Source organism: Cryptomeria japonica, chromosome 7 (genome assembly GCF_030272615.1).
Source record: "Cryptomeria japonica chromosome 7, Sugi_1.0, whole genome shotgun sequence".
In the NCBI taxonomy this organism is placed as follows: Eukaryota; Viridiplantae; Streptophyta; class Pinopsida; order Cupressales; family Cupressaceae; genus Cryptomeria; species Cryptomeria japonica.
In genome coordinates, this window is record NC_081411.1 from 775,438,422 (window position 1) to 775,582,600 (window position 144,179).

The 144,179-nt window shown below is 37.4% G+C and overlaps 1 protein-coding gene across 1 annotated transcript; it reads left to right on the plus strand.

Annotated features, from left to right (window-relative positions):
* Positions 1-7,876: 7,876 nt before the first annotated feature.
* Positions 7,877-72,623, plus strand: LOC131050053 (1-(5-phosphoribosyl)-5-[(5-phosphoribosylamino)methylideneamino] imidazole-4-carboxamide isomerase, chloroplastic). The gene is made up of 8 exons (XM_057984193.2): positions 7,877-8,197; positions 8,277-8,347; positions 20,209-20,416; positions 26,230-26,315; positions 39,732-39,833; positions 68,245-68,378; positions 72,037-72,085; positions 72,255-72,623. Exons 1-8 carry the CDS (start codon positions 8,062-8,064, stop codon positions 72,432-72,434), a joined length of 966 nt encoding a protein of 321 aa, XP_057840176.2. The 5' UTR covers positions 7,877-8,061; the 3' UTR covers positions 72,435-72,623.
* Positions 72,624-144,179: the final 71,556 nt, after the last annotated feature.

Below are 144,179 nucleotides of genomic sequence, written 5' to 3' on the forward strand. Positions count from 1 at the left end.
TCATCCCCAATAAAATGCTAGCACTTCTGGAAAAAGGCAATTGGGAAGCCATCAAGCCTAGGAGCCTTGTTAGGGTTCATCTGCATTAGAGCTATTTCCACCTCCTCTTTAATAAATCTGGGCCCTAGATTCTTGTTCTATGCTTCAATGACTATTTTTGGGATGTTGGCTAGGATATCAGCTCGGGAGCTTAAGTTAGAGCCCTCCCAATTATTTAGGATATTCTCAAAATACTTAATTGCCTCAACTATGATTAGGTTAGGATCTTCAGTGGTTTGACCTTCAGTTGTTTTGATTTTAGCTATTCTGTTAACTATCCTCCTCTATTTAGTACTATTGTGAAAAAACTTAATGTCCCTATCTTCATTGCTCAACCGTAACTCTCTAGACTTTTGGCGCCAAAAAACTTCCTCCTTAGCTAGGATATCCTCATAATTCGCTAATAATCATTTTTCTTACAGGAAAAGAGCCTGACCCATCCAATTATCCATGACTATCTTATTAAGCTCACTAATTTCATCCTCAAGTCTTGTCTTAGTCTCAAAAATGTTGCCAAAGTGCATTTTATTCCACCTTAGCAGATTATTCTTAACAACCTTCAGCTTGCTAACAAATCCCAAAAGTTTGGACCCTATGATTTTCCTCTCTTTCCACCATTGCTCAATCAATCCCATGATCTTGGCCTCTTTCAGCCACATCAGTTCAAACTTAAAAGGACACCTTCTAGGTTTGGATTCCTTTGTGATTGATAACTGAATGGGATAATGGTCAGAGCCAGAGATAGGAAGGACTTCTACATATAGTGAGTTAGGGAAGTTGGTCAGGCTCCCCCAGAGAAAAAACCTATCCATTTTTTCTGCTATGAAGCTAAAGCCTAACCTTTTATTGTTCCAAGTATAAGTCTCCTTCACTGTCTTAATATCCACGAGGTTTGTTCTATGTACCCATTCACAAAAATCTTTCTTTGATTGTGAACTTGTTCTAATCCCTCCCCATTTCTCTTTTGGGTTCAAGATGACATTAAAGTCTCCCCTAATGATACAAATATGGTTAGGGATTGCTTTTAGAAATAGCTCAAGTTCGCTCCAAATCCTTCTTTTATCCTTATTTTGTGCTGGGCCATAAACATTTACAAGAAGGAAACTGAGGTTGTTTTTTATACTTTTTACCCAACCACTCATCCAATGTGCCTGACTATTAACCACCTCAAAGGAGACCACTCTAGGATCCCAAATTACAACCAAGCCCCCTGAGGCTCCAATAGCTGGGTGTCCAACCATCTCCCTAATACCTAATTTTTTCTTAAAGATCTCCATATCAACTGAATTAAGTTTGGTTTCCACTACTTGTTAGGGGCATTCATGCCCCTAACATTCCATGAAAGGAGTTTCATGGCTCCTTGGGAAGGTACTTCCCTTTCCCTGCATCAAACATAGAAGTTAATTTTACCTTACCTTCTACAGACCCATCTAGATTTCTTAGTTCTGATAAAGATTTCCTGCCTCTTCTTTTAATCTGTTTTGCACAATCTAGGGTTTCCATGCCAAACTCATTCTCATCAATCCCCAGAACTTCCACCTTGAACTCCCTGACCTCAACATCTTCGTTGCCCAACCCTTCCACCAGCTCAACATATTTGCTTACCTCCCCTACCTCATCTTCTAATTCCATAATCTTTGCAATTAGGGCTTGTTTCTGGAGTGTTAATTCATCTTCATCAACAATTCCCTCTATAAATATATCCATAAGATCATTAATGACATCATTACAGGATTGGTTGATTGAAGCCTCCCTCTTCTCCTCATTCCTGTCCGATGGTGACATCTTATTTTTGCCCATCAGCAACTCAGGATGATCATTTACGGACTGATCAACACAAGCCTCCTTTTCAGTAGTATTGATCTTCCCTACAACCATCGTGGGGTTCTCAGGGGAAGGCTCTTGAGTCCCACTATCCATCTTCATGGTCTTTAACCTTTTACTGAGACCATTCAAATTCTCATCCTCGATTCCACACAACCTATGATTATTTTCATCCTTATGAGATGAAGGTGGATACATATTATCATGCGAAAGGTTTGCCAAACCGGGCGATATAAATCTCGACAGCGAAAAAATTGCCATCATAAATTATAGTCCCATTGTTATATGAAAGCTTCTCAAGTGTTAGTGGGGAAGCAAGGGGAGGGGATAAGGGAAGTGTCCTATATGACACAAATTCTACTTCTTCAATCTCAGAGGGAGGGTTTGGAACGAAGGCATTCTCAGTCACCCTGGACGGGCACTCAGCACCCTCAGAGCCCTTCAACACAGTGTTTGAATTAGCTAAGTTCAAGTGCTATGTGAGCGGGGGTTTGGGAGTTGTATTTTCCTTTCGTACAAGAGAAGAGGGTGATAACTTAAAGGCTATGAGGTCCAACACTCGGACATCGTAAAGTTCAGGTTCTAAATGATATTTGTAATTAGTAGTTGTAAAGACTATTGGTTTAAGCTGAGATATTTAGGAGTCCAGATTGATAAGCATTTTAAGATCCAAGGAATGACACCAATTCCTTTCAAGGCCCACCAAACCCCCAAGGCAGTCACCGATATTAAACAGAATTTGGGCATGCATGAGTTCTATCGGAATGTATTTAAATCTAACCTATTTCGAGATTTTATGAAACTTATGTGTGCTAGGGCAAAAATTCGGCTGCCAATCTATGAAATTAAAATTAAAGCTATGATAAAATACAAATTCACCGGTTAATAGCTCCATTTTTAATGATTGCCTTCTATAATCAATATAAAGAAAGTCATTAGGAAGGATAGTAATACTTACCTGGCCCGCATAAGCCTCTTCCAACCAGTGGGCAATGGATTCCATAGATTGTCCTTTCCTGCACCATTTAGCAAACAAATCATACTTTATGCAGTGATCCCTCAAACCCTTGGCAAATTTATCTTCAGAGACATGTAGAGAATCGTCCTACAATCTAGGGTTTGCTGTTTTAGATTCGTTCGGTCGCTTCCGAATTAAAGTTCCATTCCTTGATTGTGTTTTAAAGTTCCATTCCTTGATCGTGTTTGAGGCAAACGATGATGGGGTGAGGAGGCACCGAGGATAGGGTTTCGTCTCTCACCTAGGGGAAGCAAATTGGAATGAGGATATGGGGGCAATCCAAACCTTCTCTACAAGATTCTCGTGGATGAAACTACCAGAGATCCTGCCATGGGCCACATTGGTTCGAGCCCGTAGTAACCTACGGGATCTCCTGCTTAAAACATCTCGCCATTCATTAGAATTGTGCCCATTGTTTATATTTTCTAGATACTGGTTCTGAGGCCACTGGTCCCTCCCATGGTTAACCAAAGCAGAGTGGGACAAACAAGTAGCAGGTTTTGTGCCTATAGCAGGGGGAGGATGATGACCCAGAATTCTGAATCTGGTTTCACCTACAGGCAGGAAAACTTGAGAGAGGGTTCTGCGTTGTATTTTGCTTTCCTGGAGGATTTCGCTTCTTGCGAGCCATTAAATTAAGATTATTATTATTAAATTTATGGTTATAATTTAAATAAATGATTATAACTTAATTTATAATTTTTAATTATAATATAACTTTAATTATAATGATTAGAATTAAAATTAGGTTTCTTAATAAGGGTTAGTGTTAGAATAAGGGTTAAGATTAGGGTTAAAATAAGATACAAATTATTTCTAAATTAAGATTAGATTTAGGCTTAGAGTTAGATTTAGAATTAGGGTTAATTTAAAAAAAAAAAAACGGATTAGGGTTGTATTTAATGTTAGATTTAGAGTTAGAATTAGATAAAAAAATGTGGACTACTGTACAAATTATGTTAAGATTAGAATTAAAGTTATTATTAAGATTTGAATTAGTTATAGATATTATTATAATTTTATAATTATATTATTATGGACACTCTCTATTATATTATTGTAATAATATATTATTTCAAATTATTATCCAACCTACTCTAAACAATTTTTTTTTTATTACAATATTAAACAAGAGCTGTGATACAGCTAGAGTCCCTGCCTATTTGCTAAAAACTGATAAGTTATTGTTTGTTGTTTAGATTTCATAAGGAGTTTAGTGATTGATGTTATGTGGTTTTTGGCTTGTCTAGTACCTTAGGACAACTGTCTTTTTGTTTGTCACCATTTTTGTTTTGATGTTGATACAAACATACCAATATTTCGGTAGTGAAAGTGAAAGAAGACAATTGATGGAGCAATCTAACATCAGCCTTAAACTAGCAATTGCTCCTTGGTGTGCAATAGATATGCCAAAGAGGTGTGGAAGGTCAATTAGGGAATTTTTTTGTCTATTAGTTGCATACTCTTGTGTATTAAATAAGGTCAATTGCTAGGCCATTTAGCAAGTGATGTTGTTATTGGAACAAAGGTCTTAGTGAAGAGATGATATCTTGAAATCAATTATACATCCACTTACGAAGATCTAATTAGGAGTGAAATAAAACCTATGAATTGAGAAGATATTTAGGCTCATGTTATGTTCATAATAGGGAGAGATAGAGTGGGGAAGAGTGAGAGAGAGGGGGGATAAGGAGATAGAGATAAAAAGGGTATAGATAAAGATAGAGATGGAGGAAAGGGATATGGAGAGAAGGAGAGAAGGAGAGGGAGATAAAGAGATGAGATGGGGATAGATAGAGATGAAAGAGATAAATATGTAGAGGTAGAGGTAGAGATCTAGGGAGAGATAGAAAGATAAATATAGAGATAGGGAGTGATATATAGATACAAATAGAATGAGGGAGAGATGTAGGGGTGAAGAGAGAGGACAAGATAACAAGATTGAGATAAAGGGGAGTTTTAGAGAAGAAGTGTGGAGAGATAGAGATAAATAGACATTGAGATACATATATAGAGGCCTAAAAATAGTGAGAGGGACAGAGAGGGAGAGACATAAATGAATGAAGGGACACATGTCTAGAGATAGAGGGGGAGGAAAGAAGATAGAGGGAGACAAATAGATATAGATATAGAGAGAGGTAGAGGGAGAGATAAAGATAGAGAGAGAGATATAAAGCAGAAGCGATAGAAAAATATAGAGGAAGAGGGAGAAGGAAAGATAGATGTATATGACAATATAGAGTGTAGAGAGTAACACAGATTCATTGCCAATATGCACATGTTATGTTTGTGATAGGGAGAGAGGAGATAGAAGGGGGAGAGATAATATATAAGAAATAGTATTTAATATAATATCTTAAAATATTTGATATAATAATAAGTATAAATTATGTTATATATTTAAAAAATAAACAAATATAATTGAATAATAATTTTATATAAAAATTAAATATATGACATTTAACTATAAAATATTATTATATGAAGTTTTTTTAAAAAAATGTAACATGTTTATATCATATTATTTTATTTTATAAATTAATTTTAAATTAAGATTTTATAGGAATTTTTTAAAACATAATAATTTAAAAAATATATATAACCAAAAGAGCTCGGAAAATAGCTTCAATCCTCTCCATAGGGTTTTTGAAGATATTTATTAGCACTTTGCCTTTCCTTTTGGTGCTATATTTGGTTAAAGATTAAAAAATTACATTTTATAATGTAATTGTGTGGGCCTCGTTATTTGTTAGCCATGTGACTTAATCAAACATTAGAAAATTATCTAAATTTTTTTCTATTCACATTTCATTGGCTATCTATTTTTATTTTAAGGAAAACAATAAAAAGCCCAGGAAAAAGTTCACTAGCCAATCAGAAAAATGTAAAAAGAGAAAGAAAAACATGTTAATAAATAAAATAATGTAAACTATAGTATAACAATTTGACACGGTTTTCGAAGCAAATTTACTTGGACAAACGAGGGAGATGGAAACATTAGTCTCCACCTATAGATAGGCGAGACTAATAAGGTTGTAAGTATTCAAATTTCCACAAGGAATATCATGAAGGATATAAAGGCCATTAGGAAGTTGAAAATGGATGACATGGACTACATGGAGGAATCAAGGGTTGAGATTGAATTTGATTCCTTGGGATGAGGAAATGGACATGCATCCAAGAGATTAGGAGGTTGGACCAATTAGAGGGTAGGAGATTACGAGGGAGGAAATGGGACATGGAGTGGCAAGGGGAGTGGAAACCTCTCGAGGTGCCACTTGACATGTTTGGGAGAGTTCTAACGATTTAAATAAATTAATTAATTAATATTCATATGCATTTTAATCCCAAATTAAATAAATTGAGGCATTTATTTAATTTAGGTGAGAAGGATATGAAATATTAATTAAATGAGATTTAATAAATGTAGAGGAGTGAATATTGATTAAATAATGAGAGATTATTTAATTAAATGATAGATGAAGGGATAGTAATTAAATAATAAAATATTATTTAATTAATGGGACAGTAAATTAAATTGGAGGGAATTTAATGAGAGATTAGGGGAAATGGAGAAAATTGATATGTCGATCTTAGGTGTTTATAATTTAAATTCTATTAAATTAAATTATTAAGTAATAATGATGATTCCTTTATTAAACCATTACATTATTAAGTGAATATTAATATTTATTCCAAATAAATATGGAATGTGCCTCTATCATTAAACATATACTAAAATTTTAATAAAAAAAATTGGAAAGCTTAGAAAGGAGATTTGTTGGTAAATCATTAGATTATAATTGTGAATCATTTTACATTGTACACCATGCAATATAATGCTACTAAGACAAAATATTTTTAAAAATATTTTAAACTTATATTTAGATACTAAATAATAAACATCTATTTTTTTAAGTAACATTTAATTATGAATTTAATGTTGAAATTTTTAATATTTATATATATGTCAAAATTTACAATAATGACATAAAAAGATGCTCTATTTTAAAATAACAATAAGTCACAAATTGACATGTTATAACTAATGTATAAAAAAAATAGACATTATAATTATATATAAAAACCAAAAAATAATAAATAAATATTAAAAAAAAAAAATATCCTTAATTATTGATATTAAAAAATTTATATTATTTCAACACTATTCTTTTAAAATTTCATGAAACCGCCAACACTATATATTAGAGTTCAATGTTATTTACTTTCCTCATCACCGAAGTCTTTATATCCGTGTTATATTATTTCATTGGTCAAGGTATATATGTAGGACATTTAATTTCCTTATGAACCGGCACTGAATGTGGGACTAAAAAAACAAGCCTAATAGACACTTTGCATCAAGAGAAGGACTCTTGAATCGAGAAGCAAACTGCTACGGGACCAGGAGGGGCAAACGGCAAATGAAAACGGAGGAAAAAAACGTTACAGAAATGGAATCGTTGAAAGGACAAGGAACGGAAACCTGAGATAAAGTGGGCCCGGCCACCTAAGCTGTCAGCTGAGTGTGTCGTTGTACTCTTCAATGTAAAAATAATGAATCTTGTACCTGTCATGTACCTGCACGGATAAACAAATATTTTTAAATTTCAATTTGACAGCTGGGTTGCAATATACCTTGTCTAATAATAATAGCAAATATTTTCAAAAATAAAATAAATAAACCCCAGCAAAAAAGGAAACAGCCAATGATTGATAAAAAAATCAATAATTTTTAAAATAGTTTAATAAGAACAAAAATAAAACTTTGATATAAGATTAAATTTTTCAATTTGCACAATTACCAAAACATGTTAATGCTGGAAGTGAAAACATTAGTTCCCTGCTTAAGGCAGGGACTAAAAAACAAGTACTAACCATAAGTGTCACTTGATGCAAATGCTAGTTTATAATAAAAATTAAATACTGAACATATAACAATGTGCTCCTCGTTGAAACAATTGAATTCTTTAAATATCGACCACTCTTTCTCACTTTTTTTACGTTAACGGATACATCTAAAACAGAATCGGACCTCTGGCTCAGCCGCCTCTGGACAAACGATTAGCTCGAAAAAGCTTAAAAGATTAGAGAAGCCATGCTATGGGCTTTCTCCGTTGACAACATGAAATGATGGCTTAATGTAGGCATTGCCACTATTTAGTTCAAATCGGCTTTCGATGGGATCGATTCAGGTAGCAAAGGCAAATGGGTTGCACGCCTGTAATATTGGAAATTCACGTGCTGATCCACTCATAATTTCAAATAGAAAGAAGAAGAGCTTTGCCTCTTGTGAGGTTCGCATTAAATCTGCCGGTATGTATTTTATGTTAATTTTACCCTTTGAAACTTTTTTGCTTTTTTTCGCTGTATTGAGAGTGCTTTAATTGTGCAGAAACATCATCGGTTGAGGCAATGACTGTCAAGCGCGCTGTTCGTTTCAAACCTTGCATTGACATACACAAGGTTAGCTTTCAATCTCATAACTTCTCAAACTATATTTACAGTCAGGGATTTGCATGGATTGGTCAAGGTTTTCGTTGAACCTGCAAACGAAAAAGAGCTGCATTTGCAACGGTAAAATGTTGTCCCTCGTTGGGAACGGGGCAAAATGCATTGCGAAGTTTCTCAGAACTCTTTTCTTAGTTTTGGGACTTAACGTTTAGATGATTTCGTAGTGAAGACATATCTGGAGAGGGAAGGGCTTATCAATCACGCACATTTGCAGTTATCTAAAAAATAGAAATAACATATGGGCTGCCTGCTCAACTGCTGGCTATTTTTCACCATTGAAAAAAGACGATTAGGCTTCAAGGTTGAGGATATATTTTATGCAAATTGTCAGCATCGTATAGTAGCGTCTTTTTTCCAATTATATTTTGTGCTGGTGAGGCGTTAGGTTCTAATGGTAGATCCAAGACAGAGGGCCTTTAGGTGCTTGCTTTTTGAATTGGAAAGGCCTTAACTTGCCATGCCAAATATCTGTTGCTAACAAATTCTCTAGCAGGGCTTATGCGCTAGTCGTGAGAACATGCAATCCAAGGTTTTCGCCTGATTTGTGGGAGGAATCACCTGCATTAAACAGTAAAAGACCTAATTGTCTCACCTTTATATACCTGACTAGATAGTTTGCCCTGCGCAAGTGGATGTTCATGAAAGCCCATTAGTAGAAATTGATCTACATATGAGATTAGAAACTTCATTTATGCTTCTCTTGTTGCCATCTTGGCGATACATCTCAGTTGTTAACAATGCCCCAATATTTATGTGGCCAAACTTACGTCAGCAAATCAAATTGAGATCTGTTGCTAAAATATTCTCTGGCAGGGGTTATGCGCTAGTTGTGAGATTATGCAATCCAAGATTTACACCTGATTGCGGTAGGAGTCACCTACTTTAAATAGTAAAAGCCCTAATAGTCTCACCTTTATATACCTGACTAGAGAGTTTGCCCTATGCAAGTGGGTGTTCGTGAAAGCTCGTCAGTGGATATTTGATTTACATACGAGCTTAGGAACTTCATTTATGCATCTTTTGTTGCCATCTTCGCGATACATCTCAATTTTTACCAATGCACCAATATGTATATGACCAAACTTATGTCAGCAAATCAAATTGCATTGTAGCTAAACAAAATGCCTCTACTGACTACAAAGCATACAGATAGTATTGGCTTCCAGTGAGTTTCTTGAATGTAATGTACTTTGATAATTTGGCTTGGATGAATTAGTGAATAATCTTGATTGAGTAACCACAAAGTTCACATCAATCACTGCTACAGACCATTCTACCTGCATTCCTCAAGACAACATCATAATAGAAGACAGCATATGATATGTCCCTCGCAGAGTGCACATGAATAACTTAGAATGTAAATACATAAGCAGCAAAGAGAAAGAATAGAGGCAGGTGAGTAAAATAGATAAACAATAAAAGGAAACAAAAGAATTAGACAACAAAGTTGTTTTCTTTACACCCTTCGTCAGCATGAAGTACGATGATGTTCAAGGATAACAGTGTGTGTTGGATGGGTAGTGTGTGTTAAGCAAAAGCGGTCTTAGAGATCCACTTCGTAACAACCCACCTTTTTTTTTGGCATTATAAACATGCACATGCAATATCTTCAACACTTTCTAATCAACTAGATCCCAAGTGGACAAGGTGAGAGCATATGGTGCTTCCAACCTGTTGACGTGTATTTCATACACAATCATACACAGAATAAAATACCGACAGGCATCTTATCCTCTCTTGAGAAAATAGTCTCTAACTGCTGAAGATCTGCAAAAAGGATCAGTTAGATGGACTCCAAGGTTCTTTTAGTGGGGTCTCCACGTGTGGACAAGCTTTTTTAGTGGTATGATGTGATTTGCTGTTTCCTTCAAGGCGTCTTACGGATTCAATGGCTCGAAGATTTTACTAATCTAAAAGGAACTTTCAAAAAATGGAAAAAGGACAGGGTTTAAGTAAGTCTAATCTAGTCTAATCCTATGAACGACTTAACATGAATGAGATTTGGCAAGACTCAACCAATTTCAATTTTGCCATAAGATAACAACTCAACTGAAATTAGTGCGATCTTCTAAGGTAATAATGGAGTTCAATGCATCAAAGACCAAGGACACTACTACGAAGGTACATATCCTAGATGCGAAAATGCTTGAAGGTTAAGGACTCAAAGTGTTTTCCAGTCGACCACGCAAGGCGTTCCTACAATCAGCAAGAAGCTAGTGGTTTGGATTGCGAATCCTACCAAATATCAAATCTCACACTTAGTCTTTCAAATTAACAAACTACTTCGATTGAGCGTGATTCAAGTACATCCAACAACCATGAAGATAACTTAAGAAATTTGCAACAAAACACCATAACTTCAATATTTTATTGATTTCCAAGTCATCATATACAACAATTGCTTGAATTTCTCTCTTCAAGACTCAATCTTGCTACAAAATAAAATTGCTTACAACTCTAATCTCTCTATTTCACTCTTATCTGACTATTCGACTATTAACTATTCTATTACTAAATGAAATGAAAAATGGGGGTATAAATAGCATCCCCAGTTACAATGAAAGGTCCAGATTGAAAATAAATCAATGGACAAGATCATGACACCTAAACCCTAATTAGGGTTTGTTACAAATGACCTCCTTTTTACTGAACAACATTAAATACATAGCCAAATATTAAATTCGGCACAAAAATCTAGGAGGTATCAACCAATGAGAAATAAGATGTCATGTCATCTGTAACAACCTTTCATCTAGAATCTTATTCCCTTTCCAATTCTCTTTCTTAGCATATGCAATGAATTTAGTCACAATTCCTTCGATTTCTGTGCTTGGAATCTCGGGAAGATTCTTGATACTCTCTTCTAAGTGGATAACCTGATCAAATGCATCTAGAAGAGTTGTGTCCCAAGTAGGTTCAAGTTCCTTTGTTCTATCAATCAGGAGCATGGTGGCATACATCTGATCATACTGCTCATCTGTAACATCTGCGTCCTTGCGAAAGATGATCGTGATTCTATCCTCAAATTCTTGTAAATCCACATCTGTCTCGACCTCGATCCTTCTGCCAAGAATGGTACGAAGTACCTCAAATACTCTGTCCTGGATCGGATTGATCACCTCCTCAACTTGACTACATCTAACACTGATGTCCTCAAAGAGAACACTCTTTATATGGAGTAAGGTTGACCACTGAAACAAACTGTGAGAATCACCTTCTAAGATCCTCTCTTGTGCTAAAATTCTTCTGGATGTGTGTCTTATAACTTTCAAGACAGGGATGACAACGTCCTTGGTATGGGCAAATGCAGCTACTGTTGCCATCAATCTGTGAATAATCTCAAGAACTTGGATAGCCTGATGGGTGATCTTCGACATCCTTGTAACAAACTCAATGGCCACCGTGTGAGATCTATCCATCCAACCACATGTACGCTGGACCAGGTTCCTGAACCTTTCTGCTTCATTGATTGATTGAAGGGGTAATGCCTGCAATGGTGATCTAACTGGATCCTGACGTCCCAAAGGTTCATTGATGTGACTGAAATATGTCCTCCATGCACCGACCTCTCTCTCAAGCTTTCTATTCTTTTCTACTTCTTCTCTAAGCTTGTCCTTCAATGCCTCAAATGTGTCGGTGGCATCATCTAAAGTCTGCTCTGCTGTGGATGGTCCTAACTCAATAGTCTGTATATGATAGTCTTCTGCTAGGATCTCACCCTCATATTTGTCTGCTGCCGGTGTAGCTATCTGCAGTTTTCTAGATCCAGTCTCATCTCGAATCATCTTGGACATCTTTGTAGCCTTCTTCTTCTCTGTTGTCATATGTGAACGCCCAACAAGGCTCTCTAAATCAATTGCACTGTCCTCGTCCTCAATTACGATCACCTTAGTCAATCTTTCCTTCAACCAATCTGGGATATTTGATCTTGTCTCTTGAACTTGAATCTCTTTATGTACTATTTCTTCTTGTCTGGGAGGAGATGTTACTTCGTTATCTTCTTCTAAATCATAGTCTTGGAGAGATCCATCGGATGAAACATGCTGTACCTGTCCTTCCTCCTGTCTATCATTTTGTACCATCGATTCCATGGACTCTTCCACTCGAACTGTTCTATCTTCTGGTCTGGAAGAAGTACCTAGTGCTTGATCTTTGTTGGCACCTTGCTTTTTCTTGGAAGGCTCTTTCTTTTCTGATCTTTCCTTTCTCTTCGAACCTCTCGAATGGAGATTGCCCTCACTGGCACATCGAAGGTTACCTTCACCTGAATTCCTAGGATTAGGATTGCCTTCACTAACACTGGCTCCACCCTCGGCTGGCTTTTCTTCCAAAGTAAAAGACATAGCTATGCCCTGTTCTCTCAACTTCTGATGTTGAATGTCTACCCATCTGCGAGTACAAGACAAGACTGGTGCCATCAAATCATCGAAATCCACGGCCTCTGGCTCATTCCAATTCAAACTAATTGTTTTACTTTCTCTATCATATGAAGATTGGATGTGCCTGCCGTTGTCCTGAGCTTGGTCGGCCACTCTGTAAATCTTACATTTCCTGATGAAATCCAAAGGCAATCTAGAATGTATCTTTCGTTTCACTTCGAGATCATCTAGGAGATTCATCATAAAATCTTCAATTTGGTACTCATGTCTAAATCTTCTACCGACCGTCTCCTCTAAATGTCCATGGGGATCAAAACTATTCCTCCAAGCAAAAGATGAAAAAGGATACAAGGCTAACTCCTTCTCTGCGTCATCCATGGCTGAGACATTGGGACATACCTCAACTGAATTACCCAAAATAATAGGTACCTGAACTCCATTCTGATGTCTGTGTCTGAATGCCTTCACATATGCTGCCAACTGCCTTGTTACTTCAAGTAACACAATTCTGTCTGTCGGGTACCTCGGCAACATGTATGGAGGTAAAGGACATCCATACACTCTAATGTAAGTGAACTTGGGAAACTGAATGAACCAAGCACCGTACCTCTTGATGAATTCCTGGGCATCCTGAGATAATCTGTTGTGAATCCCTCCTTGCAACGTCCTTGTGATGTTCATCGTGAAAGTATCATTGATTAACTTGTAGTTCTTCCCTGGTGGATGATGCAAGTAGGTATAGGATTCACAAACTCTGACCTCGCCGGGTCCTCTCCCAATCACTCCTCTGTGAGGTAGTCCTGCGTACTCAACGCTCCTGATTAAGGCATAGATGACGTATGAACTCATGTGGAAGGACTTAGTAGCCCTGAGTCTTCTCAACTGTACGTCCAAGCAATGGCTAATTATCCTAGCCCAATGTATTGTACCCTTTCCTTGAACAATCACCTGGATGAAGTAAAACATCCATTTCTCAAAATAGAAGGCATGAGGTGCTCCTGTAACTCTGTTGAGCATAGTAATCAAATCTCTGTACTCCTCTTGGAAATCAATCTTGTGTGGTGTGTTCGGTACTTTGCTCAGACGGGGACGACTCTTGAGTAACCAGTTCTTGTTGATTATGCTTAGGCAAGCATCTGGATCATCATCGTACACTGATCTGGCTCCTTCAATGCTCTTGTATATCATGTCCCTGTGCTCTGGAAGATGGAAGGCTTCACTTATAGCCTCCTCTGAAAGGTACGCCAAGGTGTTTCCCTCGTTGGACACAATTGTCCTGGACTGTGGATTGTAGTGACGGGCACACTCGAGCATCAATTCGTGGCACTGAATAGCTGGAGGAAAGCCGGCCGCCTTAATGATGCCACTCTCTATTATTCTCCGGGCGACAGGTGATGGCTTGCCGATGTAAGGGACCTCCCGGAACTTCTTCGTGCTAAAGTTCCCCAAGTTTGTATCTCCAACGTTGCTCCACTTGGACACGATCTTGGTGTCCACTTCTTCGGTCTTCTGATCTTCTTTCATGAGAGCCGAGCGACTGGTGGATGCTCCCGCCTTTGGGGTCGCCATACCTACACAACATTTCATTATAAGAAATAGATTTTGCAATAAATAACGTAAATAAGAGAGATGAATTTTAGGAAACCTCATGATAAGTCTCTAGAGTTATCATTTCCTAAAAAACAACGATTGAGCCAAGAGATTCAAAATTCAAAATTTCAAAATTTGAAATATGACGATGAATGAATAAAACAATAATAATTACATCGCCATACCTCGATAGAGAGCTAACTCTAGAATGCAAAAACAAAATTTGCCTAGGCAAAATTGAGGTATAAAGTAATCTTCAATATGATTTCCTCAAAATTGACTTCGCCACCTCTGGAGAGAACGTGATCTTCAATTATCGCCTTGGACGTGGTCTTAAATGAATCTTCAAGTTCGCACAAATAAATCTCCAAGTCTTTAGCAAATTCGCCCTAGGCGTGGTCTTCAAATTCGCACCAACTTTGGTCTTCAACGCAATTCGCACTCCACACAAGATGATATTAGCGCCACCTTTGGTCTTCAATACAATTCGCACTCCACACTTCAAGCACGCTTCGCACCACCTTGGGAATGTCTACGCCACCTTGGATAATATTCGCACTATCCTTACTTCTTCTCAATTCGCATGAAGGAAGGTAAAATAATAATGTGGAAAATAATAATTCCACTCCCCTTATATAGCGCATTCATCCTTCACCCCTTAGGCCGACTTGATAAAAATAAAACCCTTTTTTTAAATGATTTGCAATGAAATGACAAGGCCGACCTCCTTAAATGAGCGCTTGCAATCGATTTTTTATTAATTAAATAATTAATTATTATTGCCTTGCGTTTTTTAATTTGCAAATTTCGATTTTAATAAAGGCAAAATAATTAATAAATGTTTAACGCCATATTAAATGCCAAATAAAAATGGATTTTCAATTTTTAAATTGATTTAGCATTGGAGGAAATTTGAATTGTTTAATTGGCGCCAAAAATATGAAAATAAAGGGACGTACCTCATCGCTCTGGTCCCTTGGAGAGGGACAGGAGCGATCCATTATTTTGGTCTTGATTCTTGCGTTTTCAACGTTCAACTCCTTCATTTCCACGTTCCAAATCGATCATATGGTGGTCTTTCGAATTTGAATGCTTTTCTTGTGCGAGCAAGTGCATCTCATGATCATTATCGCCCTGGTCCCTTGGAGAGGGACAGGAGCGATCCTAAGGTTTTTGCTTGAAATTCTCCATTTTGGTACGATCCTTTCCTTGTATCATCTTCCAAATGCCATTTAAAACCTTGTGCGTTCTTGTCTTAACGTGATTTTCAAAGAATATCATGTGTTTTGTCTAACATCGCCCTTGTCCCTTGGAGAGGGACAGGAGCGATCTCCATGTCTTCATGTTCATCTTGTATCTTTGACCTTCGAAATATCATTGTAAGGCGAATAACGTCTATGCTCATTCCTTTGCGCTTATTTCCATTTGTCTTCATTATGTGTTTGGACGCATCAAAGGGACCATCGCCCTTGTCCCTTGGAGAGGGACAGGAGCGATCCATTATTTCTCCTTGATCTTGGCGACTTTTAAACTTCGATCTCTTTTGCGATGTCCTTCAAACGTCGTCCTTCGCACTTCCTAACCTTGCTTCGCCTTGATCTTTGAAGGAACGTGAGTGTTTTGATAGTATCGCCTTGGTCCTTGTCCAAAGGACAAGAGCGATATGGGGCTTTTACACCATTTGGCGATGTTTAGACGTTCAAACCCTTGCAAATTATCTTCAAAACGATGTCTTGGAGCAGATGTTATCTTAGGGCGTCTTGACTTAGCTTGATCTTGAAGCAAAACAAGGAATCCAAAGCAAATCGCCCTGATCCCTTGGAGAGGGACAGGAGCGATATGGTCCCTAGGTCCATTTTGGTGATTATTTAACGTTTGAAATCTTCATGCATCACCCTTCTACCTTTCCGTGGACCCTCTAAGACCTTGCAAAATCTTGTCCTTACGTAAATCTTGCTCAAAATGATCAATACATCTAACATCGCTCTGGTCCCTTCCTGAGGGACAGGAGCGAAGTTCATCATTATGTGCTTGTTCTTGTTTGTACCAACTTGCAATCATCTTCATTACGTGAAATGATGTCCTTTCGACCCTCTTGGTAACTTAATATTTGCTTGTCCTTTGAAATTTACGCCATTATGGGAATATCGCTCTGGTCCCTTGGAGAGGGACAGGAGCGATCTGGGTCTTAGAGTGCACATTCCTTCCATGTGATGACCTTTGCAACCTTGCGCTTGATGGAAATGCCCTAAAATGTCTTCGCCACCCTTCGTCTTGACTTGGATCGGTCTTGAACTTTGGAGGAACGACCTTGAACTTGCGTAGGGAGTATTATCATTATTGTATCGCCCTGGTCCCTTGGAGAGGGACAGGAGCGATCCTTCCTTTGTGGCTTTCATCTCACTTTGCCATGCTCCAAGTTTATATTCAACGGACTCGTCCTTCTTTACTCTATTCGTCCATGCCTCGACATCATTTGTAACTTTGCAAGAAAAGCAATTATATCAAAAATCGCTCTGGTCCCTTCCTGAGGGACAGGAGCGAACTAGGCATTTAACACTGGTATGGACGTCCCAAAAATCTTCAATTTGTATTCGATGTGCTCATCTCATGTTCTCCTTTGCTTTTGAACGTAAACTTGCCTTGACCCTTGTCTGGATTTTGCAAAATGAAGGAAATCGCTCTGGTCCCTGGGAGAGGGACGAGAGCTACAAGGTACCTCGCCCTGGTCCCTTGGAGAGGGACAGGAGCGATTTGGTTAATATAGGTCATTCTTCTTCGTTTTTTGCATCTCAAATTATATTCATTTGGCAAAGCATCTTCCCTTGGACGTCCTCAAATCATTAAGTTTTCAAAATCTTGCAAGGACAAGGCGAAATTTGAATTGTAGCTCCGGTCCTTCACTGAGGGACAGGAGCGATTTTCCTCCTGGAGGCATTTCTGTGCTCATGAAAATCTTGAATTTATATTCAATGGAAAGATCTTGTCGTTCTCCATCACTTCAAACGTAAACTTTGTCCGGACTCTGCAGGGATGATGAGATATTTGAAATTGAGCTCCCGTCCTTCACTGAGGGACAGGAGCGATTTTGCTCCTACAGGCCAAAATAACAAGATTTTTCACATTTTAACACTTCACGAGGCAAAAACAAATCAATTCCAATGCCCAGGATCAAAATTCAAAAAAAGTCAAAATTTGGTCAAAATATTCAATCGGACAAAAATTCACATTGACGGCCAACACTTAGACAAATTTAAGCTCTGCATGAACATTCCAATCGAAAATTAGACCATTTTGGCGAATTCATTGCATTCAAAATTTGCATTCTAGGAAAGGAAGCTCAAAAGCTCTCAAAAAACGACTGGATTTTGGCTGAAAAAGGCAAAATTTAAAACCCTAAGGCTTGGCCCTAAATCCAGACAACCAACTAACTAACAAAACCCTAAAAACGAAAGCGAAAATGAGCGAAAAACAAGCAAAAAGAGGGGGTCCCCATTCGCGATGGGGCGATGTGTGAAATGGTCACAACACAACCATACAGCCGTTCTAAATGAATGCGATTACAAGATAATAAGATGGCACGCCGACTAGATTACATAGGTGTTAGAGCCACCCTAATCAACACCTCTTTGGCGGACTGCATCAAATGATACCTAAGTGGCAGAGCCAGCCTATCTACTTTTCTTTGGCTGACTGCATGAATGCAATGCAAGCCACTAGCAAAATGTGTATGCTTGACTTAGATCAGAATGGTCAATAATGCTAGCTTGTTCAATGCCAAAACAGGCTGAATGATATGCTATGGTGATTGGCAGTAAACAGTCCAATCTAATAATATGAAATGCATACAAAAGATAGCCTCCGGTGGTACTACTATATGGGGTCTACTAGTGTAATGTCCCATTTTTGATAAGATTGGAAAATACAATATTATTTAATACCCGAAGTTTAATTATATCAAAAAGGGGAATTAAAAATAATTAATTATTATTATTATTATCTAAAGTCTAATTATAAGGTAATATTAATATTTAAATTAAGTGACTAGAGAAATTAGGATTAATTTTAATTAAAGTCACTACGGTAGGGGAAAGCAACTGAATGAAACTGAAAATAATATTATAAATTGAGATTTGGAAATGGATGGAGGAGGGAGGAGTGATTTTATATTGTCTTGCATTATGTTCTGAGGAGTTACTCAGATTGACACCCCCATGATGGAAACTTGAGGACATCATTTTCGACAGTGAAACTATCTGCCCTAGATGATTTTGGGAGGAATCAACACCGATTTACCAATGGTGCTAATAATGGAGGTTTATTGAAATTAGTGAAGTTTTTAGAGAAGAGTGGTTTCATGCGTTCTGAGATATTCAGCGGTAAAGAGGTATTTATTCATGGAATTCAGTGTTTGGTTTATGTACGATAATCTCCTGGAATTTCTGGCAACCTTTATTCCTTGACAGGAATATTACATATCAGTAATTAATATTGGAGGTTACATTTGGGAATTGTTATATATTTGTTTATTTGGCCGGAAGTATTGCTTGTTTTCGAGAACAAACCTTATTATGGGAATTGTCAGATTGGAGCCAGTGGTATTTTGGGAATATGACAGATCAACACAAATAGCTTATCTGAGCATTGTAAATATTAATATCTGCCCAATGTTATTTTGTTGGCCTGTATATCAATTTGGAAAATTGGGAGATTGACTTTATCGGCTGTGTATTGTATTGTCCCTGCATGAATCATTCATATTCTGGGCACAAACAAAATTGGCAAGAGTTGTGTGGAAGTTTAGGCATGTTCTTTATATTGGTTGAGGTTTTTAAGCCAGCGATAGCTTGTATTTCCTTCTGGTGAATGTAAATACATTGGATACAAATAGCCTGCACGCGTGGCAACAGCTACTCATATTGTATACAGGAACTAGTATTTGAAGAGGAAGTCAAGAGTTCACACTACATGCAATACAACTGTTTAGCAACGTGAATACCATTGGGTGTATCTATTGGGATCATCTGTATATTCGCCAATTCAAACCTTTGTTGTTCTCAATTTCAGGATTGTCAGGAGTCTCTGTATTCTCGGCTGTGCTTATAACGTCTGAGTTGTATAACAGTTTGCATTAGGTTCACTCTTGGTACTGATAAGTATTTGTAGCAAGGAGATTTTCGCAGAGAAGCATCAAGTGATTGGAGTGAACTTCTCTCATACTTCCATTCAGATTGTTGCTTTAGCATATTGAAGGTTATTAAACCGAATTGCTGGAAATTATTATTATCATTTATTATTTAATTATTATTGAAGCATATTATATTATTATCATTTATTATTAAATTATATTTCAAAGTGGGGACATTACACAATTTTACATAGAGAAAAAATACTATTACAAACTAGAAAAAGTCACTTGTTAAAGAGTTAACAAACTTTTTTAACTGATGATGTGAACTGTATGTTCATGTTTACACTCACTCTTTATGATATTTTTTATTCATTAATATAAACTTGATGTAAACTTAATGATTTTACATGGTCAGAAATTACAGAGCATATCAAATTACTAGCTAAATCATGAACCTATTTTTTGTAACTAACAATATGAATCCGTACAGAAAAATAGAGACATCTGCTGATTGTTCTCTGGAAGTCTGTTTAATTGTTTGGTCTATGTCAAGATTTTTAATGCTTGTTGCATTTCACTAGCATATTTCCGTGTTTCTGATGTTATACATTTTTCTTAAGATTATTGAAGCATTGATTTCAAATGGTGCCTGGAAATTGATCATTATTTGGAGGCTATCACAATAGCTGTTGACAAGATTTAGATATTTTCAGGGGAAAGTTAAACAAATTGTTGGATCAACATTACATGATTTAAATGGAGAAAGCTCAACATTGATTACTAATTTCGAGTCTGAGATGTCATCTGCTGAATTCGCTAAGTTGTACAAAAGTGATGGATTATTGGGTGGTCATGTCATAATGCTCGGTGCTGATTCTGAAAGCATATCTGCAGCTCTTGAAGCTTTGTGTGCATATCCTGGTAAGTTGTGCTAGCCTAAAACGTTTTTCCTTATCAATACTCATCTCCATGTTATGTTGCACTAGGCATTTAGATAAACTGTAGTTTAAAAATCCATCAGACAGACATGATGAATTATTGATTTGAATGCTTCAAGAAGATCTGGGAAAAGATTAGTATGCATTCAGGGCTTTATTTGTTCATAATTTTTGTATGTCACTTATCACATGTGGATTGCAATGATAGGTATCAACTCCTTTTGTCTCCATTAAACATTGCTAAAAATTGGAGTTGATTTTGCTTGTTGTTGGAACCATGATTAGCATTTGCTTTTCTATCTTTTATGCGTTTGAAATCCTGTCTATTGTGTTGTGGTTTTGTCAAATGCTTACTAGTCCTGGGATTCTAAAAAAAGTTCATAGATTTTGTTTCACTGATAATGGGTATATTATTATTGCGTTCCTTATATTATCATATCAGTCATTGGTTAGAGATGATGGTTGTGGTCTATAGTAATTGATGATAAGTCCCTGCTCTGCATGGAGAATGCTGTACCCATGAGATGTTTTATTAATGAAAATGGGGCTATCCCATGAGATGCTTTCAGGGTTTTGTTTGATTTGCTTTATACTTGGAAAAAAAACTTACTCCTTGATATTTTTTGGCATTGGTGTTGATCATCCAGTATTGGAAAAGAACTATAGGCTTGAGACTATGGGATAGTTATTTTGGAGCTGTTGGGACAAACTGTTAGATGCCACTGTTAAGAATGTTTATGGGATGCTGTCGAAGTTCCTTTTTCACTTCAACTCCCTTTGTGGGAGTAGACGATTCCAAGGCTAGATGGATAGCTAGGCTTGGAAATATTTCATCTAGTGTCATTGAACCAAAAAATTCCTTTTTAGATGGTTTATAATTATGACGAGGTTGGCTCTAGGTGAAACACTTGGGTCTGGTAAATATTTGTTTCGAGCATGTGGGTCATGTGAATCCTCTAAGCACCTCTTCTTTGAGCGTCCTTTTGCCAAAGCTGTTTGGAATTCTGTTGGGGTAAATCTATATCTTGATGGGATTTTTATTTGTTCAGTTTGAAAATTCTGATATTGAGTAATTGTTCATAAATTTTTGGTTGGTTCTGTCTACTGAAATTTTATGGTTTGTATGGTCAAATAGGAACTTGCATGTCTTCCAAGGAAGGAGCACTGATTTATCCATTAATGTCACTATTTTTTTGATCTACATGTAGGTTTGTGAACAGGTGGATTTCTAGAGGATGAGATCAAGAGAGATAGTGCAAGGCACCTAGTTCATAAAGTACAATTTAAAAGGGGTGTTGCTGATGAATCTGATTCTGATGATTTGTTTGGAGTGGATGATCTTGGTATCTTTGATAATGTTCCTGTGTTTGCATTTCTAGAATGGTGGGTTAGAAAGTGCCTTAAATATGCAGTAGACCTTGCCAAAAAGATTCAGGGAGTCATTCAAGCTGAGGAGATGGCAGAAATGAAAAGAAGAAGAATGCTACTGCATAGTTTTTTATTGCGGACTTGCATATGAGGACTGTTTCGGTCTTGCTGATCATTATGATTAGTTTATGGATATGTAGCTGTTCAAGATACTTTTACATGTTTGTTCTATGAGGCTTTTTGTGTTGGGTTTTGTTATAGTTTTTGACATTTTTTTTGTATCCTTGTTATTACAATTGTTTTATGAGCCATATTTGTGAAATCTTTTTCAATATTAAAAAAAGAAGCTAAAGATGAGAAGCAAAAAGCAAATTGATGCTGCTGCTAAGAGGGTCGTGGAGTTTGACAAACAATCAGTTAAGACACATTTATCTACTTTGTTTATGTATGCTTGAGGGCAAGCACTGTTGAAACAATAAAGTATTTGTGTGAGATGTATATGGAAAGATGGTTCATTCCCTCTGAAGTGTTCAACAAAGCAGCTGCAGTTATATTGGTGAGATCTTCCTCTACAGTATGCAAGCTATTGATATGCATACACAGTGCACAGGTTGTAGTGTAACAAGTATTCATGTGTAGAGAACAAATAGGAAAGGCATTGGCAACGAAGAAGAATCCAACAAGAGCAATGTTGAAAACCTGTGTTAGTGTTTAAAATGGCCTGAGCAGAGGTAGAAAAACCCTGCAAGTCATATGAAATGCAACCTTCCCGAGTAATATGAAGTGAAGTCTGGTGCAGGAAGAAAATAAGCCCATGCAAATAAAGACAAGTAAATGACCGTGGAAAGGACAAGGAGGCCACACGGGTATCAGCAATGAAGCCTGCACAAAAGGACTAAAAGCCCATGTTTAGTTTGGAAAGGGTAGTATTAATTGAGGGATTGAAGGCTGTCCATAACAAGTAGAACTCTAGCATGGTGTCTTGAAGCAATATGTGGCAATGTAAGTTTAAAAGGTTACCGTGGCAATGTGAGTGGGCAGCCTATGAGAATGAGAAGCAGCCTGTGTAGCAAATAGAAGGCTGTGCAAGTGTTCAAAGGCCTATTTGGAAGTTGAGGCCTGCAGTTTAAGAGATTGATTAGGGTGAATGAAAATTGTTTATTTGCTGAGGCCTGTGGTACATTAAATAAGAAAGAACAACAGCTTTTGATGGGAAAGATCCAATGCTGTGTTCTAGCATTTTGCAAAGGGATGTAAGAAGGAAAATAGTACCATTGGAGGAAGTTGAAAACTCAACTAAAAGAGGGCTCACCAATTAAAATACTCATAATAGGTTTTTATTGTGAATATTAAAGGAGAGCCCATTAATAAAAACAAGAAGGCATGTTTATATATGGTGTTAAACAACTGTCTGCTCTCACCATTTGATGGCTCCTACTTTATCTTCCCAAAGTGAGAGGTGGTGAGAATCATCATGGTGGTTGTTGATAATGGAAATCTATGCACGTTTCTGCAGTTTGGCTTATCCATTTTTGACTTGCAATATTGTGAAGTTATTTATTGAGCGCACTTGGAAACTTTATGGAAAGTTTGAAAATAATGTATTGACGTACAATACTCATTAATAATTTTTGAAATATTGTTTTTGGAGCATTGGGGATAAAATTTATGCATAGGACCTTTTATCACCCTTAGTCAGAGGGTGTGAGAGTCATCATGGTGGTTGTTGATACTCAAAAACTATGCACATTACTGCAGTTTTGCTCATTCATTTTTCACTTGCACTGTTGGGAAGTTATTTATTGAGTGCACCTAGAAACTTTATGGTAAATTTGAAAATAATGTAATTGTCAGAGATCAAATATTCATTTGTAATTTTTGAACAAAGTTTTTAGCATTGGGAACTTGATTAAGGCACATGATCTTGTATCATCCCCAATCAGATGAATAAATTAATTGGTAAAAAAAGTGTTCAGAAGGATACCTCCTTTGCATTCTTTGTGACAAGAAAATTGAATGGTTCAAATGATATACCTTTGGCACGATAGTAGGACAATCATACATTCACATTTCTACAATGATGATGCTATTTGAGGCACTCTATGGGTATGTGCCACCAGCAATTATGACTCATTTCCACGCTTAGTGAAAGCCTCAGTGTAATGTCTCCTTTTTAAATGCCCTAGTTTTTTGCCCTAAAAATCCTACTAGGGTTAGGAACATAAACTTTAATCATAAGATATCTCTAATTTATTGGGGAAATTCAACCATAGGGAAGCTACGATAAGGTGACTTGATCCTCTAATCTAGTCCCTAGAGCGGATATACCATCCCTCTTGGCCTCAACTGGCCCTTACCATCCATATGAGGTGGTGTACCTAGTGTGGTGTCCTATATCCGTTTCCCCTTCATCATGTCATCTATTCCATTCCCTATGATTGGACTCCTCAGTCTATTGATCCACCATGATAGAGGGTTGAGGTGCATTTACAATAGGGTGTCCTAAAAGTCCTTCCCTTCTAAACCCAAGGGCGGTACTCCTTGCACCCCCTTGGCCTCATGGGACCACCGGTCAACCACCTTGAGGTGGCGTACTTAGAAGAGGACCTCATCGCTGTTTCCCCTCCTTTTAATCCCTGTCATGGCTGATTGTAGCATTTAAACATACAAAGAATTACACATTATTGCTAATGATACCATATTCCTAGATTGCACACACATTATTCATAAACAAGTAAATTTAATTGAGATCCATTATGTTGTCTACCATAGGAATTTCAATTTATATTTCATACCGAATCACAGTTATAATATTAAATTTCTATATGCCTGAATATGACTGCCTTAAATCCAAGCTGATCCTGATTGATCCTTCCTTGAATGCATGGGTGTTGTTCTCTTATGCTCCTTCATCAGGATTGGAAGGTTATGCCCTTTCCCAAAGTGGTGACCGTTGGGATGAGAGGTGTCTCCTTGCCAATCGGATGTCCACTCATTACTAAATCGCTCTTACAAATCATGATTTTTAATTCTTAATTAATCCTTGATATCATCCTAGAGATCGCTGCGATTAAGGGGGAGGGAGAAGTTTGATCTCTTCTAACAATTTCTTGTTCAACATCAAGCCTTAGTATACCCGACCTGCTGTGGTTAACACGTGCTGCTGTTGATGTTCTGATTATCTTTGGAAATTGTGAAGTCTTACTTAATGTAAGAAAATTTCCAGCAAGTAAGGTGCTGTTAGATATTTTGATCTGGTGTCATGGCGGGGACATGACACTCAGAAAACTATATATATCATCAAATTGCCAAGAAAACTATATATGCTTTAAATTTTCATCAAGAATGTTTGTGATGTAGAATGCGTCCATATCAAGTGGCAAAAGAGAATAGAATAGAGCTGTCTCAACCTTCATTCGACAAGTTACAATATTCGTAGAATGTTGGCCACAAAAGGTGTATTTATTGGTAAAAACTACCTGGACTACTTGTAGGAAACTTCAAGTCATAACATGGAATTTAAAGTAATCTTTTGTACATTACATGACAACTAGTTATAGACTCAAACTTTAATTGACATCTTATTCATATTTATTTATTTATGGCATGACAAAATGTCTTCTTCTGTGTCTACAAACCCTAAGCACTCTATGATCTCACTTGCTTTTCTAAATTTCTACCTTTTATTCAGCCAGTCTAGTGGACAATCTCTGTCAATAAGGACGACCCATTTTTTCTTGCTCACTATTGCCATCAATGCTTGGGCAGAGGTGTTCAAAGTAAGGTGCCAAACATGCTACTGAGTCAATATAGGGTTCTAGGTTAAGCTGCATGTGAGTTGGACATTAACTTACTGCATGCAGCAAGCAGATTCTTTTAATTTCTCATCTACCATAGTCTAGTAAATGCTCGAGAGCGACAATGGTCATTGCACAAAGGTATGATGCTAGATGCCAGCCCTGTTTGATGAACCTCTGCAAGTGTGTTGGTTCATAAGGAATTCTCTTCACACAAACTCATGCATAGACAGGTGTATGGCAATCACCAGTCTTAGAAAAAATTGTAGCATGTCCAAGCCACTCCAACATTTACAAATCAAGACACAAATCAACATTTTGCCAAATAATGAAAAAAAAAGAGGGCCATTCCTGTTGAAGAAAAACTAATCATTTCAAAGTATGCCGCATTTCCAACCCATTTCTTATGATTTCCATTTAGAAAAGAGTTGTATGAAGATAAGACTAGTCTTGCCTGTGTTTTAAGTTTGCCACACACTGATGTCTTAATGAATAGGTAAGCCTGATGCAAAAAACTAAATTATGTGTGTTCTTTAAAATAAATATCATACTTATGTAATCTCCTTTTGGTAGAATATCTTAGTCTCTTTTGTGGTTTCCAACAAAGTTTTAAACAAACATCATTGGTTAGGTGGTCTGCAAGTCGGGGGTGGTATTAGTGGAGATAATGCTCGCATGTATCTTGAAGCAGGAGCAAGTCATGTGATTGTTACCTCAGTAAGTGAATTTAAATTTCTTTGTTACTTTTGAGATTTCAATGTTTTTCAAATGTTTTAATGTGCAATAATAGAGAATATTCTTTAAGAAGCAAATATGATTCCTGTTAGTTAGGGAGGTATTTATATGTAGCCAGAATGTAATAATGGGGAAATTGTGTTCTAGCAACTTTTGTTTATGAGTGAATTTGTGTGCATGATTTTGGACATAGAACATGTTTCAAGTGTATGCACAAGAATAAAAGAGCTCTTTTGTGATTGAAATTTGAAACATAATCTAATCTTCTTTGCTGAAGGCCAAATCAATTTGCATTGCTAAGATTTTATGATGATTGGCTTTAAAGTTCTAGTAGCTTTCTGAAGTTTGTTGTGCTCAAATAATAAGTATTGTTTCATAAAAGAAGGCTATGAATGCAATTACCTTTTCTGTATAGTACAGATATAACTTATAAGTATATGATAATATGCACATGCCACAAGCACATAAATGTATAGAAAGAGAGGTCTCAAAAAGCAAATTTCTATATTTTTAACCTAGGCCTAAGAAGAAATAGCAATTAATCACAGATTGGTCATGCTGACAATCTGATCCAAATGGGATCACTGGTTTCTTGGTCTAATCCTTGGCATTATTTACAAGGCAATTAAATCATGAATTATTTGTGTTTTTTGAAAAAAATGCATTTAAATCAGTTCTTTTGTATTGGCAATATAATATCTTTTATTTTCAGTCAAATTCTCTGTTTTTTACATTTCAAATTTGGATTTTTTTCAAAGAGGATTTGTAGTTTACCAAATCGACCAATCATTGGATTGATTAGAGCACACGTCAGGGGTCCCATTCTTCGGGTAATATCCATTTCATTCTCATTCAGATAGGGCCTGCTTACTGTTTTATGGCCTCAATCCCCATGTTTTTTTGGAAGAGGCTGCGTTTTCCTTAGTTACTTCCTATTTTCCTTGACTTCGTGATGATGATGTGGAGTTTTATATCTAGTCAAATCCTCTTTTAAAATTCAATTCACAAATTACTTGTTTTCATTTGTATTAGCCTTTAGAATTGTCAGGACATGTAATAGTCACATTTCTTCTTGAGCCAAGATTTTGTGGGAGATGGTTCAATAAAATCAAGGGCCTCTGACTAAAAATAGGCTAAGAATCCCCAACTTCGGGGATGAAATTAATCTTCCCTCTATTGCTATATTGCTTGGAGAGTAATTCTATGGAGCTTATTTATAAACTGAATAAATCGAATTTCTCATTTTAGTTCCTGATGCAATACTGAATTAATTTTTCTGTATGAATACTTGATATTAGGGTGATAACATTTACCATTCTTATGTATATTCATCTATTGACAACAAAGGTGTGCTTTACTATATATTAAGATAGTTGGTTTCAGCTGGCTCTAATCTTTTTTGAAAATCACGTAGAAATCCATGCTAAGAGCTTGTAGACCCTTTTGTATTCTCACACTACCATATAAACGATTTGAGCACTCTTCCTGCCTACTTCTATCATGTTGTCATTAGGTTCAACCAGACAATTCTATGCACACATTTATTTCTGTGTGCAAGTAAACATTTTTACCTAGGTCAGTGCCAATGAACATTGGAAGGTCAATTTGCCCCTAATCTGAATATGCCCGTTTAATGTTAATTAGTTATTGTCATTTCTAGGAGACATGGCTTCCTTTTTTGATGGGGCATGCCCAATCAAATTTGCCCCCAATCTGAATATAAATGACCTATCATCTTATTCATTATTCTCACATATCTTTTATTATATTCTTTTTTCTATATTCAATATGCAGTTATTACATATTTATTGTGTATGCGTTTGCTAGGTACATGACAATTGTCTCTTTATTAGTTGGAAATTTGTGGTTAGAGTTCACTTCCTTTTTATTGATAAAATAAGAATAAAAAATCCAGAGGCTAACTCTATATGGAGAAATTACAAAGGCTCTTTTCAGTCATATCTACCATTTCCCTTCCCGTTCAAAGAAAGCAAAAAAGCTTCAAACCATGTGATCATCTAGCCACTCTTGTAACCCTCCAAAAAAAGAGAGGCTGCATTACAAAGAACCGCCAACCTCATCAATATCATTAATATTCTAGCAGACCCCTAAAACAAAATGAAACAGAGAGCAGATCTATTTCCATGCTCAACTATAGGATTTAATTATATGCAGCACAACATTTGAAAAAACAAAAATATCTCCATTAGAGGCCAAAGTTGTTGAAGAAGATAGTCCAGATGCACCACCAGAACGTCTTTTGAGCCTGACTTCTTCCCATGACCACTAATGATTCAGTCTTTGCCATCAGAATCATGGCCTTGATGGCTTCTTTAATCTTTACCATATTGCTAGGGAACTGTTTTGGTAGCTATTTTGTAGGGAGCTCAAAGACTCACCTAATCTACATGAGGGATGAAATGAATGCCACCCACCAAGAAGAATTTTGTTGGTGTCCTTGCAACAATGCCCATAATTTTTGGTAAAATTAGGAAACCATTCAGTGTTTGTCATCTTGATCCTTTATTGTGTCTGGCTACCCTAGCATGAGAACCTTTGTTGTGCTTTTGGTACTTCCAATTCAGTTTGTTTCCTGTAGGATTCCCGTTGATATCCAATCCAAGATCCATTTTATCGATCCCAATAGTTGTTTTGGACTTAGTGTCTATGCCCTTCCCCTCTTGTGTGCCTTGTTTTTTTTGCCTGTGATGTTTGAATTTCATCCCTTAAGAGGTCAAGTCAAAGGTGGTTAAACTGAATAAACTATTTAAATTTACAATGTTCAATTCTTAGATTGCCTTGGCATGACCACATTATTGCAAAAATGGGAAAATTCTAAGTTGCACAGTTTGCAAGATTGCAAAATTGTTTGGCACATTCACTTAGTCACCGCCTTCTTTAGTTCACTTAGGACTTTGAGCTCCATGCACGATTTGCAAGACTGCAAATTTGCTTCACACCTTAACTTGCAAATTCCTTTGAGTTTTAAAGGAATTATTTGTAATGCATTAAAACTCAGATCTGATCGATGGTTTCATGGTTTTGATTCTTGGTTCACCATTTATGTAGGATTTGACGATGTGTTTGCCTTAAGCTTGTGAGTGGATGATTTGGTACATGACAAAGTAAATGGGAGCATGGCTTGTGGTACTTTGGAGTCCTCAATTGTAGGAAAAGAATAATGCCATTACATGTTTTCTCTAGCTCATCCCAACATTCTTCTAATAGATTGGTACTTCCTCAAGGATGGATCTGCATTCTCCATGCTCATTCTTGCCAAGTGCAAAGTACAGAATCAAGAGATGTGTATTAGAGTTCTGGGCAGAAATTATAGAAGCTAAATAGAAAATTTTGCACACATAATAATATTATGCTTCTATTCTCTTATTTTGCTCAATACATTTGTATATTTATAGGACTTGTATATACTGTTTTATAGGAAATCTTCTTTAGCATTCCTTACGTAGATAGTTGAAGGACTAAATAATAAACAAACTCCTAAATATATGAGTTGCTTTAACAGCTCATATTATAGTCAAATAAACCATGATCAAATAACAAATAAAACCCTACGGGAATGATGTAATATTCCCAACACTGCCCAATATTACATCATTTTCCAAATGGGAATACATGGACTAACAATATTTGATGAACGCATTTAGTACATAAAAAATATAAGGTAAGAGTAGGGAAATACCATCACTGTAGGTGGCATTCTTGCAATGGGCGGAGGCATCAATGGACTTGATGAAAACGGTGCCCCTTGAAATAAAAAAATAAAGCTAGGTCAATGATCATTCAATAAACCATTAGATAAAAAATAAAAAATTAAAGACTATATGAAACTAAAATTAATCAATCACCTGGGGAAGAAACAAGAAAATTAAGGAGAGTTCTATTTCTCCTATCCGTCCAACCATCAGTCATGATGGTGCAACCTTTAGTGCTCCATATCTGGCGTTGTTCATCTAAATCCTTCTTCACATCATCCACCATTTGAGACAAAATGGGTCCCCTCAAATCACTCTCACTAGGGGCTTTGAACCCCGCCCCACATATGGTAATGGCATCAACCATTTGTTGCCAATAAGGAGACCTGTCGCAAAGAAACTCAATGAGATAAGTTAAGTATAAAAATTCAATGAGATAAGTTAAGTATACAAATTAAAACAATCAAAGTTATCAAACATAAAAGCTAGTAAAACATTCACCTGGCTACAAAGAATGGAATATAGCTGTAGCTCCAAAACCTGCCAACTGCCATTTTAGTAGCATCATGGACCTCCTTGTTCCAACCCATGCCCTCAAGCGATGGTTGGGACCCAGGAGTAGTGCGAGGCACAAAGAAGGAATCCAACCTAGATTTACGAATCCTAGGTCCAATGGTAACACTCCCACTACAACTACTAGTGGTAGGAGCATGAGAAGTGGCGGTGGCACCGCCACTTATAGAAGTAGAAGCAAAAAACGGAAGCACCAGCAGTAGCAAACTGAGTGGGACGATATGGAGGTAAGGAAGAAGGGCCTCCAACACAACCTAACTGTGTCCCTCTTCCAAAAACTATCTCTCTCCCAATGGTCGCTCGATCCTCCTTTTGTTTCATTTTCCTTTCAATCTCCTCAACCATTACATAACATTCACGTACGGCCTCAGGGACTGCTTTTAGGCATGGTTCGGCATCATGTCCACGCACACCAGCAATATGGTATTTCAGCCTATATATACCTCCATGGAATATTGTTTGGCAAAACATACATTTTGTTTGCTCCTTTCCTTGCCTTGGAAAATCCTCATGATATTTCCAAGCAGGGTCCTTTCTAATGGGGGGTCTAGAAGCTGAAGTAGACATCTTAGGATAGTTTTGTGAAACTTGAAGTTGAGGCAAATAATAAAGTGAAGTTTGCTGCAATAAAACATTACAAATACAAAATAAAATTAATACATACATTCAAAAAATCTAAAGTAGGGTTTGTCAAACCCTACTTTTAAAATTTTTTTTTTACAAACCCTACATAGTACAACACTACAACTACATACTACATGCTACATACAAACATACAAAAGATTTTGAAAGAAAATGTAAAACTCTCAAAATAAATGAATAGAAAATGGAATTTTTGCATACAAGAAACAAAATAATCTTCAAAAAAACAATCTTACCTCTTACAACAAGCTTGAAATGAGCTGCAAACTCTTCCTATCCAACTCTTGATGCAGCAAATCCAAACCCAATGCAGCTCCAATGTGACAAATTGAAGAAAACTTGAGCTTCCTCCTTGCTAGTTTTTCTTCTATGCACCCTTGTTTTTCTTCCCAACTCACTTTACTCCTCCTATTTTTGCAAGTGAATGAAATGAAGTTCACTTTTAGGGATAGGAGATAATTAACCCAAAAAAACGGATTTGAAAAAGCATTTAAAACTGTTTTTTTTTTGTCTTTTTCCAAGTTAACGCCGGCTGAGTCTGAGGCTCGGGACTCGCCGAGTTTGGCGAGTTTGGGCCAAACTCGCCAACTCGGCGAGTCTGAGTCCGAGCCCCTGGGACTCGCCAGGCCTGACTCGTACTCGGACTCGCCGAGTCTGGGCGAGTCTCGTTTCACTGATTGAACCTGACTCATTCCAAGAAGAGCAAGTGACATGTGGCACTACATCAAATAAGATTCAATGTACCTAACCTCATCTCTCACTTGTCTACATTCAAAGGACATGTGTCCAAAATGTTCTAATTTTCACATTTGTCAAATATTTATTTTAAGGTGATGGTTGTTGCAACTACCCTAATTAGGGTTTCTTTGAATTATCTTAGCCGTTGATTCACAATAAATTCAGGCCCTTCATTTGTAACCTAGAGCTCTATATAAGGCTTTGCCTTCTCATTTGTAAAGGTTAATAGAGCAATAGATCAATAGTTATAGAATAGTTAATAGAATAGAGTAGAGGAGGAGGAAACCAAAGATTGTTGCCAAGACTCGTTGAAATCAATACATAACTTTCATTGAAGCTATGGTGGATCTTTGTGTTGTGTTTTTACATTCTACATGGTTTCTTGTTACTTCTCAAAGTTAGTTGAAGTTCATTGATTGTAATTGAGAAACGTGAAGATGTTTGATGGAATTTCGGTTCGTACCTGTTGACGTGTATTTTGTACACAATCATACACAGAATAAAATACCTAAAGGCATCTTATCCTCTCTTGAGAAAATAGTCTCTAACTGCTGAAGATTCGCGTAAAGGATCAGTTAGGTAGACTCCAAGGTTCTTTTAGTGGGGTCTCCACGTGTGGACAAGCTCCAGTGGTATGATGTGATTTGCTGGAATCACAAGGGGACTTACATTGAACTTCCGATCTGCTTTGCTGGACACAGGCTCTTACTAACTTAGATTAAAAAAAAATGGAAAAAGGATAAGGGCGAAGAGAGGATCTAATCCTAATACTAAGAATGTAGGAGCAATGACTTGACCTTTTGATGAAACTCTAACTAGATCTTGTTTTGACATCAATGGAACATCTACACAAGACTAGTGCGATCTTCTAGGGAAGCTTTATGATGTTCAAATCATCACCGCAGGCATAGATACCATCCAAGTTGATGCATATCAATGAAGAGGCGACAAATTGAAATTGAGCTTAAGCTGAATGATTCCAGTTGACTACGCAAGGCAAGTCTGCAATTAACAAACTGCTAGTAGTATGGATGTACGAATTCCACCATCAATCAATCACATTTCCTCCATTCATCTAATTATCTACCATCTAAGATTGAAGACTTCAACAAGAAACCATGCAAATTGCAAGAAAACGACATATTTCACCATTACTTCAATGAAAATGGAGTTTGTTTACAATCAATGGCAACAATTTCTTGCCTTGTCCTCCTATTCTACTCTAATTGCTATTCTATCAACTATATTCTAACTCTTCCAACTATTTACAACTCTCTCTAATCATCTAAAATTATTTTTTTACAAAATGAAATGCCTGGGCTTATATAGTGCCCACAATACAATTTGATGGCTTAGATCAATTCAAGATCAATGGCCAAGATTTTACAATGAAAACCCTAATTAGGGTTTGTTACAACCATTACATAACATTTAATGTTTGACCAATGATAAAATTGTATTGCTTGGACACATGTCCCTTTTAGAAAAATCGACCAATGGATAGCCGGGGTAGGTACATCGGAGTTTGTGCCACCTTCCATGAGTTAAGTACATTGAATCTGGACATGCTGAGATGGACTTCACTGATTGGAGAAATGATGACTAGGACGCCACCTCATTTGACACTTGGAACTTGCTAGATATTCAATTTGATGTCGTTGAGAGGCTATCTTTAATTAACTCTTGTTCTAACTCCTTTTGTCCTTGATGTGCAGGATGACGATGTACCTCGCCTTGGAACGCTGGATTGAAAGAGGTCGCCCATGTCTTGGCTTGATCGTCCTGGCGAAGACCGTCCTTGATCCGGCTTGATTTTCCTTGAAGAGACCTCCATTTGACGCCTACACAACATTTCAAAATTAGTAACATGATTTTGCAATACATAACATAAATTAGAGAGCAATTTTTTAGGAAACTTAATGATAAGTCCTTTATTAATCATTTCCTAAAAACAACTGAGCTAAGGCAAAACAAAATTCCAAAATTAAGGCAATGACAATCAAAATTCGAAATTAAAACAATAAATCCATATCGTCATACCTCTTTGAGAGCTTAACTCTAGAATGCAAAAAGGACAAAATCGCCTAGGCAAAATTGACATTAAATAGTCTTCAACATGATCTCCTCTTCAAATTATCAACTTCACCACCCTTCAAGTCTTTAACGTGATCTCCAATGGATTTGACAAGTTCGCACAAATGGAAACTCTAAATTCGCACCACCTTGGAAGTTACTAGCGCCTTCTAGCTTGAAATGAAATTCGTTCCTCCTTTGCCTTCTCCAAGTTGCATATGAGAGATGATAAATGATGATGTGAAAATGAAATAAACTACCCCTCCCTTTATAGCGCTCACACCTCTCACCACCATTTAGGCCGACTTTTTGCAAAATATAGCAATTAAAACGATTTTTAAAATAAATAATAAAGGCCGACCTTGACAAAATAAACCCAAGCGCTCCCTTTTGATTTTTATTAAATTAATAATTAATTATTAAATGCCTTTATTTTTAATTAATAAATTTCGATTTTTTACAAAGGCAAAAAATAATTAATAAATACATACCATGCGCTATTTAAATGCTTTTAATTAAATATCGATTTTTTTCTAGCATTTAAATAAATTTAAAAAATGTTTGTTTAGCGCCCAAAAATGAAAAAGTGGGAAGATACGTACCTCATCGCCCTGGTCCCTGACTGAGGGACAGGAGCGATTTTGCTCTTGTGGGCCTCATTTCACTTCATCACCTTCGAAAATTATATTCAACGGATTCGTAATGCCTCCTTTCTTGCCTTCATGCCTTGAGATCGGTTGAAATTTGGCGAGAAAATCATCTACAACAAAAATCGCTCTGGTCCCTTCCTGAGGGACAGGAGCGAACTTAAGCATTTTGGTCCTTTGTTGACGTTTGATAATCTTCAATTTGTCTTCAACGGGTTCGATTGACCTCCTTTCTTGCCTTCGAACATAAAATTTGCTTGATCTTTGCCCAGAACGTACCTTATGAAGAATTTCGCTCTGGTCCTTCAGTGAGGGACAGGAGCGAATTTGACCCTCTAGGCAAAACTTCATCATTTCATTGTTTTTGATCAAGTCTGGATGTTCTATCATGCTCATTTCGTCCTTCACCATGCCTTTGATGTCTCGATTCGTCCAAACAAGGTCAGGAATGGCTCAACTAAGCATTTTCGCTCTGGACCCTTGGTAAGGGACACGAGCGATTCGCCTTGGTCCCTTGGAGAGGGACAGGAGCGCTTTTCGCTCTGGACCCTTGGAGAAGGACACGAGCGAAATTTGACTTTTCGCACTCTCGATCAGGACAATTTTAATGGAATATAACATTTAAGTATAAGTGACATTTCCTTCTATGTTTCTTCTTTCTTATACTTTAAGTTATATTCCATATATACTTTCAGGATGTTTGAGAGTGGTTTCAGACCTCCAGGAGTTATATTGCAAAATCTAGTTTTTGGAGGTTTTTTCAGTTTCCAGACTTAGTCAAATTCAGGATCAGGGCATTCCAGACTTAGCCAAATTTCAGGATCAGGACCTCACTCAAGCCGGACTTGCTACCCTGTTGATCTCCCCGACAGCACTTCAAGTTATATTCATTTGATAAAATGTACCTCTTTGGACCTTCTCACATCGTCAAGACGTTAAAATCTTGCAAGGACAAAGCAAAATTGGATTTGTAGCTCCGGTCCTTCACTGAGGGACAGGAGCGATTTAGGCAATTAGCACTGTTAGGGACGTCCCAAAAATCTTCAATTTATATTCAACGCATTTATCTCATGTTTTTCCTTGTTTGTAAACTTGCCTTGACCTTTGTCTGGATTTTGCATAATGAAGGAAATCGCTCTGGTCCCTGGGAGAGGGACGAGAGCTACAAGGTACCTCGCCCTGGTCCCTTGGAGAGGGACAGGAGCGATTTGGTCAATATAGGTCATTCTCCTTCGTTTTTGCATCTCAAATTATATTCATTTGGCAAAGCATCTTCCTTTGGACGTCCTCAAATCATTAAGTCATCAAAATCTTGCAAGGACAAGGCGAAATTGAATTTGTAGCTCCGGTCCTTCACTGAGGGACAGGAGCGATCTTTCCCCTGGAGGCATTTCTGTGCTCATGAAAATCTTCAATTTATATTCAATGGAAAGATCTCGCCTTTCTCCATCATTTCCAATTCGTAATTCATCTTGACCCTGCAAGAATGATGAGATATTTGAGATTGAGCTCCTGTCCTTCACTGAGGGACAGGAGCGATTTTGCTCCTACAGGCCAAAATATCATGATTTTACACATTTTATCACTTCACAAGGCGAAAACAAATCATTTGAAATGCCTAGGATCAAAATTCAAAAAAGTCAAAATTTGGTCAAAAATATTCAATTGGACAAAAATTCACATTTCATCTTCAACACTTAGACAAATTTAAGCTCTGCCTCAACATTCCAATTGAAAATTAGACCATTCTGGCGAATTCATTTCATTCAAAATTTGCATTCTAGAAAAGGAAACTCAAAAGCCCTCAAAAACGACTGGATTTTGGTCCGAAAAGACGGTAATTAGAACCCTAAGGCTTGACCCTAAATCCAGACAACTAACAAACTAACAAAACCCTAGAAAAAGCAAAGCGAAAACGAGCAAAACGAGCAAAAAAAACATGGGTCCCCATTTGCAATGGGGCGATGTGTGAAAACGTCACAACAGTACCATTTGTAGTTTGTTGATTGCAAATTGCAGTGCATGGTTAGTCTGAACCTAATTAAGCACTAGTTTGGTTGTGGATGTTCATTTGGATTGGGCTAGTATTGGGTATTTGGATGAATGTTTTACAATATGAAAATCCTTCGTTATCTTTGGAGATTGCATGAGTTTTGTGTAGTTGTTTCCTCATGGCGAAGCAAGGCTTGATTTATGGAATCTATCTATCTAAGCACTATCTATTGTCATCATTGTCCTTAGGTTTAGATTAGATTTCTCCAACCTTATCTCTTTTGTCTTTTATTTTCAAGCTAGTTTAAGTTAGTTTCCATGTTCTAGCAAACCTAAGTCCCTTTGTGTTTACCTGCAATATCACATCAATGCACTGAGCCTATCCATCATTAAAGTTGATTGTTCACATTGTAAACCCTGGGGTTGCCTTGTTTGATTACGAAGTTTAGCATTCGAGGTTTCCTTATTCAAGAGAGTATAGAATACTTAATATTTTATTTTGTGTTTGAAGTGTCATAAAAAACACATGAACAACCCCTATGATCCGAATTCCTTAATCTCATGGCCAATCATGATAGGGAAGTTAGGACAATTACTATACGGTCTCCCCAAAATCTTTTCCTCCTAATCCCAAGGGCAATACTCCTTGTGCCCCCTTGTCCTCATGGGACCATTCGGTCACCACAATGAGGTGGCATACTTGGGAAAGGACTTCATCACTGTTTCCCCTAATTGTATCCCCTTATTCCTTAACCATGATTGATAGCATTAATCAAACACATAAAGATTATGCATTATTGTCCTCATTTACAATATAACAGATTGTATGATACAAATATATATATATATATATATATATAAAAGAGAGTATATCAACATTATGTTCTAGCTAGCCTATATTGGTTCAAAGAGCAATTTAAATAAATATCATCATATTGTTAACTAATATCATTCCCGTACCAAATTGCAGAGATATTATTATTACTGTATGCCGAGTCGGATTGTCAATGTCTGAATCTGATGTCTCTTTTTTTCATCCTTGTTGCATGATGGGCGTGATCTTCTTATACCCCTCCATCAGGGCTGGAGGGCTGTGCCCTTCCTCTAAAGTTGTGACCCGTGAATTGAGGAGTGTCCCTTCATGAAGCGGGTGTCTCTTCATGCTAACATGCCCCTCTAATCATTGTTGTTTATTCCTAACTAATCCTTCATCCCGTCTAGAGGGAATCACTGTTGCTTAGAGGGGGAAAGAATAATCAAATGCTGTTGATCTATCGAACAAGCCTCATCACCTTCGTTCTGCAGAATCCTGATTGCTGATTACAACTGATTGTAGAATGCCCTATGATCATGAAATTGTGAATTCATATTGTCATAAGACAATTTCATAATTTGATCTGTTGTAACAACTTGTAACAAAGACATTTCATGTAACTTCAAACAAATTGCATCCTTAACGCTATTGCTACAAGGAAGTACCCCAGATGCATAGATCACTTTTGACATCAATAACAATCTATGTACCTTTGACATCAATGACCATATTCAATTGTCTATTAATCTCATTCATTCATCAAAGATATGAATATCTTCTTGACATCAATGACAAACATTCCAACAAGTAGAAAAGCATTGACAGATAAGGATGATGGCTGGATAATGACTGTTGGTATGGGGTTATCTTTGTGGTGCCACTTGTCAATGTCATAAGTCAATGATTATAGGTTGAAGTTTTGAACAAATTTGGATGTTGCAAAAGATTGCTCTTCGATTCTGTTTTGAAGCGCCTCACAAATCATAGAAATGCCAAAAAAATCAATTTTTTGAAAAATCTTAGAATTCTGTTTAGAATTGACACCTGAATAACTCAATGCTGCAACCTGAATCATAGAGAACTTCCAAAAGAGCCAACACTTGCTGGACACAAGTTGTTGAATTAAGGAATTCGTTTATTTTTCTTTGTTAGGTTGGGCCTACATGACTCACGTGATCATCTTTTTAATATCTATTTAAGGAATCATTCGTTCTAAATCTTAAATACATCATTCATGACTATCCTGATTAACATTTTTTACACATTTTGAATTCAAAAGCTTTATGCAACAGACAGTGGAATCTTGAGGTTAAAAGCATTCAGATGACTATTACCCAAGGGAGATGAACTTCAATCTAGGCATGTTTGTTCTTGAGTAAGTTTGGCAAATCTGACATAAAGATACGGACATCAAATTTTTTATGTTTATCGATTGAATTTTATTGTTGAAGGTGGCTTCTTACAAGAAACTTACTTGTAAGGGCATTGTGAATTATTAAATACTCTTTCATAAATGTCTTAACAATTATCTATACAGAGGAAGTTAAACTATCAATTCAGAAACACATAATTTTTAATATTTTATTAATAAACAACAAATAACATGTGGTATTTAAACTAAAATTAAATGCAAAAAAATTACTCAAATCTTCACAGTTCCAAAATATTTTCATTTAAATCCCTTTGACTGGGTATTCTGATTGCTCTCCTTTCTTTCACCTGTCTTAAATAGGAACCATTTTTTCCACCAAAGTAATATACCACTTACAGCTCCAAACTAGCTACTACTGGAGACTAAGTGTAGGCATGTGTCACACCTAGAATCTAACAAATTTTAATACACGAAACAAGCATATAGTTCCATTATTTCATCTGTTCAAGTAGAAACTAAAGCTTATGCGATGATAATCTCAAGGATCCCAAATGTTTAATGCCTTTGGATTCAGGATTTCTTCTTTATTCTTCCCATACAATGAAAGTAGTCTAATAATAGAAACACCTCTTTACTTTGTAATTTAAGGATGTTTCAATGATATTTGAGTTTCTTAAGGCTGTCACTGGGTAAAAAGTCTTAAATGGTATCTGAGTTTCTTAAGGCTTCTACTGGGTACGTAGTCTTCATTGACAATTCACAATATGTTTTAACTCGTTGACAATTCACAATATGTTTTTCTCTTAACTAAAGCTTTTTGTTTTTGTTTTGCAGTATGTCTTTAATAATGGCAAGGTGGATATGGAGAGGCTTAGGGATTTGGTGCTACTGATTGGAAAATCAAGGTTGGTTTTGGATCTGAGTTGTAGAAAAAAGGTATTGAAAATTGAAATTATTGATTGTAATTTCCTTAATCGATGTAGCAAGTTGTGTTAAATTTTTTTTCTATACCCATTTAAAAAGCCATTCATGAGTAGCTTTTTGCTGTATGAAATGATCTCGTAGATAAACAGGCCTATCTTTCACTAAGCAATTTGGTGCACGCTTGTATTATCCTTACATGATGCCACACAATGTTGTCAGTTTTCACTCTTCTATAGGTTGACATGATTTATTCTGCAGATTTTCGACTTTGTTTTAGTGCCGTATGCAAAGATTCAATTAAAATGGTGCACCAAATGTCACTTCCCCATATTGGATCCCCTTAGATTAATTCTGCTAGACTCTGTTTTCACATGCATCATATTTTTAAACATTTATTATTTCCTTTTTTCTCCACTTTTATTTTTTCTTCAGTAACTGTGCCATTTTTAGTTAAAACCATATGAAGTTTTATTTTATCAATGCCATTCGAGCTGTTTTTTTGATACAGATCTTTTATACATTTTTTTTCTTATTATTAAGGTTTGAAGATGACCAAATGTACTTGTATATTCACTGTGACCATAGTATAATGGAGTATTGTTTTTTTCTTTACCATTGTACGAAGTGTAAATAAAATGGTTTTCATGATTATCATCTCCATAATAAACAATGCAGTTTATGGATATGTTAGTTTTGTATGGCCTAAACATTTTTCCATTGTGCCCTAGGGACATGTTCTTGGGGTTTCATGTGTGTGCCCCACAACAGGGATGTCCCGGGGATGAAGTATTCCATTGCTGATGCGAAGTAGAGATATCTCTCATTTGTGGGGACATTTGGCAATATTTGGGGGTCCTTTACATTAAAAACAGCATTTAAACTAAAAAACCACTATTAATTAAAAAGATGTCTTATTGTAAACCTAAAACTAATGATGGGGCCCACAAAGGTCCCCAACCTAAAACACTTAGCTCATGCTCTTTTGCAATTACCTAAAGTGTGGAAGAGAAAAAGGAAGAACACCAACACTAATTACTTTTTTTTTTTTTTTTTTTTTTGTTTTTTTTGATCGGTAAAAGGCCGAAGCCAAAATTTTATTAATATTAAAAATAATTTTTACAGTATAACCCCACTCGCTGCGGGCGCTGGTAGGAAAGAGTGTGGTCGAGAAAACCTCCAGCCTTGCCCGGGACAAAAGTCCTATACCTGATATAGAAATATACGTGGGCATTCCCACGACTCGAGCTTTGTCGAGATTTCATAAATACATAGGTCCGTGGGCATACCCACTACCGAAAAAATTAACAATTAACAATTTACAAATTATAATGACCATGATAGTTACAATTTTGATCACATTTTGAGATATCATTCTGCGGTCCTATAACTTCAAAGGGAGCTTATACTTGGTGCCGAGTTGAGTCCTTCCTCCTGAAATGCATAACACTTTCCTTGACAACCAATGGTCAACTTATCAACTTTAAGAATAAATTTACCTTAGGCAGTGAGACCTTGTTCCGAGAGTACCTCATTAGAAATCATGGTTAGCAATTTAGAGCATAAATAATCATCCTAAACAGACCATAAAGGAGTGGGATACATACTGGTAAGATAAAAATACAAAAATACATGTAATCTTATTTATAAACATTAGTGACATCTACCTAATCTTACTAAATAAATAAATTAAAACTACAAGTAATAATCTAGATATCATTATGCAGTTAATCGTTAGTAGAGGACCTAATGAAAGAGAACCAGGAATAACCATTAAAACATCAAGCCGCCCACATCTACATCATGACTACAAATAATGAACCTAGATTAATTCTAGCATTAACAACTTATAGTACTATTAAGGTCCTTAGGAGAACAATCAGTCATATGGAGAGACCTCTATATAGGTATAGACTGGTGACTCTAGAAAGATCTAGTAAGCTCCATCGATAGCTGGAAGAGTTAAGAAGGCGGTACACATGTAGGGGTGAGCACGATCAAGGGAACGAGTGTCGAGTAATTATATGCCACAAGCAAATGCATATATTAATGATGGCAAATCCAACTAATAGTTCAGCACCGCAATCATTCTCTAAAAGGGAAAGCGGAGTAAGCAAAATCCCCTAATGCTAACAACATCTCAAAAGGAGGATACAATCAATATTGAAACTATAAGTTATCAAGACTAGGTATAAAAATATAGGAGAAAACCAAAATTAAATTATTCCAAAATGGATATACCATTTGCTCCTAAATTAGCTAGATTGTCTGCGTCAGAATTGCCCTCCCGATAGGTGTGTTTTACAAGAATCTCAGGGAAGGACTCAAGAATGTGATTAATTTCTTCAATTTTAGAATTTAGTATCCAATTTGGTGTCTTTTTAGTTCTGATGGCATTAATGATAATTTGAGAATCTCCTTCAATAATTAATTTTGGAAAATTGAGTCTTTTGCAGATTTTAAGGCCTTCGAGTGCCGCCAGGCATTCTGCCATGTTATTTGAAGTGGGTTTGATGGGTTGAGAGAATTTAGAGATAATTTCTCCCATCCAGTTCCTGATAATCCCACCAATACCTGCAACCCCAGGGTTGCCTCTGGAGGCCCCATCAAAATTTAGCTTGACCCAACCTTTCTCCGGTGGGATCCAGGTGCAATTAGACCTATTTGATTTTGATTTGTTACCTCCTCTACCAAAAAGTTTCGGTACGATCAATGAGGGCCATTTTAGTCTGATCTTGTTGTCCCAAGTTCTGAAAGAGTCTTCGTAGCACGTAGTGTCTCGCAGTTTGCTATTGATCTTTTCTGATATTGAAGCTTGGATTTTATTAGTGATGCTATTCCAATCTAATTTATGGTTTGTAAAGATTCTTCTGTTACGTTCCTTCCAGACTTCCCAAACTAGGATGGAGGGGGATATAATCCATATGTCCTTATATAGGTTGTCTTTGTACAGAGCTGGCCAGGTTTTGAGGTGGCCCAACAGGTCCGCAGGTAGAGCAGACTTCCAATCGAGGGACTGTTGCAGCCAATTCCAGCACTTCTGGGTGAAGGGGCAGCTTAACAGGAGATGATTCACATCCTCTTCCTGGTTTTCACATAAGGGACACCTAGAAGGCCCCTCGAAGCCTAGTTTACGAATCCTATCAGCGGTTAAGATTCTGTCGTGCAAAGCTGCCCAAAGAAACATCCCAGCCTTGGGAAGGCAAGCTTTGTTCCAACAGAGATTAAGGGGAATGTCTAAATGATCCATATGATTCTCGCGAATTATGGTCTTATATCCATCCTTAACTGAGTATTCCCCATTATTGGATCCGGCCCATATAAGGGAATCCGAACGATTTTTGATAGTGATGCTTCTATCCTTTATAATATTGAATAATTTCTGACTTTGTAGATCTGAAGGAAGACCTCTTGAGTTTAATACATCATCTTCATTTATTTTAATATAGTCTTTAAGGTAAATCCCAAATCTATCTTTACAAGTTTCTATGAAATTGGGCGAGAAACCTTCCTTGAGTAGCGAGGGGAAACCTGCCCAGGAGTCCTCCCAAAACAAAGCTCGGTCCCCAAGACCCACATCCCAAGTGAGGTACTTGCTGATTATGCCAATAGAGTCCTTAATGAAATTCCAGACACACGATCCTTTAACATGGGATTGGGCCCTAAAGATATTAATGAGATCGGCCTGTGGGATATACTTGTGTAGCAAAATAGAAGCCCATTTAGTGTTAGGCTCCTTGAAGAGTCGCCAAACTAGCTTGGCACCTAGGGCACGGTTTTGCCACAGTAAATTCTTAATCCCTAGCCCACCCATAGAAACAGGTTTACAAAGGTTATCCCACTTAATTAAGGCAAGTTTCTTTTCCTCAGATGAGCCTTGCCAATAAAATTCTCTCATCATCCTATCTAAGTCGTGCTTGATAGTAGTAGGTAGTAGGAGAATAGACATTTGATAAGTTGGTATGGCAGATAAAACTGATTTAATCATTATGGTTCTTCCTGGCTTAGTGAGCCACTTACCTTTCCAAGAACTCTTCTTATCTTGGACCTTTGCTAGTACTTGTTTCCAAAGTTTGGAAGATTGTAGACCTTTATCTAACTCGATACCAAGATATTTACAAGGGAAACTGCCTGGTTTAAAACCAAAGATATCACAGATTTTCTTTTCCAAATTAGGCAAGGTATTAATATAGAAGATCTCTGATTTTTGAGAGTTGACTTGTTGACCAGAGGCCTTCATATAAAGGTTAAGGACATCTTTGAAGGCCTTCGCCTCTTGACAGTTGGCGGATCCAGGGAGGATTGTATCATCCGCGAATTGTTGGTGCGTAATGTACGGAATGTTATCTGCAGCTTTTAAACCTGTAATCTTACCTTCTGATTGTTTCCTTCTGATAGTTCTCCCTAGGGCTTCCGCCATGATAACATATAGAAAGGGCGACAATGGGTCACCTTGTCTGATGCCTTGCGATATACCAAAAAAACCTTCTGGAGTACCATTAACGAGGACCGAGATCTTAGGGGTAGAGATACATTTGAAGATGAGATTGATCCATTGCTTGGAAAATCCAAAGGCTTCCAGGCATTTGCAAAGAAATCTCCAGTCCACCTTGTCATATGCCTTTTGAATATCAATTTTAATAAACATACTTGGTTCCTTGGTCGCTTGTGCGGTATGGACTAATTCTTGGGCAATGATAATGCCATCTAGGATCGATCTATTGGTTATGAAACCGGTTTGCTCTTCTGAGATTAAAATCGGCAGAAGAGTTTTAAGTCTATTCGCCAAACACTTAGATAATATCTTGTAAATAGTGTTGCAAAGCGATATAGGTCGAAAATCTCCTGCTTCGATGCAATCATTTTTCTTGGGAATAAGAGTGAAGAAGGTATTGTTGATTTCCGATAAGATAGTACCCGAGTTCCTGGTTGCCTCTACCGCTTGCCAGATATCTGTTCCCATAAAGTGCCAACATTTTTGGAAGAAACCCGCTTGGAAACCATCAGGCCCAGGGGCTTTGTCTGGCTGCATTTGGAATAATGCAGTCTTGACTTCTTCCAAGGTGAATCTGCTATTCATCATGATGTTATCCTCATCCGTGATCAATTTGGGTATGGCCTTTAACATTTCATTTTGTGCTTGAAGATTAGCTGCTTCCAAATTATTAAGAAGAGAGTTATAAAATTTGGTGATATGAGCTGCGATATCTTTGGGGTTTTCCAAGAGTTGCCCCCTATCATCTTTAATCTTGGAAATCCTGTTAATATTCCTCTTTAGGTTGGTTGATTGATGGAAGAATTTGGTGTTATTGTCCCCTTCTTTGAGCCAGGTTTCCCTGGATTTCTGTTTCCAATAGATTTCCTCTTTCAGTAAAATTGAATTATATTTAGCCATGAGTTCCTTTTCTTTTAGATAGCTTGCTTCGTTCATGCCTTGGGCTATGACTATGTTATTAAGATTCTCTAATTCTTGTTCGGTCTGAATTTTTTCTTCGAAGATGTTATTAAATTTGTTTTTATTCCATTCCAAGACTTTGTTTTTAATAATTTTGAGTTTATTAACTAGACTATACATCTTAGAACCCTCAACTGTTGTTTGGTTCCACCATTTCTCCAAAAGGTTGATAAGTTCTTGGTCCTGGAACCACATAAATTCAAATTTAAACGGGTTCCTATTAGGTTTACAATCCTCAGTAATGGTCAATCTAATGGGGAAGTGATCCGATCCAGCATCTGGAAGAATCTCTGCGGTTAAGAGTTGGTCAAAACTATCCATTTCTCCAAAAAACAAAAATCTGTCTAGTTTTTCCGCGATATGACTAAAGCCCATTCTTCTGTTATTCCAAGTGAAAGACCCATTGATGGTTTCAATATTAATTAGATTGTTATCTGTGACCCATTGACTGAAATCTTTTTGAGATTGTGAAATGTACTTGGACCCACCAAATTTTTCATTGATGTTCAAAATAGCATTAAAATCTCCTCCTAGGATATGCGTCTCTGTTTTGCTTGATTGTAGTATAGACTGGATTTCCTGCCAAACCCTTCTCTTTTCTGTGTTTAGTGTAGGACCATAAATATTAATCAAATTGAATTTTAGGTTAGATTTTAGGCTGCAAATCCTAAGGACCATCCAGTTGCTACTACTAGACAAGACTTGGGAAGAAACTTTTCGGGGGTCCCATAAGACTGCTAGGCCTCCTGATGCCCCTGTTGCTGGTTCAAATTCTGATTTCCATATGCCAAGTTTATTATTTAATTTTATGCTTTCATCTGTACTTAGTTTAGTTTCTTGTAAGATTATAATTTCCGAATCAAAGTTTTTTAGATAACTCTTAACGAGTCTTTGTTTGTTAGGGGCGTTTAGGCCCCTAACATTCCAGGATGTGACTCTCATTGGTCCTTGGGAAGGCACTTCCCCTTCCCACTGTTCAGAATGTCAAAGATCTTTATTTGGTTATCAGCATTGCCAGCTATGTTTCTAAGCTCTATGAAAGATTTCCTACCCCTTTTCTTTTTAATCTTGTCTATTTTGGGGGAAGATAATCCTTCCAAATTAGTGGCAATACCTAGTTCTCTATCTTCATTTGTAATACCAAAAATACCATCAATGTTTTCTATGCTATTTTCTGCATTATCTTTAAGCAGAGGAGAGGAACTAGGGGCCTCTATCGGAACTTCATTTCCATACCCTCTTCCTGGATCAACGAGTGAATCTTCAGCATCAATGTTCTCTTGTCCATAGGATTCAATCATCATATCCAGATCATTAGGGTGGGCTTTCATAGGGGTCTTATTTACTAGTTCCTCAACCTCTTGTTGACTTACTAATGAGGCGTCATTATCCTCTGCAGAATTTCTAAGCAACAAGATTTCTTTAATTAGGACATCCTTTTGATATCTAAGCTCCTCTTCATCGCAGATTTCATTTGTAAATAGGTCCAGTAGTTCATCAGTTAAGGTTTCCCCTATATAATCCGCTGTAACTTCTCTGGTGCATTTTCCATCCTTAGAGGGGTAACCTTGTGATGTTGCAACTGAAGGATCATAATTCTGAGAGGATGTTAGATTGTCCTCTATGCAATTAGGAGACTGTGTAGGATGACTAGTAGGAACAGTTTGGGCTACCGATCTGGGTGACTGGAGCCTATCTTTAATTTCTGATTGTGTTTCAATCCTTGCAGAATTTAGGTTGACATGGTTATCAACCAAAGGATCATGTCTGTTGATTTCAGCAGGTATATTATGGGGGGTAAGATTCCCCATAAAAAATGGAGGTTCCTCAGCGACCAAAACTTGATTGCCAATTACCTCAACTGCCTTATTAGGCTTACAGGGGGGTTCGACTATTTGTGGGGAAGGTAGATTGTCCGTGGAACATTCCTTTACATTTGTAATTGTGAAGCCCCCTTTACTCGAATGAAAGTTGATGTTTACATCTAAACTCCTATCTAGGAGATTAGTTAATTTTCTAGGTATCATAGTGTTAAGATTAGTTTCTAAGAAATTTTCCATGGTAATTGGATTAATGATAATTGTATTCGAATTAAAACATAAACTAATATGAGGTATGAAATGCTGATGTATATTCATCTTCACAATGATAATTTTCTCAGATTTGTTTGGCATAGTTTCACAAATTCTAATAAATTTACCTATTTTGTTACCAATTTTGGTAATTGATTCTAAGCTAGCAAGTTCTATTGGTAAATTCCTAAGACAAATAGCTTTTTCTACTACAAAGTTTTCTAGGTGTAAAGGATTGAACAAAGGCATCCAATTGGTTACAAAAAAGGATTCATGCCTGAATTTTAAATTAAAACTATCTAATACTACCTTTTTGGTTTCTGAATTTTTACAATCTATTAGGAAGAAGAAATCTATGAGGGCGGTGATACTTACCTCACATGGGAGCATTGCTTCTAGGGCTTCTGTGATGTCCAGTAAACTCGCTCCAACTCCTTTCCAGCGCACAATAAGACCTGCTTCTGCAAAATAGTTCTGATTCTGTGCTATAGATTTGATTTCTAGGATTACTTTGTTAGATTCATAATTAGAAATTGTCCTATCTCTATTATGATCAAATAAATGCTTACTATTTCGCCTATGTGGCGGTGTATAAACAGAGTTAGATACCTTTAATTGTTCACCTTTCGTGAGATTGGGTTTATGGACTGGATGCTTACCAGCCAATCGACGGTGAGGGGGAGAGTAATACCTGTCTTTATGTGTATGAGGCTCTGAAGAATGATCCTCAATATTCTCCCCAGCCGCAGCATACCCTGATCCGATACTTAGGGTTTTCGAAAAGGAAGGGGGGGTGTGAACTGGATTTGATCCAGTTAGCTTAGTGCGTTTGTGATTCTCATCCCTGAAGTTTCCCTTCCTTCCCAAAACCCCATTGCGAATGTGGGGGGGAGAATAAGAGCTGATGTTTGGAGAGATCTTCTCTAATCTCAGTGTATCAAAAGAATTACTTAGAGGAATCTCCACTCTCTCCACAAAATGTGATCTTACCTTCTTCTTGCTTTTTACCTCTTGCCACTCATATTCTCTCAACCTAGCAACCCCGGGATCCGCCCGGGCCACTGAAAAACCCCCTCTCCCCAAGGCAGAATGGGGATCATTGGATTGCTTAGCCGGTTCAGCTCTGGGTTTTAGGGCCCCCACAATCCCGAGGTTGCTTGAATTCTGCAGTGCATACTTTGTTTTGGCAAAATGAATCAACTGTCTATCTAAATCCTTTACAGTGAAGACTTTTGGAAGCCGAGTAGTAGTGCGTTTTTCAGATTTCTTGTCCGTGCAAACCCTAGATCCCAGGGTAGGCTTATTTACCAAGGGAAAAATCCCTTTTGAATCTCTGCTTTCTTCCAAGCTTTTCTGTTTTTGCTTGGCAATAAAAGCTTTAAGATGATCGTAGTTAGGGCTTGGGGAACTCACATTTTTTTGACGGCAATCCACAGCTCGGTGTCCATATAACCAACAATTAAAACAGTAGCCAGAATAACCTGTATCGCTGGTATCCTCTTTCGAAGCCTTGCTTTGTTCATAAAACCTGGCGTCAGTATACCTTAATTTTTTTAAGACGGTTTTCCGCGGTTTAATTCTTGGTTTCGCTGTCTGCCAAAATTTGCCTGTTTTCGGATCCATTTTTTTCAATCAAATTATCTCATTCACCTCATCACCAACACTAATTACTTGAGGCATGTTCCTGATTTCCATTGTGTTGCTATATTTGTCATTGATGTCTACCAGTCTGGAGTTGGCAATCCATTTTGTTCTCTGTAGTTTGACAACAGCAAATATATAAGTATTCCAGAATGAAGAGTTCACAGCGAATATATAAGATTATAGAACACAGAATGATGAATGTACAAAATTTACAATGTATTTGGTTACAATTCTTTTCATATCCATTTTGTGTTTTTTTCTGGAACTGGTTCTATTCGTTCTATATTGCCATCAGCAACAGACGTATTCATAATAAACATATTTATAAGCATTGTCTTCAGCAATGACAAATGCTTGTGATTGAAAATATGTTTTTAATATCTTATGGGAGTTATGGGACAGTTGATAGTGGTTGTAACTACTTTCCAACAAACAAACTAATTGATAACTTTGTTTAGTTGATAAGTCTTTTTTGTGTCAGTTTAACCAAGTTAGTTTTATGGCAGTTACCACTTCCTACATGGTATTCACATTCTTATAAATGCCGTGTTGGAGTGAATGTGAAACAAAGAGAAAATACTTTGTGTGAATGAGCAAATGTTGCAAAGAATATGCATTGTGTGCAAATCTGGGAAGGAGTATGCCCAACACCAGCCACCTGATTTACATGTTTGCCCGACACCAGCCATTGACAGGGTTAATCAAGAAAGGTCTACCCTCAACTACATTACTATGACATAGCTCAAAGAGAAAAGAACAACATTGCTTACGCAATTGGTTAGTATGAGCGTGTCAATGACGCCTTTACAATGCGCCTGGTCCGGTTAATGCAAGGAGGATTGCACATAAGGCTTTCAGAGTAGGCTACCATTTTGATACAAAAGTATGGCGCTTGGTTCATCCAATTCCCTAGGTTCACTTACCTCCGGATAGCAGGCTTTGAGGGAGCACCATTCCGACTTCCACGCTATCCGACAGACAAAATAGTCCTTATGGAAGTCGCAAGACAAGCGCACCCAGTTGGCAGCTTACTCAGAGATAAGAAACAGTCCGGATTCACCTTCCCCATGATCTTGGCTGACCTTGATGTGCGTTTCAAGAATTCGGTGAAAGCTGATGAGTCATTTGCTGAATTAGCATCCTATGGCCTACATGAACATTTCTCGAGGAAGTGTTTCGATCATGACAATTTGGCAAAGAGAGCCTATGGCAGGTGCTACAGAGTGAAGGCATCAATTGAGGATTATTGGAGCAACTGTTCTGATGACTATGAGGTCCGACGGTGTGAGTATTCCAGGCTAAGTGTGCAGCAAATGCGGCTTTATGAGTACCGTCGGGTCCTAGATCAGGTAACAGATTATGGCAATTGCTGCAAGTCCAAGAATTTGAGGCAGTTAAGTACCTCTTGCCAGGCATTGATTGGTCTCAGTATCCAATTATTGATTATGAGGCGGTCATGGAGGCTCCAAGAAGGTATACCGATCACTGGTTATCCTAGCGAATCGAGAAACTGACCCATGAAGGGATTCAATTTACATACAATCTGATGGGCAGTCTCGATTCCCAATCTTCGGAGAATGAGGGAACCTCAAGCGCACCAAAAGAAGAGGTTGAGAAACCCGGAAAGAAGAGGAAGAAAGCCAGCGCCAATAGAGGGACTCGGACATCAAAAAGAACCAGAAGGGAAAAGATCCCTATTAGGAGGCCGAAAGTTAGTTCGTCATCCAAGGACCTCAGTTCGGAGGATGATATAGTTGAACTTGACTATATACCTGCTCCGCCCCCAGAGTGATGTTGATGCGTTTGAGGCTAATAATCCTCCGAGATAAGGTGAGCCAGATGCAGAGGTCGGGATCGTTGGCTCTGATGAACCTGAGAACCAAGTTGAGGAGGGAGAAATTCCACCTAATCAAGAGGCTGGTAAACGTGAGCTCACACAGGGAAGTCGACATGAATTACAATTGAATAGCGCCGACAAAGATGACACCACCGTTGAGGGAGAACAAAAGGGGGATGAGAACCAGGAGCCCGACAAAACTGAAGAGCAGACATCACAAGGGGATACCCGACAGTTGTTCATCGAGGTAGGGGAAAACTCAGCCATAAGTAAGGGATTGGATATTGTGTCCGTTCCTTCTATGACCGATAAATTGCAGATAGGCAGTGAGCCAGCTGAAACCTCCAAGGAGCAGAGTGGGAATTTGGCAATAACATCCGGACAGACCATCCCTCAAGACTGGTTAATTGCTCGTGCACAGCGGAAAGCAGTTGTCAAGCCACCTATCAACTTGGAGGATATCTTCTCTCGCATAGGAGAGATAAAATCCAAAGGTAAGAAAAAGCCCAAGACCTACTCCCGGATCACTAAGAATGAGCAGAGAAACTGCACCATCCATATCGCTACCCCGCCTACAGATAAGCCAGCAGATCAGATAGCATTGGCCGATTATAGTATTACGACCATCCCGATAGGGCGAGCCACCAAAGAGCAAGAAAGGGAAGAGTTCAAGGATTCCGTGTAGAATATGCTCAAACAACTCGACGAAATGACTGCTGAGAGAGACATGTACCGAGTTCGTGCTGAGCAAGTTGAGGGATACATTGATCACCTGCTGAAACCATTGCAACATGCCCCTGAATCCCATGTTCCCCCATTGGCATTGGCACAAAGGACTACAACCAAGTTTGAAGGAGTACGTGATACCGCCAAGGCCGTCAGGTAATGGATTCGGGACATTAAGGAAAAAGGAGAGCGGATCATTGAAGATGTAAAGGAAATGGCCCACCACCGAGAGACCATTCTTGTCAAATTGTTTGAAGTAAAGAGGGAGTGTTTCAGGGTCCATGAGGTGGTTGGTACAATTCTTCCCCTCATAAGGGCTCTTTTTTGGACCCACACGTAGATTCCCACATTGTCTGCTATCCTGGATCCCTGTGACATCAGCACTTTTAAGGAGTGGTATTGGACTGCCAACATGAACGATGACACACAAGATACCATTAATAAAGAGGAGGAGGAATGCGAGGAAATTTTGAAAAACATGAGGGATCTTGGTGGAAAGATCCTCAGATCAATGGTCTTGGGCTGGAAAAATAGTTTGTCCGATAATCAAGTACAACCAAACTGGGAGGATAGATTGAGAATTGATAAGGTCGCATACTCCATGGAAGACCTAGAATTTGCCAGTGGGTTGCATTTGGACATTTTAAGTTTTGAGGCTCATTGGTCCGACTGGAAGGATGGGTTAAAGCATGAAGATTGCCACTTGGAGGGTATGCAATATAAAATACGCCATCCTCCTATGCCTTCAAGCATGGTGCTGTTCCAGCTATGCATCAGATTTCAGGAATATGTTCGGGCAGAGTGTACAACAAGTCGGGACATCTGGAAGGAGTATTTGCACAACGAGGATGAATTTTTGGAAAAAGGGTCCACAACAGGAAAGGAGAAAGTGCTTTCCTAAAATACAAGTTTCTTTTTTAAATCTTAAAAAGCACTTTTTAGATATAAAGTTCATTCCTAACTACCAAAACAGTTGTAAATCTTGAGCTCTGTGCATGTGCACTTTTTGGAGCAGCTTTTTGGGGAGTTATTGATTACCTTTTTGGTAGTTATTGTTTCTCCTTTTGTTGTTGCTGATATTTTGCCTCCCATAAATGGGTATGGGCAGTTTTGATAAAGGATGAATCTGGCCCCCTTGATTAAGTTTAAAATCTTGGCCATTCATCCATTTTTTGGGAATTCTATATAAAGGAGTTAGTTCCTCCTTTGTTAGAGGCAGAAAACAAAGATTGTTGCAAAAACTTTGGCGAAATATATACAAGATTTAATGGATGTTAAAGTTGTGTTTGTTTTACTGTGAATGCATGGTCCTCTTCTCCATTTATTTCATATTTCTGCAATTGTATTTACTTTCAGATAGTTATTTATGCATGTATTTGATGGAAAATCTTGGTTCATACCATTAGGAAATAGTTGATTATTGTTTCCTCTGCATGGTTAGTCTGAGCCCCTTTTGTGCTAAGTTCGGTTATTTGATTTGGATGAATGGGTGTAAGAGTCTATCATTCATATCTAATAGCTTGAAAATTCAAAATCCTTAGATGATTGCACTGGTTTTTACCTAGTTGTGCTAATTAGCTGGCAAAGTAATTTCTAGTTATTTTGAGACTTTTGTCTATGTGTTGAAATATGCTGTCTTAGTTAAATTAGTTAGCTGTTCTTATTCACTCTGTATCCTTGTCCCTCCTTTTTTTCTTTTTTATTAAAGAAACCCTCCAGTCAAGCTGAAATGACATCTCAATTAGAAGCAAGTCAGATGATATAGGACTGTAAAACTTTAGGGAACCTGTACAAAACCAACCAATTCCGTCTAACCGTAAGTCCCCTTTGTGTTTCCAACAAAACACATCAACTACTAAGCTATCCTGCAGTCAAGACCTAACAACCGAAACATTGAGGTCATCCCCCTTGATCAAATTCACACAGCATTAGGGATTTCCTTATCTCAAGAGGATTCTTAGCATTTCTATTCTGCGTTGGCCGGATGAAGTCGTAGTTCTGCGACCTTAACTACGTCAACAGAGTCTTCTATAATTCAAAGGACTGCAATGTTGGCAAAATTTGTCATTGATGTCAAAATCATTTGACTATTTTGGCAAAATGTTTAAACAAAGATAAGAGGTCTCATACAAAGGAACGTGAATAAGTAAACATCAAACTCATTATTGCTGGTGTATATGGTGTATGTATTAATGATAAATGAGGAACATGATATTACCATCGATATTGATCTTTGGAAGTTTGAAACCACAAAATGCTATTGCAGTGACATTGATGTCCCCAAGCATAAAGATTTCAATATACGTAGAAGTGATGAAGACATTCTACAGAAGTCAAAGTGAGGAACAATCATTAAGCACTATGGCAATGATTTCATTAGGAATACCACTGCAGGCATAAAACAGATAAAGAAAGAGAAAAGGCGATATTTAAATATAAATGCACAGTGATTAATAAGGAACTATATATGAGCAGCGGTTACACTATGTTCAGCAATATATATTAATGCACATCAATTACCATTGAATAAGTAATGTTTGGATGTGGATTATTGTAATGTCCCCTCTTTCTAGATAGGATCAGTGATCAAAAGTTAGTCTATCAATGAGTCCTTGTACACTAATGAGATGGCTAGAGGACATTTATGATGGTGTTTCCTCAGGATTTAGGTACCATTTCAGAGTATTTTGGGATTGAGCCAGTTCTTGATTGTGTCACCTTCAAGATGCCAGCATGAAACTACATTAAACATCATCAGAAAGTGACAAATCCTAGAGAGAGAGAGAGGAAAAAAAGCAAATTGAAAGAGAGATTAAAGTTGATGCATAGAACTTTATAATCTCTCCTTGGGTCACTTAAAACACATTTATAATATAAAGTTTCACCCTTTCCTAAGTTCTTATTCCTAGTGAGGGTGAAAGGGGAAGTGAGATAAAAGATTGATTTGAGTAAAAAAGCATATAGCATAAAGTGAGCACTCCAAAAGGGAAGATCTGTTATGTGGAAAAAAGTAATTATTATTTAATTCATAAAATCTGATTGGAGTTTAGGGTTTCAGCCCTAATTAGGGCATGGCTCTAGAGATTCATAAAAAGGCAAACTTAGGAGCCAAGGGCTTATGTTGGACTATTTCTCTTTCTTGTCTCCTGAGAGGAGCGTGGCTGAACCCTAGGGGATAGAGCTGCTTGTGGAGATGAAAACCTCCACCAGCAAACACACTTGTAGCTGTGAGAGACCAGCCAAGAGTGTGCAAGGAGATTCTACTCCAGGGATCTCAGTTGGGCTACAAAGAAATCAGTTTTGGAAGAGGTATTTGCTGATAGAACTCTGAAAGAGGAGCTTGCTTGTTTAGCCACACCCTATTTGGCTTGTTGGAAGTGAATACGAGTCTTTTGATGCATTTTCAGATTGGGGTTTGTGTGAAACTCCATTTCCAGCAGTTTGACTGTATCTATATCTGTTTTTGGAAGGTGTTTGGAGCAGCTTTAACATAATTTCTGAGTGACCTGCCTTTATGCTAGGCCAACCCTTCTTGGGTTGCTTAGAGTGGAGAGATATCACTATTCTCCTTCCTTTATATAGTTTTGGTAAAGCTAGAAAGCAGCCTTTTATTGATAGATTACAGCAGTTAGAAGAGGAGTCTGGAGTTAGTATTTTGATAGTTTTGTTGCTACTGCTGAGAGAGGTGTCTACTTGTGTGGCCGACCCTCCTTGAGGATGTTTGGAGCCAAGAAAGAACACTAATGTGCATAAAAAATGCTGCGTCTGCAAATACAAGTCATCACCAGCAGATTGGGACAGTTTTCATATCAGTTTTGAAGAAGTTGGAACATTTTAATTCATTTTCTGAGTAACCAGCTTGGCTGGCAATACAAATCAGACTTGCAAATATTTTAAAACTCCTTCATACTTAATTCCTACAAAGGTCAACCTTATCGGGTATGCTTATAAGGGTTAGTAGCATTATTTATCATACCTTTTTGTAATCCTTTGGGGAATTTTCTAATATTCCTAAACTGAAGTAAATTTGAAAATTACTCTTTCAAGATTACAAATCCATGTTTTATTATCTGTTTGAGTTTATGCAATATATGCTTGGTTTCACATTGCTTCGTCAAACATTACAAAACCCAAACCCAAATAGAATACACACTTCTGCAATTCCGTCTAGCTCTGAAATAACACCTTAAATGAAAAACATAGTATTTTTAATCTAAACAAACAAGCAGGTTGTTTAGTGGCAATTCCTAGTGTTCCACTTGGAGTGGGACATTACAGGAGTCGAGAGTAGCAAAACGTGTGCTTATATATTTGAAGGGCACATTGCAGTATGGTCTGAGATATCTTGGAGATGGTGAAGTGAAGATATAAGGGTATACAAACTTTGATTGGGCAGGTAGTCCAACAGATAGGAAGAGCACCTCAAGGTGTTGCTTTAGCTTGGGTTCAAGAATAGTATCTTGTTTCAGCAGGACCCAAACTTCAAGGGCACTAAGCACAACATAGTCAAAGCATATGGCAGCTAGTACTGCTAGTTGTGAGGCCATCTAGGTTCACAAGTTACTTGCATGGTTATTTGATCAGGAGATGGATCTTGTTGTGACCTAATCACACATCACCCCATCCCAGATAGGGACCCCCCAACTTTTAGGCCCTTTTGGTCGTTTGGTCTTGTTTTTTTTTGTGTGTTTTGGTGGCAGTCTCGTCAGCCTCTCCACTTTGTAGATGTTCGGGGGTCATTTGAAGTTGATCTGCTTCTCGTTTGAGCAAGTTTGGTGAAGTCTAGGGCTTGTTCTGTCCTTTCTAGGGTTTCTACCTTTTGTCCTAGATTTTAGGGGTTTCAGTTAGGGTTTTGGAAAAACTAAACATACGACTAGAATGAGGACCCTTCAAGGAACCTCCCAGTAAAATTTGAGCCAAAACGGAGCAACTTTCTATTTTTAGAAAGTTCCCATTTATAGGGATTTTTCCGAGTCCTGGAATGTCGTCATTTTGCCAAAAATCAAACTGACTATTTTTAGTAAGTTTCTATTTATAGTAAGTCATTCCTGTACCCTGTGTAGGGGTCTAACTCTGACACTTTGAAGGTTTCTATTTTTGGAAAGTCAGTGCTGACAGGATCATTCGGACAGGGCGACAGAGATCAGACATTTGCAGATATCTCTAATTCCGGAAAGTCAGAAAGCAAACAAAGAAAGCCAGAAAATGGTTAAGTGCTGGAACCCCATGCTTGAAATAGAAAGCTCAGAAATTCACCCAAGTCAAGGAGGGCACTTCAAAATCACAAGGAGATCAAAATGTTCTAAGTTTGGAAGATCGAATGATCAATTCCATGAATCCATGCCAGAGTGAAAATTCTGCCCAAGTATGCAGTTGGGCGCTAAATCCAACTGTCCAGGGATAGCATGGAAATTCCAAGGATCCATGACCAAGGCAAAATCACGCCCAAGGAAGTAATTGGGCGCCAAAATGGCATGCTCAAGGCGAAAAAGACAAAACAAGAAATTCCTTCTTCAAGTCAAATTGCGCTTGGACATGAGGGAGGACGCTAAAATGGTGTGCCCATGGACAACGAGCAAATTAATGAATTCCTTCCTCGGGAGGAATTTCCGCCCAAGGCCAAGCAAGGGTGCCAAAATGCAATGTGCATAGACAATAGACAAATTGCAAGAATCCTTGGCCAAGTGTGAAATGTGCCCTAGCCCTATGGAGGGCGCCAAAATGGGGGGTGCAAGAAATTTATGAAAGAGTTGAAATTCCCTTCCAAGTGTCAAATGCACCCTAGCCTAATGGAAGGCGCCAAAATGGACTTTCCAAGGAGAGGTGGAAAAGGTATAAAATCCATGCCTCATGTGAAATTCTGCCCTAGCACCTAAGAGGGTGCCAAATAGCAAGAGTCAAGGAAAGGATGGAAAAGTTCAAAATTCCTCCTTGAAGAAATAGCGCCTAGGAATGATGGAGAGCGCCAAAATGGGTAGAGCATGGAAATTCCAAGAGTCCATGACCAAGGCAAAATTGCGCCCAAAAGAAGAATGTTGAGATGGCTAAGTCAAGGAGAATCAAGGAAATAGTGATAAAATTCCAAGACAATGAATTCCACGCTCAAGCTTAAAAAATTGAAATTTTGCCTAAGGCATGGAAGCCAAGGGGTCAAGGAAGAATAAAAAAAAGCAAAATTCCCCTCGGGCAATTTTTTGAATTTGCTATTTTTAGACATCGAATCTTGTCAGAATATGGAAAATTTTATAGATTCGGAATCATGGCAAAATTCTCCATCCAATGAACTTGACTCCTAAATTTTAGGGGGATCCCTAAAAAATAGGGACATTGAAAAGAGACGTGGAAATTCCTTCAAAAGCAGGAGACGACAAGTTAGAATGGAATCAAGCAAATCTTGAGAAATCCTTCAATTTCCCTCCAAAATTGGAAAGAGTGAAAATCAGTGAGTTGGCGAAGAGAATCTTCCAAGTATGACGCATGACTTGGTGCATTTAAGGAAACTTCTAAATTCAAACTCACTCGCATGGGAAGTTTCCTTTGCATGGCGCAGTGATTGGGGAAAGTATGATGTGTCATGAATGCAATTGCTAATTCAATGCCTCCTAACTTAGCAGGACGTTTTGAAGAATTCTATATAAGATTGGAAAGGCATTCCATTTCTCTTGGAAAGGCATTCCATTTCTCACGTGCAAGATTTAGGAAAGAAGAATTGGAGAAGTGAAGGGTGGTCATACTTAGTCTTTGTTTTCATCGTTTCCAAGGTGCTTCCCAGGATGGCTGATTCAAGCAAGACGCCTACCCTCTCCAGGCAGGCATTGATCAAGGTAGAAATGAAAGGTTTCCTTCCCCATTCCGGGCTGAATTCAAGATGGGAAGAGATCAGCGATACTAATTTGGGCACATTCAATTTGGCTGCATTCAAGATCAGAATGTTCAGGACAGCAGGGCACAGTCCATTACCAACAACATGTTCAGGACAACAGGGCACAATCCATTACCAACAGCTGTCAAAATTGTTAAAAGCAGAATTGTTGTGGCAGCTAGTTTTCCTCCTGCTATTCAGTGCCCAGACTTGGTCCAGGAATGTGCAGCGCATTATAATTTGGAGCGAAAGACAATCTCAATGCCTGATGGCAAGCTCGTGGCAACATTGACTCCGGAGTCAATTGGTGAGGCTTTCGGAATTCCTTCGCACTATTCCATGACATACAGGACCAACAGCGGAGCTTAGGCAGTATATGAAGCAGGTCCTGCCAGGTGTGCTGATTTGATTAATGAGCAGTGGTTGCTGAAGCCTGTTGTGACGTATTCACACATCGCCCCATTGCAAATGGGGACCTCTATTTTTTTTGCTTTCTGGGGTTCGCTTTCTAGGTTTTTAGGGTTTTGTTTGTTAGCCTTTGCATTTTGAGTGTCGCTAGGGGGATCACTAGGATGGCAGGCTCTGCTTGAGCCAGGGGGAGTCAGCAGGTGCTCCAGGTTAGGGTTTCTTTGAAAGTCTCCCTGAGGCCTAGTTTTGCTCTTGTTGCTAATAGTGTCTTGTTTGAGTTTCAGGAGGTCAATGAAGCTTGGTGAGTGAATATCATCTTTGAAGATCTGAGTTAGGTCAAATGTCCTGAAATTTGGCTGTCTGGAATGTCATCCTGATCCTGAAATTTGACTAAGTCTGGAAAATTGAAGAATCCTCCAAAAACTAGATTTTGCATTATAACTCCTGGAGGTTCGAAACCACTCTCAAACATCTTGACAGTAAATATGGAATATAACTTAAAGTATAACTTATACTTAAATGTTATATTCCATATATGAATCCTGACGGAGAGACCAAAATGTCAAATTTCGCTCCTGGCCCTTCTAAAGGGTCTAGACCGAATTCCTCTATAGGACATTCTACTTTGATCCAAACTTAGAACTAACTCATTCCCAGGCATTATTGAGGGCAAAACACTTATTTGGAGTGAAGAAATATGAAAATGAAGTCAGGATTTGAGCATAAGGAGGAATTTCACTCTTGACCCTTCCAAAGGGTCCAGAGCGAAATTCTCAATTTCACCTAATTTGCTCATGATGAAGGCCAAAATGTGAATTCCTAGACCTTGGTGGAGAGAGGGCTAGCATGTGCTTGTCTTAGGAGGTATTTTGGAGTGGAGAAATGATAGAACTTGAGCCTCATCAGGAATTTCGCTCCTGACCCTTCCAAAGGGTCCAGAGCGAAATCCTTAAAAACTCCATTTTGCTCCAATTTTGCATCAAACTTGGTGTTGGTTGAGATTAAGGGGATCCTTAGACATGCATTTGAACAAGTTGTGGTCACAAAATGTGAAGATTTTGTCATAGTATGCAAATTTCGCTCTTGACCCTTCCAAAGGGTCCAGAGCGAAATTCTCTATAGGTCTTGTCCTTGGCCTAGGTCCAAAGCGAAATCCTCTTTTGGGTCTTTTTGGGAGTCAAATCAATGATATCTTCAAGAGAAAGCAATTCAAAGGTCAAGAGAAGTTCAAGGCAAGGAGATGATGAAATTTGAGCTAGAATGCAAATTTCGCTCCTGACCCCAAAGGGTCCAGAGCGAAATTTTTAAAGGGCTTGTCCGTGGGAAGGATCTTGAGCGAACTTCATTTTGATGTCTTCTTGTTGATGTTTTAAGGTAGAAAATGCTATGTTGGAATGAATTTATTATGTGTCCTTAATCACCTTTTGGTTTGTTTTGCAGATGGAGAAAATCAGGCCAGGACAAGGACGACCTATTCTAAGCCCATCACCATCAAGGACGTTCCAGATGCATAAAGGAGGACTCAAGGTGCTTTGAAGCGTTGGAAGACTTCAAGTGTTTGAGGAGTTGCAAGCTAGCCTCAAGACCTCATTCTACCACATGAAGAAACCACATGATGACATAGAAGAATGACCTTCGCTAGCACTTCAAGGCAAGGTATGCTACCGGAGAAGGAAGACTTGACAGTAAGGAAGCCTCATCAAGCACATAGAAAGACCAAGGAGGTACATCATTCTTCGCATCAAGGACAGAGGAGGATCAACCAAGATACAAACGTCAAACAAGGTGGCATCCCAGTCACTGCTCCTACAGTCGGATTGGTCCACCTCACCATGTCTAGATTCAATGTACGTGACTCCTTGGAGATGGCACACACTTTGGTGTACCTACCCTCTCTTCCTATTGGTCCTCACTCCTGGAATGCAATTTTCTAATTGGCTAAGGAAGTTTGTTGTAACAAACCCTAATTAGGGTTTCTATCTTGTAATCCTAGCCGTTGATTCTAAGTCAATCAGAGCCGTCAATCTGTAAAGGGCTCTCTATATAAAGCCCTGGCTCCTCATTTGTAAAGGTTAATAGTTAATAGTCAGAGAATAGGAAATAGTTAGAGAGAATAGTCAATAATTAGTAGCATTTTAGAGTAGCGTAGAAAGAGAAGGCAAAGATTGTTGCCAAGACATTGTTGCAAAAGACTTGTAAACTTCATTGAAGAAATGGTGAATTCTATGTGTCAATTCAACAATTTGCATGGTCTCTATACTTCTCAAGTTTAATTTCATGTTATTAGACGAATGGAAGAAATCTGTATGATCAATGGTCAAATTTGTATATCCATACTACTAGCGGTTTGTTGATTGCAAACTTGCCTTGTGTAGTCAACTGGAATCATTTAGCTAAAGCTTAACTTCAATTATCGCTTCTTCATTGATATGCATCAACCTAACGGTATCTATGCTTGTAGCGGTGATTTGAACATCATAAAGCCATCCTTAGAAGATCGCACTAACCTTGTGGAGATGATCCTAGCATGTCAAAGCAAGACTTAGTTAGAGTTTCATCAAAGGTCATCCATTGCTCTTACATTCTTAGTATTAGAAATAGATCCCATTCCAACCTTTATCCTTTTCCCCTTTTTTAAATCAAGGACCAATGAAATTCCATGTTCCAGTGATATTCAAAGCAAATCAGACGCTCAGGTCATCGAATGTAAGTCCCCTTGTGATTCCAGCAAAATCACATCATACCGCAAGAACTTATCCACACGTAGAGACCCTACATACAAGAACCTTGGAGTTATTCCGATTGATCCTTCAGCAAGATCTTCAACAGTCAGGAAACTTTTTTCAAGAGAGGATAAGATACCTTGGTATTTTATTTTGTGTTCGCATGTGCATGAAAAACACATCAACAAAGCCTAGGGTGCATGCCTCCAAGATGCCAAAAACTCTCACTATCTTCGAGTTCAAGCAAGAGTATGTGGACTTGATAAAGATGCTGAGCAGAGTAATGGGGTGTTCACATTCTGTGAACTTTGAGACCTGGATGTTCTTCTACATAGGCGAGATCATGAATTCAAATGGGCTAATCGATTGGGCCAGATTGATCAGTCACTACTTGCACGAGTAGTTGAAAAACTTAAAAGAAAAAAGGTCCCAGTCCTTTTTCATAGGCTCCTACCTATTCTATATGCTTGCGCGAAGGGGAGGATTTGATGGGCTGCCAGCAAGAGGAATTATGGGTTGCGGACCAGCTCAATTGAAAGTACATGAGTGTTATCCCCAGCTGCATCTTCACAATGTCAATTCTTACAGGTTGGCAAATGACACCTTCACCATGTACTTGACACAGCTTATGCAAAAGAAGTTGCATTTAAGGGTGTCGCCGCAAGCGAATGCCTTGGTCCAGAAGTATGGAGCTACGTTCTTGCAATTTCCTAAATTCACCTACATCAGGACGCAAGGATTCTCATTCCAGTCATACAAGTTGCCAAGATATCCATCAGACAAGCTTGTATTGCTGGAGCTCATGAGACAGTTAACTGCCTATGATCAGTTGCAGAAGAAGAAGAAAAAGCAATCAATTGAATTTCCAGTTGTCTTGGGCGACTTCATGGAAATATGCCCAGGCTTGGAAGTCGTTGAAAGTGCAGCAGGGGAATTGGCATTCTATCATCTGCCATTTTATATATCTAGGGCCCAGTATGATCCTTACTGCCAAATCAGAAAGGTCGCTGGCGTCAAATTCATACACAAGTTTCACTTAGAAGATTATTGGGCAGGTGCCAAGGACGACCTTGAGGTCCGGAAGAGAATGTGTTCCAGATTGCCCCTCGACACCATCAGGATAAGTGAAATTTATCAGGTGCTAGATCAGGTGAATGAAGATGCAGATTTGATACAACTTGAATTCGAGAAAGTAAAGGATCAACCTATTCAGTTGCCAGATTGGTCAGAGCTCGAGATGGATGATTTGAGTATCTTAGCTAGACCAGTGCTGAAATTCACCAAGCACTGGATTGACAGGCAGATAAGGAAGTTGGCAGAAGGGAATGTTCATCTAACATATCAGCTAATGGGAAGTCTCGATTCCCACAGTGAGGCAACCGAAGGGTCTTCGCAGGTTCAGGCAGGAAGGGAAGTTCGGATGGATAAAGAAAAAATGGCTCAAAAGAGACCAAGGACAAGGAAGAAGAAGGATATCCAGCAGGAAATCCCACAGGGGGTTCAACAGGAAGTCCAACAAGAAGAACCTCCACAAAAGAAAGCAAGGACAGAAAGAGAGCATTCACAAGCAAGTTCCTCGAGTGTGCAGGAGGTAGAGATGTTTCCACATACCACAGGTCCACTTCCAGAGAGCATTTCGGCTCCAGATATACTCAGCATCAACGCTTCACATGAACACCATCGGCCAAGAAGTCAAAGGCAAGAAAGTCCCCCACACCAGGAAGAGGCCCGCTAGGATAGCTTCGTGGAAGCTATCCTTGGTGAAATGGAGGAAGAGTCACAGGAATAGGAGCACATAGAGGATCATAGTCACTCCATCCCCGTTCCAGATTGGTTGGTGGGAAGGCTGACAAGGGAATCAGAAAGGGAAACTGATCCTGCTCGGGAGTTGGAAGAATTATTGAAAAGGATGGATCAGCCAGCAGAAAAGAAGGCTCCCTGAAAATTTTCCAAGGTGGTTAGGGGAGAATCTGGATCTCGGACCTTGCACATTGCTGAGCCTGCAGTGGATAAAGACAGAAACGAGATCAGGCAGGAGGATTATGTTATCAAACAGATTGATCTTGGCCATGCTTCCACAGGTCAAGTAATGGGAGACTTTGAAGAATCTTCCTTGGCCATGAAGGAGAAACTGCTGAAATCAAAGGCGAAATGTAAGCGACTGAGGGAAGAAAATAGAGTCCTATGCGAGTACGTCAGGAGTTTCAAAAGACCCCTTAGGGAGGCAGGTCCTTCATTTACTCCTCCTTCCTCCCTTCCTAAGGAAGTGGTTGATGATGCAGAGGTTATTAGAGCGATGGCACAAAGTTCCAGGGAATGGATAGAGGATGTTTATACCGAAGCAAGAAAATTCATTGAAGACCTAGCTCTGCTTCATTCAAAGTTTGTGACCCTCCTGAACAAACTAGAGACAACAGAAGGATTATGGGAGGATGTGCACATTTACCAGGACTTAACCATTCCACGACTCAGGGCTCTGACGAAGGTTCCAAGGCAAATTCTGGTTGACGGGAAAGTGATTCAAGAAAATGAAGCTTATGACTTTCCTCGATGGTTCTATGCCGTCTGCTCAGGAAGAAACACCTTCGATAAATTTAGTGTAGACTCCTTTACTTTGAAAGAGTCCATCAGAGGGGTGCAGGAGGAAATCATTAGTGCAATTGAGGCATTGTTCGTAAGGAAACTCAATGATGGTGGAATAACAGTGAACTCCCTGAAATCTCAGTTGTACGATTTCTTCTTCGTAGGTTCATTCCCCAAAGAGCATTTTGCAAATGTTTCTTTATTCTCCGGTATAATGAAGAAGACACGGGAAGTCATGATGGAGTGGGAGAGCTTCTTTTCCAAGAGTGAGGAAGAAATTGCCTTGATGGAATTTGACATCGAAAATGTGCCAAGTGTTTCCATCGGAGAGCTGGAAGCCGTTGTTAGCAGATTCATTGCATACGCCATAAATGAGCGGGATAATGGTCATCCATTTTTGGATGAGAATCTTTTGGTTGAATAGTAGTGGCGTATTTACTACTGGAGGTATTTTGACTGAGTGTGGGTCCAGTCAATGCATGTCGCCGTCGGATGAGGAATCTTCTTGCATGCAACCTCCTCATTTATGGTTTTATGACAGATTGTCCGTGCATGTCGCCGTCATGTGGAGAATGATGGACATTTATTCCTTGCATAAAGGTGTTCGTTATATTTTGGGCATAATTAGCATCATGGGGCGTATTTAATGCACTAGTGGGTGCTATTTTAGGCTTTTAAATTAATTGTACATGGGCATAATGGGTTATTTATTACCGATTCCCACCTTGTTGCACCTTGAGTGGAGGATCTTTTGGGGTGAAACTCTAATTAGGGTTTGCATTGCTTGAGGCCTATATAAAGGGGCGACCCCCTCATTTGTAAGGGAGGAGAGATTATTATTTGAGATTGTTGCATCAGGATCGTGAAGTAGCCAACTTAATACATTGTTTGATTTTGATGGTGTATTCTTGTTCTATTTTGGCAATCTGCATGGTCTTGCTCTCTTCAATTAAATTAGATTTGCTTATATGTTGTTAGGAGAACTGGATTTGATAGGGTTACTTGTTGCAGAATCCGAGCTCATACTTTTGGTGTGCAACTGATTGTTGTATACCGTGCAAAGTTAGCTTGAGCCTTTTGATGTGTATACGCTTAACTTTGATCATCAATAGAGATTGTTCGATTTGATGGTCCATATTGATGATTTGAAAAACCTCCATGCACTCTTTGAAGATTGCACCGCCTTCGTGTAGTTGTGCTCTGCTGGTGAAACAAAGCGTGGTTTGATTTTGCATGAGTGATCCCGTCTCCTGTTCTTAGGGTTAAATTAGCTTTAGCATAGTCTTTTCTACCCTACTCTCATTTACTTTCCGCATATTTCAAAAAATCCAAAAGATCCAAAGCTAGAGCTTTCATTGCAAATCATCCGTACATAAATCTTTGAGCTTGCATGAGTCTTCTCCAATTGAACACACGTAAGGCCCCCTTGGGTTATCAGTAAACCCATCAAACATCTGAGTCACGTCCACGCACTAAAGGAACCTTTGGATTAGCCGTTTGAACTTTAAGCAATCCTAGCATACAGACTAATCTTGATCTAGAGAGGATAAGGTTACCATTGATGACTTTATTTTGTGTTAGATGCGGTCATAAAAACACGTCAACAGATCCCACAATCATTTTTTGTGATAACAAGAGTTGTGTCAAACTCTCAATGACCCATGACAAGTCTAAGCACACATAGATCAATTATCACTTCATGAGAGACAAGGTTCAGAAGGGAGAACTTAAGCTCCAGTACATCTCCAATGATTACTAGTAGTTGACTTTTTGGCCAAGCCCTTAGCAAAAGGGAAGTTTGATGCTTTTAGAGACAAACTTGGATTGTTGTAGAATTCCTTTCTCGCTAAGATGGAGTGACAAAAAGTTCAATTGGTTTGAGTTAGTGTATTTTACATTTCGCTTAAGTTATTAAAGTGGAAGCATTTTATTTGGCTAAATAAGTCTTGAGTAAAGTGAAGAATAAATAAGTCTAAAGTGAAGATTAATATTTAGACTTGTCTTCTAATCTCATCCTTATAAGTGATAAGGATGCTTTTCTAATTAAAATTGATTTGTAGAAGATTAGATTTTTAGTTGTATTAGTATAGAGATAAGCAATTCATTTAGATTGTCTTTCAAAGGAATGAAAGACTAAGTTTTCAAAGGATTGGAAAACTAAATATAAGATATATATTGAATTTCAATTCGTATGATTAATTCAATGTTCTTTAAGCATTAGGTTAGTCATCGTGATTGGAGTTTAAACATAATATTCAACATTTCTTTCGTGCTCAAACCAAATTACTCAATCATTGGGTACCACTTAGTCAGTTCTGGGCATGGTGATCACTTTTACCGTGGTCTCAAACTAGTGTTTTTTTTTTCAGTCAGCTTATAACACTTGTCTACGATCCGTTGCTCAAAAAATTTCTGAAAGTTCAGCTGCTTAAGTAATTGCTTAACTCGAACGGCTTCTAGATAGATAGTGTAAATCCACTTAGATACCATGCTAGAATTAAAGAAACAAACACAATTTTCTTTGAAAAAATGTGTTTATTGATTGATTTGATAATCATAAATTTTAGAGTTGCGACAACGTTGAATTACAGTTAACCTATGTTACTTTTACTATCTACTCTTTTTAAGTAGCTAAAAACTTTTTAAGTACCAAACATTTATTATCTTATATGAATTTGAGCCACTGAAGTATTATTATATTATTTGTTTTTGAGGATTTTATTTTATATTCTTCCTGCAATGTAGTTTGTCTGGGATGCCGTTTAGGGAAAAAGCATGTGGTGTAAGGAGCTTCATATGTTATGATTCTGAGAATCGTAGACTGAAACTCTCTTCCTGCCTTGAATTCAATGCCATAGTCAGCAAATTTGGAGCTGTGCTTTTAACAAGGTGGCCTTCAATAAATTTGTGTTCAATTCCTGATGGGTGAACATCATAGTTCGTTTGATTTACTAATCATCGTTGTAAGCACTTTCATTTGGATTTTGTACCTTAAAGTTTGTATTTGATGGCATGTAGACTGGGAAATATGAATTTGGGAAGGCAGTGGCAACTACTTTTTCCACAAGTTGGATAGGTTTCTTCTCTGGGATTAATTTTGGTATTATTGCAACGACCTGGTGGTGATTTAACACCAGGTCAAACTTTGTGACAAACATGGATGAAAATACGGCTAAAAATCGGCCAGATCACGATTTATCGTGAGGCAAATGGCTGACTGATTCCAAAAAATCGCAGGTTTTCGGCACAAAAACTCGGGATTTTTTCCGATAAAATCGTGATTAAAAACCGAAAAATCACGCCTCTGCAAACTGACCAAAAACCCTAAAAGTCGAAACTAAAACAACATAAAGTGAAATGCCAAAAAAGGGCAATTTCGCTCCATATCGCGCAACTGTTCCCAATCGCCGACACCCTACGCTTGATGCCCAACGCGCAATTTTGACTGTTTTTTGGCCAACGCCTGATGCCCGACTATGCTCCCTCGCCCGACGCCATTCACCTGAGATTTTTTTTTGCATATATATAAATAATAAAACTGTTAAAAATTAAAACTTTAAGATATATAAATGTATTAAGTTTATATATGAAAATAATGAAATATATAACAGTATAAATTAAAATTGTTATAAATATGAAAATAATTTAATAACACTATAAATTGAAACTGTTTATATATGAAATTAATATGTTATTAAAACAGTATAACATGTTATTGTGTTCTATAAATTTAGTCTATATGTGTTAGTTTTACTCTTTGCGGTGCATTGACACGGAATTGTAATATATTTTTTTTCTGATGGATATCCATGAACGATGAAGTTAGATGTTTAATTCTGATCACCTGAACTGCAAGAGGTGGAATGGCCATATAAGTGGCCTGACAAAACTTTGTCTGTGTTGTATCATAGGTTTCACAAGATGTAAGATAATCTTGATTCTTCACAGATTGCAAAATTTGGGAACCAAGTGCCACTTTGTGAACATTAATTCACGTTTCCTCCAGTTTCTGCAAAAGATTGTTTTGGTTCTGTGTCAACTTTGGACCATTAACTAGAAATTTTCACACTTAACGAGTTGTCTGATCATAAGTGATTATCAAATTGTTACTTGCAGGATGGAAAGTATACTATTGTGACAGATAGATGGCAGAATTTCAGTGACGTAGTGCTAGATGAGGAGACATTGGATACCCTTTCATCATATGCTGATGAATTTTTGGTACATGGAGTTGATGTTGAAGGAAAAAGGTGATTTCTGCACAACTTTCTTCTTTTCTTTTTTGCTTTTTTAATTGCTCATTAATAAGCTTTGGGAAAAAGTCTTTGTCCTAATTGCATGGCTGGCTGAGGTAGGCAAAACAGTGATGGAGGCTGATGGGTGAATGATTATGGCTTTTGGATATTACATTAGAAAATCTATTAGCGGGCCTTCATTCAGTAAATAAGTTTTTGATTTCTCAGGTCACATATCAAAATCATTTGGTGCTTGGGAAATCCTACAAACTAGTCTGTTTTGTTCAGAAAAAAAGAGCAGAATAAAGTCTAAATGAGCAAAAAGTTGCAGTTTACAGCCTCTAAAGGGGAATAATCAGATAATATCCGGAAATGATTGGATAACAGCTGATATATTGGATAATCCTGCTCAAACAACCTGTTGAAATGTCGGTTAACAAGATTTTAATATTTTTTCAATTTTTTAATGAAAAAATTGTTGGCATCTGAGATCTGAAATATAGCAATATTTTTATGATATGTGCTTATTGTACTACCCATATCCATATAAAAAACATTATACTTCTCATTGTTCACAACAAGCCAAAGGTATCTCTTTATGCTTCTATTGGCCCCAACCTTCGAGTGGATTCAAAATTCCTGGAAAAAGCATGCTTCTGGCCTGCAGCAGCTATGCAGACCCCTTAACCACTAACTTGAACCGCTGTTGTGCTATTGTGCTTCTTGGATGCTTTGCTATGGTTCTACTTTGTTTTCTTGGATTTCTACATGATACTATAGTTTCTCTTTTGTTATGCTATGCCTCTTAGTTTTTGGCAGAATTTTGCATCTTTGTAATGAATTGCTTCCATGATCTTGGATAGATTTCTCTCTGAATACTCATGGTGATTAGAGCGTTTTTTTTTTGTAATTTCTCTTCTCAGTAAAGTATGAATGTGCCTCATTTTCAAAGGTCGTTTGGTGAAATATAAGAAGGGCATCTCTAGCAAAATGGCCCGTCTTCTAATTTGTTGTCCTTCTCAGATATTTAGCGTTTTGGATGCTTGTTGCGTATCATATGAGTGAAATGGTATCTATTCCATGTATACTTTGTTTGGCCCAATTGGTGATGCTTTATGGCAAACCCATATTGGTCAACAAAACACCTTTCTACAATATGTGGGAAAAGTGGCCTTATAATTTCACTAAGATTTGCGTTCTTGTTGGCTCTTCTCCTCCTCCTTTGAAAGAAAGTTCACTCATCTTCATATGGTGGATGTTTTGGCCTACAAAAGACCCCACAACACCTTTCAACATTACTTTTGTTGGCTTCTTTGTGGAAAAATATTGAGAATTAAATGTATCATTGTTATTCTTGTAGTCAGTCTAAGCCATCTAGTCAACCGTTATTGGTACATTCTTGGGCCATTTGAATTCATTTTCATGGACTTCATTTTGTGATCTTCCCAAGACTCGATGCTAATGTGACTGCATCGTAATAGTTGTCTATCAGCTCTCTAAAAATGGTGAACTTTATGATGTTCACCATGATTTGTTCTTCACGTATTTTTGGAGCAATTTCAAACTTACGCTAATAAGCATTTTAGTTTGTGACTCAAGCTAATGAGTTATTTTTGGTGATTATTGTGCGAGCTTCTTGATTGTTAGTTGCACTTGTCCACTTCTTTTTTTCTGCAATATGAGTGCCAGACTGAGGCTGTTAATCACACCTTAATTCATGTTCTTTGCATTTCTCGTAAAAAAATTACCAGTGGGACAACTATCTATATGTCATAGCTACAACTGGGGTACTCGTGTTTCTATATAGCATTCTCCCTCTTACTTTTGTTATGGCTTCCAAACTTGGACACCTTATGAGAGACATCCCATCAATAGGAAGCGAGAAGCAAAGCTTCTTTGTTTGTGCAAAAATTTGGCCAAGATTCACTTCACAATTAGGACATCTTACAACAAACTTAAGACAAATTCAAAATCAGTTTTACACTCATTGAGCATCTCGTTCTTTTGATGTTGGTGATTATGTCTGGATTCACTTGGCAAACAAAGGTGTCTAGAAAAACTACCACAAGTTGAAACCTATCTGATATGTGCCTTACACTATTCTTCAAGCAGCTAGACATAGTGTTATTCACTTAAATCTTCTAGGTTAGCTTGCCATTTATTACTTTCAATTGAGCAAGCGCAAGATGTACAAGCCATCTCACTTCGAGGAGATTTCTATCACTCATCATAAGGCTAATATTCCAAAATGTCAACAACCATTGACTGGAGATACTTTGCTTGATCTCTGGACTTGCAGCAATCATAAGGGATGAACCACTGCTTACTGTGTGAGCTGCAAAGGCACTCTATTGATATAAACCAAGTAGTTTTTCTTGTCAGCTTTTCCAAAGAAGCTCTCAAATCTCATGTAGAAATTAGGGACAATTCTCTCTAAGTGGCACAGAAATGATGAGGAATTCAGGGTTTTGAAACTTGTCTTACATAATGAATGAGTGAGCTTACTTGCACTTAATTTTGAATTATATATTTTCGTTTTGGGTTTTATTGATGAAGGGTACATGTCACCAAGAGTATGTTCTATACTGAAGCCTATAGTTGGTTTAATCACCCTCAACAATTTGTTACTTCAAATTTTAACATGTAGAAGCTAGGGCCAGGTCCATATTCACTTAAACATGTATTCTCACTTTGATATAGTATTTGAGTGCGCTTGCATGAAGATCTTTTCATTCTGTTGCCCTGGGTTTTGTTCAAGCTTCCTTTCTATAATAAACACACCTTCACCGAAGACATGGGGACAGAGGTCATGGATGGCACTGGCTTTCCATCCAGGAAAAATGATTTAAAATTTTAATGTTAATCTCAAACAGGTTTTTGGTGAGAGCTCTCTATTACTGAGTTAAAAGAAATGATCTCCCGAATATTTGTACACCAAACAAGCTTCAAGAAATTATGATTCAAGTGGTCTCAGTATGAGATGAAAAATCCCTTTATCCTTGGAGATCTGACAGTCTTAAACAAAGGGGATTGATATATGGTAATTAAGAGCAGATGCTTTGAACCGATAACTATTTCACAAACAAATCATTAATATGTGCTAGCTAATCAGAAACAAAATGAACATTTTTCTCAAAAGAAAGATTAAACCTGAACTATTTGACATATTGAAAATTGCACTATTTTACCATTTGTGAAAGACAGAAAGAGTTATTTTTATATTTAAGAATGAGCTACCTTCCCTGACTGGAATCCACCATTCACATTATCAATGGTTTATGCATCTTTCATGTGACTTAGAAAGGTATATGCTTCTGTTGCCATCTAACTTTCATTATGTCCGCATCCTACAGAATTAACACTAATATATCACAATCTAAATCAGCCATTAGATCTGAAAATAAAATTGTAGAATTCATTGTATTGTTGTATGGCATACCTATCATATGGGGCTGTGAGTAGTAGGTGCATGATACAATGTGTTATTATTTATTGTCAAAAGTAAACAGTTTGTCCTTTAAACTCAGCGTATTTGAATACACAAGGTTCTTACATGTCATTCTATAGAAGCCTTTGTGATGTTTAAGAATGAAAAACATAGCTTCCTTTTCATTTCCAACAAGGTACAATTCGTATTCCAGTATTTCATTATCGTCTTTCTGTCTTTCTGTAGGTTAGGAATTGATGAAGAACTTGTAGGCCTTCTTGGCAGGTTGTCTCCTGTAAGTATGATGTTTCCTAGCCACATCTACTATGCATATCTTTTTCATGTTGAAATTAAACCTTTGTCACAAAGTTTGACCTGGTGTTAAATCACCACCAGGTCGTTTTTTTTGTTTTGTTCTACTTCCCATGTTTTTAAGACATCTGTATTTTATATTTATTTTTCAGATACCAGTTACATATGCTGGTGGGGCAACTAGTATTGAAGACCTGGATCGCATCAGAGTAGCAGGTGCTGGGTGTGTTGATGTCACTGTGGGTAGTGCCCTTGATATATTTGGTGGGAGCTTGCCTTATAAGGAAGTTGTTTCATGGCATGAGAAACAGAAGATTGGATTAGAAGTCTAAGCTGTTTCTAAGAACTTTTGCTTCTGTTGAGACTTGCTAGTAGTTGAATGCTTTAACTTATTGTCAAACTGAAGTCCTAATAATTTGGAAGTTCAGAAAATCTTGCAGGATTAGAATACGAAATTTTATCATTCATAAGGATTTGTAACATATTCTCACTTAAACTAATGTGTAGTTTATTTGCATTCATTTCATATGTATATCATTTAATGTTTTTTTTCATAAGCACATGGCTGTTTACTGGCCTAAGAGTTCCATGATGTAGGATGAACTATACACGATTGCAATATTGATTAGAAGAGCTATTTCCAGTGCTATATAGCAGGCCTATATTGAGAATCACTTTGTAGCTTACTTAGAGGATCCGTGGAATTGCCATCTAATACATGGTGTAAACATGAGTTTCTTGAAAACCTACGACAAAAATGCAAATAGAAACAAAAGCATGGAATTGGATTAAACCATTGATACATACATTCTTGTAATGTTCTGGTTATGCATATGACACAACAACATATAAAATAATGCAGTTAAATTTTTTTGATATTAATATGTGGAATATCCTTGGACCTTTATACAGTTGAAAAATACCATCCTAGAGCTTTCTGGGGATGCATGATTGGCAATGTTTCTTAATCAAGCAGAAAACATGGCATGAAAACAGCAGACTGGTGGTTAGAAGTAAGCTGTTTCTAAGAACTTTTGCTTCTGTTGTGACTTGCTAGCAGTTGAATCCTTTAATGTTTTAAGCCAAAGAAAATATTTGTTAATCAAGGAGAAAACATGGCATGAAAACAGCAGACTGGTGATTAGAAGTAAGCTGTTTCTAAGAACTTTTGCTTCTGTTGTGACTTGCTAGCAGTTGAATTCTTTAATGTTTTAAGCCAAAGAAAATATTTGGAATTATGTTAATTCTCGAACTAAAGTCCTAGTAATTTGGAAGTTCAGAAAACCATTCGGGATTAGAATGGAAAATTTTATCATTAAATGGATTTTTGTTTCTTTATTAAGTGCCAGGTAAACTTTTAAACGTGACCGGTGATGTTGGTACGGCACACCCGCTGGCTTCACGTGAAACACTTTTGACCCGGAGCTATGAACTGGTGAGGTCACAAACAGGGACCTCATCCACATATAACAATGCTAAGGCTCAAAACTATGAGAAAATTGGATCAGCGAAGGCACAAGTCTTGCGATCACAATGGCCCAGTGGGGGTATGAACCTTTGGTGCTCACAACAACACCTCCACTTAACCAACACACTATGGGAAGAACCCCATCATTAATAAGGATTTGGTATCATATTCCTACTTGAATAATTTGTAGTTCATTTTTATTTTCATTTCATAGGTACATAATTTAGTGTTTTTTTTCCATACCTACGTGGCTGTTTTATGGCCCAAGAGTTCCATAATGTAGGATGAACTATACACAATTGCAATAGTGATTACAAGAGCTATTTCTAGTGCTATATGACAGGTGTATATTGAGATCTACTTCGTAGCTTTGAGGATCCAGGGAATTGCCATTTGATACATAGTGTAAACATGAGTTTCTTGAAAACCTAGCACAAAAATGGGGTTTAGAAACAAAAGCGTGGAATTGGATTAAACCATTGATACATACATTCTTATAACTTTCTGGTTATGCATGACACAACAAACTTTTACAATAATGCAATGAAATTTTTTAAAATTAATACGTGGAATGTACATTATACAGTCAAAAAGTACTATCCTAGAGCTTTCTGGGGATGCATGATGTGCTGATGTTTGTTAATTGAAGAGAAAACAAGCTGTCATACAATGTGACACTAAATCAGAGTCTGTTAGTAGACATGAACCCAATTATTTTGACTTTAAGTAGGAGCCAATCTGGTCAAGATCAAGTGATGGATATAACAGAAGAATGATTGGGTATAGATATTGTATCTACTATTGCATTTTTGCATCTCATTTTGCCTGGGATATGAACTACACCCTCAGCTTTAGAATTATGACTGAATACAGAATATGAAAATTGTAGTTGTAAGCGTATTTGATATAGTTGGACCACACCATTATGGTGGTTTGTTGGAAAATGGTGTTAACATCAAACAAATTTAAGAGTTTTTCGAAGTTTTATAACTGTTGTCAACAGGGTTTCTCCATTCAGGGATGATTTACTCATTTACAATTGCACTTGTTTTGGAAACTCTAATGTCAGACTTAGCTTCCTTTACTTATTCAACTTATGATGTAAAGTCAAAATTATCTAATTTAACTGCTTCATTCGGTAAAGTATTAATTATCACGACACATTCACTAGCAGAGATAAAAAATCCATAATTACATAGAATACAAGGAGACTTGCCATTACTTTTCAATGTTTTCATTATAATATATGTTCACATAATAACAGGTTGACACGAGGAAAATACAGTTGGATTGATCACTTGGACATATGAATAGAATAGAATAACTTTCAATGTCCATGAAACCAAAAAAATAGCATATGGGACAATTAGCCACCCCAATCAAGCCTTCTGTCGTTCATTTCTTCTTTTGTTCAAAGTGATAATGAGTTCTCCAACTTTCTCAACTGTCCCCTCAATAAATAAGCTGGGTACATCAGCATATCAGCCAATATACCAGCATACTTGGTCTTGATGTACTTGTAGGCATCACAATAAAAAATAGTGTTTGTTTCATTCCACTACCTCAGAAGAGCGAAGGACAAACTCTCTCTTCACAAACTTCTTTTGGCCTTTTACACCTTGCTGTTTAACATCACAGCTGATGCTAGTTAGTTTTTAATTGAGCAATTAAAATCTTTACTCTCCAAGGGATATTCATCTGCTTATATGCTTTTTGTTGATGATCACATGCAAGATTAAATTCCTTGAGGTAATAGTTCTTTCTCCCAAGAATTCATCCCCACATAGCTTTGCAAAATTTTTCTATGACAAATGCCTTGATATCATTCTTGTCACTAGGACAACTATTCCAATAAATATTCCACTTGTTTTGCTTAATCCATAACTTCTTTCTCTCACTTAGGAGCTTGTTGAAGACAACCTTAGGACGTCCACTTGCTTCCATTTAATCAATTTGGTTGAGAAATCTTATGAGATGAACCATAACAGTGGCTTCCATAGGAACAGTCTTTATTTCAGCTAGTAAAATATCACAAGGGGTGTAATAACCTCTAGGGTTTATCAATTTATTTACCAGTTTCACTAGGGTTTACAAACCTGATTAAAGACTCTTGATTCAAGTAATTTTTTCACCAAACAATGTTAATTCAATGAACAACTTTGTAAAATTTCAGAAGTCTTGGGCAAAAAAAAAATATACTTGATACATTAACAATTCCAGATTCAAAGAACAATTGGGAAGATCTTAGCAAGCTTACACTTTACAATGGTAGATCTGATGCAATGAGTGGGTATAGGTTAACATTGATGTAAGGAGTGTAACTGGCTATAGTTTCAATCTTTGATTAGCAACCTTTGGCCTTGCCTAGTGACCTGATATAGGAAACACTTGGTGCCCTTACACCATCTTGGAGGTAAGATATGCTAAAATCTACTCGTAGAAAATGGAGGCCTCTCTTGTCTACTACCTTTTTAGGTTTTGGGTTTGAAATATAGCTCAAGTCATTATTGTTGATGATGAACAATTTCTAATTAATATAAAACCAACTCTCCATTGTTTGGATTGAGGCAAAACTTTAGATCTGGTGGGTTGTGCACCTCTGGAACTAACTTGTGGAGCAATCTTAGGTCTCAATTTATGGTGAGTATACCCTGCTTGCAATTGTAGTCTCCTAGTCGCTTGGAATATCATATCAACACTCAAGTTGTCAATGACTTGATTTAGTGTTGGAGTTATCCCCTCAAAGATGGCAACCACTTGCAAACTAGACTAGTTTAGAATCTCATCATGAATTGGACAAGCGATGGTAGTGTTATCATTAAGGTTTACACCCTTATTGAACTCTCAACTCAACAACTTACTGAAACATGGGAAGACCTTTGAAAGTGTGGGCTTTGATAGTTAAAGGTCAACCTCCGGAGAGGGCTATTTCCTTGCTGCAATCACCTAAACTGGACTAACTACTGCTGCATACTGGGAATATGATAGAAATGATTATTTAAAATGAAACTAAAACTAATAAGGTGATGCACCAAATTGGTTTCAGGACTTCTACAGCTGTTTTGGACACACAATATGACCAACATCTCAAACCATAACATACGCAACTCAGAATATCAGATGTATTCTGCAAAAGTCTTTCATAACTAGGTTCGATGCACTTAAGACAATGTTTAGAAGGAGCTGGGAAAGTTGACACAACTTAAACTCTAACCCTAGTTGGTTAACACAAGTCATAACCTGCAAAAATAAACATCTTTCTGCATAAGGCAATGAAAATGAGACAGAAATCATGCAGAAAATACATTATCACAATGTTAAACCAACTATCTTCAATAAGTTTTCGCAATGAAACAATTCTAAGGAGGTAAAAGGCTTAATTTTATAGATAAATGGTGTTTACATCAACCTATACAAGTCATAACCTGCAAAAATAAACATCTTTCTGCATAAAGGCAATGAAAATGAGACAAAAATCATGCAGAAAATACATTATCATAATATTACATCAACCATCTTCAATAAGTTTGCACAATGAAACAATTCTAAGGAGGTAAAAGGCTTAATTTTATTGATAAATGGTGTTTACATCAGTTTATACAAGTCATAACCTGCAAAAATAAACATCTTTCTGCATAAAGGCAATAAAAATGAGACAGAAATCATGCAGAAAATACATTATCACAATATGACATCAACCATATTCAATAAGTTTGTACAATGAAACAATTCTAAGGAGGTGAAAGGCTTAAATTTATTGTTTACATTAGCTTATACAAGTCTGAAAATGTTTGCTTCTCAGTCTAAAGTTGAGTTACAATAAGTTACAATACAAGGTAGATGTGAGAGAACCTTGTTTCAGGTTACAATATTTTACCAAAAATGCAATAACTAACTGAAAAAAAAGCTTAAGGCTGTTCTTTATAGTGTGCAACAACTTGCTACAAGAAAGGAACACGTGTTGAGAAAGAAATGACGTGTTACATTACTTGCTTGGTCAAAACCTCTTTTTGGCATTCAGCTGATGTGTTGCTACTTTTGAGGCCCTTAAAATGCTCCAAAGTGGTGGAAAAATGAAGAAAAGTCTCCTAGTTTGACCCCTCCACTGATGATGCCCCTAAATAAGCTCCTAGATGCTCTCAACTGGCTCTAACTGGGTCAAAACTACCTCAAACTCCTCAACCAATTACTCAAATCACCAACCTGCCTATATACTCTCCACATGTTGCGTAACTGGCTTTTACTCCAATTTCTGTCAACTTCTTCCCATGATTATAGGGCATGTGAAAGCGTATTGAAATGGTCTTGAGCCTCCTTGGGACGTGGAAGATATTCTAGGATAGGTTTTTGCACATGTTTCTCATGAAAACTTCGTTCATTTCATCGAAGATTGGTCTATTGCTGATACACATCTCTGCTGACGTGGACTATTCCTTATGCAAGATAGCAATCCTAATGACTATCATCTTCTCTTTTGTGCAATGTCACTTTCTTAACTCTCCCAATAATCACCACTCTTATAGCCCTCTTTCAGATGGTGTGCACCTTTCACAATTTTGTCTCCTTGCCACTACGGTGAAGGCTATTATGGGACATTGTCAAAATTCTCTCTTAGTACCATGTATTGGTTTAAGGAAACTGCCATCAAGTTTCTAGGGACATAAGATCTCTGTCACTTGATGCCTAATGTATAATATCTTCTCTGTCCTCTTTTCATATTCACACTCACAAATGTTTTTCACATTATATATTCTAATAGGATACACTGTCACGTTCACCTTTTCAACAATCACATAGTTTTACAAGATTGTCAACCTTTCTTAGAACAGTAGACTAGACTCATCATCATCACGATTATCTTCATCACTGAATTTTGTTTTTTACATCATGGCTATAGTCACTTTGTAAGGCATTCTCTCTGCAGTAATACCATTGGTACAATTGGTTTTACCTTTCTTATTTCAAAAGCTTCACACTGCAGTATGACCGTGTTCAAGAGTGACTTGTCACTGTGCTGTGTCCAAGTCTTCTCTTCTCATTCCATAAAATGGTCATGAATGGTAACTGTTTTTTCATGTTCCTCTTTATCAGACTGTTCATACACCTTTGGACTACCCTATCATTTATTGCTCTTTGCTTGAAATTCAGACCTACCAATATTTTGAAAGTCCGAGGCTATGCATTGTCCTTCCCTTGACTGTCATACATTATCTTATTCACACCAAGATCATGGCATGACTGCTTTGTTTCTCACAATATCTTTTCACCACCTTGGAATTGTTTTATGCCTTGTGACGATGGTATACATCTGCCTATCACCGTTCATCTTCTCATTGTACACCACTACATGTTGATAGCACTTTTTATGCACGTACCTTCATGACAGCAACTTGCCCTTTTTATTCTCCTTGATTTGCCTTGATAGCTGTCTATTTGGAAGCTTTTTAGATTGTCTTCTTTGAATGTGTACAGCTTAAGACACATATAACTGTCCCATGCCATATCTTTTTGACATCATTTAGCTTCCTTATTACTATGATCAACAAGGTTGCTCTTTCTTTGTTCGACTATCTTGATATCTTTTGTCATTTGAGCTTCATTGTCATGCCAAATGTTTAGGAATTAAGCCATGCATTCACTCTATTGTTTATTTGCCAAGGTGTTTGGACTGTCATTTTGACATTGTTCATGGCAATACTTTTATTCTATTGTCGACTGTGTGCTGGTTTTTCACTGTCTATGGTTAATCACTATGCTTTTGTGCTCTGCCACACTGCCTTCGCTTGTAATCAATGTCTCTTAACTAAGAAATCACTGTCCATTTTGTTGGCCTTCAAACTATCATCTCTTTAGAATAGTGTCAATAATCTTACAGAGGTTATTGTAAATATCACTAAGGTTGTCTTTATCAACATGAATATGACTGATCGAACCTGATGTAGGACAACATGTAGCAGGAGATTCAGGGAGTCCTTTGGAGGGGGAGAGTTCAGATGGTAAGGAACCTAATGCCCATTTGGATTCGGGGGACCCAGGTGGGGGTCCCAGATCACGCGTGGAGCAGATTGTAGTAGACAAGGTGGACGTCCAGGTTCAAAATTCAGATTTGGGGGCGGCAAACTTGAAGCAATATCAGGACAGCAGGCGGCAAGCGGTTCAGGGGGCCATGTGAAGGGAACAAAATCTAATGGGAAGGATCTCGAGATCCCTTTGAATTCGGGGGACCTAGATGGGGGCCCTAGTTTGACTGGACACATTGGTAAATGGTCCTCGCTGTTTGGTATCAAACCCAAAGGTAAGTTGTCCTTGCCTCTGGTTAAAAATACTTCGAATGCTTCTCAAGGAAAGTTCGCCATTTCCATTTCAGATCAAATTATAGATCAAAATATTGCTCGGATGGAAACTACTCTGATAGGCAAATTCTTTGGGGTGAGACCTAACATTGAGGTTGTTCGGGGATTTGTCAAGAGAAAATGGAATTTGAAAGGTCAGGTTGATGTGGTCGCTATGAATAAAGGATGTCTTTCCTTTTCTTTTTCATGCGAGGAGGACCGCAGACAAATCCTTTGCAATGGTACCTGGGTGATAGGTAAATATTTAATGTATATCCAGAAATGGTACCCTAATGAGGGTATGGATGATAAGTTTGTGGTCCAAGTCCTGGCCTGGATAAAGCTACCTAGGTTTCCTATGGAATATTGGTAGGAAGATGTGTTTGCTGGGATAGCCAATGCTTTTGGGGAGCTTCTCGCCATTGATCCGGTCACGACATCTAGAAGAAGACTTATTTATGCTAGAATCTATGTAGGGATTGGGCCTGAGACAGATATGCCAAAGGAAATAGAGACAAAATCTAAACTAGGCAAATGGATGCAGAATATTGTTTATGAATCAATCCCTTTTGCTTACTTTCACTGTAAGAGAGTAGGGCACTGGGCTAAAAAATGCCCAAGCAATGTGGCCAAAGGTCAAACCCAAACTAAAGTTTGGAAAAAGGTGGATAACTCTTTGAAAGTTTCTCCTTCTGATTGTTTGGATCAGGAGAAACAGTCTTAGGTAGGAAGGACAGATGAGGTATTAGTCAGGGAATCGAGAAATGAAACGAAGAAAGGAGAGCATGATAAGATCTCCCAACAAGAAAAGGAGTAGGAGAACAGTGGAAAGGATTCTAATGATGGAGAAAGAAAGTCACTAGTTAGCAGTCAAAACAATCAAAAGGATATGACAAAATAAAATTTAGCTCAGAGTGAGACATGAGATAGTAGTCAGATGGATAAGGGAGATAGTCAATCCAAAGATAACAAGGAAGAGGGAGACGATTTTAACTCAGTAGGAAAGTTATCCGAGTCAGAAAATGGAGCAAGCTGGATCCAAGATGCACAACCTGACAACATCTTTGAACAAGGGCTCTCGGAGATATTATTAGCCTCCCCGGCTCAGGTCAAATTGACTTTCCCGGAGGAAAACGAACCAAGATGGGGAGATGAAGAAGATATAAAAAAGGCTTTGGGAAAGAGTGGGACTAAGCAGGAGGAAGAAGAAGCAATGGAGGATAAAAGAAAGAACAAGAACAAAAAAAAGAATAATAATAGCAACAACAATAATATATCCACTAGAAATACCAGAAGCAGACTAGGGGATGTGGGAGCTCAGCACACATCACCTGGTAGATATTCAAACGCAAAGAAGAGAACCATGGAAGCAAGCAAGAATCTAGCAGACGGGACTCAAAGAACCATCTTTGAGGCAGGTATTTCTAAAAAGCCATGAAGGTTATTTCCTGGAACATTCAAGGATTGAATAATCCTCACAAACATGGTTTAATAAAAAGTATGATTAGAGACAAAAACCCGGATATTTTTTTGATTCAAAAACCAAAATGCCTAAGGATAAGGTTGAATGTTTGAAAATGTTTAGTAACGAAGGAGTTAGTGGTGGTAGTTCATAAGGGGCATCAGGAGGTATTGCTACTTTCTGGAATAAAAATAATGTAAAAGGAGAAGTGTTGATTCAAGACAACAATCTGACATGCATTAGATTTAAGCATCTGAAAGAGGGTAATTCTTGGGTCTTGACTAATGTGTATGCCCCAAACACCAAGATTGGTAGAAGTGATTTATGGAAAAGTTTATCCTCGTTTAGAAGTAAGTTTGCTGAAGATAGTTGGATTATTATGGGGGATTTCAATACCCCTTTGAGGGAAAACGAGAAAAAGGGAGGGAGCCAAACCATTCTGAACATCAGATTGAATTTGATGGAGTTCATCAATAATAAAGCTCTCCATGATTTGGATTTGCAAGGGGTCAAATATACCTGGACTAATAGAAGGAGTGGTGAAGACTTAATTCAGGTCAGACTCGACAGAGCTTTAATCTCTCTGGATTGGTTTAATTCTCATTTGTGTTCATTATCAGCTCATATCAGGGTAGGGTCGGATCATTATCCTATATCCTTTACGACTGATACCAAGAAGGTAAGAAGATACTTCCCTTATAGATTTGAGAGAATGTGGACAAAACACCCGAATATGGAAAGCAAGATCAAGGAATGGTGGAAGATAAGAATAGAAGGAAATGCTATGTAAGGTGGTCAAAAAGTTGAAATTTGTGAAAGATAATGTTAAAAGATGGAATAAGGAATCGTTTGGGAACATCTTTGCTTCCAAAGATACCATTCTCTTAGATCTGAAGGATATTCAGGATGAGATTCAGAATAGTGGCTATACCAAGGTCTCTAGAGAAGTTGAAGACGAGATTCTCATGAAATATCATGACATCATAGCAAAAGAAGAAACTTTCTGGAAACAGAGGTCAAGAAATATTTGGCTGAAGGAAGGAGATAGAAATACCAAATACTTTCATATGTCCACTTTGAAACACAAGGCCATCAATAGGATATCTCAGCTCAAAGACAATGGCAGAACTATTGAAGATGAAGAGCCTATGAGGAAGACAACCCTAGAGTTTTTCTCCAACCTCTTGACTAAGGAACAAAACTTGGATTTGCAGGCTCAAAAGAACCTTACGGACTGTATCCCCTCTATCTTGGATGCGGATCAAAATTCATATCTCACTGCTATTCCATCTAATGATGAGATTCTAAAAGCTATCAATTCCTTTGAAGGTAACAAGGCCCCGGGCCCGGATGGTTTCCCCATGTTCTTTTTTCAAATGTATTGGCATATTGTTGGAGGTGATGTTTCCAGTGCTGTGAAAGAATTTTTTGGTGCAAAAAGAATTTTGAAAGAACTGAATGGTACTTTCATTGCCCTTATTCCCAAAAAGATGGGTGCTGATTCCATGGATCATTTTAGACCTATCAGCCTATGTAACTCTTTGTATAAGATTATCTCTAAGGTTTTGACCTCTAGAATCTTGACCCTGCTCCCATCTATCATTTCTCCCCAACAAAGTGGCTTTGTCCTTGGGAGACAAATTTTGGATTCGATCATTTCGGTCCATGAAAATATTCACTCTCTCTCTAGTGCTAAAAAAGAGGGCTTTCTTTTGAAGCTGGACTTATCCAAAGCCTATGATAGAGTGGATTGGGGATTTATGATGGATGTTCTCTCTGCTTTTGGGTTCTTCTCTAGAACTATAGTCTTATTTTGCAATTGGTTTCTTCTACTTCTTTTTCTGTTTTAATCAATGGATCTCCTCCCCCCTTTTTCAAATCCTCAAGGGGTCTCAGGCAGGGGGATCCTCGGTTCTTTTCATTATCACGGCAGAATGTTTGGGAAGATTAATTGGTAATCTTGTTGAGAAGGGAGAGTTTTGTGGGTTGAAACCTTCTTCGGCGGACCAAGTTTGCTCCCATCAACAATTTGTGGATGACTATTATTATTATTATGGGGAATGCTTCAGTGAAAGACTCTAGGAGCTTAAAGAAAGCACTGTACAATTATGGGACATCTACCGGTCAATTGATAAATTGGTCTAAAAGTTTTGTCTATTTCATCAACACTCCGGAAAGAAGACAAATAAAAATTAGTAACATTTTGGGATGTCAATTGGGGAATCTACCTGCTTGCTATCTTGGGCTTTCTTTATGTCAAGTCCCTCTTGATACTTTCTGGGGAGCTCTTGTGGATAAATTTTATAGGAAGTTAGCTAGATGGAAAGACTCTCTGCTCAGCCAAGTTGGTAAGGTCCAACTTTTGAAATCTACTCTTCAGAATATTCCTCTTTATGCCATGAGCCTTTTTAAAATTCCAGCCAAGTTTGCGGAGGCTATTGAAAAAATTCAAAGAACTTTTATGTGGACAGGGGTTGAGGAGAAGAAGAGAATGAATCTGATTGTGTGGGATAAGGTTTGTAAACCTATAAGAAAGGGAGGTCTTGGCCTTAGAAGAATCAGAGACATGAATGAGTTTCTTATGGCTAAGCAGATATGGAGAGGTTATAACACTCAGGGAGAATAGAAATTGATATGAGACAACAAGTACAAAAGACAATATCCTACCCTTCAAAGTTTCCTCAATGCTGAAGATATCCCAATTGGCTCTAATATCTGGAAGAATGTTACTAGAACTAGAGATCTAATTGCCAAAGGTGTGAAATAGAAGGCGGGGAAAGGTAATTTCATTAAATTCTGGGAAGATTCTTGGTTGCTTGACTCCCCGTTGAGTGATAGTCCTGATTGGGGAAAATCTTAGAATTAGTGTAAGGAAAAATATGGCACTATGGTGGGTGACTACTGGAATGATGGACAGTGGAAGGAATTGTCCCCAGTTGATCCCTCCCTTGGTAATCTGAACAAAATTATGAATTCCATGGTGTTGGTGGATGATGATGATCAACTAATATGGAAACTCACTGCAAATGGTAAATTCTCTGTTGCCTCTCTCTATAATCAACAGTTTTCTAACTTGGAGAGTCCTTGCTGGGCTAAGGCTTGGGTGAAAGGCCTAATTCCCAAAATAATTTTTTTTTTCTGGACTATCCTTCAAAATAAAATTTTGACTATTGATAACCTAAAAATTAGAGGATTTTATATGCCTAGTGTTTGTCTTCTCTGCATGCAGAATGAGGAAACCATCAACCACTTGTTCATCCACTGTCCCTTCTCTGCTGATATCTGGGCTAGATGTCTGGACTACTTCAATATCAGTTGGGTCTTTCCAGAATCTGTTCAAGAGGTTTTTAATTCTTGGCATCATCCCTTAATGAATAAGTCTATAATTTTTTTATGGAGATTGGGTTTACCTCATATTTGCTGGGGAATATGGAAAGAGAGAAATGAAAGAGTGTTTAGAGAGAAGGCATCTAAGGCCCAAATATTTTTTGAAAAAATCAAATGAAATGTAGTGGAGAATATCAACATCATGGGTGGAATAGCCAACCCCAAAGATCAGGATGATCATATTATCTTCAAGAATTGCAGATTAAAGGGAAGAGACATCCTTCAGGCTAATCCTAGAGAAGGTGTGAAATGGGAAAGTCCTCCGCATGGCTGGATGAAAATCAACTTTGATGGCGCTTCAAAGGGTAACCCTGGCAACGCGGGGTGTGGTGTGGTTTAAAGGGATGAATGGGGAAAATGCAAAACCAATAAATGTATTCCTATTGGCAGTCAAACTAATCATGTTGTTGAAGCCATGGCGGCTTATCATGGGATGGTGCTTGCAAAGGAAGCCAATTGTACCAAAGTATGGTGTGAAGGTGACTCTTTGAATATCATAAACTGTTTGAATAAGGTGTTCCCGCTCTCATGGTCTATAAACAATGCTATTAAAACAACAAAGAAAATAAGTGAAACCTTCGATATGTGTGTTTTCACACATGTTTACAGGGAAGCTAACTTGTGTGCTGACTAGATAGCCAACCTGGCCTGCTGATCAGAGAAAATCATTACCGTTAATGGGGAGAGTAAACTTGTGTGTGAGGCGAAATCCTTGTTCGAATTGGACCGTATCCAGATGAGGCAACGTGGCATCATCAATCATAATTCCTAATGATTTTCCCCCTTTTTTCGATGAAGGTTCCCAATGGCGGTGATGAGCATTTATTTAATAGTCTTATCATATTAACAAGGCACAAATTCTGGGTTGTTTTTTAGAGCAAGAATAGAAACCAGAGAAGAAATATCAGAGCAAAGATTAGGAATTCCAGTGATTTTGAAGGAAAAATGGAAGAGAACAAAAAGAGATTTGAACCAACCTCATGTTCGGATTGGAAGAAGAACAAAGAGGTTTGGGAGATTTTACATGAGGGGGGCTTAAGTGTTTTCATGGAGAAGCTCTGTGGTAAAGACCCAACAAGTACCAAATGTTTTATAAAGAATTGGAAGAATGGCAAAGTTTTGGTGAGCACCCAGATGATAATGGTGGATGAAGACATCATTGCAGAAGCTACGGGGATGGTGAAAGATGGCATTAAGTTCTATAGAGATCGTAGTGTCTCTGATAAGGCAACGGATAAATTTCCTATCACGGATGGCGAAAAGAAGAAAATGGTGAAAGTGGATAACTCCTACCACTCCCCCAAGCACATCTGTAGGCCATGGAGGTTCGTGTTGTTTTCTACCATAACCTACATTACGTTGGATGGAAGATTTATGAGGGCATACGGGCACCATTTCATTCTACTCAACCACTTCCGCCATGGTGGAAAGGTAAGCCTGCCCTATTATTTAGCTTGTTCCATGGATCACACCATTAAAGAAATGCAGAAAGACCCTTAGGGGGACCATGCTCTTCATCAGGGACTTATGGTTTTAGTTTACAAATTGCTGAAAGGGAAAACCATAGAGAAACCAATTAGAGGTAAAAATACCAGGGATGATGACACGGAAAGTGAGGATAGTGGTTTCAACTTTGATTCATAAACTGAAGGAGAATCAAAGGATCTTAGCAAAAAGGGGAGGAATAAGGGGAAAAGAAAGAGGATTGTGGTTGATTCTGATCTCTCGGACTTCGAGGACGAGTCCTTTGAGGAAAAATTCATCAAAAGTAAGAAAGGAAAGGGAATTGGAAAACACACCCAAAGGAACAAGAATACCAACAGGGGAGCTAACGAGGCTAAAAAACAGGTTTTGATAGTTTCTGATGAGGATGCAAAGGAGGAAAAAAATGACAATGTGAAGGGTAAGGAGGAGGAGGAGACTCCGGATGTGGGTTGTGGTGAGGATATGAGTATTAAAGGATTGTAGAATGAGGGCCAAGAGAATCAAAGGGTAAATCCTAGTGACTGTCATGGGGATAATGATAGTATTAAGGGATTTTGTGATACTATCAGTAAAATTGTGAAAGATATTAGCAACTTGAAGAATGATATTAATGTAATAAAAAATGCAACGATAGGCGAGAAGCCTCTTTCTAAGAATCTTAAAGAATTAGTGGTTGCTATCAACAATGCTGAAGCTATTGAAGACATGGTGGGTAAAATTCTTGATACTGAAAAGAAGGTTAAGGAAATGGAAAGGAATAAAGAGGCAAATGGGCTGGAAACTACCATGAAAAACCTGGGCAATAGAGTCGACAAGATGGAATTAAATGTGAAGAGGATTGTTGAACATAATTTCTAGATTCTTAAGGCCTCTGTGGACAACATGAATATTCTGATTAACAGATTTGATAACATCAAAGACAAAGAGGGCGACAAGGACCCGATGGAGAAAAAAGGTCACGAGAAGAGAACCAGGGCCAACACCAGGAATCAAGGTGATATCAAGGGACGCGAGATGGATGATTTGAAGACCTCTGTGGACAACATGAAGTAGATGGTGGTTCATGCAAAAGATATCATGAAAAATATATAGCTGTCTCGGTCTCTGTCTTTGTCTTTGTGCTATCCTTTTGCTATCCTTTTGCTGTCTTTATGTGGCTCTATGTGTTTTGAGTTCCCTTTTTGGTTGGGATGGGAACTATTTTTTGTTAGGGTGACCAGACACGGTTCTATTCTGATTTAATGCTTTATCTATTTCCTATTATGTAAAAGGTTTGGGTTCCTTTCAAAAACCTGTTTTTACAATCAAAACATGAATATGACTATCCTTCAATGTGCATCTATTATTCATTGGAGATGAAACTACATAGGATTATCATGTATTATCTTTGTCATCCAATAAAAGGGGTAAAAATTTATTCAAAACATACAAGAATTACAACAACAAAAAAAGGCCATCCGCCTAACAAAGAGAAACTCAAAAGACTTATCATGTTCAACAAGTGATCTAGCATCAGAGAACTCCGAAGAGAGTTGTCTCCTATCCTCTATAGACAAGCCCTCCACAAAGTTAGAAGCTCACTTGGCAAGACAGTCAACCACTCCATTCCATTCTCGACGAATATGAGAGAAAGTAACTGACTCAAAGAAATCACAAAACAAGAGAATTTGACGAATAATCATTTGAAGCTTCCAACTAACACCATCAAAGTTCTTCTGATTCAATAAAGTCACCACAATCTAGGAGTCAGATTCAATAATAATCCGTTGCCACTGAAGAGAACAAAAACGCTCAACCATCGTCAAAATGGCCAGATCCTCCATATAATTGTTCGAATGAAAACCCTTGTAGATAGAAAAAAGAAACTCAACTTGATCGAAACTGTCGCGCCCCACACCACCAATACCAGCATGCCCTTGATTACCTCTTGAAGACCCATCCATATTGGTTTTGAAAATGCTAAGAGGAGGAGGGTTCCAACGACCCTCTCTAAAAATCTTCTACAGAAGGTGACAACACCTATTTCTGAAAAGCTGTCTAGACCTCGTCATACCAGGAACATGGATATTACCCTAAAGAGGAAAACTCAAATGGTTACAAATATCAATCTCCCCGAGAGCTAAGCCTCCAGCCAGATCACACTTAGCCGAAATAGTCTCCCGAAGAGAATGAAAAATTATTCACCACACATGCTGAACAACTAACCTAGCATCCTGGAAAATCCAGTGATTCCTCTCTAACCAAATGTGCTAGATAATAAAGGAGGGCCTTAAAGACTATGAAACTTGAATAAATGGGGTTTGAACATGAGCTTGACCCCAATGATCCCAAAATTCAACAAGGGAAGAAACATGCCAACAAGGGTACTTTCAACAATCCCACTAGAAGTACCAAATCCTCCGAGAAAAAGAGAACTGAAAGAAAAGATGAGAGACAATTTCTTCACTATTACAACAAAGAACACACATAGAAGGCCATCAAAAACCCTGCTTACGCAAATTATCCTAGGAAAGACACGAGTTTTGAACCTCCAGCCACAAAAAGAAGTTACATTTTGGCCAAGAAAATCTATTCCACACAAGCTTCCACCAAGGCACCTCATCACCCCCATATATTTGACGAACCAACAACATATATCCTACCACAACAAAATACTTCCTAGAAGAATCATTACCCAAAGCTAAAATATCCGAACCATCCAAGGAGTTGCACTCTTGGGAGGCCAGAATTTGAGCCAATTCTTAACGAGAATCCTCGAAACCTCTAGGTGGCCACTCACTGAGATCCTTCCATTTATAACCAATAGTCGACCCAAAATTATGAATAGTTTTGTAATGTCTAACCGTAGTCTAGCCAGGAACCACGAAGATATCATAAAGAGGTTGTAAATGAGGATACATTAAAAGAATTGGGGGGGGGGGGTGACCATCCCAAGAATCTAGCAAGAAAAGAGCCTTTCAATGTTTATTACAAATCCAAAAGATACCTTTTTTAATAAGTTGAGCCCTAGTTTTCAAGGTATACCAAATCATAGAACCCCTACCCTTCATCTAGCAGTGAGGAACATTTCAACTATTAATGGAACCTAAATATTTTTGAGTAAGGATACGAGCCCACAACTGATGATGATTGGTACACCACCTCCAATATAACTTAGCCGCAAGAACCTAACTATGCAAGACTGCAGACCGGAGGCCAAGACCACCCTCCTTCTTTGGCTGTTAGATAGATTCCCACTTCAGCAAGCTCCACTTTGAAGAATGCAAGTTACCACTCCAAAGGAATTGATGAGATAAGGCATCAAATTCCATGAGGAAATACCTTGGAGCAACCTGCACAAAAACCCAATAAACAGGAAGAGCTTGAATCACAGATTGAAGGAGAGTAACACAAGCAACAATAGAAAGCCACCGATGAGTCCAATGATTAACCTTCCTATGCAGCTTATCCAACAAATCCTGCCAAAAAGGTCTAAGTTGACAGCTAACTGCTAGAGGAATCCCCAGGTAAATGAAAGGAAGAGAACCAATTTGGAACCTTAGAATATTGTGAATTTTTCTTTGAATAGGAGTAGGGTATTGAAAAAGAAGATAAATGTTTTGTGTTCATTCACCTGCTGTCTCGACACAGCTAAATAGACATCCAACAAATTCCTAATAGACTCAGCCTCTTGAATGTGGGCAAGACCAATAAGAGCAGTGTTGTCCACAAACTAAAGGTGAAAAAGCTTTGATATTCCAACACCCTAATACCAACCTCGGATCAAACCTTGAGAAACCTGAGACTTTATGAAATAGCCAAGCCCCTTAGCCATAATGATAAACAAGTAAGGAGAAAGAGGATCTCCTTGCCGCAATCCTCTAGAAGCTCCAAACAACCGTGATGACTCACCATTGATAAGAACTGAGAAAGAAGCAGAGGTCTCACAACTCATAATCCAATTGACCCATTCCAAGTTGAAGCCAAAGGCCAGGAGAATCTTATGCAAAAAAGGCCACCTCACCCTATCATAAGCTTTCACCATATCAAGTTTGATAAACATAGATCTCTCCTTAGACACTACCATAGAATGAAGGGCCTTAGAGGCAATAACAACCCTATCCAAAATTTGTCTGCCTGCCACAAAACCTCCCTGCTCGTCAGAGATTAAAGAAGGAAGCCAAATCCTAAGCCTTTCCGCAATCAATTTAGTAATAATCTTATACACCACATTGCATAGAGCAATGAGACAGAAGAAATCAAGCTGAGTAGTACCCTCCTTTTTGGGGATAGGAACCAAGAATGTAGAATTCAAGGCCCGAAGCATCTGCTTACTACTATGAGATTCTTGTACAACCGCAAAAAAAATACAACTTGATGATATTTTGGAAATCTTGGAAGAATTCAATAGGAAATCCATCAGGGCCAGGAACTTTACCTTTAGCCATTCCAAAAATAGCTTCCTCTAATTTCAACAAAGACACTAGGTGGTTGAGAGACTCATTCATCATATTGTTAACTAGGGGAGAGATGCAGGCTAGAATCTGATTCTCTTCCACATGAGCAGGAGACACATCATCAGAAAAAAGGTCAAAATATTACTGAGAAGCTTCACGAGACATTGCCTAGAAAGAGGTCAGTTGAATGCCCTTAGAATTAACCAAGGAAGAAATAACACTCATCTGTCGACGAGCCTAAAAAAACTTGTGAAAAAAGGCAGAATTAATACGATCACCTTCCTGGATCCAATCAACCCGAGCCTTATGTTTCCATAACATCTCCTCACAAAGCTCCCATTCCTCCAAGTTATTCATGGCTCGAGACTCCGCATTACCCAACTCAACAGTGAAGTTGAAGTCCCAAATTTTTTTAGTAATAACATCCAGGAGCTCTTGAGCTTCTCTTTTCATATGAGAAAGATTACCAAAACACAACCTATTCCATTTTTTAAGATGGTACTTCACAAATTGTAATTTTGACAAAAGGTACATAACAGTTCCATAGGCTAGGCCCCCATCTCGCCACCACTGAACCATAAGGTCATGAAGAGAATTATCCCGAAGCCACATGAGTTGAAACTTAAAAGGAAGATTCTTAGAAACACCACCAAAATCAGTAGAAAACTTGATAGGCCAATGACCAGAACCCCGCTAGTCCAATATCTCAAAACTGGATAGCACCCTATCCTCAACCCAAAAGCAAGAGACGAAAAATCTATCCAAATGCTCTGAAATAACCTCCTCCCCACATCTCCAATTAGACCAAGTAAAAACCCCATTAGATGACTTGATATCCACCAAACCAAGAAAATCAATATTGTCCTAAAAGAGAACAGAAGAAGGGCCCAACCTAGCAAGCCCACCTCGCTTCTTAGCCAAACTCAGAACAAAGTTAAAGTCACCAGCTAGGATCTAAGGAAGGTAAGGAGCACAAGACCAGACATACCTAATATGAGACCAAAGTTGGGCTTTACCTCAGATATCAATAGAAGCATAGACATTCGTAACTAGAATAATTTTACCTGATTCTAGACTGGAGGCAACCAAGGAAATAAAAGACTGACTAGAGAGCCACCAAAGAGGAGCAATCTTTCTTGGGTCCCAAAAGAAATCCAATCCACATGAAAAACCCAAGGATCCAATACACTAACAATGGCCATAACACCACACATCCTGAGCACATTGAAACATAAGATCCATCAAAAGCTTGGTCTCTTGAATACAAAAAATATCTAGAGAATGAGCACCCACTAAATCACAAATAGATTTTTGGCGGGAGGGGCTATTCAACCCCCGCACATTCCATGAAAGAATAATCATTTAAGGGATTGCGAAAAGTGAGAGTCAATAGGCCTCACCATCCCCGACTCCACCAACAAATCCTTGACTGCATGCAACTTCTCCTGATCCTTTTTTCGGCCCCCCTTGCAAATATCCAAAGAATTTGTTTTGTGAGGCTGTTGAAACAAACCCAAAGCCAAAGAGGGACCCCTGCTCTTAGCAGATTTCACAACCTGTTTGGCCAAATCCGCTAGAGAAGCATCATCTTGCATGATCTCAAAAGCCTCTGGATTCTACTCATTCTGACTTGAAGTAATAACTTGGGGGGCCTGAGGGTCATGAGATGTCGAGACATCACAATCAACCCCTACAGGTGTTGGAAACATGCTGAATTTGGTTAAGTGTTGTCATTGATGTCAACACTGTATCCTGGTTGGAGACTATCCTGGTTAGTCTTGGCGATCTTCTTGGTTTTGGCTGTGATTTTGATCCAGTATGATCAGATCTTTGGATTCAGTTTTGGATGCTTATTCTGGTTGGTTACATGCTTGCTATATTCTGTTGGTTCACAATTTGGTGCTTTGGGTGTTATCAAATTTGGTATTTACCGGTACCGGTTAGTTTCTGGCTTTATCGGCTTGCCTCTACTATCCCGGTTAGTTTTATCGATATGCATTATTTGGTGACTTGGTCAGTGTATTTTGGGTCCAGCTTATGGAATCGGTTTTTATCATGATAAAGGTACTTCTTGATCATGTTCTAGTATTTGGTGACTTTGCATTGGATGGCGTGTTGTTATGATGGTCCTATTTGGATCTGGTTAAACTTTTTGTTATTTCACTAAGGGTTTCTACCGGTTGGTGAAGCATGTTGGATTTTGGTCTTAGTGGAATCTCTGATGGATATAATTGTTTGAATACTTGATTTAGGTCCATGCTATGTAATGTAAATCATAATATTGGTCTAGTGGCATCGTGTGATGTAATTTTTGTAATTATGGGTTTATGGGTTTAGGGTTTAGCGGACCTTGTCAACAAGGTTGATCTATATTTATAGGTGTCTTATTCATGTAACTTGGATATCGATGGGATGGATGGTTATGTCTACATTCAGAAGATGGATTATGTGTGAATAAAGTCATATCATTCAAGTGAAGGTTGGAAAGATTTTGTATTGCAGAGAAAACATCAGTGCTTAACCGGAACTGTATCAGGCATTAGTAGATGCTACTTTCACAATTCATTTCTTTCCGGACTGTAGTCTGATGTTTACGTAAGTCAGTGAGGCTTACTTTTGTGATGAGCAATGTGCTCTAAGCTGTTGGCCTTTCTGCAAGTGCAGACCCCATTGTAATTATTCATAATACTACTGTAGAGTATTCATCTGATTGTGGGTAGGGTTTCCCACCGTGGTTTTTCCCTTTTTGGGTTTTCCATGTCAAAATATCGGTGTTATGTGTGTTGTGCTTTCATATTATATCTTTCATTGTGTTGTGCTCCGATATAAGGTTTATAACTGAATTAATTGCTTTACTTGTGAGTAAACTGATTCACCCCCCCTCTCAGTTTACTACCGATATCAAATCATTCCAACAATTGGTATTAGAGCGAGGTTCTCTCTACAAAAGCTTAACCACTTGAGGAGATCCGATGGCAATTGCATCTAGTTCTTTATTCAATCCTTACCGGAAGGAGAGTCCTAAATTTGATGGTACTAATTACAAAATATGGAAGGAGCAAATGAAGATTCTGTTGGCATTTTGATGATGTTGTGATTGTCATTGATGGACACACACTTGTTTTATGATCACTTCTCTATGTATGAGTTATGCTCCACCGGTAATTGTTCCAACTGATATTATGAATTATAGTTTTTAGACTATCGATGTTTTGCAGAAAGTGTTTACCGATCACAAAGCGGTATGAAGACACAAAGCGTTATGAAGACCTCAAGCGGTTCGAGGATCCCGAAGCGGTACGAAGGAACAAAGAGGTTGTTGATGTTTTCCCAGTCTTCATTTTGACAAACCGGTAATTAGTAAAATGTATGAACTGGTAATCGGTAATGAACCGATATTACTCTATGATGAGTTACCAACCGGTATTTTTGTGATGAGTTATCATCCACCGACACTTTGACGGCGATTCTGTGTCATGTTACCAAATGTGTCTAGATGCATTGAACCTAGAAACTTGCAATGTAATCCTATTGGACCGACATGAAATCAGATTCCTTTATAAGGACATCATGTCTAGGGTTTTAGAAGGGTATAGGGTTTTACAAGTGCATGAGGTTATTGTATGTACGAATACAGAAGAGAAGATTAGGTCTGTGTGAAGAAACAAAGTGTGGAGATACTGAAGACTGAAGTAATGCTAAAAGTGCATTAACAATGAGCTATCAAGGATCTAACCAAGCATACTGTGCTAGTATCTAGATCACTCACTTGTTGATTACTCACATCTTTGACAACTCTAAAACCCTTAACCGGGTAGGCCTGTCAAAGCCTATGTAAATCCTCTAACAAGGCGGTTCACAACTGTGGATCTGAAATCTTCTCACAAGGTAGTCTTTAACATGACTTATCTCCTAACAAAGATCTAGATTCCTAACAGGATCTGTTCTGGTGAAGAACATTGTATGACCTTAACCGGTCTAGTTGCTATTCTGCAGATAGTTACTTGTGAGTTTCATCTCACCGTGGTTTTTCCCATTTGGGTTTCCACGTCAAAATCTCTTGTGTTATGGTGATTGTGCTCTTGTGGGTGAATGCTTTATTTGTTGTTTGGTTTGCATTTGTCTTAACCGGTTTGTTAGTAAATCTGTTATACCAGTTAATTGCTAAACTGTTTAAGTGTTTGAGTTCAGTATTTTTTGGTATACTAATTCACCCCCTCCCCCCTCTTAGTATTCATCAATTGGTATCAAAGCCAACCTTTCTATAAGTTTAACCACTTGAAAGTAGATATGGGGGAATACACTATGAGGGAGCTTACTCATCATCTCACTCAGACTGAGAAAGCCTTTGATGAACTTAAAGTCAAATATAAAGCTTCTCTAGCAAAGAGAAGAGAGCATGTTGAGAAACTGATGGAGCTTACTGGAAATAATTCTTCTGATGAAGTAGACATGGAAGCCCTAGTTGAAGAAGTTGAAAAACTGAATGAATCTAATGCTAACCTGAGAAGGGAACTGGAAGGAATGACTATTAGAATGTGCCAAGAGCTTGAGAACCGGAGGAAAGATGAAGATCTGGTAAAAAACAAAGATCATGAGATCTCCAAGTTGAAGCAAGAAATCAGTGCCCCTACCGCTCATCTCCAAGAGAGTAAAGTGAAAAAATAAGAAATGCAAGGTGAACTAAACATGGCTATTTCTAAGAATGCAACCTTGAAGGAATCCAATGTTGCTATTTCCAAGGAACTCACTGAGTCAAAAGAAATACTTGCCAAATTCAATAAGAGTACTGTTAAGCTAGAGCAAAAGCTTGAATCAGCTAAACCGGTAAAGAATACCACTAAACTTGGTTTTTCTACTTATGAGGAAGGTGAGACCTTTGGAACAAAAGATGGAGCATCAAAGAAGCAACCAACACCAAAGGATAAAGGTAAGTAAAAGTTTAAACCTATTTTCTTTTATTGTCTCAAGGAAGGAAATATTGCTAATGTGTGTAGAAATAAGCTTACAATAATTTTTCTTATTTTTTAAACAATAAGCCTAGATCCAATAAATTCAATGGTAACTGTTATGCATGCAACAAGTTTGGGCATAGAGCATTTGAATGCAAGTCTGTTATGCACAACACCGAGAGATATCCTCAAAGGACTCAAGGAGTTTTTCCTGAATCCTTTGTGAACTGGAATCCAAACCGGTATAATGCTTATGACCATCAGTCAGGTGGTGGTGGCTATCAAGCGGCAACCGGTTGGAGAGAAACCTGTTTGATTTGCCATGGTAGTGGTCACACTGCTGCAACATGTAGGAGGAAGAATGGTAGAATGAACAATGGACCATGGAGAACACCTGGAATGGTATGCCATCATTGCAACAAACCGAGACACCCTTCCAGAACCTGCAGAATGAGAAAGAACCTATCAGATGACATACCAGTCACTCCAAAAGGGAAGATTGATGTTGAAACCGTTCACCAGGAATGAATAAAACATGGAAGAAGAAACCTGAAGAGGTGTCACAGGAAGAACCGGTTTCTGCACCTAGTGTGGAAGTCTCTGAACCAGCAAACTGAGCTTCATAAAAGCTTAGGGGGATCAAATCGGTGAAATATTTCGAACCCCTGGTTTACACTGGTAAAAGACCTTAACCGATATGTGTTACCTGTCAATCAAAAGAAGACTAGAAATAGTAAAAGGCAAAATTAGGGTTTATAACCTAATGGTGGAGCATTTATTATGGTAGGTAAGTCAAATCATTTTCACTTATCAATTTGTGAGCGAAGAAATTTTCAAGTGCAGAGCAACGAAAGGCGATTCGACTTGCGATTCAGAGTGAATTGAAATCTAGCAGAATGATTCTAAGGTACTTGCAACCTATTAGTGAAGAACACTAAGTGGTATTCAAACAATCGAAGTGGTGAAGTGTACGCTGTATTGACAAACCCTAAATTTCAAAAATTTGAAGGTATTTATCAAAATTCTTGTTTATCAGTTAATCATGGCTTCTACATCGCACTCCAGTCCTAGTGCACCTATTGATTCAGCGGATTTTATCCAACGAAATATGAAATACAATGCCCTATCCTAGATACCCGCTGGAGTCATAATGGAAGATGATATTTCAGGGTACATTGATTGTAAATTGGAAGACCTAGGATCTCTAGTGATCCATTCCCAACTAGGTCTGTTCTGTGGGGATGACAAAAAGATCAAACCATAATACACCATCCTGGAGAGGAAGAAACTTCACAATGCAGTGTACTTTCTTGAAGAATTCATGGAAGATCACATCTGCATCATTCTGAGCAGAGTGCATGGCGACAAGATGTATCTTGAGAGGACACATGACATTACACCTGAAGCCATTCATGCTGTCACCGGTTTCTGCAACATTGGTGAGGTGCCAGCCCTAAGAAAAGTCATCAAGACTGAAATGACTAAGCTCACCGGTTTTGTGAGCGACCAACGAGGAATGACCGTCAACACCATCAAGGATGATTTGGTCAAGTATGCTTGCATGGTGATCGGATACCGAACGCTCTATGCTAGCAGAATAAACTCTGTCTCTGCTGCTGCGGTGAATGTCGCCTACAGAATGATCATGGAAGATGCGTCATTTGATTTGTGAGCCTGTATGCAAAAACAACTTCTAATAAACCTCAAGTCTATCAAATAGGACATTGCCTTGAGATTCAAATTTGGACAACTTTTGGTAGGTTTGTTTTTTTACTTTCAAGGCTATTTTTCAGGAGTCGGTGATATTCAATGGTCTGCTGACCAACCGGTTACCAAACAAATCAGAGAGAGTCTTCAAGCGGTGGGAACTAGGTATCTTGAAGTCTTGAATAAATATTTTGATGAATTCAAGCGGAAGATGAGCTAACGGATGAGGATATCTGGCGATATTGTTAAGAAGTATGAAGAGGACATCTCCTTTATCATCAAAGTAGATGAGTGTATAATGGAGGTGATGGAGCCCTGAAAATAAAAAGTTGAACCCATGGGATATGAGGTGATGTATAACATGCTAGATGGGTATGCCTCTACCCTACTTGCCTCGCCTCTTGATCCGAAGAAGAAGAGAACCGACACCTACTTGGAAAGGATAAAACCGGTTGAAGAACCTTTAGTGAAGAAGGGAAAGGAAGTGCCATCGATATCGACACCGAGTACCTCAGCAAGTCCTAAAGTGACCAAGTGGTCACCTGGCAAGAAGAAACCAGAAGTTGCACCCGCCAAGGTTTTTGAAAGAAAGTGGAAGACTAAGAGAAACTCACCAGATTCCGAGGATACAAAACCTAAAGTGCAGCCTAAGAAGACTAGGAAAACAAGGAAGAAGGCAAAGACAACTAGCAATGAACTGGCATCGTCAACACTGGTAAATATAGACATTTCCTCTTACAAACCTTTGACACATTGTCAAAGGACTATCAAGAATGTTAGGAGAAAAGTGCTAAGTGACTTATTAGATCACTTTGATGATTTAATGATAATGAAAAAAAGGAAGTTGAATAGGAAGTCATCCAATATCTATGTATTAATGACCGGTCGCCATCAAAAATTAGATTGGTGACACCGGATTCTTTATACAATTCTTTAGATAAGAAATGGCGCATTGCCATTGAAAAAGAACAGGAAATAAGAGAGGAAATCTTTGCACAATATTTTCTTGATGTGTCAAATTTTGAGCTCTATGAAATCCTGGATAAGTACAAAGGCCTCTTCTTCATGAGAAGAAGAAGACTCTTGTTATTGGAAGGCAAAGTCTCTAGAGTGGTGAAAGATACACACTCCCATGCCAAAGCCGCTCTGAGATTACACCAAGTGTCTGAGGCTAACAAGAAGGCCGAACAGGAACCGGAAACCGAAAAATCGGATGAGGAATTTGATTATAAAGGAGAAAGAGTAATAGAACAGGTAGACACGATTCATGTTGATGCGTTAGATGTTGAAGAGGTCACTCCAGATGCTGAAAAAGAAAAAGCAAACACAGAGAGACACGACAAAGTAAAGGCTAACAAAGAGCAAGCGAAACAAGAAGAAGAGAAGAGGAAACAGGAAGAGAAGAAAAGGAAACAGGAAGAAGAGAAGAGAAAAGAAGAGGAAAAGAGGAAAGAAGAAGAAAAGAAGAAAGATGAGGAGAAGAAGAAAGAGGAAGAGAAAAGGAAAGAAGAATAGAAAAGGAAGGAAGAGGAAAAGAAGAAAGAGCAAGAGAAAAAGAAAGAAGAGGAGAAGCGGAAAGAAGAGGAGAAGCAGAGAAAAGAGGAGAAGAGGAAACAAAACGAGGAGAAGCGGAAGGAAGAAGAAAGGAAGAAGGAAGAAGAGAAGAAAAAGAAAGAAGAAGAGGAGCAAAATAAGGCAGAAGAGGAAAAGCAAAGAGCCGAAGAGAAGAAGGAAGTGACAAAGAGCACACAAGTGGAGACCCCAAAGGCAACCGGTGGTCAAGCCAAACCGGCTGACATCACCAGTCCTATTGACCTCCAATCTATAAACGAATCAAAGCCGCTCCAAAGCATTAAGCTTGCACAAGAGCGTCTGGAAGCATTAAGGAGGAAAAAGGACCAAGATGTTATTCAAACTGCGGTAGATACTCTTACCAGTTTGATTCCCGGTACTAACCTCCCCAGTACCGATTCCTCTTTGGCCCAACTAAAACTTCTATGTATAGTTGTGGAGGACCAGGTACAATGTGTTAGCATTTTCACAAAAGGAATTGTTAGCATCTCAGTAAGTTTGTTGGTATGAGGATATTGAGAAGGTTGTTGGAGATTGTTGATATAATTGAGAAAGGATTAATACTATCTTAATAACATTATTTTGTCATTGATGTCAAGCAATTGATTTTCTGATTCAGTATGATGTTGCCATATCTTAATGAGTATGTTTTGATAAGTATAAAGATGTCGGTAAGAGACACAGAATGAATGTGAAAATAAAAGGGGAATAATAAGTTATTCAATGGGCAACTATTACTGAGTTAGATAGTGATGAGATTATGTTGTTTTGATTGATTTTGATATCCTATATATGAGTATTCAATGACTGAACAAGAAGGAGAAGAGATTTCAAGCTATAGAATTAGTTAAGGCTTGATACTGTTCTATGTTACCGAGCAAGATGCTAGTCGGTAAACCCTAAGGTTATCACTATCGGTTAAAGAAGGTAGAATATCTACCAAGTGTAGTTCAGTATTTATCGAGTAACAACCGAGTAATAACAAAATGCATTGGATGGATAAATACATTATTAAATGTAGAATACCAATGAGCTAGAGTTGATTAGATGATTGGTATGTCGTGCAAGAAGTTTCTTGAGGATCTACGACATCGAAAATACAAGAGAAAAGATCTATAGCGTAGATTGAATGGTCATAACCTAGCACAAGTTCCAAGGCAAGGTAAAACATTTTTCAGATCGAAGGATACAATGAACCTAGTCACGTTTTAAGATCTGATGGCTAAGATTGATCATGGGAAATGTGATCAAGGAGATTAAGTTGTTAGGTATTGTTCATAAATAAGAAACTGTTGATGAACAATGTATGCAGGCAAAATAGAAGAACAGTGACATGACAGTAGTGATCACCGAGCACTGAAGATTGAAGATCTGATTGAAGAACAGATTGAGAAGCCCAACAAGAAGCAAGATAAGTCTTATGACAAGATTGTTTTGAGCATATAGAATTTGATTTAGCATTTCAGATGTGAAGTTGCAGATATATGTTATTACTGTTATTTATTTTGTAAGTGACAGGAAATCTCTTAACCGAGTGGACTTAACAGTCTTATTTGTAAACCCTATAACATGGTAACATTCTAAATGAGTGATTGAAATCCTTTGACCAAGGTCACTTCTAACAAAGTGCAAGACTCTAACAAGTCTGAGGGAAATCCCTTAACCAGGTCACATCTAGCAATGTGTTTTTGTAATCTGTAACTGGATTAGTTTTTAACCGAGCATACTCTAGAAGGGTATATTTCTTAGTGGGTCCAAAATCCCACAGTGGTTTTTCCCTATTTGGGTTTCCACGTTAAATCTGGTGTTAAATGTGTTATGATGTTCTAAGTGTATCTGTTTATGAGTATTGAAAGATTTACAGTCATAGTTGCATATCAGTAAAGGCTACCGAGGTTGAATCTGGTGAATATATTGTATTGTGAGTTTTTATGATTCACCCCCCCTCTCTCTCATCTTAACTAACAATTGGTATCAGAGCTTTGGACTCCAGAAGAAAAGTTTAAAGGTACTTGAGGCAAGATTCAAAGATGTATAAAAGGGATGCACCAAAGCTGAACAAGTCAAGTTTCTCCACATGGTAGAAAAGGATGAAGCTACATTTATCAGGAATTGGAGAATAGGCAACATATTATCTGGAGAATGATTACATAGCACCTAGCACCAACCCGATGATAATGGAAGAGATAAAGGCAAAGCAAGAACATATTCAAGCTATGATTGAAATAACATTAGCATTAACCGACTCAGAATTTAATGATCTAGAAGGCTGCAATGATGCCAAAGCGATGTGGACCAAGCTCATATCTATGTATGGTGGTGATGAACATGTTCAGAGAGCAAAAGTAGAAAGTCTAAGAGGTCAACTTGAATCCATGAGAATGAATGAAGGTTAGAACATAACCCAATACAGTACAAGGTTAAAGGAAACTATCAATCAAATCAAAGGAGCAGGAGGAACTATTGAAGAAAAGGATGTAACAAGTAAGTTGCTTAGAACACTTCTACCTGCTTATGCCATTCGAGTCTCTGCAATCAATGAATTAAGGTCTGAGCCAAACATGCCAATCTCTTTGGATGCTACTATCGGTAAGCTACATGCATTTGAGTTAAGTAATTTTGATAACAACATGTCCTCGGTAAATAAAGTTGAATCTGCATTCAGTTCTTTTCATATTGGTGAATCTGATGATTACAATGATAGAATGTATAAGTATATTGAAGGAAATCATAGTGGAGCAAGTGAAAGATTTCACAAAAACATGGAAGAGGTACACAAACTATATGAAGAAATCAGAAAGCAAGAAGAGTTTGAAGCATTATTATCCAGAAGGTTACCGAGAGGCAAAGGTAAGTATAAAGGAAAGTTACCTTTAAAATGTTTTAACTGTGATAGAATAAGACATATGGCTTCTAACTGTCCTGACAAAGAATCCAGTGAAAAGAGAGAATACCGAGGTGACATACCAGAGGACAACCAATACAAAGGACAATGAGACTTCAGAAGGAAAGATAGAAAGACATGCCTAGTAGCTGATGAGGAATTCAACGATGATAAATCTGATGGGACTGATACAGAGGAAGTTGTTTATGTGGCTATCAAAGATGGATCTGATGAAGAAAGGTATGAAGAAAAATCCCTAATATCTCACATAAATAAAAATGATTCTTGGATCTTAGATAGTGGATGCTCACATCACATGACTGGTGACAAACACAAGTTTGTTAAATTAGAAGACTATGATGGCGGATATGTAAGATTTGGTAATGATGCACCATGTCCAGTGAAAGGTAAAGGATCTATAACACTTCTTGACAATGCTAAATGTGATGATGTATACTGGGTTGAAGGTTTGAAATACAATTTGTTGAGTGGAGCACAGCTAAACAATATAGGATACCGAATAGAATTCCAGAAGGGATGTGTCAAAGTTCATGACAAACATGGAAAGCTGGCTGCTACTGGGACACAAACAAAAGGTAATACATTTCATCTTGACTCAACTCAGAACAATTGTCTGTATGCTAAACTAGAAGATACCTGGTTATGGCATAAAAGGTTTTATCATGTAAATTTTGATAACCTGATCAAAATAAGTAAGATGCATCGAGTAAGAGGTATACCGAACCTGGAAAAACCTGAGAATGCAATATGTTGAGAATGCCAGATGGGTAAGATGACAAAGTCAAACTTTACAAGTAAGTCCTACACTTATAAAGGAATTTTAGATCTAGTGCACACTGATCTTTGTGGTCCTATGAAAGTTCAAAGTTATTATGGAGATAAATACTTCATATTATTTGTGGATGATTACTCAAGAATGATGTCAGTCATGTTTTTAAAAGAAAAATCAAAAGCCTTTCAAATGTTCAAATGGTATAAGGCTAGAGTTGAAAAAGAAACAGGAAGAAAGTTGAAATGTCTAAGATCTGATAGAGGAGGAGAATTCATTTATGATGAATTTAACCTATTTTGCAATGATCATGGTATAAAGAGACAAGTGTTTGCACCAAGAACACCTCAGCAAAATGGGATAGCTGAAAGAAGAAACAAATCAATTGTAGATTGTGCCAGAACCTTGATGATAGAAAAGAGGGCACCTCAAACATTTTGGAGAGAAGCAATCAACACTGCAGTTTACACCCTGAATCGAGTACAACTAAAGAAAGGAACTTTGAAGACACCATATGAAATCTGGTATGATAATAAACCTATTGTAAGTTATTTTAAAATATCTGGAAGTAGATGTTATGCTCACAAAGATGACAGAAATGGAAAGTTTGACCAGAAAAGCGAGGAAGGAACATTTCTTGGCTATTCTTCTAGAAGTAAAGCATTTAAATGTCTGATCAAATCATCTAACAAAATAGTAGAATGTGCAAATGTGAACTGATGAATTTGCAAAAAGAAATGATGAAGGAAATTCCAAAGAACCTGAAAATTATGAAGAATTTGTTTATGTTCAACCGAGAAATCCTATTGAGAAAATTGATGAAGAAAATGAAGAAAATACTTAGTTACCAAGTGATGAAGAAGATCAAACAGAGCATACCAAGCCCATATTAGCCAAGCATGTCAAAAGAAATCATGCATCAAGTCAGATTATAGGAGATAAGGATGATCCAGTGATGACAAGGAACAAACTGAGACAAAACACATGTCTGATATATGAATTTGAACCGAGGATAGTAAAAGAGGCATATAGTAATGAAGATTGGATAAATGTTATGACAAATGAAATTGAACAAATCAAGAAGAATGAAACATGGACACTGGTCCCAAGACCAAAAGAGAAAAATGTAATCGATACAAAGTGGATTTTCAGAAACAAGCTAAATGAAAAAGGAGAGGTCATTCGGAATAAAGAAAGACTAGTTTGCAAAGGATATGCTCAAGAAGAAGGAATTGATTATAGTGAGAGTTTTGCACCTGTGGCAAGACTTGAAGGAGTGAGAACATTGTTGGCATATGCTGCTTACAAAAATTTCAAGGTATATCAAATGGATGTTAAATCTGCATTTTTGAATGGTATACTAGAAGAATAAGTGTATATTGAACAGCCTGAAGGATTTATTGAAGACACGAATAAAGATCACGTATGTAAGCTGAACAAAGCTTTATATAGTTTAAAGCAAGCACCTAGAGCATGGTATGAAAGACTGCACTCTTATTTGATCAATATTGGATTTATAAGGACAAGTGAAAACAACAACATGCATATGAAAAATGATGAAAACAATGGTATACTGCTTTCAGCCATATTTGTTGATGATATTATTTTTTGTGGAAATGATTCCTTATGCAAGAACTTTGGAAATGAAATGTGCAAAGAATTTGAGATGTCATTAATCAATGAAATAAAGTATTTTATAGGTTTACAGATACTGTAGATAGGAATCTGGAAATCATCAAAGCAATATAAACATTAGCCTGGCTCAATCACGAAAACTAAAATGCAGTGACAACAATCCTAAAAACATTCAATGAAAACATGAAAACAAGACATTCAATATGAAATCTAAGCAAACCAAATGCAGATGTCTCCTTCATGTGGCTCCATTGTCCTTCTTTCTCCTTCAAATTGCTTTGTTTTGTGGATCTCACCTTCAAGTGCATAAGCCTAATGTGAAAGCAAGATTGTCAAGACAAGATGACAGCATAAGGGTACTAGAAGCGTGATTGATTCGACCTTTTGATAGAAGAAATTCATCCAATTTATAGATAAATCGGAGAAAAGACAAGATTAGCATGAAATTGATTCGAATGGAAATTTCAAATCAAGAATGACAAATATGACAAATTATGACAAATTGACACTTTCTATGCAAGATTGATTGATTGATAATTATGACAAATTGCTATGTCAAAATTGATTGATTGTCAATTATGACAAATTATGACAAATTGCTATGTCATTCCCATGAAATTAGGGGAAATATAGGAGAAAATTGAAAATTAGATGAATTAGAAATTAGGAAATTAAAAAATTGATGAAAATTAGAAAATTAGGAATTAGGAGAAATTAGTAAATTGATGAAATTAGGTAAAATAAGTGAATTAATTAACAATTTTTCATTCATTAATTAATTCACAAAAAGAGGAAGAATTAATTAGCCAATTAAACAAATATTTAATTGTGACAAGAAGACTTAGGATAAATAAATAAATTATTAATCCTAGAGGGAAAAATGACAAACAAGATTAAATGAATAAATCATAAAACCTTGGAAGATAAATTAGAAATGCAAGGACGACAATTTGGTCTTGATGTAAGATCGATTTGATGTCAATTCGATCATGATTTTGATTAACAAAGGACCAATGCCGACAAACGATTTGATTGATAAATGTGCCAATTGATGAGGAACAATGACAAATTGATCTAAATTGACATGATTGAGAAGGACGACGATCGATAACAAATCGATCGCAAGATTGAAAATGACAACGATCGATGACAAATCGATCGCAAAATGACAAGATTGAAAATGTCAACGATCGATGACAAATCGATCGCAAGACGACAAGATTGATGACAATTTGATCAGAGGACAAGGATCGATGACGAATCGATCGCAAGATGACAAGATTGAAAAGAGGACAAAACCCTAATTAGGATTGACGATGTCCAAAATGATGACAAATTAACACGCACATTGATGTGACAGGATAAGATCGATCAAAATCATGACTGAAGATTGTTATCGACAAGACCAAATTCGAAAGCGAGACAAATGAAGAATGCAGAAGGAGGACTCGATGCTCGCAAATGATAAAGACCAAGTACGCAACATAGAAGAAATGTTAATGCGACGCAAAAACCTAAAATAAGGCAATGCGCCAATGTTAAAATATGACTCCGCAAGCGTTGACCAGTTTTAGACGCCTATAGATACTACAAATGACAAATGAGATTTTCATTACTCAATCCAAGTATATAAAGGAAATCTTGAAGAAATTTGGAATGGAGGATTCTAAAGCTGTAAGTACTCCTATGACTACCAATTGTAAACTATCAAAGAGTGATGAATCTGCATCTGTTGATGAGACACTTTACCGATCTATGATTGGAAAGTTGCAATATGTGGTTCACAACATGCCAGATATAGCACATGCAGTAGGTATAGTTGCAAGATTTTCTGCAGATCCCAAAGAAACTCATTTGACAGCAATCAAGAGAATTTTCAGATACCTGAGAGGCACTGAAGATTATGGCTTAGTATATCAAAAGAGAAATGTTTTTGACTTAAAGTCTATACTGATGCTGATTGGGCAGGAAACATTGATGATAGAAAAAGCACAAGCGGTGGAGTTTTCTTTTTGGGAGATAGACTAGTAAGTTGGCTTAGCAAAAAACAAGGATGCATTTCACAGTCAACAACTGAAGCTGAAAATGTCGCTGCAGCATTGAATTGTACCAATATAGCATGGATCAAACAACTGTTGGAAGGTATGCATGAGAAATTTACTGAGTCAGTAACTATATTATGTGATAATACTAGTGCCATTAACATTTCAAAGAATCCGGTAATGCACTCTAAGACAAAGCATATCTCTATAAAGTATCATTATCTCAGAGAAGAAGTTCAAGAGAAGAAAGTTGTGCTGGAATATATTAGTTCAAAGGAACAAATAACAGATATTTTTACAAAGTCATTGCCAAGGGACACTTTTGAGTATCTCAGAAGTCAGTTAGGGGTCCTACCCCTATCTAGTACTCACTGACAGAGTTCGGTGAAAGCATCAATTTTATGAATCTAAAGGATAACTATTTATGAGTTGATGCTACTTTACACACTTTAGGAGGTTGCCTAAAGTTGTACAAGAAGAAGTGATTGAAGACTAAGATGCTCTGACCGTGAATGAGACTACAAAGAAAATTACTTCACAAAGGAATAAATAATGAATTAGTTTTTTCTTTTTGGCATTGTTGTCAAAGGGGGAGAAGACTAATTTGTAAGGAACTTACAGAAGAAGCTGGGAGAAGACTAATGAATGGGGGAGAATTCCAGAAAATTTCAGAGAAGTTTATACAACAATCTAAATCTGAATCAATTGAAATAAATCATGTTGGTATTGCCATTAAAGTTGGTTTTGCCATCAATGCCAAAGGGGGAGATTGTTAGCATTTTCACAAAAGGAGATTGTTAGCATCTCAGTAAGTTTGTTGGTATGAGGATATTGAGAAGGTTATTGGAGATTGTTGATATAATTGAGAAAGGATGATTACTATCTTAATAACATTATTTTGTCATTGATGTCAAGCAATTGATTTTCTGATTTAGTATGATGTTGCCATATCTTAATAAGTATGTTTTAATAAGTGTAAAGATGTCGGTAAGAGACACAGAATGAATGTGAAAATAAAAGGGGAATAATAAGTTATTCAATGGGCAACTATTACCGAGTTAGACAATGATGAGATTATGTTGTTTTGATTGATTTTGATATCCTATATATGAGTATTCAATGACTGAACAAGAAGGAGAAGAGATTTCAAGCTATAGAATTAGTTAAGGCTTGATACTGTTTTATGTTACTGAGCAAGATGCTAGTCGGTAAACCCTAAGGTTATCACTATCGGTTAAAGAAGGCAGAATATCTACCGAGTGTAGTTCAGTATTTACCGAGTAACAACTGAGTAATAATAGAATGCATTGGATGGATAAATACATTATTAAATGCAGAATACCAATGAGCTGGAGTTGATCAGATGATTGGTATGTCGTGCAAGAAGTTTCTTGAGGATCTACAACATCGAAAATACAAGAGAAAAGATCTATAGCGCATATTGAACGGTCATAACCTAGCACAAGTTCCAAGGCAAGGTAAAACATTTTTCAAATCGAAGGATACAATGAACCTAGTCATGTTTTAAGATTTGATGGCTAAGATTGATCATGGGAAATGTGATCAAGGAGATTAAGCAGTTAGGTATTGTTCATAAATAAGAAACTGTTGATGAACAATGTATGCGGGCGAAATAGAAGAACGGTGACATGACAGTAGTGATCACCGAGCACAGAAGATTGAAGATCTAATTGAAGAACAGATTGAGAAGCCCATCAAGAAGCAAGATAAGTCTTATGACAAGATTGTTTTGAGCATATAGAATCTGCTTTAGCATTTTAGATGTGAAGTTGCAGATATATGTTATTACTGTTATTTATTTTGTAAGTGACAGGAAATCTCTTAACCGAGTGGACTTAACAGTCTTATTTGTAAACCCTATAGCAAGGTAACATTCTAAATGAGTGTTTAAAATCCTTTGACAAAGGTCACTTCTAACAAAGTGCAAGACTCTAACAAGTCTGAGGGAAATCCCTTAACCAGGTCACATCTAGCAATGTTTTTTTGTAATCTGTAACTAGATTAGTTTTTAACCGAGCATACTCTAGAAGGGTATATTTCTTAGTGGGTTTGAAATCCCACAGTGGTTTTTCCCTATTTGGGTTTCCACATTAAATTTGGTGTTAAATGTGTTATGATGTTCTAAGTGTATCTGTTTATGAGTATTGAAAGATTTACAGTCATAGTTGCATATCTAGTAAAGGCTACCGAGGTTGAATCTGGTGAATATATTGTATTGTGAGTTTTTATGATTCACCCCCCCCCCCCCCCTCTCTCATCTTAACTAACACAATGCCTGGAAGAGGTTGCTGAAGCTAATGCATAGAAGAAGCATCAAAAGGCACTAAGCATTGTTTTAGTGAAGAAACTGAACGAGCTCCAGTCCAAACTTCTGAAACAACAAAAGAACATAAGAGATGCTATGGATGAGGGCAAGCTACTGTTAAGCAGAATAAACCAACCTCATCAATTTTGTGATGATGTGCTTGCATAGAAAGAAAAACTGCAATTTGATTTGCAGGCATACATAAGCACCTTTAAGACGCCTTATGATTGCTTCACCACATATGGGCAAATTGTTCACCGGTGTCAGCTCCAGTCTGGCATAATAGAGTTGGAGATTAGCAACAGGACTTGAGATTTGCAACAACTTCAACTGGTTTTCTTACCTAAACTGCAAATTCTTCAGAAGTGCTTTCTTAATCTAGAGGCATTAACAACCACTCAAGAGATGAGCACAATTGATGCCATGGAAGAACAGGTATCACAGATGCAGATAGAAAGTGAGGTGGCTACCTCATTACTAGAGTCATGGTCATTATCCATGAAGACTTTTATGCAGGATTTTAAATCAGTTTTTGATAAGTTTCACTCATTGTCATAAACATTTATTCTTTTAATGATAATGAGAAACAAGGGTTATTCTGCAATACTTTGTCATTGTTGGCAAAGGGGGAGTAGTATCTAAAATTTTGGTGAATGTTATATATAATTTCATGTTATTTGTTTAAGAGAGTAGTATACATTGTATTTTCTAAAAAAGGGATAGTGTATATGCTTAGGAGGAGTAATTTTGATTATGGCATTTTTGTTGTTGTTGTTTTTGTTGTAAAACACGTAGATGTCAAAATTTTCCTAAGTGTTGCCATCAATGCCAAAGGGAGAGATTGTTGGCATTTTGATGATGTTGTAATTGTCATTGATGGACACACACTTGTTTTATGATCACTTCCTTATGTATGAGTTATGCTCAATTGGTAATTGTTCCAACTGGTATTATGAATTATAGTCTTTAGACTATCGGTGTTTTGCAGAAAGTGTTTACCGATCACAAAGCGATATGAAGACACAAAGCGATATGAAGACCTCAAGCGGTTCGAGGATCCCGAAGCGGTATGAAGGAACAAAGTGGTTGTTAACGTTTTCCTAGTCTTCATTTTGACAAACCGATAATTAGTAAAATGTATGAACCAGTAATCAATAATGAACCGGTATTACTCTGTGATGAGTTACCAATCGATATTTTTGTGATGAGTTATCATCCACCGACACTTTGGCGGTGATTCTGTGCCGTGTTACCAAATGTGTCTAGAGGGATTGAATCTAGGAACTTGCAATGTAATCCTATTGGACCGACATGAAATCGGATTCCTTTATAAGGGCATCATGTCTAGGGTTTTAGAAGGGTATAGGGTTTTAGAAGTGCATGAGGTTATTGTATGTACGAACACAAAAGAGAAGATTAGGTCTATGTGAAGAAACAAAGTGTGGAGATACTGAAGACTGAAGTAATGCTAAAAGTGCATTAACAATGAGCTATCAAGGATCTAACCAAGCATACTGTGCTAGTATCTAGATCACTCACTTGTTGATTACTCACATCTTCGACAACTCTGAAACCCTTAACCGGGTAGGCCTGGAAAAGCCTTTGTAAATCCTCTAACAAGGTGGTTCACAACTGTGGATTTGAAATCTTCTCACAAGGTAGTCTTTAACATGACTTATCTCCTAACAGGGATCTAGATTCCTAACATGATCTGTTCTGGTGAAGAACATTGTATGACCTTAACCAGTCTGGTTACTATTCTGCAGATAGTTACTTGTGAGTTTCATCTCACCATGGTTTTTCCCATTTGGGTTTCCACATCAAAATCTCTTGTGTTATGGTGATTGTGCTCTTGTGGGTGAATGCTTTATTTGCTGTTTGGTTTGCATTTGTCTTAACCAGTTTGTTAGTAAATCTATTATACCTGTTAACTGCTAAACTGTTTAAGTGTTTGAGTTCAGTATTTTTTGGTATACTAATTCACCCCCACTCTTAGTATTCATCAGATTCATCTCAGATGTCTTGGAGATGAAGTTTGGGAGATAGTCGAGAAAGGGTATATACCTCATGATCCTAATTTTGGAACATTGACACTTGCTGATGAACATAAGATAGCTGAAAATGACGTGAGAGGAAAAAAGAAGCCTTGTTAAGTGCCCTATCTAATGAAAAGCTATTGTATGTCATAGAGTTGGAGAATGCTAAGTTGATCTAGACAAAGCTTGCAACTCTTTATGAAGGTGACTAGGCAGTGAAAATTGCAAAACTTGAAGGTTTTCGGGTATGATATGAAACTTTGAAGATGGAAGAATATGAGAAGATAAGTTCTTTCATGGATAGAGTCAATGAGATTGTTATGGGCATCAAATGCTCTGGTGGATTGGTTAGTGAGGATGAGATAGTGTTAAAGGTTTTGAGAGTTCTACCTCTAACATATAAGATGAAGGCTACTTCTATCAATGAACTCCGGACAATGTCAAGTACCCCTGTGACGAGAGATACATTACTTGGCAAATTGATTGCTTTTGAACTTGAATAACTTGGAGATCAGAGTGTTGCTAAAACTGAGACTGCATTTAAAGAATCTACCTCCGGTAAGAAGAAGATAGATTGGAAGGAGGTGTATGCTAATGATATGGAGGAAATTGAGAGAGAGAAGAAAGAGAACTTGAGGAGTTGGAAGCCTTGATTGCTAGAAGAATTCCTAAAGGACCAGCTGGAAGTAAGTATGAAGGAAAAGTCCCTTTAAAATGTTTTTCATGCAATAATATTGGTCATTTTGCATCTAGATGCCTTGAAAGAGCTGCTACTAGGAATCATGAAAGATTTGTGAAGAGTTATAAGCCTAATCTTGAATATCAGAGCAGACCTAGATTCAAAAGAAATAAGGATAAATCATGTTATTATGCTGGTGATGATGATTTTGGTATTTCTGATGATGATGATGATGATGATGATGAACCTGTGAGTGGATCCTGTAATGGAGCCTCATTTGGGAAAGATTGGGTCTTTATTGCTATTAAGGATGATTCTCCAGAATCTGTCATTGAAACAACTCATATTGAAGAAAAGGCTTTAGCTACAAAAATTGAAGAGAAGGATGAATGAGTCATACATAGTGGATGCTCGCATCACATGACTGGTGACAAGAGAGAGTTTTTATCATTACAAGAATTTGATGGTGGATTGGTCAGATTTGGAGACAACAAGACATGTAGCATCAAAGGCAAAGGAACAATATCATTGGATGGTAAGACTAATACTGATAATGTTTATTATGTTGAAGGCTTAAAGCATAATCTTTCAAGTGTAGGTCAGATGGTGGATAGAGTAATATTTCATTTGCAATTCAAGGATGGAAAATATAAGATCATCAATAGATTTGGATTGGAGATTTCTTCTAGAATTAAGACCAATGGAAATATCTTTCATTTAAACTCCATTGAGAAGGCTTACTTGATTGCTCAAATTGACGAAAGTTGGTTATGGCATAAGAGGATGTGTCATGTATATTTTGATTGCATAGTAAAGATCTGTTCAATACCGACTATAAGAGTTTTACCCAAGATTGTTAAACCTCATAATCCGGTATGTAGAGAATGTCAAATGGGTAAGCAAGTTAGAACTTATTTCAGAAGTATACATGATAAAGCTAATGAAATTCTTGATCTTATTCGTACTGATTTGTGTGGACCAGCAAGGACTAAAAGCTTTCAAGGTGATTGACATTTTATGTTACATATTGATGACTATTCTAGAATGATGTGGGTAGCATTTTTGAAAGAGAAATCTGAAGCTTTTGAGAAATTCAAAATCTTTAAAGCTATAATTGAGACTAAAACAAGACTGAAGATAAAATGCTTAAGATCAGTTCATGGTGGTGATTTTACATCCAGTGAATTCAACAACTTTTGTGAAAAGATTGGAATCAAAAGACAACTTTATGCCCCAAGGAATCCACATCAAAGTGGATTAGTAGAAAGAAAGAACAAATCAATTTTTGATGCAGCAAGGACAATGATGACAAAAGCTAGATTACCTGATATCTATTCGAGGGAAGCTATCAATAAAATGATATATACTTTCAACATAGTAGACATAAAAGGTGATACTGGTAAGACTCCTTATAAATTATGGTTTGGTCATACTCCTACTATCATATATTTCAAAATTTTGGGAAGAAAATGTTACATTAGAAGAGATGATGCATTAGGAAAGTTTGATCCTAGTGAAGGAATATTTTTTGGTTATTCTACTAAGAGAAAAGCATACAAATGTTATAACAAAAGATTGAATAGGATAATGGAGAGCATAAATGTCAAGGTGGATGAGCATGGTAGTAATCAGATCAGATCATTCCAACAATAGGGACACCAGTACCCACTGCTCCAGAATAAATTTCAGCGGAAACACCTTCCTCCAATGCCAAAACCTTAAAACGATTGAAATCCTCCTCATTTTGCCTGCCCTTAAGGGACCTCTTTTTCCCTCACCCTTTAGTGCATGGCTTGATAGGCTCAAATCCATCCCCTCTAGAAATGCCGTTCGATGAAGGAGCTTTGCCTTTGTCTCCCTTATCCACGTCCACATGCTGAGATTTAGAGGAAGTATTACTCGCAACAGGTTTATTAACTTTATTAACTTGAGGGCACTAACATTGAAGATGCCCATATTCATGACAAACTCGACATCTGATCGAAGGGACTCATAATCTAGCTATTGAACCCAAGATGATGAACTTGAACAAATCTCTAAAGAATCCAACAAAGGGATATTCAAAACAACCTCAATGCAAATATGAGCATACAAAATTACTTTTTTATCCAGGGTTTGTTGAGAAATTGCAATTAGCTTCCTCTCCAGAATTCCAAAGGCAGCCTCAGAAGATGAACTCAAATTGGAACCTGAGAAGGCAAGTCTTCAACTAAGTTAAAGCCCATATGCGAGGGTTTAATAAACATGCCTACCCGATTGTAGAAATAGGGACCGCCTTCAAAAACCTGATTTCTATCTGCCATACTAGAAAAAACAACCATAAAATAACTATTGGCGGCCAACATGATCTGCATATCTCCCTCATCTTGCCAAGTCCCATGAATCCAAACATCTAATGTTGATAGAGAAATGCTGATCCTAAGGAATTTAAAGATCAATGCATGATTTCCCCAATACGCCACATCCTCCACAACGGATTGAGGAGGAATAATGAGCACATGACGACCTTGGCTTCTCGATAGGCAACCATTAATTTTCTTAAGATTAGATCCCTCCCCAACATAAAAATATTTTGGAGGATTCACATGCACACCTGAAGATGAGCCATTACAATGTCCCGCATCATAAATCACCAAACTAGAAGACAACAACTTGCCACCCATAGAAAAAATGCTAGAATTTTGAAAACAAAAACCCTCTGCAACAAAACCCAAACCCCACAACAACCCCCACACACTACAACAACTCCCCACAAATACCGACCCCCAAATGCCACAACAACCCCCGCACCCACAATAAACCCCTCAAATACCAACCCCCACAACCACTTGCACCCAACCAGACACCCACACAACAAGATAAGAACATGAATTAGTGCTAGGGCCAAGCCCTAGCACGCGCAGAGGAGCACCCTTGAAACCCTCACCATCACAACTCCCATGATTGATATTATCATGTATTATCTTTACCAACTCTTTCCTTTTGAAGATTATCATAGCTTTAGTTGCTTTGTTGTCTTAGGTCTTTCCATTGAGTCTTCTTATCTTAACAAAGTTAGGACTATCCTTTTTACATCACTCAACCATTTTCCCTTACTCTTGCTTTCTCAATGTACCCTTGACCATATTGTGCATCTTCTTTAGTTTCTGTGCTTGAATGGTTTTGGTTTGAATTCCCCATTACCCCTATTCTTTTTGTATTGTGAATGCATCCTCCCATGTCACATACCAAAGGTATCTTGTGACTTTTCTAGATGGTGAAGTGCCATTAGTCCTCATTGCATATTCTCCATTTTTAATGATTACATTTATGGTGTAACATCAACATGTTATGTTGTCTCAAGTGATCTCTCAATCTACAGTCTTCAAAGATTCAAGAAGACCTTTTTCTATTGATTCCATGCTAGCAATAATGTTTGGTAGAACTTCTTAAGATGGCGAAACTCAAGAAACATATGGATACATTGCATTGAAAGAATATATAAACCTTGCCTCTTCTTGATTGCAAACTGCCCTGTCACATGACTTTTGTTCTTACATCACTGCCACTTTTGAAGATTTTTTCTCTTTTGTGATTCATGCTCCTTGACTTCAATGCTTGTTCATGAAAGCACTCTCTTTTAATCAAAATGAATGCCTTTTTTTTAACTTATGGCTGTTTTGACCCTTTTCCCTTTGTGTCATGCAAGTCTTTTGCTTTATTGCTTATCATATTTCGTTCTCATGACTATGAAACTTCTACCTTTTATTGTTACAATTAATTTTATCTTCTCATGCATGACCGTCTTTTTCTTTCAAACTACTGTAATGTCCCCACTTCTCTAGTTGATATTCAGATCTATAGATTTGTCTGTTAGCCATCTCCACAGGCAAATTCACAGTGTAGGGGATGATTAGTTAGCCAAAGGGGACCAATACTTAGTCAATTTTTGCTTTTCTAATCTTTTATATTGAAACTTTATAATATAATGTTATAAAGTTACTTTTTCTCTAAAATTATAAAAGTTAATAAAAGTAACTTTATAAGTTACTATATGATTTAATAAGTAACTTTATTTAGAGAAATTTACCTTGCACATCTCCCTAGGAGATTATTTTACAATAAAAGTGGTCAATATACAATGATGAGCTGACCCTCAAGCTGGGTGAAGCTCATGGAGGGGAAAAGATGCTTTGGAATATTCTTTGGGTGCCCTCAAGGAGTTCGATTAGGGATGAAATCCATAAAATAGCTTTGTACGCTCAATTTGGCATATTGGAGATTATTGTTTTTAAGAGCTATTTTGCATTTGCAGGTCTGCAACATTTCTTGTAGGAGTCTGAATTGAATTTGAAGACAGAAATCTTCAAATTTTGGGTGAGAGTGTTGGACACTCATTTGATTGGTTTCATATGTTGTCATTAATGGCAACATGTTCCAGTTTCATTCTTTTGTCTAGTACTTCACCGACAAAGACTTCACTGACATACACTTCATCGACACCGGCAGGTATCTTCACCTAGGAAATATTCTATGGGTACCAATATTGGAGGCCGACATCATTGGGAGATCCGACAATCAATAATTTATTTTGTTATTTATTTATATATGTAATGCGACACCATGTATAATCATTTTTGTATTATCTATGTAAGCCGACATGAGTCATGAAGGATTGCAAGGGTATATAGGTAAGTTGCTAGATCATTTTGATACATGATAGAATGATGAAGTTGTGTGATTAGATCAGTAATGCGAAGGTTATTCTGGTAAGGGTTTAGGGTTTTAGAACTGGAACAGTCAGAGATTGAACCAGAACGCAATTGGGCATAGCAGATGCATTAAATGAGTTCAATTTTATGTTTTATTATTCAGAGTGACTATAGTCAGTGAGACTCCTTTGTGTTGAGTAGTGTGCTATAGGCGGTAAGCCTTCCTGCATGTGCAAAACCCCTATTATGTAATATCTTTTCATATGGCTAGTGGATTGATATTATGGGTCACAAATCCCACCGTGGTTTTTCCTCTTTGAGGTTTTCCACATATAAATTATCTATGTTATGGTGTTCATTTGTGTGATTGGTTCATTGATTGCTTTACTTCTTTCAATTATATATGTACCAGTTTACTGGTTGGTGAATGCATGTTATAATAAGGTTAAAATTGAACATTCCGACAAAACATTGATTCACCCCCCCTCTCAGTGTTCTTGGATTCCAACAATTGGTATCAAAGCTTTGTGAATCAAAGGAATTCTAACAGCTTGAGGGAGATCCAAAATCCAGAATCCATGGATATGAGTATGGAGAAGCAACTTGAGGTAGCACTTGAAGATTATGATGCTGAAAGAATGAAGAACTTGAAGTTACAAGATGAATTAAATTCTGTAAAGGAATTCATTATTATCCTACATGAGAGGTTGTCATCTGTTCAAGTTAGGAGGAAGGAACTTCTGCAAAATTAGGATAATGAAGAGAAAGATTCCCTTAATGAAAAATGTCAGAAGCTGATTTAGGAGAATATGGTCATGAGGGATGAAATGCAAGATCTAACTATGAGGATGTCAAAGGAGATTGAAGACCAGAAGATAAATGATGAAAACCTTGGGAGATCTCTGAAAGGCAGATTTGAAGAATGCATCTGGTTGGCTCATAAAAATGATATGTTAAGAACAAAATTAGAACAATCCCAAAGCAATAAACAAGAACTTGAAAGACAGATGCTAAATCCTAAGAGATGATCTAGCTATTGCAAGTGAGTACAAGGACAAATTCAATGTTAGTTCAACACAAGTTGACAAATTATTGAAAAGTCAAAGATAGAATGAAGATTCCATTGGACTTGGATTTGAACAAGGTCAAAGCTCCGGTACTACAAATAAAGATCATAACCAAAAGAGACCGGTAAGGCAGCTTAATGCTTGCAAATTTAATGGTAGATGCTTTGTTTGTAATAAATTTGGTCATATGGCTAGGCAATGTAGAAATAGAGCAAATCAGAACTATAATTCTACTCCGGGTCAATGTTCCAAATGCAATAAGTATGGACATAAGACAAAAGATTGTAGAATGAATGTAAAATGTTATGCATGTGGAAAATTTGGACATATGGCTAATCAGTGCAGGTCAAGCAATTATACCGGTTATAGAAAAGCAATTCAAAAGAACAATGTTACATGTTATACATGCAACAAGATTGGACACATAGCTAAGTTTTGTAGAAGCAAAAATCCACCGGTTAGCAATGATGGATCAAATGATAAAGGGAAAGAGAAGGTCAATGAAATCTGGCAAGATCATACCAAGAAATGGGTCAGGAAGTAAGATGATCAATCAACAGATGGGAATGCTCTGGTTACTCAATCGACAGAAGAGATTTGCCCTGCACCAATAGAAAGCTCATCCGGTAACTGAGGCCGATGCCATAGGGTAGGAAAATTTCATGAAAATATTGCATAAACCCCGGGAAAGAGATATGGAAGAAGTTCCTGACATTGGAAAAGGTTTATCCGATATGGAGATGCCCGATCGAGATCTGGTATGTTCCAACATAAGTCATTCATATCAATGATAGATTAGAGTTTTTCGAAGGTTAAAAGGTTGAATCCACTTCATTTTCGATCACCTTGCATTTAGAGCAATTAAGAGCGATACATAGCGAGTCTAAGGTGATCTAGAGCGATCAAAAATCTTCTTCAGTGATTCCACCAACGATTGGAAGAGTTCTCTAGGGTTATTCACCGACAACCATTTCTCAGGTATTTATCACAATCATCTTTCATCATGGAAGATAGATCATCCTCTACACCTACTTTCATTGCAAATCCAACTGTTGTTGAGGTTAAGGTTCGTCCCAGGCCAATTTGCAAGCAATGCTCGTATATTGCCACCTTGGATGATTTGGTTGGTGCATTTTCCCGTATTTTGGAAGGAGTCGTTTATGTGGAAGATGTTAGAGCATACATTCATTGCCACATTGAGGATTTGGATACTAGTGACATCAAGAATATGTACATGAACAAGTTGATGGGTGACTCTATAAAGATCAAACCCAAGTATAAGCACATTGAGGATCAAGGGTTCACTGATATTCTTGATATCCCTGAATTTGAAGATGAGATCATCCGATATAAACTGAGAAAGTTCATTTGGTTGGATAGGCCATATAAGATCATGAAGGAGGCCATTACATCAATCACCGGTTTGCCACAAATTGGTCAGTGTCCGGAGAAAAATATTTCAAATGATCAAGTTAACAAACTCATTGATGCAACTTCAGACTAGCGATCGATGAGGGTCAGCACCATCACTGATCGAGACATCAGATTTGGCCGGATGATAATTGGGTATAAGGTAACTCAATCCAATCGTCACAATTCTGTTTCTAGCTCCTGCATATATGCCGCACATAAAATTATGAGGGAAAATGAGAAGATAGATCTATGTGGATGGATGAATGATGAGTTGATCATTAACCTTGGAAAGATTAAAGGAGAGAAAAAGGGGATATTCTAGTATGAGAATCTCATTGTCTGCTTAATGCTACTTTTCCTTAATGAAAATCCTAGTTTTGGGAAGAGACAGTGGGAATTTGATATCCCGGTAGGAAGACAATTGAAGCAATCTATTGCTATCTTGGGAAGCCAGCGAGATGATAAGGTTTGGGGTTATTTCAAGGCATTTCAGAAAGCAATGAAATTCAGAGAGAGGGTTCCTAAACACATTGTTGATAAATACTCAACCACTATCTGCTTTATGGTAAAAAATGATGAAACCTTAATGGAAGTAGTTAAAACCCAAAAGATATGGATAGAGGAGATGGGATATGAGGTTGATGCAGAGATTTTGGATGCTTATGCTAAGATGTTGATTGATGCTCCAATTGCTGAGGCTGAAAAGTATTTTGGTATTGCAAAATAAAAGAAGCAAGAAGTTCAAACTGAATTCAATTGGAAGAAGAGGGAGAAACAGAAAGGTAAGGCCAAAAAAATTGTTGAACAAGTATCCCAAGACATCAAGGCCTTAATGGAAGCTGTTCCGGCAAAAGGAAGGAAGAGGAAAGAGCCTGAAATCTTCATTGAGCCTATTCCATTAGACTCTGGAATTGAAGATGATAATCCTTTAGCATTGAAGAGGGTATTGAGGAAGAAAGGTGAGGAGTCTAAGGAGGAGGCAAGGAAGCAACCGGTAAGAAAGGTCACAATCAAGGTACTGGCTAGCAATCCTCCAAAGAAAAGAGATCCAAAGGAAACATCTCTTACACCTTCTGCACCATCCGGTACCGGCAGAAGAAAGAAGATGGATGACATAGACCTTGCTATTGTTATCGGTAATGAATCTATAATCCCTCCCAAGATTTGTGTAGAACTGATAGATGAAATCACCAAGGATGGTATGTTGAAAAATTTACAATACTATTATGAGCACTTAGATGATGATGAGCAGAAAGAAATTGAAGAAGCAGTTGTGTTATACCTGGATATATTTAAGAAGGCTTTGTTAGAAATTGAGAAGCAAATACCGACACAACTGTATGATAACCTAGATGCTAGGATATTATCGGCTATGGAGGAGGACAAACACATAAAAATTCAAGAGTCATTAACTAATTGTGGTTCAATTTCTCCAAATGAGTTGGATATGACCATTGAAGTTGCAAACAAAACAATTTTCTGCAGCAAGCACATGATAATTAGTCTTATGGTAGGCAGGGTTAATGAAATAATCACTAAAATCCACAAGGTATGGGTTCAATTCTTTGTTGAAAACCCTAGTTTCTTCTCTTCACCGAAAGCTAAGACAGACACTACAGACATCTCGATTGAAGGGAAAGGCAAAGGTATAGTGGGTACCTCACCCACAATTTTGAAAGATACTAATGAATTGGATGCAGATCGCCCGACATAATCTAATGTATATAACAGAGAGGAGATACTGACAAAAGTAGATAATGTACATATACTGGTAGATACACAAAATGTACATGTTATAGATGTTGAGGACAATAGTCCTCCAGATCAGAATGTACAAGTTAAGGATATAGTTCACAAGGAACTGATAGTAACAGATACTGCACCAAGTTGCGAAGCCACCAATGCAAAAGAGGATGTTATTAAAGTTATTCAACCATTAGAGGAAAAGGGAGAGGAATCTGGTAGGGAACCGGTAGCGAGCACATCTTTTGACACCTCCTAGGTAGAGCAGAAGAGCATAACTAAGATGATTCCTATTGAGCTCATGATGATGGCTGCTCAAAAGATGATGAAGGCATGATCAGTGGACAAAGGAATAATTGATAAGTCAATTCCAATTTTGCACAGACTTGTCCCAGAGTGCCAGTTTGACAAAGGAGCAAGCCCATCCGACAAGCTCAAAATAATTACTGAGCACATTTCTAAGGATTTCCAATCACTGCAGCAAATATCTAACCGAAAGGGATTGGAAAGATTCACTCAAGCTAAGAGAGACACTTTTGATCAGATGATTGAATCATAGAAGAAAGAGATTACTGAAAAATTGAAGTTAATTGATAATGCTTTAAGACAATGTACAAATATATACAGAGTATGTTGTAACACTAGATTACTTACTGCATATATAGATAAAGGGATTAAGGATTCTCAGGATAAAATTGTAGGTATAGTCAATTCTTTTGATGGTTCCAATTATTTGACTACATCTATTGATGGGCAGCTTTTGGTATTAGAAGCTCAAATTTCAGCTCTTGAAAGGGAAAGAGACAAAATCACAAGGAGAGCCAAAGGGCTCAGAGGATTGGTGAGTCCCCAGTTGGACTACTTGAGTGTACATAAGAAGGAATGCATAGATATGGTTGGTAAGCCCACACCGACAAAGCTTAAGGAGAAAGAGTCCCATGCTCATATGCTTAATGGACTTGTATTAGTATCCGACACATTCAAATCCAACTAGGACACTTATCTAGAGCTTTTGGAGAAAGCCTATCCAGAAATTTTCAAGTATATTCAGCTCCGGTAAGGTGTTTTGGGACACATTCTTTGTACATAATTTTATTCTTTGTCCCAGTTTTTGGTGTTTTTTTTGGCATTGATGTCAAAGGGGGAGGTATAGGTGAAAAAATATATTCTTGATATCAGGAGATAAGGAGTATTTGTACAGATCATGATCACAGATGAATATTCATCTCAGGGGGAGCAGTCTCAGGGTGATACCGATAGATGGAAACCATTAACATTTTTCACATGAGTGTTGCCATCAATGCCAAAGGGGGAGATTGTTGGAAATTGACACTCATTTGATTGGTTTCATATGTTGTCATTGATGGCAACATGTTCCGGTTTCATTCTTTGGTTTGGTACTTCATTGACAGAGACTTCACCGGCACTGACATGTATCTTCGCCGGTAGGAAGGATTCTATGGGTACCGGTATTAGAGGCTGATAACATTGGGAGATCCGGCAATCGATAATTCATTATGTTATTTATGTATATATGTAATGAGTTGACATGTATAATCATTTTTGTATTATCTATGCAAGTCGACATGAGTCATGAAGGATTGTAAGGGTATATAGGTCAGTTGTTAGATCATTTTGATACATAATAGAATGATGAAGTTGTGTGATTAGATCAGTAATGCAAAGGTTATTCCAGTAAGGGTTTAGGGTTTCAAAACTGGAACAATCAGAGCTTGAATGAAAACTCAATTAGGCATAGCAGATGCATTAAATGAGTTCAGTTTTATGTTTTATTATTCAAAGTGACTGTAGTAAGTGAGACTCCTTTGTGTTCATCAGTGTGCTCTAGGCGGTAAGCTTTCTTGCATGTGCAGGCCCCCATATTATGTAATATCTTTTCATATGGCCAGTGGATTGATATTGTGGGTCACAAATCCCACCGTGTTTTTCCTCTTTGAGGTTTTCCACGTATAAATTCTCTGTGTTATGGTGTTCATTTGTGTGATTGGTTCATTGATTGCTTTACTTCTTTCAATTATATATGTACCAGTTTACCGATAGGTGAATGCATGTTATAATAAGGTTAAAATTGAACATTCTGGCAGAACAATGATTCACCCCCCCTCTTAGTGTTCTTGGATTCCAATAGAGAGGAAGAAATCCCCATAATCTTTTAGCTATCGATTTGCTTGGAATGTTCATATCTTGCCAATAAGGGCCAAAAATTAGAGTTTGTCAACAACTATAGCAGGCTTACAATTTGATTTTCAGATCTGAGAAGGTATTTGGAGATTATTTCAGAGTTGGGTAGCAATTTGGGGTCAGCCATTCATACCCTAGCTGAATTGTACCACTTGGAGCAGCCTGGAGCTTCAAAAAAATAAATATAAGGGTTTTAACTTGGTTCTTAGGTATAAAGATTATTGATAGCAACAAATAAGAAGAAAATGAGGGTTTTAATTTTCTCTTGTTAGCCTGGAGCTACAAGAGAAAATTAGTGGGTAGAAAGCACCTAAAATTGGAGTCTCTCCTGGGGAAAGTACAGGAATTGCATTGGAATCAAGATTTCTTCATAAATTTGTTTTAGATAATTACTCTGTAGGTTAATAAAGCTCATTAGAGTCATTAGTTGCACATGGAGGTGCTTCATTCAATCTTTCCACCTGTTCAGGCCAATAAATCACCTTCAATTCCCAACGCTGGACTCCTGGTAGGCCAATATTGGCTTGAGTTGGTAAAAATAATTTATGTCCATTTTTTCTTTGTTGATAAATAAAATTAGAAGTTTGAAGCCTGTATGGGTAGGTGAGTTGGCTTGGGCGGTGGGTTTGCTCCCCATCGGTCTCGAGTTCGACTCCCTCTTGGATTTAAGAGGGAGGACTGGTTGCAGGCTCTGGATTCTCTCCCTAGGGGACTAGTCTTGCCTTAGTTCACCCCTTCCTGGCCCCAACTTGGCAATAAAAGTAAGACCAAGGTAAGGCAGGTTGGGTCACTGGACTGGGTCACGGGGAGACCCCTTGCGTAGTGAAAAATAAATAAATCAGAAGTTTGAAATTCATTTTCAATCAAATATTATAAGTATTGCTATTGTTATTCATTTTTGCATTGTCAAAACCCAAAGCATAAACCTCAAAAACTCAAAAAAAAAAACCAACATAAAACTCCTTCAAAACCTCAAGGCATTAATACGCTGGTCAAAGATTAATATTGAAAGAAACAAATCAGAATTGAGCCATCTCCTAGTCGACATCTTTCAACTACCCTTGTGCCCTTGTGCCATTGTGCCACTCTTCATAAGGAACCTACCCTTTGCTTCTAAATGCAATGTTGTCCTTTGTTTGACTTAGCTGCTCACTATCCAGTCATGGTTCATGTCTAACATGGTTTCTTATATTAACACTGTTTTGGAGACCTCAAACTTGCTCTTGTCATCCTGTTTTTGAGTATCAATATAGTCATCTTCATATCTCTACTCTCTAGAAAATTGAAAACATTGCTACAATATTCTTTGAACATGGACTATCTTCTTTTACTTTTATTTCTTCAAGATTATATTACCGTCTCAACTTGACAGTCCATAGCAACAACAAAAAAAAAATGCATGGAAAAAATAACAAGAGAGGCCAACTTTCATAACATGTTCTATTTTCTTTTCATTGTGGGTTGTGCCTTGATGGGGTTATCACTTATGCCTCTGTATAGAACCTCATGACTCATGCATGATAGGTGCCTATTGTATTGCTTGAAGGATCTCATTGTCTTCTTGTCATTTATTGACTTCAAACCAACTCTTGAATGAAGGTCTTTACTATCTGTTCATTGTCTTGTTGAAGTCTTTTAACACCATGATTGTGACCTTCACAATATTCAACCTTGTCCACTGCTTTTCCCTTTTTTGTACTTTATCTGCCACTTGAGATGACTGTTCATTGTCTTCTTGAAGTCTTTTAACACCATGATTGTGACCTTCACAATATTCAACCTTGTCCACTGCTTTTCCCTTTTTTGGTACTTTATCTGCCACTTGAGATGACTGTTATAATGTCCTTTTTGACCATTATTTTCCTTCATATTCTTTTATCTTCATATTTCTTGACACCATCATCAAGAGTTTATCTTCCACATTCTATCTTTCATCCTAATACTTTTCATGTTTCCACAGAAGCTTCATTTAGAATTCCATGCCTCTTTGTCAATTGGAATCATCATCTCTGCCATGAAACAACATCCTCAAATCTTACTGCATCGTGACCTGAAAGGTATATAAGGTATAACCCCTCTCTTGCGAATCCTCATGACTCATAAAGGGTTTTGAAGTAACTATAACACTTTGAGACCCTTGTAGAAACCTGGACAAGCTTTAACACCATCTTCATTTATGCGAAAGAAATAGCAGCAAACCCTTCTGTTGGCCATAATTGCTCATCATTGCTTTCCACTATTGAAACATATAAGAAATCATGACAAACAGTACATGGCTTCAAAAGATCAACATACTTGTTCTTGTCCAAGCAATGTGTTCCATCTATAACTTGTGCATGTCATTGCATGGGCTTGAAACCATGTTCTGCCAAGCCTCTTTAATAATTTACGCAAATAAGAAGGCCTCCGTGATACTTAACAATAATATTGGTCACCATTGTATCCTGCTAACAAATGCTTGTAGAACTAGAGTTTCCCCACATCAAACATAACTTTCCAACTTGATGAACAAACAAAACCAAGTTAGTTGACTTCTTCTCTACGACTCGATCCTTTGTGCATAACAAAGGCAATTAATGAGTCTGTTTATACTAGAAACAAACTTTCCTCTAACTTTTCATCGCGTCTTTTAGAGATTTGAGGACATGGGGATCCAAACATTTTGACCTTTGACTGCCATTATGGCTATGCAACGTGGACTTTCATTCATAGAAACCAAATGGATGCGAGAATAATGAATTTTCTACCTTCAAAATATTTCCAACATCCATATTTATGATGAGGGTGTCTTTTGACAAGGTGATAAAAACATACTACATTAATATGTCATCCATGCCTATCACATAACATAAGGGATCGCCTAATACGTGTCAAGGCAAATTGAAAACTACTTGAGAGTTTGGGTAAACTAAGATAACCATCCATTTTAGACTAATACGGTAATAAAAATGATAACATGTAGTTTTTAATGGAGGAATTTGTCAGATCATGTTAGCGATTTTGTCATCACTTGTTAGGGTATTGGGGTTTTTGTCCCAACAACTCATTCAAGAATTTCTTCCCCAAAATCCGATCAAAATTTCCATGTGATCTCCCAACCAACAAGAAAATTGAGTACATACCTGTTTGTTAATGGCTCTAAGACCCAAAAGTGCACCCAAAATAGAAAAATAAATTTTATTTATCATCATTATTATTTATATTTATTTTATTTTAAAATATAAATATTAATTAAGTGATGTTTACCAAATTTTTTTTTAAAATTTGTTGGCTAACTAGCTTAAAGGCGAGACATGACATCCCCACCTTCCCAAAATTGTTTGCAATTAAACAATTTCAAACTTGAGTGCTCAAAGTTCTCCACTCCTTCTCATGTAGCATCGTCAAGTGGAAGACTTCCATTCTATCAAATATTCTGGAATAACCTTGTTCCTCAACTTCACTCATACATCCATGATTGCCTCAGCCTCCAAAATAATTTTCCCTTCATCTCAAGTGGGGATAGCTCTAACAAAGGAGTGACTTGTTGTCGAAGGGCTCTTTTAAAGCATGACATGTGAAAATGTTTTGAATCTCGTGGTTCTCTAGAAGTTCCAACTCAAATGACCTCGCTCATCCTTCTTATGATCTTATAAGGTCCATAAAATCATGGTTTCAACTTCTTAACACCACTCCCCTTGATGGTATGTTGTCTATAGGGTTGTAATATTAAAAATACCATATCTCCCACCTCAAAAACCGTTTTAGTTCAAGATGATCAACATGCAACTTTTGGTTTGTTTTGGGATTATTGTAAGTTTTCCTTGAGTGCCTTTTACAATATCCAAGCTTATTTGAATTAAATTTCTTGCCTTTGGTACTTTATTATCTAAAAGAATCAAATCCATGAATGAAATAGCATCATGACCACAAGGCGGTTTGAAATGAGTCATGCCAATAGAAATGTGGTGAGTGGAATTGTAGTAATATTCCCAAAGATGCAACCACTTGACCCATGTATTCTGTCTACGTTCTATCCACTTGTTCACAATTTCTATTTTCCTATTGGTTTGAGGATGATAGCTAGTGCTCGGGGTCAATTACGTGTCTTAATCGAAATATCTCTTGCCAAAACAAGTTGATAGACCTATAATACTTGTCACTTATAATGTTTTTTGGTAGCCCTCAAAGTCTTAAAATCTTTCTAAAGAACAAATCAACCACTTGGGAGCCTTGTACTTTGAGGATATAGCATGGAAATGAGCATATTTAGTGAGTTTATCAACAACCACATAAATATAATCCTTACCTTGCAACTTTGAAAGCCCTGTGATGAAATCCAAGGAAATACTCTTTGATTTTTGGTTTGGAACGGGTAGATGTTGCAACGAACTAGTTGGAAGTGCATGGTCTATTTTATTAAGTTGGCAAGCTAAGCATTCCCTGACATGCTTTAACACATCACCTTTAAGCCTTTTCCATGAAAAATGCTCCCTTGCTTATTTGTCTTGTAATACCGTACATGACCAACAATTGGTGTATCATGACATGCCTTTAAACTTGTCTCCTTCACCTTTTATTCTTGTACAAGGTGCACTCAATTCTTCTAACTTCACCATTGATTCTTGTCTCATTCACCACTTTGTACTTATCATCTTGTATCTTGTAACTTCCCCTAAAAAATGTCAATAGCAAATATGTTTTTATCATATTCTACTATTATAGAAATCTTCCAATCAATATATATATTAGTCATAAATCATAAATAAGGTTATCTAGAGGGTCCATCAACTATTACTTTATTCTTTCCCTTAACATAATGTCAAAATCATAGGCTTGTAGCTTACCCATTTTTGTTGTTTATCATTCAAGTCCTTTTGATTGAGGATGAATTTCAAGTTATGGTTTGTTCTCACCATAAACTTCCCACAAATCAAGTATTCCTCGAATTTGGTTAATGCATGCATGATGGAAAACATCTCATTGTCGGAAATAGAGAAGCTCCTCTCTATCTTCGTGAGCTTCCCACTCACAGATGCTGTGTGGGGTGTCTATTTTGCATCAAGGCTGCTACAATTCCCTCTGTTGAAGCATCACATTTAAAAAAAGAAGTAAGAAATCGAGAACCAAAATTGGGCATGAACTCACTTCCTCCTTGAGCTTGATTAAAGCTCCTTGTATTGAAGTGCTCCAAAAGAAAGCTCCCTTCTTCACCAAATCTATCAATGGGGTTGCAACTTGTGAGAACCCCTTCACAAACATCTTATAGTAGTTGCAAAGTCCAACAAATCCTCTTAAATGTGACAAATCCCTTTGTCTAAACCAATCTAGTATCTCCTAAATCTTCTCCTCATCCATACTAACCCTTTAAGAACCAATTTTATATCCCAAATATAATATTTCGGTCAAACCAAACCCGAAGTTGTATGCCTTGGCACAAAATGAATGTTTCTCAAGTATGCTAAGAACCTCATCTATGTGCCTCAAATAATCCACCCACGTATTATTGAAAATCAAATGTCATCAAGAAAATTAGCACAAATTTTCTTAATTGTAAAAAATAAATTTTTGATTCATGCATGAAGGTGGCAAGTGCATTGGTCAAACCAAATGGCATGACTAAGAAGTCACAATACCCATAGTGACACCTAAAGGCTATTTTGTTTACATCATCATCTCTAACCTTTATCTCATGATACCCTGACTAAAAATCAATCTTGGAGAAGTACATCGCACCATGAAGTGCATATATCATCTCACTAATCTTGAGTATGGGGTATGCATTCTTGATTATTTTGTTGTTAAGGGCTATACAATCGATACACATCCTTAAAGTGCCACCTTTTTTCATAACCAACACCATAGAAGAAGAAAATGAGCTATAGCTAGGAGGTATGTGTCCCATGACCACCAATTCTTTAATTTTCTTCTCAATCTCCTTGAATCTCTTAGAATGGTGATATGGTGTAGTAATGATGGGTTTTTCCTAGTGATATATTTAGTGGCAATTTTTTGCCAATTGGCCAATTTTGAGGACCCATTTCATCAAATATTTTAAATGTTCAATATGTCAGAGGACTCATTTCACCAATGACATAATTGTGTAGGAGGACTCATTTCACCAATCTAGTTATAGGTGAATGGTAATCGTAGGTCCATAATCACCTTTGAAATTGTAAAGTACCTTTTTATTATAATGAGAGTATTACCAAATTTTACTCTAAAAACCTTGTTGAAATTTGCCAAATTTTTAATTCTATTTTAAAATCCTGTAGAATTCGCCAAATATGGATAGATACAGATACAATCATAGGGAAGTTGTATCTATATGAATTGATGTATAAGATATTTAGTAAAAGCCTAACGATAAGTGACAACTTATTTTATAGTGTTATAAGATTATTTATCTATTAGTCTTTGCCATTTTCAATTCATTGTTATAGATTATTTAGTAGTGAGACACCCAAGGCCCAAGGAATCATGGATATATAATCTATCACTACAATTCTTTCTTAAACAAGAAGACATTTTTTGCAACTTATATTTCATGAGAGATGTCAAGCAACAAGACATCTAGAAGTATTGAACTGAGGCCATCAAAATGTAGAAGCATAATGCCATACTTTGGCAATGTTGACGATGGAGCTACAAATTCGGTAGTTGCACCAACTATTAACTCACATACCTTAGGAGAAGATCAAAATGAGTTGATTGATTCAAATGCCATTTCCACATATCATGTTCCAATGGATACTTAGGGTGTTAGGAATAAGTTAATTGAATTGGATGACAATTTTGGAGATGACGTTGCTAGCAATGCCATAGATAATGTTGGTGTAAGTATACATTAGGGGAAAAGAAAAGCAAAATAAAAAACGTGGCACAAATGGGATATGACAAGGAATTTCTAAATGGATTGGGTGTCAAAGTACTCATTGATTGTACCTAAGCAAAATCTAAATAAAGAAAAACCTCCAACATAATGCTTGTGTACGATTTGTAGTTCAAAAAATAATAGGGATAAGAAGTTGTGGCTAAAACTGGAGACTATAGAAAAGCATATTAGTAAATTTTATGAAAAAAAATCATAGATTGAAAGGAACAATCTGTGATTAGTTATATAACAAAGGACGAATGCCTTCATGTTAAGTATGAAGAGGAATATAAAGAGCATATGCAAAAATAGGAGAAGATAGTTGAATGTGGAGGTTCAATTGAAGCTCAGTTTGGAAAGATCATGACAAAAAGATACAAGGCCAAAATTGTTCAGTTGATTGTTGTTTTTCATAATTTAAGTAGAGGGCATGCTATGACAGACTAACCTTAATATAGTAGTTTATTAAATTTTGTGGTTGTTCCTAAATTTCCTCATATGCATTGGTCAATAAATAGTGAATGCGAATGGGGAAATTGTCTCGCTAAGGTGGAAAAACAAGATATATAAGAAAAAAAAAAAAAAAAATAAATTTTGTTGCATTATCTTTAGATGAAGTTAAACCGATAGATAATACTATTAGTCCTAACCGGTGCTGAGAGGGGAGGGTTGAATCAACACTTTACCAGTTTTACAAAATTAAAACCTTTTTACTCAAGTCTGCACTAAATTAATATTCTTCAATACAAAAAGTTATTGCAAGAGAACATGCATGCATGAAAAGATACACAATAACACCAAGATTTATCTCGTGGAAACCCAAATGGGAGAAAACCACGGTGTGAGTAGAAACTCACAAAATTTGCACTCTTCTGGAGTACGTTTGGTGAGGAGCCATCCCTGTTAGGAGATTACAAAGACATTGCTAGGTGCCACTTGGTTAAGGGATTTTATTTAAGGCCTGTTAGTGCCTTTACCCTATTAGAGGTATCCTTTTTGAAGGACTTAGGACCATCAATTAGGATGTCACCTGGCTAAGGGATTTTACAAAGGGACTTGTTAAAGTCCACCCGGTTATGGGATTTTGAGTTACAATGGTCAGAAAGCAACATGAAGTTGATCTGCTAGAATAACTACTGATAGATTGATCAGATCACAATGAAATTCACACTTTGTCTGCACCGGTTGTGTCTGCTCTGCACTACACCAGTTCTCTTCTTATACCCTCGTCTCTGCACTCTACCGGTCCTCTGCTCATACCCTCAGCTCTGCACTCTTCCGGTCCTCTTCACACACACTCTTCTCTGCTAAATCATTTAGCACTTCCTCACTCTTCACTTTGCACGTTGGATCGCCTCTCACAGGATTTGCACTTTGCAAATTTTTTGATCAAAATGTTTTGCATGAATGCAAAACACTTTATACTCTCTCTGTCGTCACCTTCAGGTGTTCCCTTAATCAATGCAATCACAAATATTGGTATATTTCAAATTCAAATCTTCCCGCTCTTTCTCTGCGTGCCCTGCAACAATTCCGCAAACCACTCATCCAAATCTACCACTGTATCCCCCCAAAATAGTGACTTCTGGGTTGAGTTCAGTCTTTTAAATGCAAACCAAAAAATCCGCAAGTAATCATGGCTTAACTGCATGATGACTGAGGTTGACTTCACCAACCTTTAGTTTGGCGTTGACACAAACTCACCAACTCACCTTTTGCCATTGCAACTGTGTAACCGATCACTGCTCCGAGATTTACGGTGACCACCTATCTTCCTTTTGCTTCACCGGTCTGTCGGTATACCATTGTGCTCTCCACTATCGGTTCATCCTTTGATACGGGTTTGTAGTAATTCCATCAAGCCTCTTTTCTTGTTTGCCAATGAGGTTCCGGTTTGCATAGGACCTCAAGCCTTCTTGCCTAAGTCACCTTTTGTAACTTCATCATCATCAGAATAGCCAACTTGAAGATCTGAACTTAACACCGATCTTCTTGAATGACATACCGGTTAGCTTAGTCTTTCTTCCCTTGAGTCAATTGAACCTTGCTCATCTATCTCTGATGCTACTTCCATTTTGTTTGCAATCCATCACCTTTGCTACTGAGATACACCACTCCATCGATCCGTGTTAGTCATCAATGACAAATATCAGCTAATATATCGGTTCACTGGATTAACAGGTTTTGTCAATACCAATAATGCCAACAATCTCCACCTTTGGCATTGATGGCAACACTTTAGAATCTGTCTTATTAGTTGCTCCTGCATGTACTTTCTTTAGGTCTTTCTTTGTCTCTGTACCGGTCATTACTTCTTCCCCGAGTAATGAGTATCTCCCCCTAACACTGGCAATACTCTGTTTCCAACAAACCACTCTAACCACTTCTAGCAACCCCCTGCTTCAACAACTTCTGCTCAACACTACTTACTAATACTTAAACACTATAATAATCTCCCCCTTTGACAACAATGCCAAAGATGTATTTCAGTACACTTACAAGACTGCTACCCCTAACCAGAGTAGTCCACACTTATCAATCTAGTCTTAGAATTTTTTCTTAAAGAAATCATACTAGATTGATGTAGAGCTCTTTTTTGCTTACTTTAATGCAGGTAGGGGTATCACCCCTAGCTTACCTTTGAGGTATTCAAAGATGTCCTTTTGTAGTGGCTTGGTGAAGATATCAACCACCTGTTCTTTTGTTGGTACATAATCCAACCTTACTTCCTTGTCTTGAATTTGTTCCCTGAGGTAGTGGTATTTGATAGCTATATGCTTTGTCTTGGAATGCATCACCAGATTCTTGGATATGTTGATAGCGCTGGTGTTGTCATAGTGAATCACCACAGGTTCAGTCACTTTTTCTTGGATACCTTCTAGTAATTGCTTGATCCATACTACCTACGTACAGTTGATTGCAACAACCACATACTCTGCCTCAGTTTTGGATTGAGAGATGAAATTCTATTTCTTTCTCGTCCATGACACAATCCTATCTCCAAGAAAGAATGCACCTCCATTAGTGCTCTTTCTGTCATCAATGTTCCCTGCCTAATCTGCATCATTGAAGACACTTAAGTTGAAATCTCCCTTATGTGGATACTAGAGACCATACTCATCAGTCCCCTTAAGGTATCTAAATATTCTCTTAACCGCCACCATATGAGTCTCTTTTGGATTTGCAGAAAATCTGGCAACCAAGCCAACTACTTGTGCTATATCCGGTCTATTGTGTATTGCATACTGCAACTTACCGATCATGGATCGGTAAAGTGTCTCATTCACTTCATTAGACTCATCATTTTTGGAGAGCTTGCAACCTATAACCATTGGATTTCCAACAGGTTTAGAATCTTCCATTCCAAAAGTCTTCAAGATTTCTCTTATGTACTTGGTCTAGCTAATGAATATACCATTCTTTAGTTGAGATACTTGTAGACTGATGAAGAATTTTATTTCACCGATCATGGACATTTCAAATTATCGCTTCATTTCATCTGCAAAACCTTTGCTCATCTCATCATCTCCCCCAAAGATGATGTCATCTACAAAAAATTCTGCAATCAGATCTTTTCCTTCTTCTCCATTTTTTAGGTATAAGTTACTATTGTCACTGGTTCTTATGAACTCTATGCTTAACAGCTATGAGTACAACCTCTCATACCAAGTTCTTGGTTCTTGTTTTAGCCCATATAGAGCCTTCTTCAGCTTGCATACCATATCTCTTCCATCTTCTGATACAAACCCTTCTGGTTGCTCTATGTACACTTCTTCCTCTAAAACTCCATTCAAGAATTCCGATTTTACATCCATTTGGTAAACTTTGAACTTCTTGTAGGCAGCATAAGAAAGCAAGATTCTGACCCCTTCCAGCCTAGCCACTGGTGCAAAGGTTTCTCCATAATCCAAACCTTCTTCCTAAGCATACCCTTTGCAGACTAACCTTGCTTTGTTTCTTACTACTTGATCGATTTCATCCATTTTGTTTCTAAACACCCATTTGGTGCCTATTACATTTTTGTTCTCCGGTCTGGGCACAAGAGTCCAAGTTTCATTTTTCTCAATCTGCTCCAGTTCCTCCTCCATGGCTTTGATCCAGTCTTCATCTTTTAGAGCCTCCTTTGCTATTTTGGGCTCAATTTTGGAGAGAAAACAAGCATTCTCTCTAGCTCTTCTTCTAGTCAATACTCCTGTATCTTTGTCACCAATGATATTTTCAGCAGAGTGACTATTTCTGACATACCTTGCTAGTATTGGTTCGTTTCTTGGAGCTTCTTCTACCGATTGTGCAAGTTCTAATTCACATGCTTCCTCATTTGCCGCTACAATAGGATTCACTTCAGCAGGTTCGACTGGTACAGTGTACTTGAATCCTTGATAATCCTCTGGTTCACTCTTTCTATCCTATTCATTTTTCTTAGAGAACTCATCCACTCTGACATTGGCACTCTCCACAATATTACCAGTCCTTTTGTTCAAACACTGATATGCTTTACTCTTTGTGGAGTAACCTAAGAAGGTTCCTTCATCACTCTTGGGATCGAACTTTCTAGAGTACTCATCCCTCTTGATATAGCACCTACTTCCAAATACTTTGTAATAGCTCACATTGGGTGAGTATCCACACCATAATTCATAGGGAGTTTTATTTGTCCCTTTCTTCACCTGTATTCGGTTCAAGGTATACACAACAATGCTTACTACTTCTCTCCAAACAATATGTAGAATATCCTTCTGTATCATCAAAGTCCTCGCACAATCAATCAAAGTTCTATTCCTTCTTTCAGCAACCCCATTCTGCAGAGGTGTTTTGGGTGCAGACATTTGTCTCATAATCCCCTGTTATTCACAGTAATTCATGAACTCTTGAGAGGTGGAATCTCCTCCTCTATATAATCTCAGACATTTCAGATTCTTACCAGTTCCTCTCTCTACTCGAACCGTGAAGACCTTAAACATGTGAAAGGCTTAAAATTTTTCTTTGAAGAATACAACCCACATCATTCTTGAGAAGTCATCTACAAACAACATGAAATACTGGTCCCCATAGAAACTCTTGGTCCTCATAGGACCACACAGTATGTATGAACTAAGTCCAACACATTCTCAGATGAATAAGATTTGCTGCTGAAGCTAGACTTGGTCAACTTTCCTAGTTGGCATTCTTTACACATAGCATTTTCAGGTTTCATAATATCAGGCATACCTCTGATAGACTTTATTTTACTGACTTTTTTCTATGCTATCAAAGTTAACATGATACAGTCTTTTGTGCCACAACCAACTATCTTCTACCTTTTCCATTAGACAACTACCTACAATGGTGTCTAGGTGAAACATATTACCTCTAGATTGTTTACCGGTAGCAATCGGACTTCTTGATTTGTCATTTATTTTGCATATTCCTTCATTGAATTCTAATTGGCAACCCTTATTGTTAAGTTGTGCAACACTTAACAGAATATATTTTAGCCCTTCTACCCAATAAACATCTTCACAATTTGTTTTGTCATTTAGGGATATAGATCCCTTACCTCTTACTGCACAAGGAGCATCATTGCTGAATCTCACCGTTCCTCCATTACAGTCCTCCACGCTAAGGAATTTGTTTCTGTCACCGGTCATGTGGTGAGTGCAACCACTGTCAATTACCCAGTCTCCACACCGATTTGAACTAGAGATCAGTGCCATATCACTTTCCTCTGTGTTATCTTCCTTTACCACTACAAATGCAATTCCATCTCCATCAGATCCTTCTGATTCTACATCAGTAACTCCTTCTGCAAGATAGAACTCCTTCTTGCTCTTGTCTTTGTAGCTTCTAAAATTATCCTTCCTATCAATTTCAGGACATCTAGATGCAATATGACCTATTCTATTGCAAGAGAAGCATTTCAAGGGAACTTTACCTTTATACCTTCCTTTTCCTCTTGGCAACCTTCTTGCTAATAGAGCTTCAATCTCATCTTGTTCCTGTTCTTCAGATAACAGGTTGTCACATTCATGAGAATGACCGGTTCTTGTAGTAGAACTATTTCTTGTTTCTTTTCTTCTCCTTGTTGGTGCAGGTATCATGGATGCTTTGAAGGCAACATCAATCTTTAGTACATTGTTATCATAGATACTCAGTTCAAAGGAAGTCAACTCACCGATCAGTGAGTCAAGTGAAACACTAACTGTTCCCAAGGATCTGAGTTCCTGAATTGCAGAAACCCTTATGGCATATTGTGGTAGCAAGGTTCTCAGGATTTTGCTGACCATATCATCTTCTTCAAGCTTTCCTCCAGCACTTCTGATGGAATTTACCACATCCTTTATTCTTTTGCTATACTGTTCTATATTTTCTCCTTCTTGCATCCTCATCTCATCAAATTTTCCTCTTATGCTGTCCACCTTGGCCTTTTGTACATGAGGATATCCTCCATAGACATTCTTCAGCTTATTCCACATCTCTTAGGCTGTTTTTAGATCTTGAACTTCAACATACTCATTATCAGATAGAGTGCTAGCAATCATATCCATAGTTGTAATGTTGTCTTGCCTTTCTTTGATCTGATCTATAGTGAGAAACCTTGTAGGTTCATTGTACTTTATGCTTACATGATTCCAGTATTGATCTCCTAGGGTTTTTAGGTAGAGCTTCATTCTTCCACACCACAAAGTGTAATTATCCTTAGAGAACTTAGGACCCTCCTTTCGTATCATCTTGGATATTTCCTTACATTGTTAAGCTCTTCTAAATCTAAGGACCAAAGCTCTGATACCAATTGTTAGTCCCAACCGGTGCTGAGAGGGGAGGGGTTAATCAACACTTTACCGGTTTTACAAAATTAAAACCTTTTTACTCAAGTCCGCACTAGCTTAATATTCATCAATACAAACAATTATTGCAAGAGAACATGCATGCATGAAAAGATACACAATAACACCGATATTTATCTCGTGGAAACCCAAATGGGAGAAAACCACGGTGTAAGTAGAAACTCACAAAATTTGCACTCTTTTGGAGTACGCTCAGTGAGGAGCCATCCTTGTTAGGAGATTACAAAGACACTGGTAGGTGCCACCCGATTAAGGGATTTTATTTAAGGCCTGTTAGTGCCTTTACCCTGTTAGCGGTAGCCTTGTTGAAGGACTTAGGATCATCAATTAAGATGTCACCTGGTTAAGGGATTTTACAAAGGGACTTGTTAAAGTCCACCCAGTTAAGGGATTTTGAGTTGCAATGGTTAGAAAGCAACATGAAGTTTATCTACTGGAATAGATACTGATAGCTTGATTAGATCACAATGAAATTCATACCCCGTCTGCACCGGTTGTGTCTACTCTGCACTACACCGGTTCTCTGTTTATACCCTTGGCTCTGCACTCTGCCAATCCTCTACTCATACCCTCGGCTCTGCACTCTGCCGATCCTCTTCACACACACTCCACTTTGCTAAATCATTTAGCACTTCCTCACTCTTCACTCTGTACTTTGGATCACCTCTCACAAGATGTGCACTTTGTAAATTTTTCGATCAAAATGTTTTTCATGAACTCAGAACACTTTATACTCTCTCTATCATCACCTTCGGGTGTTCCCTTAATCAATGCAATCACAGATCTCAGTAGATTTCAAATTCAAATCTTCCTACTCTTTCTCTGCGCGCCCTAGAACAATTCCACCAACTACTCATCCAAATCTGCCACTGTATCCCCCAAAAATAGCGACTTATGGGTCGAGTTCAGTCTTTTAAATGCGAACCAGAAAGTCCACAAGTAATCATGGCTTAACTGCATGATGACTGAGGTTGACTTCACCAACCTTTAGTTTGGCATTGACACAAACTCACCAACTCACCTTTTGCCATCGCAACTGTGTAACCAATCACCGCTTCGAGATTTACTGTGACCACCTATCTTCCTTTTGCTTCACCAGTCTATCGGTATACCACTGCACTCTCTAGTACCGATTCATCCTTTGATACCGATTTGCAGTACTTTCATCAAGCCTCTTTTCTTCTTTGCCAAGGAGGTTCCGGTTTGCATAGGACCTCAATTCTTCTTGCCTAAGTCACCTTCTGTGACTTCATCATCATCAGAATAGCCAACTTGAAGATCTGACCTTAACACTGATCTTCTTGAATGACAAACCGGTTAGCTTAGTCTTTCTTCCCTTGAGTTGATTGAACCTTGATCATCTATCTCTGATGCTGCTTCCATTTTTTTTGCAATCCATCACCTTTGCTACTGAGATACACCACTCCACTAGTCAGTGTTAGTCATCAATGACAAATCTTTGCTAATATACTGGTTCACTATATTAACCGGTTTTGTCAATATCAGTAATGCCAACAAATACTTCTTAGGTATTTATGCATATGGATACTATACAATAACATGTCTACCAACCTTGTCTACCATGTGTTGTTGAAATGAAGCATAATTTCATAGAGAAAAATTTATTTGAACTAGTTGAGAAATTTTTGAATGTAATTGGTGGTATACATGACTTATCAATTACCAAAAAGTTGGTGTATATGAGCTGATGGAGTTGCAAAAATGCAAGGTCATAGTAATGGTCTTTGCGTAAAGCTACAAACTACTTCTTTGTCATACATTATTGCCATTCATTGCATGACCCACATAATGAACTCAACATTTAAAATTGCAAGCATTTTTGATTCAAGTTTGCGAGCTCTACTCATACTTCTATTCAAGTTCCAAACAACTTGTAGAATTTAATATTTTTTTTGAGGGAATAACTAGTAGAAACAAGCTTCTTAAGGATGTTGATACCGGGTGGATCTCCTTATTTGGGCTAGCGCAACAAGTTTTCTCATAATATGAATCCCTGATTGGACTAATATACGACTATCACAACTCAATAGACAAAGGTCTTCAACTTTTACATAGGTTAAGTGATGTAGAGACACTCTTAACTTTGTCTGGTATTCTCCCCTATTGGATAAAATGAACATGCTTGTGAAAAAGGCCTAAGAAAGAGCTATGTATATTCAAGAATGTATTAGTCTACGTAGAACAACAATCATGTGCCTCAATTATCTATATCTATCGGAGCAATCATTTGTAACTCCAAAATTTAGTAGTTGGAAACTGATGGCAGATGTGGACAATATTGGTAATTTTTTACTATATAATAAAAATGGCGAGTTATGTGTCTTTGTACGTGGATATGAGATACTAATGCACCATTGTACTATGGTTGTTAGCAAGCGTCTTACTAAATTGCGAGAAGTAACTATTACAAGGGAAGCTTTTAATGACATTATTGATTTTGTAAGAACTGCTTTGAAGAGTATTGCGAGAGATGTTTCATTATTGGGCTAGGTGTGATCCAAAAGATTTTTATAAGAGGATAAGAGCATGATTAATCATTTTTCCGTGACTTCGAAATTCAAAATCAATGAAAGAAATGTAGAAGGAATTATAAATAAATTCAAGTTTAGAGAGAAATTAAGATGATTTTAAGTTGACGTATGTAGAGAGAAGAAAATGAAGATGACTCTTAGTCTTATGGTTAGGGTAAGTAGATGATTTGGTGATTGGAATTGGGTGACAACCAACATTTGACATTTTCTAGGTATTTATACTTCTTTCTGTATTTTATGAATCCTATTTAGAATTCAAACGGTCATTGATGATATCTTATATTTAAAATTACACCAATTCCCTATTTTCATTTCACATTTTGATTATGGATATGATCATGTATGAGAAATCAAAATACGAAATTCAAATAATCATGAATAAATTAAAACAATATAGCAATACTATAATTATTTCAATGGCAACACTATAATTATTTCAATGGTTTGGACAAGCAAACCCTAATATTTTGGTCCTCACAGTCAATCTTGAATTTTGCTAGTTTGTAGTTCCTTATTGTGTCGCGCAAAGCCTTTTATATTGCTAGTTCCTTAAAACGGCCCCAACTCAAAGATGCGAAGCTTCGTTATTGGTCCATTAACGGGACCTGTCGTCGTCAGGTCGTTTTCATTGGATACATTGCTTAAGTTTATCGCATGTTCTCCATGGTGGGACTACCATCAAAATGGGTCCATTGCATCTTCATATGGTGGCTCCTCATTGCAATTTGTGAGTATGGAAAATAACGACAGATGGCTTGTCTCATTAGATTGCATTGCTTAAGACTATGACATGTTGTGCATGAGGAGCTCGCCAATAAAATGCCACTAAGAAAGAGTTTGCCACATCTTTTTGGGCTTGATGGACCATTTTATCAACAATTTGGCGAGTGTATTAATAATCTTTTTCAAATACTATCAATCTTCTTGACCGATGAAAATCAATGACCCAAGTTCAAAGCTATAGAGAACAGTTAGTTGCAATCTGCTGGCTCCTGCATATGGGCCTTGATGGTGGTTTTCGTTGATATCACTTGATCAACCACATAGTCACTTCATTATTGCCTTCATTTGAGGTAATGGAAGAGCTAAGAAGAGTCATAGTTGAAGAATTTTTGTTATTCAAATAGTGTGAGCAATTACATAAACTGTAAGTGTTTGCATAGGGTGATAACTAGTAAGTTTAATTTCGGGGCCTCATGTTCATTTCTATTTGCGGAAGGATCTTCTTAGTATTCTAGGACATATTTGTTGAAAAGAATTACTTTGAATGCTATAGAAGTTTAAATACGATGAGTGAAACTTCAAGAAGAGCTAAGAGGGGACAATATGAAGATATTATTGCATGTTGAGGGTACATGTACTCTATCTAATAGACTTGTGGATAGGAGAGCATCTTGTGGGTATTCTTACATCCCAATTAGTGTGGATGGAATTTGTATGTTTACAAAAAGAGTAGAGCCCCTATGCCTATGAACAATGTATGAAGATTGGATTTGGGAAGGTTTGTCATCCTAAATGTTTTTGTCAATATATACCTAATTAGAGTAGTGGCAATTTGCTATAATATAGACAACATGTTTGTATACATAGACAAGGGTCTTTTGTTGGTTGGGTTTGATAGGGAATCTATTTTGTGTAAAATTTATATTCAACCCTAATGTCTACATGCCCATTGATTTTCGATCTTTGAGAAGGGACTACGAGAGGGACAAAGGTACCTTCAAGGTTAAATGACTTCCATTTCATAGAAGGGATGAGAAGGACGAGAAGCCTATTGCATTTTGGACGATAGATGTCGACTCATTTTATTATGAAATTTTTGAGAATTATTTCATAGAGATTTACTTTACAGTTTGCCAAGTGTTGGAATCGATGTATAGGTTAAGATATCTGTGCATCTGATGATGTTGTCGTTGATATTCAATAGACATATACCAATACCTTCTTTGACTTTTCCTTTTACATTTCTAATGGTATTCATAAAGTCATATGGATATCAAACAAGGTAGCCCTATTGTTTATTTTAGGTGGTATTTTTTTATTGTGCTACATTCTTTTGTATGGTGGAAGTAAGGCTTGGCCTTAGGGGCCAAAGCTGAAGTTGAGAGGGTAGATGCTTGCAAAATTAGAGTTTTTTGATTTAAGAATGGATCTATTTATAGGATATGAATTGTGAGGATTCCAATTATGTCATATTTGAAAAATTATTTGTCAATATTGTGATGCAAAATTTGGGGTACCTGGTCAATTCAAGATTATCTGATAGGGTAAGGAAAATTTTGAGCCCCCTTGAGCAAGTTCTTGAGCTAGGAGTGAAACATAAGCGAGGAGACTATTTTTTCAACTCTAGCTACACAATCATCAAAGTTTATGGTGTGTTAGTTAAACACCATGTTTTGCCTAGAGATGTAGATTGAATATAATTTCTTTTTTTAGAAACCATTTGGTAGTTGAAAGCGTGACAAGAATCATCTAAGAAATGCAAAGAAGGTCTCCATCCCAACAAATATATCTTTGGTTTTGAGGTCACAACCAAAGAAGGAATGGAGTTGGTATATTCCAAGTTATAAGATGGCTTCTAAAAAACTCATAAATTATGATCTAGAACACTTTATTCATCAGACCAACGTTGGGGTTAGATTAGAATCCTTTGTTCATGAACATGATCAGATTGAGGACTTAATAAAAAGTGATTCTTCTGGTGTAGAGGTTTAGAGGAGAAGAGAGATATGGGTTAAGGTACATATCAATCCTCATCTTGTCCCCCACCCCATTCTTTAAAACATCATTGCCAATGTATTGCTTGTTCATGTCAAAAGGCCATGGCAAACTAAGGTATGTGAATAAGGCAGCTTTTTTCATGCAAGTCTTACAACTTTTTTTCAACGTAAACTAGAAATTCCTTAGATTCACCTAGATTGGAATATTTTTGAATCATATTTGATACCTTGATTGAGGCATCAATGCAGTTCTGAATTATTTTAGATGCCAATTCACTATCAATGAATGTGTAAAGTTTTTACAAAATTCTATTAGCTATTTTATCGCTAGATCTCAAGTTTTTATTGTCCTTAACATATTGATTGACCTTTTGGGCATGTTCTACCAGATTGATCATAAACAATTGAAAAAAATGAAACAATTAATCAGTCCTTTGCATTGTTTCCTCCCAAATATTTTGTTTTATGTGCCTTAATATTTTTCTACATACTTCCAATAGTCAATTTCTAGAACTCATTTTCCTCCTATTCTTTCATTAGGGCTATGGTCAATTTATCATTGGTATTTGTTATTTTCACACTATCAAATTTCAATTGACGTGTTGTTTGCTCTACTTGGTCCAATTTGGCTTTTGCTATGGCATTGGCTTGCACCAAGTTTTGTTATAATATTTGTGATTTGGCTCTTTTATTTTCATATTTATTTATGCTTCCATCTAACTTTTCCTTCAATTCACATAGTTCCACCTATGCTTGATCATTCTCTTGGCTTGTAGATGTAGGGACAAATTTTGTTATCCTATTTTCTAAATCCTTCCTCTTGTAATCTATTGATTTCCAATGTGCTTTCTCATTTGCTAGGTCTTCTTTTAACTTTTTTATTTGAGATTGCAAGTGAATTTTGACTCTCTTGCTTTAGTAGTGATGTGGACACCACTTGGTTGTTCCTTTTTGATACATTTATTTTGTAATATTTTTTCATTCCAGAAAAATCCATTTTGACAATGCTCACCTATGTTCAGGTCCATCCATCTTAAACTTTGTTTTATTGTTACCTTTGGGTACAAGAGTCATGTACTCCATGGTTTCTTTATTTTGATCATATGTGTGAAATACCTTGGTTGATGGATGCTTTGAAGTTACAACAATATCGTCTAGCAATTTCTTCCTGTGTTCTTTATACATATCTCTTTCCTTTTTAATCTCAACTTTGTATTCTTTGTAATCAAAACCTTAGATTGTTGTCATAATTATTGGAGTATGAGGATTAGGCATTGAACTATCTTCATCACACTAAAAATTGGAGGGGTGACTTGTGGAAAATAATTCGCTTGAGGTAGAAACAAAGGCAATTGGACTTTGAGCTTCCATAATTTTTTCCTTCTTTAGAATGCTTTGATCACTTTGTTCTTGTAGTTGTCCAATCTTTTCTAGTGTTGGCCTATTCTATGAAATTTATTGTTATAAAATTGGTTGTACTTGTGATTATATTTGACTATTAGTATGAGGTTTTGAAATTGAAGATTCACTAGGAACAAATTCAATTAGACTTTCTACCTTCGTTGGCCCTTTGGCAATTTCATTTGCTCCAATGTCTTGAAAATAATGCTTTTTTTAGGGGCTACTTTTGGTACTAAAAGAATAACTTGTCTACCACATCCCAAAGAAACACCACCATAACCCATTTTTTCTGTTATGTCTACCCTTGTAGAATACTTTTCTTTTTTGACCTCACTTAAAAAAGGTCTATATGATTACTCTACCTTACAATTGGGATCTAAGGGTTATTTTTTCCCACCATCATCAGAGCCATAATCATCATTACTTTGTTCATATTCACTCTTAGCTTCATTTGGATGCTCTTTCTTTATTCTAAAAATTGCTAAATTCAATATCCTCAAGAATGCCATCGAAATCTGTAGTAGTTTTTGCTTCACCTAGGTCCTTACTTATAGACCATATCTCATCAATTTTTGACTATGTATTATTCCATGAAGTACCAATTAAGAAATTGTATTTATGATCACAATTGAATGCAATTTCTACATGACTTGGGCTATCTAGGCATAAGAGTATTTGTAATTTCTTTATACAATAAAGATAAAAAGTAGTCTACAAATTCATTGTAGTTCCCTTGATGATCATGCATCCTTATCTTAGGGGTCCAATCATATCCTGGTAATGGAACCAATGTCCCATCCCAACGTCATCATTCTTATTAAACTAAATTTGAAGTTTTTTGTCCATTTTCACAAATATTTGAGTAAAATTATGCAAAAATAAATAGGACAAGTAGGCTATGAACCTAGATGTCTTAGTGTTCCAAGTGGTAGTGGAACCTCCTATTGCAACATACTCAATAAATATATATTTAATAGGTGGACTATCAAAATGGATATTATATAGCATTTCAAGGAGACTTGCACCCACTTCCAAGGCAAAATACTAGCATGAAATTTTTTTGTTAAGATTGTGGTTTAAATTTTTCAATTTTGATAAGGAGGATTACAATTCTCTAGAGTATGATACCATTCACTATTATTTTATTGAGAATATAATTTTTACCTTGCTGATCGAATGCTTCATAGACACTAGCCAATATTTGAAGGTAAATGCATATGTCTCCAAAATCTTTTGCTAAAGACCCTAATAGTTTTCCAAGTTCTTAAGTAATGGGTAACATTACTTCTTGGCTATCTTTTTTAACAATTGTTTTTTAATTTTTCATCATAATTATGGGTGCAAGCATTATAAATCCCGAGCAAGGGAAAACCTTAGGCAATATCATGCGACCCAATCCAGTCACCCATGATCCCATC

What these genes read in the sequence shown, in the direction of transcription:
- LOC131050053 (XM_057984193.2), top strand. Translation starts at nt 8,062, where the DNA reads ATGGGATCGATTCAGGTAGCAAAGGCAAATGGGTTGCACGCCTGTAAT. An exon ending in GGTTCGCATTAAATCTGCCG is followed by an intron (nt 8,198 to 8,276) that starts GTATGTATTTTA and finishes TTAATTGTGCAG; the next exon opens with AAACATCATCGGTTGAGGCA. An exon ending in GTTGATGTTGAAGGAAAAAG is followed by an intron (nt 68,379 to 72,036) that starts GTGATTTCTGCA and finishes GTCTTTCTGTAG; the next exon opens with GTTAGGAATTGATGAAGAAC.